This window comes from Trachypithecus francoisi, unplaced genomic scaffold (genome assembly GCF_009764315.1).
Source record: "Trachypithecus francoisi isolate TF-2019V2 unplaced genomic scaffold, Tfra_2.0 Lachesis_group10, whole genome shotgun sequence".
Taxonomy (NCBI): Eukaryota; Metazoa; Chordata; class Mammalia; order Primates; family Cercopithecidae; genus Trachypithecus; species Trachypithecus francoisi.
In genome coordinates this window covers 115,402,674-115,521,988 of record NW_022681455.1, presented here as the reverse complement: position 1 = coordinate 115,521,988, position 119,315 = coordinate 115,402,674, and the positions used below count along the sequence as shown (strand labels likewise).

General features: G+C 44.8%; 1 protein-coding gene across 6 annotated transcripts; it reads left to right on the top strand.

Moving 5' to 3' along the window:
• The first annotated feature begins 2,282 nt into the window (after positions 1-2,282).
• WDR59 (WD repeat domain 59) lies at positions 2,283-118,934 on the top strand. 6 transcript variants are annotated; one of them, XM_033219017.1, is made up of 27 exons: positions 2,283-2,465; positions 26,745-26,794; positions 36,518-36,653; positions 41,616-41,701; positions 43,973-44,053; positions 45,695-45,732; positions 51,421-51,509; positions 56,095-56,211; positions 67,875-67,952; positions 70,316-70,472; positions 76,105-76,184; positions 78,616-78,748; positions 78,881-79,005; positions 81,798-81,962; positions 83,321-83,416; positions 83,580-83,736; positions 84,261-84,330; positions 88,801-88,954; positions 93,386-93,442; positions 99,353-99,486; positions 100,579-100,660; positions 103,332-103,444; positions 104,804-104,954; positions 105,369-105,441; positions 106,723-106,849; positions 107,313-107,455; positions 118,047-118,934. In XM_033219017.1, the coding sequence occupies exons 1-27, from the start codon at positions 2,412-2,414 to the stop codon at positions 118,280-118,282; spliced, it is 2,982 nt and encodes a 993-aa protein (XP_033074908.1). In that variant the 5' UTR covers positions 2,283-2,411; the 3' UTR covers positions 118,283-118,934. The 6 variants fall into 6 exon arrangements, with proteins under 6 accessions (XP_033074908.1, XP_033074910.1, XP_033074909.1 ...); XM_033219019.1 differs by lacking the exon at positions 67,875-67,952; XM_033219018.1 differs by lacking the exon at positions 93,386-93,442.
• The last annotated feature ends 381 nt before the right edge of the window (positions 118,935-119,315 follow it).

The following is a 119,315-nucleotide window of genomic DNA, read 5'->3' as shown; positions in this document are numbered from 1 at the left end:
CAAAAAACTTCTTTTTAACAGGGTCTTGCTCTGTCATCCAGCCTGGAGTACAGTAAGGCGATCCTAGCTTACTGCAGCCTCCTTCTGTGCTCAAGCCATCCGTCTACCTCAGCCTCCCAAAGTGCTGGGATTACAGGCATGAGCCACTGCGTCCGGCCCCCAAAAACTTATTTTATTTTATTTTATTTTATTTTTTGAGAGGGAGTCTTGCTCTGTCGCCTGGGCTAGAGTGCAGTGGCCGGATCTCAGCTCACTGCAAGCTCCGCCTCCCGGGTTTACGCCATTCTCCTGCCTCAGCCTCCCGAGTAGCTGGGACTACAGGCGCCCGCCACCTCGCCCGGCTAGTTTTTTTTTTTTTTTTTGTATTTTTTAGTAGAGACAGGGTTTCACCGTGTTAGCCAGGATGGTCTCGATCTCCTGACCTCGTGATCCGCCCGTCTCGGCCTCCCAAAGTGCTGGGATTACAGGCTTGAGCCACGGCGCCCAGCCCGGCCCCCAAAAACTTTTATATGTAGTATACAGAATTTAAAAAATGTATTTATTCATTATTTCATTTAAGCATTAATTCACGTGAATACCTTTTAAAATGAAAAAGAACCATGTTTTCCAAAACAAAACAAAAAATTCTGGCAAATCTGTTTTAATATTAGGCTTATTAGAAAACAGTGGCCGGGCGCGGTGGCTCACGCCTGTAATCCCAGCACTTTGGGAGGCCGAGGCGGGCGGATCACGAGGTCAGGAGATCCAGACCATCCTGGCTCACACGGTGAAACTCCGTCTCTACTAAAAATACAAACAGGCCGGGCGCGGTGGCTCAAGCCTGTAATCCCAGCACTTTGGGAGGCCGAGACGGGCGGATCACGAGGTCAGGAGATCGAGACCATCCTGGCTAACACGGTGAAACCCCGTCTCTACTAAAAATACAAAAACTAGCCGGGCGAGGTGGCGGGCGCCTGTAGTCCCAGCTACTCAGGAGGCTGAGGCAGGAGAATGGCGTAAACCTGGGAGACGGAGCTTGCAGTGAGCTGAGATCCGGCCACTGCACTCCAGTCCGGGCGACAGAGCGAGACTCCGCCTCAAAAAAAAAAAAAAAAAAATACAAACAAATTAGCCAGGTGTAGTGCCTGCCACCTGTAGTCCCAGCTACTCGGGAAGGCTGAGGCAGGAGAATGACGTGAACCCGGAAGGCGGAGCTTGCAGTGAGTGGAGATCGCGCCACTGTACTCCAGCCTGGGCGACTAAGCGAGTCTACGTCTCAAGAAAAAGAAAAGAAAAGAAAAGAAAAGAAAAAAAAGAGCTGGATTGTTGGAGGGGGTATAGCTCAGAGGTAGAGCATTGGATCAAGAAAACAGCTGGATTCTCACAATTAAATCTACCTTCATTGTTACGGGAGGCGCTGCTGTATTGTATGAAACAATAAATTGCACATTCAGACTTTTAACATATCTCCATGGGAATCGGGATAGGCATAAGGAGAAGAGGTATATTCTGTTTGCACGAAAGTTGATTTTTTTCTCCCCAGACGGAATCTCGCTGTTGTCACCCAGGCTGGAGTACAATGGTGCGATCTCGGCTCACTGCAATCTCCGCCTCCCTGGTTCAAGCTATTCTCCTGTCCCAGCCTCCCAAGTAGCTGGGATTACAGGCGCCCGCCATCGCACCCGGCTAATTTTTTTTTTTTTTTTTTTGAGACGAGTCTCACTCTGTCGCCCAGGCTGGGGTGCGGTGGCGTGATCTCGGCTCACTGCAACTTCCGCCCTCCGAGTTCAAGTGATTCTCCTGCCTCAGCCTTCCGAGTAGCTGGGATTACAGGTGCCTGCCACCGCGCCCGGCTATAATTTTTGTATTTTTAGTAGGGACGTGGTTTCACCATGTTGACTAGGCTGGTCTTGAACTCCTGACCTAGGCCTCCCAAAGTGCTGGGATTACAGGCGTGAGCCACCGCACCCGCCCCGAACGTTGATTTTGATTTGTAGACTGGGTCTGAACGAATGCTGGGGACTCCAGCGAGGAGCTAGTGAGGACAACAGGAACCTCACCTCACCCAAACCCAAACCTGCGAGCCCTTCCCGGGTCACCCACGCTTGCTCGAGCTTGGACTACAACTCCCGGCAGAGCTCGCGGTAGGGGGAGTGCCCGCAACCGCGAGGAGCTTCGGTGACTCAAACCGAGTGACGGAAGTGAGCGGGGGCGTGCCTGTTTGTGGCAGGCGAGGTGCAGCAATTGGAGGAGCTAGGAAGAAGGGGCGGAGCCTGTGCTTGGGTCAACCAATGGCTTGCGTTCAGGAGCAACCGGGGTACGGGGCGTGTTGGGGCTGATTCTCCAGCTGTGTGGGGCGCACGGTCCCGGGATACTGGGAACGGCGGGGTGGGAGGGCTCCGTCCTGGGGCCGCGGCGGCCGGGCGGGGGAGATGGCGGCGCGATGGAGCAGCGAGAACGTGGTTGTAGAGTTTCGTGACTCCCAGGTGAGCTGGAGGCCGAGTGGAGCCGTCTGGGCATGCGTCCTCCCCGCTTCCCCTCCCCCACGCGGCTGCTTCCGTCCCGGGGGCTACGGGGAGACCCTCGGCCCCGAACTGAGGAGGTGGGCGGGCTGACCCGACCTCTTAGACCGGGCGGGAGAGGGAAGAAGACCATCGGGAGCCATCGGGGGCAATCGGGGCGGGCACGGACGGAGTTTCGGGGCTCTCCACGCGGGTAGGGGAGTGGGGTCCGCCTTGGGACACTGAGGCAGAGACTGCGCACCGTCAGTGCTAAGGAGAGGCTTCCCATGATCAGGGTGCGGAGCGAGGGGGTGACGGCTCCCCGAGGCCCTAGCCGCGTTTGGCGACTTCAAGCAAGTCGCGAGACTCCTTAGAGCTTCAGCTGCGTGGACTTTTAACCCTGTTGGGGTGAATTAGTTGAAACACTGTTTGCAAAGTGCCTGTTGCAGTGTCTACGCGATTAAGTGGGTCTTAATGCCATTAGAGTGGAAAATACCGTGTAGTGGATAGGAGCGACACTGCACGTGTTGCCCTAGTTCGAATCCCGCATCCCCTACCCTGTCATCACTCCCTACACGTTAGTTTTCTCACCTGTAGAAGGGAGATCGTCGTACTTACAAGATTGGCCTAAATATTTTATTTTTTAATTTTCTATTTTATTTTATTTGAGACAGGGTCTCGCTCTGTCACCCAGGCTTGAGTGCTGAGGCGCGAATCACTGCTCAGTTCAGCCTTGACCTCCCAGGCTCAAACTATCCTCCCACCTCAGCCTCCCCAGTAGCTGGGACTGCAGGCGCACGCCACCACTTCCACCTAAATTTTTCATTTTTTTGTGGAGACGGGGTCTTCCTATGTTGTCCAGGCTGGTATGGAACTTCTGAACTCATGTGACCCCCCGCCTCAGCCTCCCAAAGTGTCGGGATTACAGGTGTGATCCACTGAGCACAGGCTCGAGTGAAGATTTTATGTGGTCATATGTTTAGGATGTGTGGCACAGTGAAGTGTGCGTGGTAACCCTCAAGAAATGTTAGCACTTACTAGAGAGTTTTATCGTTTTTTCTTTGCCATGTCTTCCATATGCCAGGCCTCCTTCGAGGCACTTTATCTACATCTTTTTCTGATTCATACAATAACCATGCAAGGTAAGTAGGTGTTATTCCTTTTTTCCAGAAGTGGATCCCAGTGACTTGGCTAAGGCTTCCTATAATGTGGCCAGTGCCATTGGGATTTGGATGCTGGATCTGACCCCAGAGCCCTGGTTTAGCTCATTAGACTGCTTTACTCATAGTGGGTAGCTCTGAACCTGTCATATACATCCCCTCTTCCCCAGTACCTAGGACAGTGTCTTGGTGATTCTTTTCAATTTTCAATTTATTTGAAATTGAAAGAGTGATTCTCTTTCAATTTATTTACCTTTTTTTTTTTTTTTTTTTGAGACGGAGTCTCGCTCTGCCGCCCAGGCTGGAGTGCAGTGGCCGGATCTCAGCTCACTGCAAGCTCCGCCTCCCGGGTTCACGCCATTCTCCTGCCTCAGCCTCCCGAGTAGCTGGGACTATAGGCGCCCGCCATGTCGCCCGGCTAGTTTTGTGTATTTTTTAGTAGAGACGGGGTTTCACCGTGTTAGCCAGGATGGTCTCGATCTCCTGACCTCGTGATCCGCCCGTCTCGGCCTCCCAAAGTGCTGGGATTACAGGCTTGAGCCACCGCGCCCGGCCTTTTTTTTTTTTTTTGAGACAGAGTCTTGCTCTATGACCCAGGCTGTAGTGTAGTGGCATGATCTTGGTTCACTGCAACCTCTGCCTCCCAGGTTCAAATGATTCTTGTGTCTCAGCCTCCGGAGTAGCTGGGATTACAGGTGCGTGCCACCATGCCCGGCTAATTTTTGTGTTTTTTGTAGAGACGGGCTTTCACTATGTTGGCCAGGCTGGTCTTGAACTCCTGGCCTCAAGTGATCTGCCTTCCTTGGCCTCCCAAAGTGCTGGAATTACAAGTGTGAGCCACTACCCCTGGCCTATTTACTTATTTTTTGTAGAGACAGGGTCTCGCTGTATTGCCCAGGTTGGTCTTGACCTGCTGGCCTCAGGCGATCCTCCCACTTTGGCCTCACAAAATGATAGGATTACAGGTGTGAGCCACTGTGCCTGGCCATTCTCTTCATTTATTCAACTAATATTTATCGAATACCTTCTGTGTGCCACACTTTTATTCACTCATTTATTCAACAAGGATTTACTGAGCTCCCATCAGGTATATACTGTGCCAGGCACAGGAGGTTGATACTGAAGGAGATCTGGATTAGTACAAGTGGGTGGTGTGGTTTCTTCTTTCCAAAACCCCATCCTGTCTTTTGCCAGAGGATGAGTGAGTGGAGGAGCTACCTACCAGTTTGCTCTCTGGTGCCCTCTGATCAGTAGCCTCCACTGAGAATTTGAGCAGTAGCATTTGGATTAAGGCTCTCCAAGTACTGTCAGCACGGAGTCTCTGTGAGTCCTGCTCTCCCTAGAGAGGCGCCAGACTCCTAGGGAAAAGGAACTGTATTCCTGTTTCCTTTCTTGTTAATTGCTTTCACTGCGGATTAGGACAAAATAGAATCGTGTATCATGCCTCTAAGCCTGCTAATTTGGAAGCTACTAATCTGCAAACCCTTTAATTCTCACAGAAACCCAGGTAGTCTCACCCCTGCCTCTTTATAGAGATGTAATTGAAGAGACCTGCAGAGAGTGCTGACACATATATTAGGATGCTATAAAGTTGTAGCAAATAATTAAATCTCAACAGCAGTTGTCATAGTAAGCGAACAAAGTAAATTGGGTAATTTTACTGGCTTATGGGAGTTTCTGTTTTTTTTTTTCTGATTTCTCTATTTACAAGGCTTCCTCTTTATGTGAATTAGCATGGTTTTGTGGATGATTCTGGTGATGATTGGAAGGGGCAGGAACCCATTTTATTAACTATTTTGTTAATGTAGAAAGAAAAAGTTAAAACTCTTCATAATGCCTTTCTGAATAGGAACAATAAACTTTTCAAAACACTCTACATCTTTTTTTTTGTTTTGTTTTATTTTATTTTTTTGAGACGGAGTCTCGCTCTGTCGCCCGGGCTGGAGTGCAGTGGCCGGATCTCAGCTCACTGCAAGCTCCGCCTCCCAGGTTTACGCCATTCTCCTGCCTCAGCCTCCCGAGTAGCTGGGACTACAGACGCCCGGCACCTTGCCCGGCTAGCTTTTTGTGTTTTTTAGTAGAGACGGGGTTTCACCGTGTTAGCCGGGATGGTCTCGATCTCCTGACCTCATGATCCGCCCATCTCGGCTTCCCAAAGTGCAGGGATTACAGGCTTGAGCCACCGCGCCCGGCCCACTCTACATCTTTTAAATAATAATTTTATTTAAAGCTTCTAATTAAAATATAAAAATTTCTTTCATTTTGCATTTTTTTTTTAAAAATAGAAATAGGAGCCTCCGTATCTTGCCCAGGTGGTCTTGAACTCCTGGGTTCAAGCGATTCTCCTGGTGCAGCCTCCCAAAGTGCTGGGATTACAGGCCTGAGCCACTGTGCCTGGCCTAAAAAATACACATATATGGCCAGGCGTGCTGGCTCACACCTGTAATCTCACCACTTTGGGAGGTTGAGGTGGGCAGATCACCTGAGGTCAGGAGTTTGAGACCAGTCTGGCCAACATGGTGAAACCCCGTCTCTACTAAAGATACAAAAATTAGCCGGCTGTGGTGGTTCGCACCTATAATCCCAGCTACTTGGGAGGCTGAGGCAGAAGAATTGCTTGAACCTGGGAGGCAGAGGTTGCAGTGAGCCAAGATTTCACTACTGTACTGGGACTATAGGCACCTGCCACCACGCCCAGCTAATTTTTCATATTTTTTAGTAGAGATGGGGTTTCACCGTGCCAGCCAGGATGGTCTCCAACTCCTTACCCCGTGATCCACCTGCCTCGGCCTCCCAAAGTGCTGGGATTACAGGCGTGAGCCACCGCGCCCGGCCAGCCTCAACCTTATGGTATCAAGTGGTCTTCCCACCTCAGTCTCCTGAGTAGCTGCGAATGCAGATGCACACCACCAGGCCCTGCAATTTTTTGTGTGTTTTTCTGTAGAGATGGGGCTTTTACCGTGTTGCTCAGGCTGGTCTCAGACGCCTGAGCTCAAGTGATCCTCCCACCTTGGCCTAAAAATGTAAATTTTTTTTATTTTTGAGACGGAGTCTCACTCTGTTGCCCAGGCTAGAGTGCAGTGGCGTGATCTTGGCTTGCTGCCACCTCTGCTTCCTGGGTTCAAGTGCTTCTCCTGCCTCCTGAGTAGCTGAGATTACAGGTGTGCCCCACCACACCTGGCTAATTTTTATATTTTTAGTAGAGATAGGGTTTCGCCATATTGACCAGGCTGGTCTCGAACTGGTCTCGAACTCCTTGCCTGAAGTGATCTGTCTGTCTCAGCCTCCCAAAGTGCTGCATTACAGATGTGAGCCATTACACCTGGTCTGAAAATAATTTTTAAAAATTAAAACTTTTAGATTTTTTGGCTGGGTGTGGGCTCATGCCTATAATCCTAGCACTTTGGGAGGCCAAGGCAGGTGGATCACCTGAGGTCAGGAGTTTGAGACCAGCCTGGCCAACATGGTGAAACCCCGTCTCTACTAAAAATACAAAAATTAGCCAGGCATGGTGGCGGGTGCCTGTAATTCCAGCTACTTGGGAGGCTGAGGCAGGAGAGTCGCTTGAACCTGGGAGGCGGAGGTTGCAGCGAGCCGAGAGCGCACCATTGCACTCCAGCCTGGGCAACAAGAGCGAAACTCTGTCTCAAAAACAAAAGAAGACTTTTAGATTTTTCAGAGGAATACCCCAGTCTGAAGTGTGAAAGTGTTTTTTATAGGTTATAGAAGTGCCATTTACTTTATAAAACAATGCTTTGGGATATTCCTGTCACTAATTGATAATGAAGAACCTGTGCTGCTTGGCAACTACTGTGAAGTGGTTCCTGGCATCAACGAGTGTTAGCACCATAAGAACACTTAGGCTGGGCACGGTGGCGCACGCCTGTAATCCCACCACTTTGGGAGGCCAAGGCAGGCAGATCACCTGAGGTCAGGAGTCGAGACCAGCCTGGCTATCATGGTGAAGGCCTGTTTCTACTAAAAATACAAAAAACATTAACCGGGCGTGGTGGCGCGTGCCTGTAATCCCAGCTACTCTGGAGGCTGAGGCAGAAGAATCGCTTGAAGCTTGGCCGGGCGCGGTGGCTCAAGCCTGTAATCCCAGCACTTTGGGAGGCCGAGACGGGCGGATCACGAGGTCAGGAGATCGAGACCATACTGGCTAACATTGTGAAACCCCGTCTCTACTAAAAATACAAAAAAAAAAAAAAAAAAAGAATCGCTTGAAGCTGGGAGGCGGAGGTTGCAGTGAGCGGAGATCGTGCCACTGCACTCCAGCCTGGGTGACAAGAGCAAGACTCTGTCTCAAAAAAAAAAAAAAAAAAAACACGCACACACACACAAATACACAAGTAAGAGGTAATCTTCCAGAGCAATACTGTTTTGTAGACCTTCTAGTGATGATGGAAATGGGGCTAGTGTGTGACAGATGTATTTCAATTTTATGACATTTTAATTGCCATTTAAATAGTCGCTCTGGCTAGTGGCTACGATATTGGAAAGTACAGTTTGGAGTACTGAGAAGTGTGGAGATTAGTTTTCACTCTCAAGGAAAGGTAAGATGCTGGAATGTGCAATTACAAGGCTAACCTAATGATATGTGCAAAAGCGCTGCGGTGGATGGCTCCTGTGTTGAAGAGAAGAACCGCAGACGCACGGTAGCTGCCTACTTCGTGTCTCCACTTAAGGATCTGCGAGAAAATCGAGCTCTGTATGTCCAAAGCAGCTGAACATACTTGGAGAAAACTCTTCCTCCACGCTAGCGTTTCCCTCTTCCATTTTATCTTCCGTATAGCCAGAGTGACTTTTTTTTTTTAAATCCAGATTTATGCAGGTATAATTGTAGAGGCTGTTGGGTTTTGATAAATGGATGTAGTCATGTAACCACTGCTGTAATCATGATGTAGAATGTTTCCATCACTCCAAAGAGTTCCTTGGTGCCTCTGTGTACTCAGTCTCCCCTCCTTATCTCTGGCAGCTGCTGATGGGATTTCTGTAACAAATGAAATCATGTGATATGATGTGTAGCCTTTTGAATCTGGCTCTCCTTTTTGGTTTGTTTTTTGAAGGGACAGAATCTTCCTCAGTTGCCCAGGCTGGAGTGCAGTTGCACAGTTCTTGCTCAGTGCAGCCTCCAGCTCTTGGGCTCAAGTGTCCTCCCATCCCAGCCTCCTGAATAACTGGGATGACAGGCACGTGCCACCAGGCCTAGCTCTTTTTTTTTTTTTTTTTCTGAGACGGAGTCTCGCTCTGTCGCCAGGCTGGAGTACAGTGGCATGATCTTGGCTCACTGCAACCTCTGCCTCCTGGGTTCAAGCGATTCTCTCCCTCAGCCTCCCAAGTAGCTGGGATTACAGGTGCCCACCACCATGCCCGGCTAATGTTTGTATTTTTAGTAGAGACGGGGTTTCACTGACTTTTCCAGGCTGGTCTTGAACTCCTGACCTTGTGATCTACCCACTTTAGCCTCCCAAAGTGCTGGGATTACAGGCGTGAGCCACTGTGCCTGGCCAGGCCTGGCTAATTTTTAGAAAATTTTTATGGGGGTGGGATCTGGCTCTTCATGCCCAGGCTGGTCTTGAACTCCTGACCTCTCACAGCCCTCCCACCTTGGCCTCCCAAAGTTTTGGGATTACAGGCATGAGCCACTACCCAACCTGGCTTCTTTTGCTTAGCCTAGTGCTTTTGAGATTCATTCTTGTTGTTGAACCTATCAGTTAGTCCATTCCTTCTCCTTGCTGAGTAGTGTTCCAGTGTATCGATAGACTGCAATTTGTGTATTCATTCACCTGTTTATGGGCATTTAGTTTTTTTCCAGTTTTTAGTGACTGAAGAAAGCTGCTACAGGTAGATAAGTATCAAGGCCAATTTTTTAAATATACATTTTCGTATCCTCCTCAAAGAAGATCCTTCAGTGGCATTCTATTGCACTGGGAATAAAATATAAATTCCTTATTTTGGACTATTTTGTGTCCTGGTCTTTGCATGCTTCTCAGATTATTTCTTGTATCACATTGCTCCTATTTATTTCACTTTTCTTCTACCACAGTGTAAGCTGTGGGAGGATGGAGACCTTGTATTTTTGGCTCCTATGTCCCTGCTGCCTAGAATAGTACTTAGGATGGGGCAGGTGCTCAACAAATATTTGTTGAATGAATAAATTTTAAAAACCAATGATGTCAGCTGTTCATGGTGGCTCACACCTGTAACCCCAGCACTTTGGGAGGCCGAGGCCAGTGGATCACCTGAGATCAGGAGTTCAAGACCAGCCTGGCCAAGATGGTGAAACTGTGTCTCTATTAAAAATACAAAAAATTTGCCGGGTGTGGTGGTGGTCACCTGTAGTCCCAGTTGCTTGGGGGGCTGAGGCAAGAGAGTCGCTTGAACCCAGGAGGCAGAGGTTGCAGTAAGCTGAGATTGTGCCACTGCACTCCAGCCTGGGTGACAGAGAGAGACTGTCTCCAAAAAAAAAAAAAAATTATGATTATGTCAACCAAGAATTCTAGCAGGAATTAGGAAAAAGTATTTAGGTGTCTACAGTTTTTATTTTTTTTTTTGAGACAGAGTTTCACTCTTGTCGCCCAGGCTGGAGTGCAGTGGCTCCATCTCGGCTCACCACATCCTCTGCCTCCTGGGTTCAAGCGATTCTCCTGCCTCAGCCTCCTGAGTAGCTGGGATTACAGGTGCGTGCCATCACACCCGGCTAATTTTTTGTATTTTTAGTAGAGACTGGGTTTCGCCATGTTGGGCAGGCTGGTCTGGAACTCCTGACCTCAGGTGATCTACCTCCCTCGGCCTCGCAAAGTGCTGGGATTACAGGTGTGAGCCATTGCGCCTGGCTTTCCTTGTTTTCAATGACTGACAGTTTTAAGGAGTACCAGTCAGGTGTTTTGTAGAATGTTCCTCAGTTGGGGTTTGTTTGATGTTTTCCCATGAGTAGATCAAGATTATAGATTTTGGGATGAAGATCCTGGAGATAAAGTGCCCAGTCTTACCACACCATGTCAGGGGTTATGAATATGACGTGTCACTGCTGGTGTTATCTTGAGCACCTGGCCGAGGTAGTGTTTGTCAGGTTTCTCTACTGTAAACAGACTCTTTTTGCCCTTTTTCTGTCTTTGGAAGACAGTCTTCAAATGTAGCCCGTACTTGAAGAGTGGGGAGTTAATCTCTCTTATTTATTTACTGATTCAGGCATTTGTTTATATCAGTATGAACTTAGAGAAATTTATTTTATACTTCGTATTATAATCCAGTATAACTTAATTTTGTTACTGGAATTGTTCCAGCTTTTACCATCGGGAGCTTTTTCAGTTGGCTCTTGTATTCCTTTGACACCTTCATCATTGTCGTTTTGTTTAGTTTTTACTTTCTGGCATTGTACGATGCTCAACTTTGATCTTATATATTTCCTGCCCCAGTCCTAAAAGCCATTTCTCTAAGGAGCCCTGGTTCCTTTTATTGGGGAATATTAGAAATCAAGGCCGGCGTGGTGGCTTACTCCTGTAATCCCAGCTGCTCGGGAGGCTGAGGCAGGAGAATCGCTGGAACCAGGGAGGCAGAGGTGGCAGTGAGCCGAGATCGTGCTACTGCACTCCAGCCTGGGCGACAGATTGAGACTCTGTCTCCGTAAAAAACAACAAAAACAAAAAGTAGTGTAAAGTAGTATTCCATTGTATGAATGTGCCACAACTGATTTGTCCCTCTTATTAAACATTTGGGTTATTTTCTTTCTTTTTTTTTTTTTTTGAGGCGGAGTCTCGCTCTGTCGCCCGGACTGGAGTGCAGTGGCCAGATCTCAGCTCACTGCAAGCTCCGCCTCCCGGGTTTACGCCATTCTCCTGCCTCAGCCTCCCGAGTAGCTGGGACTACAGGCTCCCGCCACCTTGCCCGGCTAGTTTTTGTATTTTTTAGTAGAGACGGGGTTTCACCGTGTTGGCCAGGATGGTCGCGATCTCCTGACCTCGTGATCCGCCCGTCTCGACCTCCCAAAGTGCTGGGATTACAGGCTTGAGCCACCGCGCCCGGCCTATTTTCTATTTTAAATCATAGGTGATGATTCTATGAACATGGTATTTATATAGGAGTATAATTGCTGGATGATGAGATGTGTATACTCCTTTTTTTTTTTTTTTGAGACAGAGTTTTGCTGTGTTGCCACAGCTGGAGTGCAGTGGCCTGATCTCAGCTCACTGCAACCACCGTTCTCAGGTTCAAGCAATTCTTCTGCCTCAGCCTCCCAAGTAGCTGGGACTACAGGCATGTGCCACCATGCCTGGCTAATTTTTTGTATTGTTGGTAGAGATGAGATTTTAGTAGAGATGGGGTTTTGCCATGTCGCCCAGGCTAGTCACAAACTCCTAAGCTCATGCAATCCCCCACCTCAGCCTCCCTAAGTGCTAGGATTACGGACCTGAGCCACCACGCCCAGCCAGGATGTGTATATTATTTAGCCTTATCAAAAAATGTAAAGTTGTTTTCCAAAGTGGTTGAAATTTTACACTCCCAGCAGCAATGCTTGAAGAGTTCCCGTTGGTCTGTATCCTCACCAACACTTGATACTATCTGACTTTACATTTCTTATCTTCTCATCAGATGTTTATTCGGAGTCTACTGTATGTTAGGCACCATAAATAAAGCAGTAAACAAAACAATTTCTTGCCCACATTAAACTCTTGTTCTTATATTGTACTGATTTTTCACGTATCTGGTAAATGGCCTGTCATTTTTTAGTTTAATTTGTATTTCTCTGATTACTGATGAAGGTGAATTTTTTTTTTTTTTTTTTTAAGACACAGTCTTGCTCTGTCACCCAGCCTGGAGTACAAGTGATTCTTGCACCTCAGCCTCCCAAGTAGCTGGGATTACAGGCGCATACCACCATGCCCAGCTAATTTTTTATATTTTTAGTAGAGATGGACTTTCAGCATGTTGGCCAGGCTGGTCTCAAACTCCTGACCTGAAGTGATCCACCTGTCTCGTTCTCCCAAAGTGCTGGGATTACAGGCGTGAGTCACTGTGCCCAAGGGAATATTTTTTATATGTATAATTGGCAATATATATTTTTTTCTTTGAGACAGAGTATCACTGTGTCCCCCAGCCTGAAGTGCAGTGGCACGATCTCGGCTCACTGCAACCTCTGCCTCTCAGGTTCAAGCATTTCTCATATCTCAGCCTGTGAAGTAGCTGGGATTACAGGCACATGCCACCACACCCAGACAATTGTGTTTCTTCTATGAAATACCTGTTTATGTCTTGTGCCCTTTTAAAAATATCATTGTCTTTTTTTTTTTTTTTTTTGAGACGGAATCTCGCTCTGTGGCCCAGGCTGGAGTGCAGTGGCGCTATCTCGGCTCACTGCAAGCTCTGCCTCCTGCGTTCGTGCCATTCTCGTGCCTCAGCCTCCCGAGTAGCTGGGACTACAGGTGCCCGCCCCCACGCCCAGCTAATTTTTTTTTTGTATTTTTAGTAGAGACGGGGTTTCACCACGTTAACCAGGATGGTCTGGATCTCCTGACCTTGTGATCCGCCTGCCTCGACCTCCCAGAGTTGCTGGGATTACAGGTGTGAGCCACCGCGCCTAGCTGCATTGTCTCTTTCTTATAGATTAAGAAGAGTGTAAACCTTCTTCTGGATTCTAGTTCTGTATGGTTATATGTGTTGTAAATCCATTCTCGCAGGTTGTAGCTTGCCTTTTCATTCTTTTTATGGTATTTAAAAATTTTTTTAAATTTTATTTTTTTTTGAGATGCGATCTCGCTATTACTGTGACTGGAGTGCCTATTCACAGGCACAATCATAGCACACTGCCTCCTTGAACTCCTGGTCTCAAATGAGCCTGCTTCAGCCTCCCAAGTAACTGGGTCTATATTTGTGAGCTACCGCTCCCAGCTATGTGCTGTCTTTTGATGAACAGAACTTTAATTTTAATGCAGTTAAATTTATGGATTGTACTTTTTCAGTCTTGTTGTTGTTGTTTTTGTTTTGAGACAGGGTCTCACACTGTTGCCCAGGCTGGAGTGCCATGATCTTGAATCACTGCAACCTCTGCCTCCTGGGCTCAAGTGATCCTCCTGCCTTAGCCTCTTAAGTAGTTGGGACTACAGGCACACACCACCACACTGGGCTAATGTTTGTATTTTTTGTAGAGACAAAGTTTTGCCACGTTGGCCAGGCTGGTCTCGAAGTCCTAGGCTCAAATTATCCACCCACATGGCCTCCCAAATTCTTTTTCAGTCTTCTTAAGAAAAATGTTTGGGCCGGGCTTGGTGGCTCACATCTGTAATCCCAACACTTTGGGAGGCCGAGGTGGGCAGATCACAAGTTCAGAAGATTGAGACCATCCTGGCTAACACTGTCTACTAAAAATACAAAAAATTAGCCAGGTGTGGTGGTGGGCACATGTAGTTCCAGTTACTCGGGAGGCTGAGGCAGGAGAATCGCTCGAACCCAAAAGGCGGTGATTCAGTGAGCCGAGATTGTGCCATTGCACTCCAGCCTGAGTGACAGGGTGAGGCTGCATCCCAAAAGAAAAAAAAAGAAAAGAAAAAAAAGAAAAACGTTCATATCCTAGGTTCGTAAAGATATACCCCAATATTTTCTGTTACCTTGAAATTGAAAATGAATCATCTCAGCAGAAAGTATACTTTTCTGCTGACCTAATAATGGTTGGTGATTTATTAGTCTCAGTATTACAACAGCTTTTCCACAAGCATAAAGATTGAGGACAGTGTTTTACTCTAATAAAAACTAAAATAAAAAAACACAGCTCAAGAAATTCTTTGGCTAGGAGCAAAATTATAAATAATTAATAATCCGTATGTTTTTCTGGAGCAATCCAACTTTGGTTCCTGCTTTTCTAGTTTCATACAATGTTCATTTTGAAAAACTATAGAGATGGAGAGGCAGAGTAGGACTTTTTGGTGTGACTATTAATATGTATACTTTGAATTATTTTTTCTTTATTAAAAAATTTATATATATGTATTTTAAAATCAAGATGGGGTCTCACTGTGTTGCCCAAGCTGGTCTCAAACTCCTGAGCTTAAGTGATCCTCCCACCTCAGCCTCCCAAAGTACTGTGATCACAGGCGTGAGCCACTGCACCTTGCCTATTTTTTTTTTTCTAGAAAACTTAATATCAAGATGTGGTGATGAATAGGAGGAGAGAATAGCAAAGAGATTAAGGATTTGATGCCAGACTGTGTTAAGATTTAGGTTATGCCACCTGTCTTCCATGTGATCTTGGGCAAGTTACTTCCTTTCTAAGCTTCAGTTTTTCTTTTAAAATTTTTTTTTCTTTTTTTACTTTTTTTTTTTTTGAGACGGAGTTTCACTCTTATTGCCCAGGCTGGAGTGCAGTGGCATGATATCAGCTCAGTGCAACCTCTGCTTCCCGGGTTCTAGCAGTTCTCCTGCCTGAGCCTCCCAAGTAACTGGGATTATGCCCGCCACCATATCTGGCTAATTTTTTGTATTTTTAGTACAGATGGGGTTTCACCATGTTGGCCAGGCTAGTCTCGAACTCCTGACCTCAGGTGATCCACCCTCCTCGACCTCCCAAAGTGCTGGAATTACAGACATGAGCCACTGCGCCCAGCCCTGTGTTTTTATTTTTTATTTTTTTATTTTTTTGAGCCAAAGTTTTGCTCTGTCTCCTAGGTTGGAGTGCAGTGGTATGATCACGGCTTGCTGCATCCTCCACCTTCCGGGTTCAAGCGATTCTCCTGTCTCAGCCTTCTGAGTAGCTGGGATTACAGGTGGGTGCTGCCACACCTGGCTAATTTTTGTATTTTTAGTAGAGACGGGGGTATCACCATGTTGGCCAGGCTGGTCTTGAACTCCAGACCTCAGGTGATCCACCCACCTTGGCGTCCCAAAGTGCTGGGATTACAGGTGTGAGACTCAGCGCCTGACTGAGTTTCTTGGTTCATAAAACAAGGATAATAGTGCCTCCTTGTGTTGGGGGTTCCCCAGGCCACACCAGGCTCAGTGACTTGCAAGGAGGATTCACGGTCGTATTTGCAGTTATGACATATTACAGCAGAAGGACACAATGCAGAATCAAAGGGAAAAGGCAAATGGCATGAGGTCAGAAGGAAACCAGGCCGAAGCTTCCCAGAGTCCGCTCACTGTAGAGGCACACAGGATATGCTTAATTCCTCCCGCATGTAACTGGAGCAATGTGTGAGAGACGTTCTGTACCAAGGAAGTTCACTAGGGACTCAGTACTCACAGTTTCTATTTGGGGCTGGTCCTGTTGACACCCTCTGCCTTAACAGGTACCAAAATTCCAGACCTTCTGAAGGAAAGCAGGCACTCATTGTAAACCACATCGTTTGTGCATGCAGTTGAGGCACAGGGAGCCTCTTTTACCAGTTAAGGAGCAGTGGAACGCTTCCAAAATCCAAGTTGTAGATACCAGCCAAGAGCTACCCTTGCAAGCAGGCTACTACCCTTGCAAGCAGGCCTTGCAAGGGTAGTAGCCTCAGGCCTGCTGTGCCAACTCTTTTCTGCAGACTACCTTGTGGACTGGCTATGAGGATTAAATGACAGTATCAGTGTGGAGCACCTAGCATAGTGGTCAGTATATGTTAAGTGGTTGATAAATGTGAATTACTATCATTATTAAATTAGAAAACTGGCCTAAGGAAGCAAGATGCTTGGCTTGACAAAATAGCCCTCTCACCTGCCCTGTCATTTTGCAGATGAGGAGTGTGAGCCCCAGAAAGATTAGGTGATGTACCTAGTAGTATCTAGTGCATGCCATTTTAGTTTGTGGGAAAGTGAGAATGTTCCCATTTAATTAAATTTCATTAGTGAATTAATATTTTTCTTTTTTTTTTTGAGATGGAGTCTTGCTTTTGTCCCAGGTTAGAGTGCAGTGGCACGATCTTGGCTCACTGCAAGCTCCACCTCCTGGGTTCAAGCAATTCTCCTGCCTCAGCCTCCTCAGTAGCTGGGATTGCAGGCACCTGCCACCACGCCCAGTTAATTTTTGTATTTTTAGTAGAGACAAGGTTTCACCATGTTGGCCAGGCTGGTCTTGAACTCTTGACCTCAGGTGATCCACCCGCCTCAGCCTCCCAGAGTGCTAGGATTACAGGCATGAGCCACCGCGCCTGGCCGGTTTTTGTATTTTAGTGGAGATGGTTTCACCATGTTGGCTAGGCTGGTCTTGAACTCTTGACCTCAAGTGATCTGCCTGCCTCAGCCTCCCAGAGTGCTGGGATTACAGGTATGAGCCACTGCATCTGGCCGAATTAATTAATTTTTTATTTTGCAATCCACCATGACATTCAAAGAATGTTCTCATTTAAAAGAGAAGAGTTCCTGAGCAACACCCATTTTTTTTTTTTTTTTTTTAGGTGGAGTCTTGCTCTGTCACCCAGGCTGGAGTGCAGTGGCGTGATCTTGGCTCACTGCAACCTCTTCCTCCCAGGTTCATGCCATTCTTCTGCCGCAGCCTCCTGAGTAGCTGGGACTATAGGTGCCCGCTACCACGCCAGGCTAATTTTTGGTGTTTTTAGTAGAGACGGGTTTTCACCGTGTTAGCCAGGATGGTCTCAATTTCCTGACCTCATGATCCACTCGCCTCGGCCTCCCAAAATGCTGGGATTACAGGCATGAGCCACCGCGCCTGGCTGAGCAACACCCCTATTGCTGGGCGTGTGAACCAGAGTCTCCGATAGGTAACGTGTAGTGAGTATTAGACAAGGATGGCTCATAAACAGTATTGGGCCAAGCATGGTGGCTCACGCCTGTAATCCCGCACTTTGAGAGGTCAGGGCTGGTGGATCACTTGAGCCCAGGGGTTCGAGACCAGCCTGGGCAACAGAGTGAGACCCCATCCCTACAGAAAATGAAAAACTTAGCTGAGCATGATGGCTTGTGCTGGTGGTACCGTTTACTTAGGAGGTGAGGCTGAGGCAGGAGGATTGCTTGAGTCCAGGAATTTGAGGCTGCAACGCCACTGCTGTCCATCTGGGGTGATAGAGACCCTCCCCCATGCCCCGCCCCATCTAAAAAACAAAGCAAACCAGCTTTGGCAGCAGTGTTCATACCTAATTCTTTGTTTTTTGAGATGGAGTTTCTCTCTTGTTGCTTAGGCTGGAGTGCAGTGGCGCAATCTCGGCTCACTGCAACATCCACCTCCCGGGTTCAAGCGATTCTCCTGCCTCAGCCTCCCGAGTAGCTGGGATTACAGGCATGCACCACCACGCCTGGCTAATTTTTTGTGTTTTTAGTAGAGATGGGGTTTCTCCATGTTGGTCAGGCTGGTCTCAAACTCCTGAGCTCAGATTCAGGTGATCCGCCTGCCTCAGCCTCCCAAAGTGCTGGGATTTATAGGTGTGAGCCACGGTGCCTGGCCAATATCTAATTTAAATAGAAATTGGATCTTGTCCTCTGAAATGGTCAGACCCTTTTAATAATCAATGGTTTTTAGTTTGTAGCTTTAGTCTGTAAAACCCCTTTTTTTTTTTTTTGAGATGAAGTCTCGCTCTGTCACCCAGGCTAGAATGCGGGGGCTCTATCTCGGCTCACTGCAAGCTCCATCTCCCAGGTTCAAGTGAATCTTGTGCCTTAGCCTCCTGTGTAGTTGGAATTACAGGCATGTGCCACCACAGCTGGCTAATTTTTTGTGTTTTTAGTAGAGATGGGGTTTCTCCATGTTGGTCAGGCTGGTCTCAAACTCCTGAGCTCAGATTCAGGTGATCCGCCTGCCTCAGCCTCCCAAAGTGCTGGGATTTATAGGTGTGAGCCACGGTGCCTGGCCAATATCTAATTTAAATAGAAATTGGATCTTGTCCTCTGAAATGGTCAGACCCTTTTAATAATCATGGTTTTTAGTTTGTAGCTTTAGTCTGTAAAACCCCTTTTTTTTTTTTTTGAGATGAAGTCTCGCTCTGTCACCCAGGCTAGAATGCGGGGGCTCTATCTCGGCTCACTGCAAGCTCCATCTCCCAGGTTCAAGTGAATCTTGTGCCTTAGCCTCCTGTGTAGTTGGAATTACAGGCATGTGCCACCACAGCTGGCTAATTTTTGTATTTTTAGTAGCCATGTTGGCCAGGCTGGTCTCAAACTCCTGACCTCAAGTGATCTACCTGCCTCGGCCTCCCAAAGTGCTGGGATTACAGGCGTGAGCCACCATGCCCGGCCCAGATGTGAGTTTTAATCGAGTTCTGACTGCAAAGCCCATGTACATCCTTCCTGCTGCACTAGGCTGTCTCCATTTTATATCTGGAGGAAGGGCAGAATTTTTCCTCTTTTTGATAAATTGTGGTCTTTTGCTTTGGATTGCTGAAACCAAACGCTTCAGAACACAGCTGCCTTTGGAAGTTGGCTCACCAAGAAATTTTTTAAACAACGACAGCAGCAATTTGTGTATGTAGTCTAATAGAGTCTCATGGAATTGGTTTCTTTCATTAGCCATCAGGTAGCTTGACTTTTCCAAATTGTTAATTTTATTTTCTCCAAGAGAATAAGAATCAAAAATCACCATCAATTTTCATTTCATAAAGGGCATGTAATTCCTAAAGTGTTAAGTGTGCCAAAAGTCACCATCCTTCTTGCAGTTGTAGGAACAAAGGCTCCTAAGAAGAACTTCATTCTCTTCTGTGTAAAGATGCCTGTTTTGATAGAGAGCAGTCCTGGATAATAAGTTTGTTTTCCTACAGTTGAGGAGGACTTTTCAGTATGGAAAAGCAAGAGTTTGGCTGTGTATGGTGTTACATGCCCATAACCCCAGCCACTTGGGAGGCTGAGGCCAAGGCAGGAAGATTGCTTGAGCCCAGGAGTTCTACACCAGCCTGGGCAACATAGTGACTCCCCATCTCTACACAAAATTGTAAAATTAGCCAGGTGCGGTGGTGTGCACCTGTAGTCCCAGTTACTTGGGAGGCTGAGGCAGGGGAGTCACTTGAGCCCAGAGGTTTGGGGTTACAGTGAGTGCCACTGCACTCCAGCCTGGGTGTCAGAGTGAGACTCTCTGAGAGAGAGGCTGGGCCCGGTGGCTCACACCTGTAATCCCTGCACTTTGGGAGGCTCAGGCAGGTGGATCACTTGAGGTCAGGAGTTCAAGACCAGCCTGGCCAACATAGTGAAACCCCACCTCTACTAAAAATACAAAAATCATTAGCCAGGCACGGTGGCAGGTGCCTGTAATCCCAGCTACTCAGGAGGCTGAGGCAGGAGAACTGCTTGAACCCAGGAGGTGGAGGTTGCAGTGAGCCGAGATTGCACCACTGCACTCCAGCCTGGGCGACAGAGCAAAGCTCCATCTCAGAAAAATGAAAGAGAAAGAGAAAAAAGAAAAAGAAAGAAAGGCAGGAAGGAAGAAAGGAAAGGACAGGAAAGGAGGAAGGAAGGAAGGAAGAGTGATGAAAATTTTATAGTATGAAGTGTATGGGTAAGGTACACAAATCTTTTTTTTTTCTCTTTTTTTGGGACCACTGTCAGAAACTATATTTTGTTCATCACTTTATTCTAATAGAATGTCTCACACGGCAGGCAGTGAGCTATTGAAGTTCGTTATCCTAGGAGGTATTAATGAAACAAATGAACTTTAAAAGTTCAGATAAACTCATGGGTGATAAATTATTAAGGGGAATCATCAAGAGAAACCACCAAAAATATTCTCAGAGACGTCAAGGAACACCTAGGCACATTGTGAGCTGGAAGGACCCTGATTTTGACCTGGTTCTGACCTACCATCTTTTTTTTGGCTTTTTTTGAGACAGGGTCTTGCTTAGTCATTCAGCCAGGAGTGCAGTGGTATGAACATGGCTCACTGCAGCCTTACCCTCTTGGGCTTAAGTGATCCTCCCCCCTCAGCCCCCCAAGTAGCTGGGACTACAAGTGAGCGACACCCTTCCTGGCTAATGTTTTTTTTTTTTGAGATGGAGTCTCGCTCTGTCACCCAGGCTCGAGTGCAGTGGTGCAATCTCTGCTCACTGCATGCTCCACCTCCTGGGTTCACGCCATTCTTCTGTCTCAGTCTCCCAAATAGCTGGGACTGCAGGCGCCCGCCACCACGCCCGGCTAATTTTTGTATTTTTAGTAGAGATGGGGTTTTACTTTGTTAGCCAGGCTGGTCTCGATCTCCTGACCTCGTGATCTGCCCGCCTCGGCTTCCCAAAGTGCTGGGATTACAGGCGTGAACCACTGCGCCCGGCCTTATTTGTTTTTAAGCGATGTGGTTTCACCATGTTTTCCAGGCTGGTCTCGAACTTCTGGGCTCCAAGCGATCCTCTTGCCTTGGCTTCCCAAAGTCCTGGGATTATAGGTGTGTACCACAATGCCCAGTCGCAACCATCTTTCATACTACAGATTTTTACAGAGCACCTCTGTGTACAAAGCACCTTGCTGGGTGCTCTGGGAGAAATGAAACAGACTGGGCTCAGCAGGGGCTCATCAGCTAGTAGGAGAAGAAAAATGTGTATGGCAATAACTAAACACAAAGCAAGTTTTGGCAAGTTCTGTGACAGGGGCAGAGAAAGTGCTTCTGGAAAAGGTGGAACCTTCTTAGAGGTGCCTGGGAGAGCTTCTTAGAGGAGGTATATCTTGGGACTTAGAAGATAAATAGAATTAAGTAAACTGACAAATCTGTAGGTATCACATTGCCTGCCTTTTAGTTATACTACAAGTCTGTGGTAACTCAAACAGCATGGTACTGCTCTAAAACTAGACATGTAGATCAATGGAACAGAATAAAGAACACAGAAATAAAGCTACATGCCTACAACCACCTGATCTTTGACAAAGTCGACAAAAATTAACAATGGGGAAAGGAGTTCCAGACCAGCCTGGGCAACATGGTGAAATCCCATCTCTACCAAAATTAGAAAAAACTAGCTGGGTGTGGCATGCACAGGTGGTCCCAGCTGTTTGGGAGGCTGAGGTGAGAGGATCACTTGAACCCAGGAGGCGGAGGTTGCAGTGAGCTGAGACTGAGCCACTGCTCTCCAGCCTGGGCAAAAAATTGAGACCCTGTCTCAAGCAAAGCCCCTAAAATCCCACAAAAATTAGTTGGGGATGGTGCTGTGCGCTCGGGAAGTATCATTTGAATCTGGGAGCTTGAGGCTGCAGTGAGCTGAGATCATGCCGTTGTACTCCAGCCTGTGTGACAGAGTCTCACGTATACACACAAAAGTTTATTGCAAATTGACCATTTGTGTGTCTTTATTTGGTACAAAATTATGTTATGATTTATGAATATAATGTAGGGTAATCAGGCAAATTAACATATTTAGGAACAACTACTTTTAAACATTTTGATATACTTTCTTCAGTGTTTTTCTTTCTTTTTTTTTTTTTTTGAGGCCAACTCTCCCTCAGTCACCCAGGCTGGAGTGCAGTGGTATGAATTCAGCTCACTGTAACCTCTGCCTCCTGCGTTCATGGGATTCTTCTGCCTCTGCCTCCTGAGTAGCTGGGATTACAGGTATGTCACCACACCCAGCTAATTTTTGTATTTTTAGTAGAGACAGGGTTTCACCATGTTGGCCAGGCTGGTGTTGAACTGGCCTCAAGTGATCCACCTGCCTCGGCCTCCTAAAAGGCTGGGATTACAGGTATGAGTCACCGTGCCTGGCCTCTTCAGTGTTTTTCTTAAACATATATGTATAGAACCAGGCGTGGTGGTGCACGCCTGTAATCACAGCACTTTGGGAGGCTGAGGCAGTGATCACCTTAGGTCAGGAGTTCGAGACCAGCCTGGGAAACATGGTGAAACCCTGTCTGTACTAAAAATACAAAATGAACCGGGTGTGGTGTCACATGCCTGTAATTGCAGCTACTTGGGAGGCTGAGGCAGGAGAATCTCTTGAACCCAGGAGGTGGAGGTTGCAGTGAGCTGAGATAATGCCGTTGCATGCCAGCCTGGGCAACGAGCGAAACTCTGTCTCAAAAAACAAACAAACAAAAAAACAGGCCGGGTGCAGTGACTCACACCTGTAATCCCAGTACTTTGGGAGGCTGAGGCGGGTGGATCACGAGGTCAGGAGATCGAGACCATCCTGGCTAATACGGTGAAACCCTGTCTCTACTAAAAATACAAAAAATTTGCCAGGTATGGTGGCGGGCACCTGTAGTCCCAGCTACTCGGGAGGCTGAAGCAGGAAAATGGTGTGAACCCGGGAGGCGGAGGTTGCAGTGAGCCAAGATTGTGCCACTGCACTCCAGCCTGGGTGACAGAACAAGGCTCCATCTCAAAAAACAAAACAAACTATATATACATATATATATATATATTAATATATAATAATATATAAAAAATATATTTATAAGTAGCCAATTTAAATTTAAGTCTGTAAGAGGATATAAAATGCCACTTGACATCGCTAACCTGTCTTTAATGTGCAGCAGGCACCTTTCTTCAGACTGCTGGGAAATTCTATCTCCGTCGTTGCAGGGTTTCCCCTCCTCACTTGCAGTGGATCATACAAAAATCCCACAGTCCTGTGGTTCTTGACGCATGTCTAGAATTCCCCACCTGGTGTGCTGAGGGTGGAGAGGAATTGGATTGCAGACTCCTTTCCCCCACAAAGCACTCACTTTCTCTGATGAGGTCGTTTTCACTTCCCTGTCTCAGTGTTCCCTTTCTCCATGCCTTCTTTGGGACAGCTTAGTATAACCTTCCTCAGTGTGCTCCTGCAAACATGGTGGTAACCTGTTTTTTCTAGGGTAGGGGTGGGGAAAATCACGTAGATCGTGTTTTAGTGGTGGTTTTTCTTTTTTTAAATAACTTCCCCTGATATGGATGAGTTATAATACATTATTTGCCGTTTTTGTTTTGTTTTGTTTTTTTGAGACAGAGTCTTGCTCTGTCACCCAGGCTGGAGTGCAGTGGCAAGATCTCAGCTCACTGCATGCAACCTCCACCTCCTGGGTTCAAGCGATCCTCCTACCTCAGCCTCCTGAGCAGCTGGGACTACAGGTGCATGCTCCATCACGCCTGGCTAATTTTTGTATATTTGGTAGAAATGGGTTTTCACCACGTTGGCCAGGCTGGTGTTGAACTCCTGACCTCAGGTGGTCCACCTGCCTCGGCCTCCCAAAGTGCTGGGATTACAGGTGTGAGCCACTGCGCCCAGCCCAGATTTAGCATCTTAAAACAACGTCCATTTATTAGCTCACAGTTCTGCAGGTCAGAAGTCCAGGCACTCTCAGCTCCTATATGCTCTCTCAGGTCCTTGCCGTGTCCTGTCATTGCATCCAGCAGTGAAAATCTTCATGTTGAATCTCTCACTCTTTTAATCTCTGACTTCCTGTCTCTGACATCTAGATGTAGATTTAAAGGGCTGATGAGACTCAGTTTCTCAATCTCCCTGTCCTCTAACTTTTCATCATCCCAAATAGGAGCTCTGTACCTATTAAACAGTAACTCCTCATTCTCTACTTCCCCTAGACCTTGACAACCTCCATTCTACTTTTTGTTTCTATGAATTCATCTGCTTTAGGTGGAGTCATATAATATTTGTCCTTTTGCATCTGGGATACTCCACTTAGCATGTTTCCAAGCTTCATCCATGTTATAGCGTGTATCATAATTTCCTTTCCTTTTAAGGCTAAATAATATTCCATTATATGTCTATACCACATTTTGTTTATCTGTTCCTCCACCGGTGGATATTTGTGGATATTTGAGGTCTTTCTTTTTTTTTTTTTTTTTTTTTTTGAGACCGAGCCTTGCTTTATTGCATAAGCTGTAGTGCAATGGCATGTCTCGGCCTACTGCAACCTCTGTCTCCCGGGGTCAAGTGATTCTCCTGCCTCAGCCTCCTGAGTAGCTGGGATTACAGGCACCTGCCACCATGCCTGGCTAATGTTTGTAATTTTTGGTAGAGGTGAGGCTTCACCATGTTGGCCAGGCTGGTCTCGAACTCCTGACCTCAAGTGATTCACTGGCCTCGGCCTCCCAAAGTGCCAGGATTACAGGCATGAGCCACCGCGCCCTGCTGAGTTCTATCTTAAGGTCAACTGATTGGGAGGTTAGGGGTAAGGAGGGTAGGAGATAGAAAGGGAAGTTTTGAGATATCCCAGACGCTATAGCCACTGCACTTGCCACTGCACTCCACCTGGGTGACAGTCCCTTCCCAATAGTAGCTAGATTAAAATCCCTTCTCAATAGTAGCTAGATTCGTGTTCAGTGAGTGTTGAACAGCAGGGAAAAGGTGTGTATATACCAAGGGCCTGGAATCTGTTAGGATTCTGCCTACCACAGACTCCCCATAAAGATTACTGCGATTGGGCCGGGCGCGGTGGCTCAAGCCTGTAATCCCAGCACTTTGGGAGGCCGAGACGGGCGGATCACGAGGTCAGGAGATCGAGACCATCCTGGCTAACACGGTGAAACCCCGTCTCTACTAAAAATACAAAAACTAGCCGGGCGAGGTGGCGGGCGCCTGTAGTCCCAGCTACTCAGGAAGCTGAGGCAGGAGAATGGCGTAAACCTGGGAGACGGAGCTTGCAGTGAGCTGAGATCCGGCCACTGCACTCCAGTCCGGGCGACAGAGCGAGACTCCGCCTCAAAAAAAAAAAAAAAGATTACTGCGATCTTGTTAGAGGAACCGTCTTGCCCTCCTCCTTGTCGTCTCCTTACCGTCTGTAAATTGCACAGAGGAATCCTGGAAACGGCATCTCGTTTCACTGCCTGCCTTTCCTTCTGGGCTTCTCTCTGCTTCTGACTCTGGTGCACTGAAGGATGCATATTAATCACTTTGCAACGTCTGGTGAGAGTACTCCGGCTTCTTGTCCCCAATATTACCTATGATGTTTCCTGAGGGTGAATGACTTGAGAAACCCACTGAATAAGGCCAGCGAGGGTGAGGGAAAGAATGTGCTTACCATTTGTGATTTGTGATTGTGGCAGAATGTATAAAATGGATTCTTCGTTGATATTCTCTTGGAGAGAACTTAGAGCATTTAATAACCAAACAGTGGCACAAACTGTTTCATGATATTGGCATGAGAATGCAGCAGGATTTGAACTTGTCCAAAGAAATTCAGGGCAATAACTGCCAGGATTAAAATAAGCCTTGTGCTCAGCCTGAATGCACATTCTTTGGACTCAGTGCCGTCTCTTGGGAGTTAGACATTGAATCCTGAAACTATGTGATAGTGCTCCCTGGGAATTGGGAGACCCGGGAAATAGAAACCAGTTAAATGCACTAGAAATTTCAGAGCGAATGTGACCTGGGCATGTCAGTATCAAGCATCTTACTTTGGATTCAGCAGGGATGGTGTTTGAATATTGCCAGCTGCCGTATGGCTTGAGGAGAAGTCCATGCCCTTTGGAAAGTCATGGATGTCTTGGGTGTGTGTGGGATGGGGGTGTCCAAGTTAGATTTCACTTGTAAGAGGCTTTTTGTGCATAGTAGCTGCTGTTTTCTCCGAGCTAATCAGCCTCCTCATGGACTCCAGGACTTCTGTCTCTTCAATTTATTTATTTTTATTTTTTGAGATGGAGTCTCACTCTGTCACCCAGGCTGGAGTGCAGTGGCTCAATCTTGACTCACTGCATCCTCCACCTCCCAGGTTCAAGCGATGCTCCTGCCTCGTCCTCCCAAGTAGCTGGTATTACAGGTGCCCACCATAACACCTGGCTAATTTTTGTATTTTTAGTAGAGACGGGATTTCACTGTGTTGGCCAAGCTGGTCTTGAACTCCTGACCTCAGGTGATCTGCCTGCCTTGGCCTCCCAAAGTGCTGGGATTACAGGCGTGAGCCACCCTGCCCAGTCTGTCTCTTCAGTTTAGAAGGTACCAGCTTGGTTATGTATAGCCTTGGTGTGGGGGTAACAGATAACAACTGCCCTGTTGTCAAAAATGAATGTGTACTTGGGAGGTTGAGGTGGGAGGATTACTTGAGACCAGGAGTTCGAATCCAGCCTGGGCAACATAGCAAGACCCTGTCTCTACAAAAAATAAAGTGAATGTGAAATTTGGTTGCGAATTAGAAGTAGGTGGGTGAAAGCATCCACTGTAGAGAACTAATGATACTTGTGAGCTGGGGACTTCTTGGGAGATAGGAAGAGCCACAGAGACCTCTGCCTTATATCCCTGGCTGGGTTTGCTGGCAGCACTGACTGTGTTCTCTCTCTCAGGCAACTGCGATGTCTGTGGACTGTCTTGGGCAGCATGCAGTGCTTTCTGGGTAAGTGAGCTTGCTGAGTTTGTCTGCCATGATTTCTAGAAACGAATTGCAAATCAGGGAGTTTCTGGGAACTTGGAAGCTATTCTTCTATTTAGGATTATGATCATAGGATTTAGTTCTGATGCCCTGTTTGCCTCAGGGCTACTTGGAGGGATTATTTGCAGTTTATTTTAATCTCTGCCCTAATAGGTAAGCAATAAAACACCTCTGAAGTTTTAGTGACTGGTAGCTTGAACTTGAAATTGCAATTTTCTGTTTACTACAAGACTCAAGGATGTTTGCTACTATATACCTGAAGGATGTAGTCTATTATGGTCAAGCAGGTGGTTCCTAGGATTGAAGGATTCTGAGTTCCAGTTTGACGGTGCCACTATGAGCCCCTGGACATTTATTCAGTTTGGCTTAACTGGACTTTGGTTTTCTCATGGAGGAATTTGATTTCATCATGAAGGAATTGAATGACATAGTTTCTTTAGTGTCTTCTGGCTTAAAATTTTTAAGACTCTGGCAATTAAGGGCCATCTCTGTTTTTGCTAATAACCCTAACATTGTACTATTGGGATAAAGTGTAATAATTAAGCCAGGTGTTGCCTGTAGTCCCAGCTACTTGTGAAGCTGAGGCAGGAGGATCACTTGAGCCAAGGAGTTCAAGACCAGCCGGGTCAACATAGCAAGACTTCATCTCAAAAAAAAAATTTTTTTTTTTTTGAGACAGAGTTTTGCTCTTGTTGCCCACGCTGGAGTGCAATGGTGCGATCTCGGCTCACTGCAACTTCTGCCTCCCGTGTTCAAGTGATTCTCCTGCCTCAACCTCCCAGGTAGCTGGGATTACAGGTTTGTGCCACCATGCCCAGCTCATTTTTTGTATTTTTAGCAGAGACAGGGTTCCACCATGTTGGCCACGCTGACCTGGAACTCCTGACCTCAGGTGATCCACCTCCTTGGCCTCCCAAAGTGCCTCCTAAAGTGCTGGGATTACAGGCATGAGCCACAGCACCTGGTGAAAAATTTTTTTTGATGGTCACGGTCCCCTTTCCCTTTCGTGTTGCTCACGATTACAGTCCTTACCTCTAGGATCCACTGTGTTTTCATTAATGTAGTTGTTTATGAACCCATTTACAAATCAATGAAAATGTTTTCTTTTCTATCAGCTTCATTACTTTATTTTGAAATTGTGTTTTAATTTACCTTTTTAAAAAACCACACAACATAGTAAACATTTAAAAAGCTCAGAAGGATATATAATGAAAAGTAAATTTCCTTCCTACCTCTGACCACCTCCCCAGAGAAAATTATTGATACCATTTTTTTGTGTGTCATACTGGGTGCCTAGATAAGGGAAAATTGGTATCTCTTTTCTGCCTGCAGCTCCCTACTCTTTTTTTTTTTTTTTTCCTTGAGATGGTGTTTCGCCCTTGTTGCCCAGGCTGGAGTACAGTGGCACGATCTTGGCTCACTGCAACCTCCGCCTTCCAGTTTCAAGTGATCCTCCTGCCTCAGCCTCCTGAGTACCTGGGATTACAGACACCCACCACCACGCCCAGCTAATTTTTGTATTTTTAGTAGAGATGGGGTTTCACCATGTTGGCCAGGCTGATCTTGAACTCCTGACCTAGTGATCCACCCGGCTCGTTCTCTCAAAGCGCTGGGATTACAGGCGTGAGCCACCATGCCTGGCACACACTCTTACTATTTTTCAACATGATCTTGAAGCTTTCTATTTAATTTTCTTTCTTTTTTTTCTGTTTTTAGAGATGGGGGTCTTGCTTTGTTGCCCAGGCTGGTCTTGAACTGCTGGACTCAAGCAATCCTCTCACCTTGGCCTCATTTCATATTTTCTCTCTCTCTCTCCTCTCTCTCTCTCTCTCTCTCTCTCTCTCTCTCTCACCTTTTCTCTCTTACTTTCTTTTTCCCTTTCTTTCTTTTGAGACAGGGTCTCACTCCGTCGCCCAGGCTGGAGTGCAGTTGCTGATGTGATCTTGGCTCACTGCAGCCTCAACATCCCAGACTCAAGCAATCCACCTGCCTCTGCCTTGGCCTCTTGAAGTATTTTCTTTTCTTTTCTTTTTTAAAAAAATTTAATTTAATTTTAAGTTCCAGGATATATGTGCAGGATGTGCAGGTTTGTTACGTAGGTAAACGTGTGCTATCGTGGTTTGCTGCACCTATCAACCCATCACCTAGGTATTAAGCCCCACATGCAGTAGCTATTTATCCTGATGCTCTCCCTCCCCTTCGGCCCCCAACAAGTCCCATTGTGCATTGTTCCCCTCCCTGTGTCCATGTGTTCTCACTGTTCAACTCACACTTACAAGTGAGAACATGTGGTATTTGGTTTTCTGTTCTTGTGTTAGTTTGCTAAGGATAATGGCTTCCAGCTCCATCCATGTCCCTGCAAAGGACATGATCTCATTCCTTTTTATGGGTACATCGTACTCCATGATGTATATGTACCACATTTTCTTTATCCAGTCTATCACTGGTGGGCATTTGGGTTGATTCCATGTCTTTGCTATTGTGAATAGTGCTTCACTGAACACATGCATGCATGTATCTTTATTTTTATTTGTATTTTTTTTTGGAGATTGAGTCTCACTCTGTCACCCAGGCTGGAGTGCAGTGGCATGATGTCGGCTCACTACAACTTCTGCCTCCTGGGTTCAAGCAATTCTCCTGCCTCAGCCTCCCGAGTAGCTGGGACTACAGGCACATGCTGCCAAGCCTGGCTAATTTTTTGTATTTTAGTAGAAACGGGGTTTCACCATGTTGCCCAAGCTGGTCTTGAACTTCTGAACTCAGGCAGTCCACCCTCCTCGGCCTCCCAAAGTGCTAGTAGTGAGCCACTGTGCCCGGCCATATCTTTATAATAGAATGATTTAGATTCCTCTGGGTACATACCCAATAATGGGATTGCTGGGTCAAATGGTATTTCTGCCTTTAGGTCTTTTAGGAATCTCTCACCACTCCTATTCAACATAGTATTGAAAGTTCTCGCCAGGGCAATCAGGCAAGAGAAAGAAATAATAAATATTCAAATAGGAAGAGAGAGAGAAAAAAAAGAAAAAATAAATAGAAAAAGAGGAAGTCAAACTGTCCCTGTTTGCAGATGACATGATCCTGTATCTAGGAAACCCCATTGTCTCAGCCCCAAAGTTTCTTAAGTTGATAAGCAACTTTAGCAGAATTTCAGGATACAAAATCAGTGTGCAAAAATCACAAACATTCCTATACAACAACAATAGGCAAGTAGAGAGCCAAATCATGAATGAACTCCCATTCACAATTGTTACAAAGAGAATAAAATACCTAAGAATACAACTAACAAGGGAAGTGAAGGACCTCTTCAAGGAGAACTATAAACCACTGTACAAGGAAATCAGAAAGGACAGAAACAAATAGAAAAACATTCCATGCTCATGGATAGGAAGAATCAATATCATGAAAATGGCCATACCTCCCAAAGTAATTTATAGATTCAGTGCTGTTCCCATTAAACTACCATTCACATTCTTCACAGAATTAGAAAAAGTATAAATTTCATATGGAAGCCAAAAAGAGCCTGTATAGCCAAGAAAATCCTAAACAAAAAGAACAAAGCTGGAGGTATCACATTACCCGACTTCAAACTATCCTACAAGCCTGCAGTAACTAAAACAGCATGGTACTGGTACAAAACAGACACATAGACCAATGGAACAGAATAGAGATACCAGAAATAAGACTGCGCATCTACAACCATCTGATCTCGATCAACCTGACAAAAACAATCAATGGGGAAAGGATTCCCTATTTAACAAGTGGTTCTGGAAGAACTGGCTGGTCATATGCAGAAAATGGAAACTGGACCCCTTCCTTACACCTTGTAAAAAAATAAACTCAAAATGGGTTAAAGACTTAAATGTAAAATCCAAAAGTATAAAAACCCTAGAAGAAAATCTAGGCAGTACTATTCAAGACATAGGCATGGGCAAAGAATTTTTTTTTTTTTTTTGAGACGGAGTCTCGCTTTGTCACCCAGGCTGGAGTGCAGTGGTTGGATCTCGGCTCACTGCAAGCTCCGCCTCCCAGGTTTACGCCATTCTCCTGCCTCAGCCTCCCGAGTAGCTGGGACTACAGGTGCCCGCCACCTTGCCTGGCTAGTTTTTTTGTATTTTTTTTTAGTAGAGATGGGGTTTCACCGTGTTAGCCAGGATGGTCTTGATCTCCTGACCTTGTGATCCACCCATCTTGGCCTCCCAAAGTGCTGGGATTACAGGCTTGAGCCACCGCTTCCATCCGGCACGGGCAAAGGTTTTATGACAAAAACACAAAAAGCAATCGCAACAAAAGCAAAAATTGACAAATGGGGTCTAATTAAACTAAAGAACTTCCCCATAGCAAAAGAAACTATCATGAGAGTGGACAGCCTACAGAATGGGAGAAAACTCTTGCAACCTATCCATCTGACAAAGGTCTAATATCCAGAATCTGCAGGGAACTTAAACAAATGTACAAGAATAAAAACCATTAAAAAGTGGGCAAAGGACATGAACAGACACCTCTCAAAAGAAGACATTTATGCAGCCAACAAACATATGAAAAAAAGCTCATCATTACTGATCATTAGAGAAATGCAAATCAAAACCACAATGAGATACCATCTCTTGCCAAAGTGTCAATTATTAAAAAGTCAAGAAACAACAGATGCTGGCAAGGCTGTGGAGAAATAGGAATGCTTTTACACTGTTGGTGGGAATATAAACTAGTTCAACCATTGTGGAAGACGTTGTGGAAGACAGGTGATTCTTGAAAGACCTAGAACTTTCATTTTCTTATATTGGGTTTCTTTTTGTTGTTGTTTTGAGACAAGGTTTCACTCTGTTGCCTAGGCTGGAATGCAGATCACAGCTCATTGCAGTCTCAACTTCCAGGGCTCAAGTGATCCTTCCACCTCAGCCTCCGAACTGCTGGTACCTGCCTGGCTAATATTTATTTTTTTTTCGTAGAGACAGGATCTCCCTATGTTGCCCAGGCTGATCTTGAGCTCCTGCGCTCAAGTGATCCTCCTGCCTTGGCCTCCCAAAGTGCTGGGATTATAGACGTGAGCCATGCACCTGACCTTTTCTTATGTTGAATTTTACAATATGTGTAGTAAATTGTATAAAGTGTGGTAAACTTAAGTAAATAGCTAAAATTTATAAATATATACACTCATGTAATCACCATTCTGATTAAGATACAGAATTTTTTTTTTTTTGGCACCTTGAAAGGCCCTTCAAATCTGGAAATCTTAATCTTTTAGTTTAGAGAAATTTTTCTGTATTATGTCTTTGATCATTTTCTGCCTTTTATTTTCCCATTTTCTTTCTTTCTTTTTTTTTTTTTTTTGAGACAGTCTCGCTCTGTCACCCGGGCTGGAGTGCAGTGGCTGGATCTCAGCTCACTGCAAGCTCCGCCTCCCGGGTTTACGCCATTCTCCTGCCTCAGCCTCCCGAGTAGCTGGGACTACAGGCGCCTGCCACCTTGCCTGCCTAGTTTTTTTTTTTGTATTTTTTGGTAAAGACGGGGTTTCACCATGTTAGCCAGGATGGTCTCGATCTCCTGACCTCGTGATCCTCCCGTCTCAGCCTTCTTTCTTTTTTTTTTGTGATGGAGTCTTGCTCTGTCACCAAGGTTGGAGTGCAGTGATGAAAACTTGGTTCACTGCAACCACCTCTGCCTCCCGGGTTCAAGCGATTCTCATGCCTCAGCCTCCCAAGTAGCTGGGATTACAGGTGAGTGCCACCACACCCAGCTAATTTTTGTAGTTTTAGTAGAGACAGGGTTTTGCCGTGTTGGCCAGGCTGATCTCAAACTCCTGACCTCGGGTAATCTACCCACCTCAGTCTCCCAAAATGCTGTGAACCACTGTGCCTGACCTCATTTTCTCTTCTCATTCTTTCTTGTTGGAATTCCTACTAGTAGTCATTGTTGGATATCTTGTATGACTTTTCTTCTGGCCTTGTTGTCAGTTTTAAACTTTAGCTTCTTTCTTTTTTTTAGATTGAGTTTTGCTCCGCTGCCCAGGCTGGAGTGCAGTGGCGCAATGTTGGCTCACTGCAACCTCCGCCTCCTGGGTTCAAGCAATTCTGCTGCCTCAGCCTCCCAAGTAACTGGGATTACAGGCACACGCTGCCATGCCCAGTTAACTTTTTTGTATTTTAGTGAGACGGGGTTTCACCATTTTGCCCAGGCTGGTCTCAAACCCCTGAGCTCAGGCAATCTACCTGCCTCAGCCTCCCAGAGTGCTAGGATTACAGGCGTGAGCCACTGCGCCCAGCCTCAACTTTAGCTTCTAACACTACTTTCAGATTTTTAAAAAAATTTCAACTATTTTAATTTTCAAAAAATTTCAGCTATTGTTTTAATGTTTATTATTATTTATATTGTCTCTTAACTCTTGGAGAATATTGGTTCCAAGATTTTTTCTCTTCTACACTTATCGCTGTTTCCTTTGAGTTCCTTGTTTTCTTCTTCCCTTTCTCTCTCTCTCTTTTTTTTTTTTGTTTTTTTTTTGTTATTGTTGTTATTTTGGAGGGCAGTGGGGAGGCAAGGGAGGAGTTTTTTCTTTCCTTTTCTTTTTCTGTTTTGTCACCTAGGCTGGAGCGCAGTGGCGCAATCATGGCTCACTGCAGCCTTGAATTGCTGGGCAAGCAATCCTCCCGTCTCAGCCTTCTCTGTAACTGGGACTACAGGCACATGTCACCACTCCTGGCTAATTTTATTTTATTTTATTATAATTTTTTGTTTTATGCAGAGAGAGTCTTGCCAGGTTGCTCAGGCTGGTCTTAACTCCGGACCTCAAGCGATCCTTCTGCCTGTAGCACTAAGAGTTCCAGTGTGAGCTGCTGTGTCCAGCCATGAAGCCTTTTTTTCTTTCCGTTATGTTAGTCTCTATCCTTCAGGTTTCCTCCGGTGGTTGAGATCATTGGCTGCTAATGTTAAAGAGCGATTGGCATCTCTCTTTAAGTGGGTAGTTGGTGGAGGAGATCAGGTGGGAACCAGGCCCTGTTAGTGAATGTCCAAATGTCATTATCTCCAGGGTTTTGTTGTTGTTTGCTTGCTTTTGTTTTTTCCTGGGCTGGTCATTTTCTCCTAAGAAGTCTATATCTGAGGAGTAGAAGGCAGAGTTGTGAGTGCTGCATAGAGAGAGGAATGATTTAGTGCAGCACTTCCCACTTCCCAGGTCTGCGGCTGCTCTGGGGAGAACAGCACCCACTCTCCACTGAGGCAACCACCTGCCTGGATGGGTTGCACATAACCCTCTCCATAGTGGTTTTTTTTCTTTCTTTTTTTTTTTTGAGACAGAGTTGTGCTCTTGTTGCCCACGCTGGAGTGCAATGGTGGGATCTCGGCTCACTGCAACCTCCGCCTCCCAGTTTCAAGCGATCCTCCTGCCTCAATCTCCCAAGTAGCTGGGATTACAGGCATGCACCGCCATGCTTGGCTAATTTTTTATTAGCCAGGGGTTTTTCCATGTTGATCGGGCTGGTCTCGAACTCCCGACCTCAGGTGATCCACCCGCCTTGGCCTCCCACAGTGCTGGGATTACAGGCATGAGCCACTGTGCCCGGCCTCCTTAGTGCCCTTTCAAACAGCTCTCCTACTTTTGTTCTGCTTGTTGTCTTCTAGCCCCACCCCTTGCCCTTGTCTTGAGACTAAAGCCTCCAGTTGGGGGGAAGCAGCTTGCTTCGCACTCTCTTCTCTCTTCACGCACTTTGGCTCTATTTAGCTTTTTTTTTTTTTTTTTTTTCCCAAGATAGAGTCTCAACCGATTGCCCAGGCTGGAGTGCAGTGGCGTGATCTCAGCTCACTGCAACCTCTGCTTCCCAAGTTCAAGCAATTCTCCTGCCTCAACCTCCTGAGTAGCTGGGATTACAGGTGCCTGCCACCATGTCTAGCTAAATTTTTAGTATTTTTAGTAGAGACGGGGTTTCACCATGTTGGCCAGGCTGGTCTCCAACTTCTGACCTGAAGCGATCCACCCACCTTGGCCTCTCAAAGTGCTGGGAATACAGTTGTGAGTCACCATGCCCGACCTATTTAGCTTTCTTTAGATCGATTACCGTTTGTCCACTTACTTTTCATTTCCTGTCTCATTTTCTTTGTCTTTGGAGGTTTTTTGTCTTTCTTTACTCTTATTGTAGTGGAGCACTGGGGAAAATGAAGATAAACACCTATGTTCCATCAGGCGTGTTCACCCTGAAGTGCACACTTTCTGCCTTTGTACATTTGCCCTTAAGGTCTCTGCACCCCGCTATTGATACACACATTGATACACATGTATGATTACTAGGCTTGTCCTCTTGTTCTGATGGGACGATGCCAGCCAGCCATTGCAGGATCAGGTGATTCCTTTGGAGGAGGCCAGAGATTCGATGTGATCTTTGTTCTGCACTTTCTTAGAAGTCCTGGAAATTCTGTGATATTGTGTATTCCCCTGACTTTTCTTCTTCTCCCTCCAACATCTCTACTCAGAGTTTCTGCTACCACCTAGAGTTTTGTATGCCATTTCCTGGCTCTTCTGAGCAGAGATGATTAATCTTTTTCTTCATTTTTGAGCTTGCCTATTCTCATTGAACTCCAGGGGCTTGGAGTGGTCTCTAGCAAAGAATCAATAGCTGATGGCTGCAGAGATGTTGATTCACACACCAAGGATATTTTTACTTAAAAAGAAAATAGGTGAATGCAGGATCTCCCCGTTTTCAGAACCTTTGTGTTGATTGGCACCTTGAACATTACTGGCACTTCATATGTTATTTTAATTGTTATTCCTTTTTGTTGTTATTGTTAACCCTCCTGATAGATTTAGTTTAGTTTTCTTGACCAGCGAGTAGTACGGGGAATTTTGAGATTTTCTGCTTCTACAGGATTTTGGCTTAATAATAAGTGATATGTTTAATGTAACTCACATTTGTTGAGTGCAGAGCACTGTGCCTAGTGATGTGAAGCATACAAAGATATTCAAGACGGCCGGGCACGGTGGCTCATGCTTGTAATCCCAGCACTTTGGGAGGCTGAGGCGGGTGGATCACCTGAGGTCAGAAGTTCGAGATCAGCCTGGCCAACATGGTGAAAGTCCGTCTCTACACAAAATACAAAAATTAGCTAGGTGAGGCAGGAGAATCGCTTGAACTTGGAAAGTGGAGGTTGCAGTGAGCCGAGATTGTACCACTGTACTCCAGCCTGGGTGACAGAATGAGACTCTGTCTCAAAAAAAAAAAAAAAAAAAAAAAAGATATTTGAGACATGGTTCATTCTTTGAATACTTAGTTGACTCGGGACAAAAGCCTTAAATTAGTAGTCCTGCTACAAGATAAATGCTGCGGGTCAAAATGCAAACTATGCAATGGGAGTAATGTGGAGTTAACTAATTTAGTAATTAACCCTAGCTGAGGAATTAGGAAAGGCTGGGAGAGTTGGAGATGAATCCAAGGGAGGAGGCCAGACTCTCATGGATGGATGTGGTAGGGAAGGCCATCTCTGGAGGTAGGACTGTCACAGGGACACTTCTTCCCTTTGTGTGACAGCCATCTTGAGTTACTCTTGTCACTTCTTTGTCTTTCAGAGTAAATAAATGCCATATGTGTTTGGGTTTTTTGGAGCACTGCTTGCAAATTGTATGCAATTCCAATTGTGCTTTTCTATCTTAATGCTAATGATGTCGGGCTTTTATACTATTATAATGTTGATGTTGGTCTCTAGCCGCAGATTCTTGTACATCGTCAATCTGGATGCCCCTTTCGAAGGTCACCGAAAGATCTCTCGCCAGAGCAAATGGGACATTGGAGCTGTGCAGTGGAATCCTCATGACAGCTTTGCACACTATTTTGCAGCTTCGGTGAGCTTATTTAAGGAATACAGGAGAATGCTGTTAAATGTGTCGTCTGGGGCTGGCAGATCTATGTCCTGTGTAGAGAAGAGAGTGCAGTTCATTGCTCAGTTGGAAAAGAGGTTTGGATGGTTCTGAAAGAAAGACAGAGGCAAGTTACAGATTAAATATATGTGGGAATGCTCGCTGGTCCCATCGGTGTCAGGCCTTGTATTTCTAGGGACTGAATCCAGATTTTGAAAAGGAAACAGGCAGATGCATCCATTTCTGTGAGTGGTGAGAACCTGTTTCATCAGCAGCAATGTAACTAGCCAGCGGCCAAATGGCAGATGACTTTGAAAGACATTCTAAGGAGGGTAACTGGGGAGCTGCTGTGGAGTTGACCTTCATTGCTTTCAGAGGGATCAGAAGACTTCCCCTACCCTTCCGTTCAAAGGAAAGGATTCTTCCTTGGTGGGGAATCATTAGATTTCATTAACCCCATCAAATTTTATGTGCCTGTTTATATATGACTTTTTTTTCTTGGGAAAACATGTATAAGTTTTGTTAGGTTTTCTAATACAAAAATCTTTTCTTTATACAAAAGGATTCTGGACTAGAACCTCTCTGGCATCTTTCTCCAGATTCTGTGTCACATTGTGTTCTAGAATAATGAGAGATCTAAACTTTTTGCTCTTTTTGCACTGGGCTGGCAGGAGAGTATTTAAAGGAATCCTGATTCACCAGGGGCAGGACCACTGTACAGCCTGTCTCAGCCTGTTCTTGTCAGGAAAGGCAGTCTGCGGAAGGAAAGCATCTGAGCAAAGAAAGAAGAGCAACTTTGTCAGCTAGAGAAGGAACAGAAAGCCGCCCTTCCCAAGCTGTTTCCAAAATAGGATCTGCCTTTAACTGTGGATGTCTGAGGTTGCGCTGATTTTCAGGGCTATTCTGAAAGAGAAAGGGATAGTCTTCTTGCCTTTCTACTCTCAGCCTGTCTCCTGGGTGATAGAAGGAGCTGTTTTAGTTGGTTTATACCTCAGGACCCTTATTCCCCTCTCACCCTCAGCCCCTGATCATCTAGTCCAGGATTTTTTAACCTTAGCACTACGGGCTTGTTAGGTCACTCTTTGCGGTGGGGGCTGTCCTGTGCATTGTAGGAAGTTCAGCAGCATCCCTGGCCCTACCTACTAGATCTCAGTAGTATCCTCCCCTCCCTTTGTTATAACAATCAAAAATGTCTCCAGACACTGTCAGATGTCCTCTGGGAAGCAAAATAACCTCTGATTGGGAACCTTTAGTTTAGACTGACGCCTCAGTAGTTGTAGTCAGTGGATTAACACTGCATTTGTTCGGGAGTGCTAACAAAGACAGCCTTTTTAAAATTTGTTCTTTCGCAATTAATCATTTTAAAGTGAACAATTCAATATCCTTCACTGCATTCACAGTGTTGTATAATCACCACCTCTATCCAATTCCCAAGCATTTCTGTCCCTCCAGGGTAAAACCCTTTACTCATTAAGCAGTTTCTCCCCATTTTTTCCTCCCTTGCAACTCATGGCAACCACCAGTCTGTGCTCTGTCTCAATGGATTGATCTATTCTGGATCTTTCATAGACATGAGATCACAAAATAAGTGGCCTTTTGTGTCTTCTTTTACTTAGCATAATGTTTTGAAGTTCATCCATGTTATAGCAGGTATCAGAACTTCATTCCTTTTTATGAGTGAATAATATTCCATTGTGTAATTGTTTATCTATCTGTCCATCCATCAGAGGACATTTGACTGGCTATTGACTAGAGCTGGCATGAACATATGTGTGGATGTACTTGTTTTCACTTCTTTTGGGTATAAACCTCAGAGTGGAATTGCAGAGTCATATGGTAATTCTGTGTTGAACTTTTGGAGGGAACCACCAAACTAGTTTCACAGTTGCTAAACCTTTTAAACTCCCATCAGCAATGCACAGAGTTCCAATTTTTCCACATCTTCTCCAAAATTTATTTTTTGTATTTTAAAAAAATTGTAGCCATCCTAGTGGATGTGAAGGTGTGAAGTGGTACTTTACTATGTTTGTTTGTTTGTTTTGAGCTGGAGTTTCACTTTTGTTGCCCAGGCTGGAGTGCAGTGGTACGATCTTGGCTCACCATAACCTCCACCTCCCGGGTTCAAGTGATTCTCCTGCCTCAGCCTCCCAAGTAGCTGGGATTACAGGCATATAGCACCATGCCTGGCTAATTTTGTATTTTTAGTAGAGACAGGGTTTCTCCATGTTGGTCAGGCTGGTCTCAAATTCCCGACCTCAGGTGATCTACCTACCTCGGCTTCCCAAAATGCTGGGATTACAGGCGTGTGCCACTGCACCCGGCCTTCTTGTGGTTTTAATTTACATTTCCCCAGTGACTAAGGATGTTGAGTATCTTATTGGCCACGCATATGTCATTATTTTTTGAGAAATGTCTATTCAAGGCCTCTGCCCTTTTTTAAATTAGGTTGTTTGCATTTTTGCTGTTGAATTGTAGGAGTTCTTTATATATTCTGGATATTAAACCTTCATCAGATATATGATTTGCAAATGTTTTCTCCCCTTTTGTTGGTTGTCTTTTTACATTCTTGACAGTGTTCTTTGATGCACAAAAGCTTTAATTTTAATGAAGTTTATCTGTTTTTTTCTTTTGTTCTTGGTTGGAAAGCACCTTTTTTTTTTTTGGAGACAGAATCTCGCTCTGTTGCCCAGGCTGGAGTGCAGTGGCGCCATCTCCGTTCATTGCAGCCTCCGACTCCCAGGTTCAAAGAATTCTCGTGCCTCAGCCTCCCAAGTAGCTGGGACTATAGGCACGTGCCTCCACACCTGGCTAATTTTTGTATTATTTATTTATTTATTTATTTTGTTGTTGTTGTTGTTGAGACGGAGTCTTGCTTTGTCGCCCAGGCTGGAGTGCAGTGGCCGGATCTCAGCTCACTGCAAGCTCCACCTCCGGGGTTTACGCCATTCTCCTGCCTCAGCCTCCCGAGTAGCTGGGAGTGCAGGCGCCCGCCACCTCGCCCGGCTAGTTTTTTTTTTTTTTGTATTTTTAGTAGAGACGGGGTTTCACCGGGTTAGCCAGGATGGCCTCAATCTCCTGACCTCGTGATCCACCTGTCTCGGCCTCCCAAAGTGCTGGAATTACAGGCTTGAGCCACCGCGCCCGGCCAATTTTTGTATTTTTAAATAAAGATGGGCTTTCACCATGTTGGCCAGGCTGGGCTCTAACTCCTGACCTCAAGTGATCCGCCTGCCTCAGCTTTCCAAAGTGCTGGGATTACAGGCGTGAGCCACTGCCCCTGGCTGGAAGAAAACCTTTTGAGAAAGCTTTAGTTAGGGAAATCTGAGGTCAAGTCCTAGTTTTAACATCCTGTCTTTTATCTTGAGAGGCCCCACAATTTTCTGAGCCTTGCTTGCCTCATCTATAATGTGGGTGATGATACCCACTGTGGCGTATGCTGGGGGAGGACAGAGGCCAGATGCGTTAAGGTGCACTGGCACTAGCAGAAATATTCCCTCCAGAAACGGCAGGGAATATTATCAGAAGACAAGGGGACTTTTCTTTTCATTCCTGTTCCCATTGGAAGCTATTTTGAATCCTAACCTTTTCACAAGAATCTTACCTTTTTCAATTTGGAAAGTGGTATTTCAGGATAAAAATCTCAGAATTTTATACATCTGTCTGTTTCTGAGCTAAAATGACAATCAGTCTATTACATATATATCATTTCAAAAATTATTAAGTGGCCTGCCATTGTTCTCAGCCTATTAGTAATCTTTATCACTTTCAGTGTGTTTCATAAACTCATGGTATGTAGGGAACCTTTGCTGTTTTGTTATATATTTAAGTGAAATGTACTTTGGTGGAAGTTATTTTTCTATTGTAGCTGTGGTTTCTTCTGGTCCATTTTCCCTGTCACTTTCTGCTTAACCCTTTACGAAATTAAATACAGGCATATTTCAAGGAGTGTTAAATAAGTTTGCCTTCTAGGACACCCTTTTGATGGTCTTTCTTCTTTTCTTTCTTTCTTTTCTTTTTTTTTTGAGATGGGGTCTTGCTGTGTCACCCAGGCTGGAGTACAGTGGCATAATCACAGCTTACTGTAGCCTCAACCTCCCAGGCTCAAGTGATCCTCCCACCTCAGCCTCTCAAGTAGCTAAGACCACAGGCATGCACCACCATGACTGGCTAATTTTTAATTTTTTTTGTAGAGATGTGATTTGGCTATGTTGCCCAGACTGGTCTTGAATTCCTGGGCTCAAGCAGTCCTCCTGCCTCAGCCTCTTAAAGTGCTGGGATTACAGGCATGAGCCACCACGCCCAGCCTCTTTTTTCTCTCTTATGCACCTCTGTTTTTAAAGTGTCATAGGACCCAGTTGTGATGGCGCAGTCTTCACTCCTCACACCTTATTCCAGCTATCCTGGACTCTGAGGCAAGGGGATTGTTTGAGCCCAGGAGTTCTAGAAAAGTGTGGGCAATATAGATCCCATCTCAAGAAAAAAAACAAAACAAACAAACAAACAAAACAACCTGTGGTAGGTGGACTCTGGATCATTTGATCATGGAAGGGTGAGCTGGAGACATCCAGTGTACCAGCAGCTGGGGAGACGAGTGTGACCTTCAGAGGAAGGAGGTTCCTTTAGTGGCCGGGACATTTTCCTGGCCCATGAAGCTCATGTGCAGAAGTGTTTCTGCACCTTCAGTTCAGCTGTGACTGTTCAAGATGTGTCTCTTAAGATAGTCCTGCCTTTCCATTTTGAGATTCACAGACCTACATACTGAGCTGAAGTTAGCTCAAGCTAATGTTAATTGTACTTATTCCTGATGGCTCTTCAAAGAAAAGTTCAGCCTGAAGGATCTCTGCCATGCGTGAGATCCCTGGCTTCCTCTTCTCTGCCTTAAGCTGATTGGGGCAAGAGCATATATACCAACGTACTTGCCTGCCACCTTCTTTCCCTTCTTTTCAGAGCAACCAACGGGTGGACCTTTACAAGTGGAAAGACGGCAGTGGGGAAGTTGGCACAACCTTACAAGGCCACACTCGTGTCATCAGGTAGGCACCAGTCCTCTGCAGCTCCTTGGCTGTCTTGCTTTGTCACAGTCCCCTGGGAACGAAATGATGATGCCATCCTCCTTGCATGGCTTGACCGTCTGTGTTACACAGGCCCTGGGTGGTCAGTGGGTTGTTAGCATTCACTAAGATGATGGTGAAGAACACAGTGAGGAACAGCTGGCATTTAGAAAGCACCATCACGTAGCTGTTGACCCCCATCCCAGACCACATCCCGGACAGATAGAGTCCAGTTCAGGGTAAAGGTTTAGAGCTGATTTTTCTTTTTTCTTTTTTTTTTTTTTTGAGACGGAGTCTTGCTCTGTCCCCCTGGCTGGAGTGCAGTGGCGCGATCTCGGCTCACTGCAAGCTCCGCCTCCCGGGTTCCCGCCATTCTCCTGCCTCAGCCTCCCAAGTAGCTGGGACTACAGTGCCTGCAACTGCGCCCGGCTAAATTTTTGTATTTTTAGTAGAGACGGGGTTTCACCGTGGTCTCGATCTCCTGACCTTGTGATCCGCCCGCCTCGGCCTCCCAAAGTGCTGGGATTACAGGCGTGAGCCACCGCGCCCTGCCTTTTTTTTCTTTTTCTTTTTTTTTTTGAGGAGGAGTCTCCCTCTGTCGCCCAGGCTGGAGTGCAGTGGCTGGATCTCATCTCACTGCAATCTCCACTTCCCGGGTTTACGCCATTCTCCTGCCTCAGCCTCCCGAGTAGCTGGGACTACAGGCGCCCACCACCTTGCCCGGCGAGTTTTTTGTATTTTTTAGTAGAGACAGGGTTTCACCGTGTTAGCTAGGATGGTCTCAATCTCCTGACCTCATGATCCGCCTGTCTTGGCCTCCCAAAGTGCTGGGATTACAGGCTTGAGCCACCGTGCCCGGCCTTTTTTTTTTTTGAGACGAAGTCTTACTCTGTCGCCCAGGCTGGAGTGCAATGGTGCGATCTTGGCTCACTGCAACCACTGCTTCCTGGGTTCAAGCGATTCTCTTGCCTCAGCCTTCTGAGTAGCTGGGATTACAGGTGTGCTCCACCACGCCTGGCTAATTTTTGTATTTTTTTTTTAGTAGAGACAGAGTTTTACCACGTTGGCTAGGCTAGTCTTGAACTCCTGACCTGAAGTGACCCACCTGCCTTGGCCTCCCAAAGTGTTGGAATTACAGGTGTGAACCACCGTGCCTGGCCTAGAGCTGATTTTTGTCATAGGAAGGGAGGGATTATGCAGCAGAATCCCCCAGTTCATGGTCAGTGGTGCCTGGGAGGACATGGAGATGTCAGAGTGGCCCTTGGCTCTCTCTCTGGTGACAGTGGTAACAGAGCTCCTGCATCACAGTTCATTACCCAAGGGCACAGCCGCCTCCCAGTCAAGGCTTCCAGTTGGTTTTGAGTCTTCCTTGGTCCACTCTTTCCCTGGGTCACTGTTTCTGGGCTAAGCTGACCTGGAAATGCTGGGAAAGGTGAGACACCTGGGTCAGGTGGAATGTTCTGTGGATTCGCTGCCTGTCTAGGAAGCAGAGCACGGGTAGGGAACACCACAGGCCTCTGGCCGTCTCTGGGTGCTGCATGGCAGTGTGATGGTTTGCTGCTGCTTAAGGATGTTGAGTTTACCCAAGGTACCTGTGGTGGAATTTGATTTAGAAAATGATAATGCAAAGATTACTTTGTGTGTTTTTCCTTTGTTTTGTCTGTTTATTAGAGAGAGAAAGGTTTTTTGTTTGTGTGTTTTGAAATGGAGTTTCACTCTTGTTACCCAGGCTGGAGTACAGTGGTGCAATTTCGGCTCATTGCAACATCTGCCTCCCAGGTTCTAAAGATTCTCCTGCCTCAGCCTCCTGAGTAGCTGGGATTACAGGTGTGCACCACCATGCCTGGCTAATTTTTGTATTATTAGTAGAGACGGGGTTTCACCATATTGGCCAGGCTGGTCTTGAACTCCTGACCTCAAGTGATAGCCCACCTTGGACTCCCAAAGTGCTGGGATTACAGTTGTGAGCCACCACACTCAGCCCTGAGAGAATGTTTTAAGTTGAAGCACTCCATTTCTTTTCTGGGAGCAGATGGTAGTATAGCTGGCAACTACCGGGCGAAGGACCTGACAGTTTCCTTCCAAACTCATGTTCATTACCAAGGAACTTTGGAGATTCTCAGCCTAAACCACATTAAGAAGCCCATTAACAATGACATTCTGAAGCCACTGGAGACTTGATGTGCTAGTGCTTCGGACCTGGACTCTGAAATATTTTTCTTTTCTTTGTTCTGTTTATTCTTTGTGTCCCAGCGACTTGGACTGGGCAGTGTTTGAGCCTGACCTCCTGGTTACCAGCTCTGTGGACACCTACATCTACATTTGGGATATCAAGTAAGAACAATTAGGAGGCATAACCACTTGGTTGGGGGTGATTTGGGACCTTTGTTTCAGAGATCAAGTGTCTTAGTTTGGTTTCCCCTCAATACCTCGAGGCAAAGATTTGAGTGCAAATATATTATTTGGGAGTGAAAGATACAGTTGTAGGGGAATTGAGAAGAGAGCTAGGACCTCTCTAGGTAAGACCTTAAGGAGAACTCTCCTTAGTTAGACTTCCTTCCTTCCTTCCTTCCTTCCTTCCTTCCTTCCTTCCTTCCATCCCACCCTCCCTCCCTTCTTCCTTCCATCCCACCCTCCCTCCCTTCTTCCTTCCCTTCCTCCCTCCCTCCTTCCCTCCCTCATTTTCATCCTTACCCCCTTCCCTCCTGTCTTTCCTTCCTTCCTCTCTTTCTTTCCTTTCTTCTTTCTTTCCTTTTTTTTTTTTTTTGAGACATGGTCTTACTCTGTCACCCAGGCTGGAGCGCTGTAGTGTCATCTCAGCTCAGTACAGTCTTGAAACCCTGGGCTCAAGTGATCCTCTCAATTCAGCCTCTTGAGTACCTGGGACCACAGGCACTTGCCACCATGCCCAGCCAATATTTATTTATTTATTTATTTATTTTGAGATGGAGTCTCGCTCTGTCGCCCAGGCTGGAGTGCAGTGGCGCGATCTTGGCTCACTGCCAGCTCTGCCTCCCGGGTTCACACCATTCTCCTGCCTCAGCTTCCCAAGTAGCTGGGCTACAGGTACCCGCCACCATGCCCGGCTAATTTTTTTGTGTGTTTTTAGTAGAGACGGGGTTTCACTGTGTTAGCCAGGATGGTCTCAATCTCCTGACCTCGTGATCCACCTGCCTCAGCCTCCCAAAGTGCTGGGATTACAGGCATGAGCCACCGCGCCTGGCCTAATTTTTATTTTTTAGTTCTTATTGTAGAGACAGAGTCTTGCTGTGTTGTCAGGCTGATCTCAAACTCCTGGCCTCAAGCAGTCCTTCCACCTTGGTCTCCCAAAGTGTTGGGATTACAGGTATGAGCCATTGTACATGGCCTGTAGTTTGTTTTCTTGCTTTTTTCCCTTCCTTCCTTCCTTCCTTCTTTCCTTCCTTCCTTCCTTCCTTCCTTCCTTCCTTCCTTCCTCCTTCCTTCCTTCCTTCCTTCCTTCCTTCCTTCCTTCCTACCTCCCTTTCTCTTTCTTTCCTTTTCTTTTCTTTTCTTTTTTTTTTTTTTAGACAGAGTTTTGCTCTTATCCTCCTGGCTGGAGTGCAATGGTGCGATCTTGGCTCACTGCAACCTCTGCCTCCCTGGTTCAAACAATTCTGCTTCGGCCTCCCGAGTAGCTGGGATTTTAGGTGCCTGCCACACTTGGCTAATTTTTGTATTTTTAGTAGAGACAGGGTGTCACCATGTTGGTCAGGCTGGTTTTGAACTCTGACCTCAGGTGATGCACCCACCTCAGCCTCCCGAAGTGCTGGCATGAGCCACTGCGCCTGGCCAGCAGGTCTCTCTTTATACGTCTTTTTAAGGCCCTCACAGCGGATCTACCTACTCCAAGTTCCGGCTGAAAGGAAAGCGAAGAATTGTGTACAAAGGGTGAAAAATACCAGGTGGGTGGTGGCATATAAATTGGGGATTTGATTTTTTATTTTCATATTTCAGAGACACAAGGAAACCTACTGTTGCACTATCTGCTGTTGGTGAGTGTATGCTTCTCCCACCTCGCCCGTGCACCTCAGTTTGTCTTCATTTTCTTCCTTCCAGTTCTTTCCTGTTCCTTCCTATTCCTTTCCATCTTCCTCTCTGCCTCTCCCTGGGCTGTGCCATGGCCGAGTGGAATGGTGAGTTCCATGTTGTTGCAAGAGGCTCACTTTAGGCTGCTTCCAGAAGCCACAGTTAGGACTGTTGGGTGTGGAGCAGGACCTCATTTCAGAGTCCAAGGACAAGAGCCAAGTTGATTTGTTTTAACCTTTTTGTGGTGGAAAATTTCAAACATTCTGTAAAAATAGGGAGAAGAAAATGAACTGCCTGTGTTCATCGTCAGCTTCAACACTTGTCATCATACATCCAATTTTATTTCATCTTTTCCTCCACCCACTATTTCACCTCCACCTTCATTCCCCTTGTGATTTTTTTTTCTTTTCTGAGACAGAGTCTCACTCTCATTGCCCAGGCTGAAGTGCAGTAGTGCAACCTCGGCTCACTGCAGCCTCTGCTTCCCAGGTTCAAGCAATTCTGCTGCTTCAGCCTCCCAAACAACTGGGATTACAGGCGCCTGCCACCACACCCGGGTGATTTTTGTATTTTTAGTAGAGACAGGTTTCACTATATTGGCCAGGCTGGTCTTGAACTCCTAACCTCAAGTGATCTTCCTGCCTCGGCCTCCCAAAGTGCTGGGATTACGGGTGTGAGCCACCATGCCTGGCCCCCTTGTGATTATTCTGAAGCTAGGTATCATAACATTTCTTCAACAAGTGTTTCAGTGTATATTTTTACAAAAGAAGAATCCCAGTACCATACTTAAAAATATCTAAAAATATTAACAGTAACTCTTTAATATCATCAAGTATCTAAGCAGCATTCAGATTTCCCCAATAGTCTCTCTCTCCTTTTTATTTACAAATTGTTTGAAAAATGGTTTGAATAAGAATCTACATAAAGTCCATACTTGTAAGTGGTTGACATATTTCTCATCTTTTTAAGTCTCTCTCCTCCTCTTTGGATTTGTGTTTTTCTTTTCCTGTAGTGGAAAAGAAAGTGGTTCATCCTGTGGTTTCTCCACAATTAGATTACACTGATTGTATCTGCATGGTGTTTTTTGTTTTTGTTTTTGTTTTTTTGAGACAGAATTTTGCTCTTGTTGCCCAGGCTAGAGTGCAATGGCGGGATTACAGGCATGTGCCACCATGCCCAGCTAATTTTGTGTTTTTAATAAAGATGGAGTTTCTCCACGTTGGTCAGGCTGGTCTCGAACTCCTGACCTCAGGTGATCCACCTGCCTTGGCCTCCCAAAGTGCTGGGATTACAGGCTTGAGCCACCGTGCCTGGCCCATGGTGTTAAGTTTAACATGGATGAACCAAGTCTTTGTAGTTACATTCTGATCTACCTGTTTTCATTGCTTAGTTGGAACTGACCTTTTCTGGAATTCTCAGCTGGGGCTACTAGGGAATATTCCCAGCACTTCCTGAGAGTAGAATGTGGAATAGAACTGGTATAACTTATTCCACAGAGATAAAGCTAAATTGTCAATATTTTGGCATCCTTTATAAAAGCATGTATTATCTGTCTCTTAAATTCTGTCCCTTTGCCTCTCCTTGGTGCATTGGAACACGCATTTGGTGTTTGCTCTGAAATGGTTACTGTGCGTGGTTCTTTTTCGTTCTGTACCCCCACGCCTTTTTATGTAAAGTCCTGTAGCATCATGATTGTATTAGCAGCTGGGTGATATGATTTGTGAAGTTAGAAAGATCTTTTCTTTTCTTTCTTTTTTTTTTTTTCTTTCTTTTTTGAGACAGATCCTCACTCTGTCACTCAGGTTGGAGTGCAGTGGCGGAATCTTAGCTCACTGCAACCTCCACCTCTGTTGTTCAAGCATTTCTCCCACCTCAGCCTCCTGAGTAGCTGGGATTACAGGCACGTACCACCACACCCAGCTAATTTTTGTATTTTTGGTAGAGACAGGGTTTTACCATGTTGGCCAGGCTGGTCTCGAACTCCTGACCTCAAGTGATCTGCCTGCCTCGGCCTCCTAAAGTGTTGGGATTATAGGCACGAGCCACCGCGCCCAGGCAGAAACCATTTCTTTCTTATTCAGTTCTGTAGACTAGTGTATGTATTTGTGCACTACAGGCATTTGTGACTGATCCAAGGAGATACTTAACATAGTAATACAGTAATCCCCCCCCACCATTCTCAGGGGACACAGTCCAAGACCCCCACTGGATGCCTGAAACCACAGATAATACTGAACCAAATATACTGTGTTTTTTTCTGTACATACATAACTTGGATAAGGTTTAATTTATAAATAAGGCACAGTAAGTGATTAACAACAACAACTAATAATAATAAAATAGAACAGTTATAACACTGTACCACAGTAAAGGTTATGTGAATGTGGTCTGTCTCTCTCTCTCTCAGAAGATCTCCTTGTACTGTACCGGGGGTGACTGACACTGCAGAAGGTAGAACTGTGGATAAGGGGGACTAAGCATTTGTTGCATGGATATATGAATCAAATACCTGTGCTTCTGTGCTAAGTGCTTAACAGTTCTACTGCTCTACCCCCTGCCCCCCACCTGCTTTAGATACTTATGATCTGAGACATAGACTGGCCAGAGTGGGCGTGTAACTGAGTAGAAATACAGATGGTCTACAGATGCCTCAATCATGTTCTCCTGACTTTGTTACTTACATTTATAGGTTTCTTTTTTTTTTTTTTTTGAGACGGAGTCTCGCTCTGTCGCCCAGGCTGGAGTGCAGTGGCCGGATCTCGGCTCACTGCAAGCTCCACCACCCGGGTTTACGCCATTCTCCTGCCTCAGCCTCCTGAGCAGCTGGGACTACAGGCGCCCACCACCACGCCCGGCTAGTTTTTTGTATTTTTTAGTAGAGACGGGGTTTCACCGTGTTAGCCAGGATGGTCTCGATCTCCTAACCTTGTGATCCACCCGTCTCGGCCTCCCAAAGTGCTGGGATTACAGGCTTGAGCCACCGCGCCTGGCCTTTTTTTTTTTTTTTTGAGATAGAACCTTGCTCTGTCTCCTAGTCTGGAGTGCAGTGGTGCAATCTCGGCTCACTGCAAGCTCTCTCTCCCAGGTTCTCGCCATTCTCCTGCCTCAGCCTCCTGAGTAGCTGTGACTACAGGCGCCCGCCACCACACCCGGCTAATTTTTTGTATTTTTCGTAGAGACGGGATTTCACCACGTTAGCCAGTATGGTTTCGATCTCCTGACCACGTGACGCGCCCGTCTCAGCCTCCCAAACTGCTGGGGTTACAGGCGTGAGCCACTGCGCCCGGCCTCATTTATAGATTTCTGAGTTAGATTGGTTTTAGGGAAACCCTAAAAAGGAAAGTGGCTCTTTTTTTTTTGAGATGGAGTCTTGCTCTGTTGTCCAGGCTGTAGTGCAGTGATGCGATCTTGGCTCACCGCAACCTCTACCTCCTGGGTTCAAGCAATTCTCTTGCCTCAACCTCCCAAGCAGCTGGGACTACAGGCATGGGCCACCACACCCAGCTAATTTTTCTATTTTTAGTAGAGACGGAGTTTCACCATATGGGCCAGGCTGGTCTCCAGCTCCTGACCTCATGGCCCACCTGCCTCGGCCTCCCAAAGTGCTGGGATTATGGCATGAGCTGCCGCGCCCAGCTGAAAGTGGTTCTTTTTTTAGCCTGCTTGTTCTCATTGCTTTTTTTTCTGTTATAGATCTTTCTAAAAAAATGGAAGTAGGAGACTTCTTTCCTTTGTACTCAGTGGGTTTCTCAGTGGTGGCAGAGCTACCGTAGGGGAAAAGAGGCAAGTGAGAGGCTTGTGGACCTTGATAAGCTGCTGGACCTAACATCCCCCGAGTGGTGCAGCCTCAGGTACTGCCTGCTCCCCAGAGCCCATGGTCCCCATCTCTAAGGGGTCACATTATTCATGCCCTTTGGGATGGGGGTCACGTTGTAAGTATTCCAGAGTGTTCTCTGTGTCTGAGAGCTTTCATAACCTGGGACGTCCATCTGACCCTGGTGTAATGATTTTTTTTTTTTTTTTGAGACAGAGTCTTGCTCTGTTGCCCAGGCCGGAGTGCAGTGGTGCAATCTTGGCTCACTGCAATCTCTCCCTCATGGGTTTAAGTGATTCTCCTGCCTTGGTCTCCCAAGTAGCTGGGATTACAGGTGTATGCCAGCACACCTGGCTAATTTTTTTATTTTTAGTAGAGACACGGTTTCGCCATGTTTGCCAGGCTGGTCGCGAACTCCTGACCTCAGGTGATCCACCCGCTTCGGCCTTCCAAAGTGCTGGGATTACAGGCGTGAGCCACTGCGCCCAGCCCCTGGTATACGTGATCTCGATAAAGCAGATTGCACTGGGGGGCTTCCCAGAGTCCTTTGTGAGCCCTCCAGTTCTGATGGCTTTCCACTGAGAAAGGTGTGTTCTCTTGGACTCTTAAGTAACTCTGTCAAGAGGAGGTAGAGCAAGTTCTTCTCAGGCACTTTCTCCTCCAGCTGATATCCTTCCTTGCTAAGAAACCACCTCCTGACACTGTTCCTTGCTTCATTTTCACTGGTCTCCATTTGTTTTTAGATGACTTAAGATACCCTATGTCTCAAGAAAGAACAGGAAAGACAAATAGCCTCATCAAAACCAACACAGCATATCCTTGGATAGGACCAAGTTCTGGGCCTAATGCTCTATGTCCTGTTAGGTTCTGAGTCATTGCTCTGTCCTACACTTTTTGGATCTAGTAGCTCTCCAAAGCTGTGGATCTACTATGGGTTTCTCCAGTAATAAACACCAGGCAGAGGGACCAGTGTCACGGCAGTAATGTCATGTGTGCTGTGAGCAAGGGCAGGAGGAGGCAGGAAGCAGTGCTGTCACTTTGGTTCTGGTTTGGTTCTTGATTAATGATTTATTTTTTAGGAGTCAGCTAGAAGTGCCACTCTGTCCCAGTTTTCCATGTCTCAGCTCTTTCTGGCATCTCACATTGTGTCTCCTGTCTTAAGTGGCCCTTTTGTCACTGATGTGTCAATGACACTCTGTACTGGCGGAGAGGGAAAAGGACTGAGGTCACACACTGCCGAGGGTGTTCCCTTTCCCTTATCAATGTGGTGCCACTGGCCATGGCTGACACAGCTGATGGGGAGATGGGTGCCGGGGGCATGGAACCCTTGGGGCAGAACTGGTCACCACTGGGGCTTATTCTGTAGTTGATCTTCAGCTAAGGCTGTGTTTTTCTAAGACTATTGCTGAACAATTAAGAAAAGAAGAAGGGGCAGGCATAAGAGCTGAGGCCGTTCTGATTAGGAGTGCGAGCGGGTGTCATTTGGGGATGAGAAATGGTCAGGTTGTGTGACAAGTCAATTACCAGCCAGCAGTGCCATGCTCAACTACTGCTCTGTAAGAAACTACATCTTCCTGCTGATTCTGCTCAGAGTAACCTGTGGATTTTTTCCCCTGAGATGATTTCCTCAATTAGGTGACTATGATCCTGTTCCATGTGTTAATTCATTTATTTTTGGGCTTCATTTTATCTGGAATAGTGGAGTTGGTGTAGTCATAGAAACTGGAAGGGTTCTGGGCTTATTCATCCAGAACTCATTATCCAGCTCCCCTGGCTGTGCTCTGCTCTGCTTCCGAAGGCACCGAGGGCAGCAGCTTTCTTCCCTGATTTTTCTTTGCAGCGGGTGCCTCCCAGGTCAAATGGAATAAAAAAAATGCTAACTGCCTTGCCACCAGCCATGACGGTGATGTGCGGATATGGGATAAGAGGGTGAGTAATCTCTTTTTTCCCCCTTGTTGGTCTTTGATCCCTCCCAGAGGGTGTGAAGATGACTTTCTGAATGCCGGGGCTCGTCTTGAGAGTCCGGGGAACCCTGGGCAGCATGGTAAATGCTCATTTTAAGCTTGTAGTACCAGATGATATTTGCGTCTCAGTCCAATGTTGAAGGAAGCTAGGGAAGTGAGACATTAGCAACAGTGGTTGAGAAATCAGCCCCATTTTGCCACCTCCTAATTATGACACCAGGTAAGCCAGCCACTGTCACTTCTCTTAACCTCAGTTTCCTCCAAAATAAAGACACTAACAGTGTGTGTATCACTGGGGTTAAGCCGTGGAGCCCAGACACTATTCTAGAATTGTCAGCAGGTGTCTCATCCCTGCCCGTGCTTGCAAAGTGAAATGTATTTGTTCTCGGATGCCTGCCATCCTGAATACTTCCAGTAACGATGAGCGAGGCAGGGCACTCATGATGCTTAAATTTCCCCTTACAAGCCTAGATGTCCCATCAGCCTCAAAGTAGCCTGCATATCGATCATACGTTGTCACTGCAGCAGCCCATGGGACATCTAGGGATGGAAATAGCACCGGGTCCTTGGTTGTGACTGTAATGGAAAGTCTGCTGAAGTTGGTTGTGTTGGCTTCAGTGAGGGTCATGGCACAGGGAAAAGGCCTCCCCCATATTGACTGCCAGACTGTTGAGTAATAATGAACAGAGCCATCACTGCCATGAGACCTGGATGTAAATCCTGCTCACTGCCTGTGAAACCTGGGGCTAGAGATGCTCAGGCATTGTGGGGATGGCTTGTTCAGGGATGACTCCACCATCTTATCTTCCGACTGCTCCCTTCCCTTCATACATTTGGAAGAGAAGTGGAAAGTGGAGCAGAGATGAGGCGTGGCAGATCCTGTCTGCTGCATCAGGCTCCAGGCATGCTGGGGAAGCCTTATGTGGCAGAAGCCCTCTGCCTTAGGTAGCTCTTAGGTGAGAAGGTGATTTCGTAGAGGTTGGGCGGGTGCATATTCTTTTTTTATTTTTTCTTGAGACGGAGTCTGGCTCTGTTGCCCGGGCTGGAGTGCAGTGGGGACCTTCGCTCACTGCAACCTCTGCCTCCTGGGTTCAAGTGATTCTCCTGCCTCAGCATCCCGAGTAGCTGGGACTGTAGGCGTGTACCACCACACCCAGGTAATTTTTGTATTTTTAGTACAGATGGAGTTTGACCATGTTGGCCAGGATGGTCTTGAACTCCTGACCTCAAGTGATCTGCCTGCCTCAGCCTCCCAAAGTGTTGGAATTACAGGCGTGAGCCACTGCGCCCAGCCGCATCTTCTACATGTTAGTTTTTGTCTTCTGTTCCTGTATGGCCATTTTTTCCCTTTTTCTCTTTTTTTTTTTTTTTTGAGATGGAGCCTCACTCTGTCACACAGGCCGGAGTGTAGTGGTGTGACTATAGCTCATTACAGCCTCGACCTCTTGGGCTCAAGCTATTCTCCTGCCTCAGCCTCCTGAATAACTGGGACTACAAGTACCTGCCATCACACCCAGCCAATTTTTTAAAATATTTTTTTGTAGAGACAAGGTCTCCCTATGTTGCCCAGGCTGGTCTTGAACTCCTGGGGTCAAGCGATCCTCCCACCTCAGCCTCCCAAAGTACTGGGATTACGGACATGAGCCACTGCTCCTGGCCTTCTTTATTTCTTTAATTAGTGATTGGTTTTATTCAGTTTGTCACTAGAACAGCATTTTCTAGTCTCCTGATTAGAAAGGAGGTAACTGATAATACTAATTTCCCTCAGCAAATCTTTTTATCTATTTTATTGAAAGGGTTTTAGCTTTTTTTCTTTTTTTTAATTAATAATGATACTTAGGGCCAGGGGCGGTGGCTCACACCTGTAATCCCAGCACTTTGGGAGGCCTAGTCGGGTGGATCATGAGGTCAAGAGATCGTGACCATTTCTGGCCAACATGGTGAAACCCCATCTCTACTAAAAATACAAAGATTAGCTAGGGGTGGTGCTGCACGCCTGTAGTCCCAGCTACTCGGAGGCTGAGGCAGGAGAATCGCTTGAACCCAGGAGGCGGAGGTTGCAGTGAGCCACGATCATGCAACTGCACTCCAACCTGGGTGACAGAGTGAGCCTCTGTCTCAAAAATAAATAAATAAATAATAAATAAATAAATAAATAAATAAATAAACAAACTAAAAATAATGATACTTAGGACTTCTGCTCAGGTGAGTTGTAGAACTTGTTGATTATATTTTCACTTCTCTGGAGCTTTGTAGTGTCAAAGCAGCACTGATTGCAACAAGCATTACAAACTTCAAAGTGTCAGCGCTGACAGTGAATTTTAACCCAAACTCATATATGACTAACATATTAACGTTTACTGAGCATTTATTGTACATAAGCATTATTTTAAGAGCTTTACATTTATTGATTAATGTCTCTTTATAATTAGCCTTTAAAGTAAAGGTTTTTTTTTTTTTTTTTTGAGACAGAGTCTCACTCTGTTGCCCAGGCTGGAGTACAGTGGCGTGATCTTGGCTCACTGCAATCTCTACCTCCCAGGTTCAAGCAGTTCTCTTGCCTCAGCCTCCTGAGTAGCTGGGATTACAGGTGCCCACCACCAAATCTGGCTAATTTTTGTATTTTTAGTAGAGACAGGGTTTCACCGTGTTGGTCAGGCTGGTCTCGACTCCTGGCCACAGGTGATCCACCCGTCTCCGCCTCCCAAAGTGCTGGAATTACAGGCGTGAGCCACTGCGCCCGGCCATTATGTGCTATAGTTATCCCTGTTCTACAGATGCGTAAACCAAAGCACAATTTGCTGCCAAAATTTGAACCCAGGCAGGCTGGTGCTAGAGACTGCACTCTTTTTGTTTTTGAGACAGAGTCTCCCTCTGTCTCCCAGGTCAGAGTGCAGTTGTACAATCATAGCTCACTGCAGCCTCAAACTCCTGCCCTGAAGTGATCCTCCCACCTGAGTAGCTGGGACTGCGGGCATGCACCACCATGATGAGGTAATTAAAACAAAATTTTTTTGTATAGATGGTAATCTTACTGTGTTGCCCAGGCTGGTCTTGACTTCTGGTCTCAAGTGATCCTCCTGCTTTGGCTTCCCAAAACCTTGGGATTACAGGTGTGAGCCACGGCACCCAGCCTAGAGATTGCACTCTTAACCTCTATAATGCTAATTATAGAAGTAATACAAGCTCTTTGTAGAAAATATAAATGAAAAAATAAAAATCATTCATAATCCTACTACCCAGAGACAAATGCTAACATTTTGGTGTTTTCTGTTTTATGCTTTTTTTTTTTTTAACATAGTTTGTCATACTGTGTATGTAGTTGTGTACACTTTTTTTTCATTTAACATTACAACAGATGCATTATCCTCGTACTGTAAGCTCTAAGTATAGCTTTCAGTGGCTGCATCATATTGTATAATTATATGGTGTCACGTAGCTGTAGGATATTGATTCAGCGTCATTATTTCCCATTTGTTGATCATTTAGGTTTTTTCTGGTTTTCTAGTGTTTCAGATAACATCAAGATGAACTTCTTTTATATCTAAAGCTTTTTGTGAGTTTGTATTATTCCCTTAAGATAGGAAAAGTTTTGGGCTGGGAAAAGTGGCTCAAACCTGTAATCCCAGCACTTTGGGAGGCCATGGCAAGAAGATTGCTTAAGGCCAGGAGTTCAAGACCAGCTTCACCATGTTGGCCAGGCTGGTCACGAACTCTTGACCTCAGGTGATCCACCCGCCTTGGCCTCCCAAGGTGCCGGGATTACAGGCGTGAGCCACCGCCCCCGGCCTGTTTATTTTCTATGCTTATTAATCATGTATTGTTTTCTTTTGTGATGTACATTCATTCTCCTTCGGAATCTTAGCACTCCATCACTTTAAGATGGTGGTTTTACCCTTTTGTTGAAGCTGGGTTCATTTGGATGTCTCAGTCCCTCTTCTTGGGTGATCATGGGGAAGGCAAGTGGGAATTGTCAGATTGCGCTATTGAAAGTGTGAGGCTGGGCACAGTGGATCGTGCCTGTAATCCCAGGACTTTGGGCGGCCAAAACAGGTGGGTCGCTTGAGCCCAGGAGTTCAAAACCAGCCTGGACAACATGCAAAACCCTATCTCTACAAAAAATGCAAAAAAATTAGCCAGGCAAGGTGGCATGTACCTGTAGTCCTAGCTATTTGGAGGGCTGAGGCGGGAGGACTGCTTGAGCCCAGTAAGTTGAGGCTGCAGTGAGCCGTGATCGTGCCACTGCACACAGAGCAAGACTTCGTCTCATAAAACAAAAAACGGGGGAAAGTACCCACTACCTTGTATCCTCCATTGAAGTGGGAAGAAATGAGGCTCACAGGCGCATTTCCAGAGCATGTGAAGGAGAGTTGGATAAGTCTTTTGGTGATGGTGTTTTGTTTGGCTTAACCAAAACAAAGTCTGTGTAGGGTAGAAACAGTATCTGGTAGTATTTTTGCATCCTCACTCACTACCTGGCAGACTTTTATGTGGTAGACACTCAATGAGTTCTTTCTAAATTGATAACATTCGGTGCTGATCTGTTGCAGAAACCCAATACAGCAGTGGAATATTTAGCCGCCCACCTCTCCAAAATCCATGGCCTGGACTGGCACCCAGACAGCGAGCATATTCTTGCTACCTCCAGTCAAGACAATTCTGTGAAGGTCAGTGGCGCCCATGGGGAAGTTGGAGGAGCAGTGTTTGGGTGGCATCAGGGATGTACGATTCCACCTTGGGAGGAAAGCTATAGTGTCTTAGCATAGTATGTATTTCACGGTGCATGTGCTTCTTGGGCAATTGAACACATAAATTTGGTTATGTTGACCAGCGAAATGCAACAGAGCGAGACCCAACATGGTGCTGTTCAACGTAACCACGCTGCATTACGATGGCAGAGTGACATGCCACAGCATCTCCTCTGATATGTCTCTTAGAATTTGTTCAGAAGGTTTTCGTCTTTCCCTTTGTGAAAGGAAGTCAGAGATAAAAGTACTTAGAAAGAGAAAGAAGTTGGCTGGGTGCAGTGGCTCACACCTGTAATCCCAGCACTTTGGGAGGCCAAGGCAGGCAGATCACTTGAGGTCAGGAGTTGGAGACCAGCCCGGCCAACCTGGTGAAACCTGATCTCTACTAAAAATACAAAAATTAGTTGGATGTGGTGGCGCACACCTGTAATTCCAGCTACTCAGGAGGCTGAGACACAAGAATCGCTTGAACCCGGGAGGCAGAGGTTGCACTGAGCCGAGATTGAGCCACTGCACACCAACATGGGCGACCGAGCGAGACTCTACCTCAAGAAAGGGAAAGAGGTTCCCTTGCAAAGAAGCTGCAAGGAAGTTAGGTATGCATAACAGATATAAGTAAAGAGAAAAGCCTACAGAGTTGTTAAGGTTGCAAAGTTTACAATTAGTCTATTCCTGGTGAAAAAACAGCTGCTCCCTCACATGCTTATCATATGTAGAAAGTTCTGACGTTTTCAGGCTAGAGTCATTTTATTAGTGATTCTCTAACTTACAGGAAATGCTCAAGATTTTTTGTGTTTCAGTAACCCGATTATTTTTGGTTTATCACAAGGTACAACGTTGTTTGTTTGCCTTTCCTCTCTGTGGCATGTGATGTTCATACTTGGTCAGAATGATGGCAGGGCAGAGTCATCTTTGCTCCAGTAGTTCCTCCTTGTGGTCAGGTTTCTGAGGGCAGGGGTTGGACCACAGAAGTTGGTTTAGCAATTTTATGATTCAGTGTCATTTATTTAATGCTTTGTTGTATTTATATAGTCATATATGACATCTTTGTGATATGATTAGCAAACTACAGTCATACACTAAGTTAAAAGTTAAATCCTGTCTTGAAGTTTGTAAATCCCTCAGGGTTGTAAGTTATTTTTAATGTGCCAGATGTGACTTTTTTTGTTTGTTTGTTCATATTGCATTCGGTTTTTTTTGTTTGTTTTTTTTTTTTTTTTTTGAGACGGAGTCTTGCTCTGTCGCCCGGGCTGGAGTGCAGTGGCTGGATCTCAGCTCACTGCAAGCTCCGCCTCCCGGGTTTACACCATTCTCCTGCCTCAGCCTCCGGAGTAGCTGGGACTACAGGCGCCCGCTACCTCCCCCGGCTAGTTTTTTTTTTTGTATTTTTAGTAGAGACGGGGTTTCACCGTGTTAGCCAGGATGGTCTCGATCTCCTGACCTCGTGATCCGCCCGTCTCGGCCTCCCAAAGTGCTGGGATTACAGGCTTGAGCCACTGTGCCCGGCCATATTGCATTTGGTTTTTTGTTTTTATTTTTATTTTTTTTTTGAGACTGAGTCTCGCTTTGTCACCCAGGCAGAAGTGCAGTGGTGTGATCTCGGCTCAGTGCAACGTCCACTCCTGATTCTTTTGCCTCAGCCTCCCGAGTAGCTGGGATTATAGATGCACGCCATCATGCCTGACTAATTTTTGTATTTTTAGTACAGATGGGATTTAACCATGTTGGCCAGGATGGTCTTGAACTCCTAACCTCAAGTGATCCACCCATCTCAGCCTCCCAAAGTGCTGGGATTACAGGCAGGAGCTACCATGCCCGGCCACATTTGGGTTTCTGTCCCCATACCCCAATCAGCTTGTCTCCCAAGTTCGGAAACCAGAAACCATCCAGTTCAACTCTACCTCTTTCTATGAGATGCCCAAGTTTGTTGATACTCAGTGGCATCTTTCCTACCCGTGAGGCTGGGGTTTCATAGGTAATAAAGCAGGTAACAGCCAGTTTCCTGGGAGGACTTTATAGGCATTGTTTCCCCATACAAAGAGCCTTCTCTGTTCTTTACCAGCAGGCTTAGCTTATTAATGAAATGAGATTTTTGGCATGGTATTTGATTTATTCCACTATATCCTGGAAGCAAGACAATTTTTTTTTTTTTTTTTTTTTTTGAGATGGAATCTTGCTCTGTCACCCAGGCTGGAGTGCAGTGGCACGATCTTGGCTCACTGCAACCTCCACCTCCCAGGTTCAAGTGATTCTCCTGTGCATGCCACATGCCAACACGCCCAGCTAACTTTTGTATTTTTAGTAGAGATGTGGTTTCACCATGTTGGCCAGGTTGGTCTCAATCTCTTAACCTCATGATTCACCCACCTCGGCCTCCTACAGTGCTAGCAAGACAATTTTATTGAATGTATGTAAATAGCATGATCATAAAAAGTGAAGAAACTTATAAAAGGGACTTTGTATAACATTCAACCATTTTTTCAGTAGATAGGGATCAATATGTGTAATTTTTCTACATAATCATTCTTAGGTTTATATGACAACTCTTAGGTGTATATGACAAATGCCCAAGCTAGTGTTTTAGTTTTATTCCTTTTGTATACTATCCATATAATGTAAAAATACAAAATTAGGAGCAAGGTTATCACTGAATGTGTATTTCACTTCAGTTTGTAAATTGTTTAACTACAGAACAATTGAGTTGAAGGTTAGGGGTAGATCAAGAAGAAAGAAAAGAATTTTTCTTATGTGGCCCTTAGAAATAGAACATTAACTACAATTAAATGAGTTCATATCATTTTACATAATCTTTTTGTTTTTCCTGATCTTGGGTTAACAGCAGCCTCTTTCACAAAAATTGTTGCCTTCTAGACAAAGAGAGCCCTGGAAATCCAGTCATAGTCCCTTGGTACATTCTTTTTTTTTTGAGACAGAGTCTTGCTGTGTTGCCCAGGCTGGATTGCAGTGGCGTGATCTTGACTCACTGCAACCTCTGCCTCCCGGGTTCAAGCAATTCTCATGTCTCAGCCTCCCTCAGTAGCTGGGATTACAAGGGTGCACTAACATGCCAGGCTAATTTTTGTATTTTTAGTAGAGACGGAGTTTCACTATGTTGGCCAGACTGGTCTCAAACTCCTGACCTCAAACAGTCTACCTGTCTCGGCCTCCCAAAGTGCTGGGATTACAGGAATGAGCCACCGCGCCCTACCACCCTTGGTACATTCTGATGAGAAACATGCAGCTTTGAGTCTATTTCCTAGGGTATCAACACTCAAGGAAACCTGGTTCATTCTTGACCAAGGCTCTTCTGATATTTCCTTATACTTCTCTTTCTTCATCTCTATGTAGATATGTGTATATCTATATATAAAGAAAATATATGTATTTTGTCTCACCGTGTTGCCCAGGCTGGTTTTGAATTCCTGGGCTCGAGCAATCTTCCTGCTTCAGCCTCCCAAAGTGTTAGGATTACAGGCGTGAGCCACACCTAGCCCCTGATATTTCTTCAGAGGACTTTTTTTCTGATCTGTAGTTTGTAGCAGGAACCCTTTGGCAAGGGTAAATGAAAAGGAGAAATTGTCTGTGAATGGGGGGATGGAATGGCTCCGGTTAATTTGTAATAACTACCTATATCAGATTGAAATAGAATGAAGTCTTCTGTTTGCAAATGACATGTAATCATTTTGTAAGACTGCATCAGTGATTGCCTTGAGAGCAAGAGCATGTTATGAACAGTGAGGACGTTGTCAAATCTCCAGGGTCCTCTAATTAATCCCATACATTGTATAATTGTCACCAGTTGGTGAGCATATTTAAATCTAGAAACAAAATCTTTCTTTTTTTCTTAAAAAAGGCATTAATCTTGCTAACAGTTATATGCCGATCTTTGTACATGAATGTGAATATGTTCATGAATGTGAATATGAAAGTACACAGTTACTAGAATGTATTCATATTAACAACATTTTACTTGTGTATAATTAATCTGGGGAGGCTGAACTTGTCTTTGCTAGCTTTCCACACACTGTGGGTTTGATAATAGGGCGGCATGCACAGTGTGGAGCTCGTTAGAAATCTGGAGAATGACAAGCATACCTAATTATTTTGAGTATAATTCCTTTTATAAGTTGAGGGGCGATTTATAGTTTACCATGTGGCCATATGGGAAACCCAAAAGTAGTTTAAGCTGAAAAGCCATCTTGACCATTATTTTGAACACAGGACCTGAATTTGGCAACAAAGAGTTGTCATATAAGGGTCTAAAAATAAGAAATGGCTGTCGCAGTGGCTCACGCCTGTAATCCCAATGCTTTGGGAGGCCAAGGCGGGTGGATCACCTGAGGTCAGGAGTTCATGACCAGCCTGGCCAACATGGTGTAACTCCATCTCTACTAAAAATACATAGCTGGGTGTGGTGGTGCATGCCTGTAATCCCACCTACTCGGGAGGTTGAGGCAGGAGAATCGCTTGAACCCAGGAGGTGGAGGTTGCAGTGAGCTGAGATCATGCTATATGCACTCCAGCCTGGGCAACAAGAGCTAAACTCCGTCTCAAAAAAAAAAAAAAAAAAAAAAAACCCGAATAAATAAAATAAAGATAAGAAATGATTACAGTCTTGATATATAGTGAAACTAAAGTTAAATACAGCAGTAAGTGATAAAAATTATTAAGAATGGTAGCATTTTTTAAAAAATGAGATTTAGGCAAATAATTCAGGAGCTTTATGAAAAACACAAAAAGTAACAGTATTTTGGTGAACCTCTGCTCTGTAGATACAGACTAAGTTTACTGTTTTAAACAAATGATGTGCTCAGTGATCAGTTGCTGTTTAAATGGAAAGAAAACCTACATTTTAGGTTTTGTTTTTCTTTTTTAGAGACAGGGTCTCACTGTGTCACCCAGGCTGCACTACAAGTGGCATGATCACAGCTCACTGCAGCCTTGAACTGCTGGGCTCAAGTGATCCTCCCACCTCAGTCTCTCAAGTTGCTAGGACTACAGGTGTATGCCACCATGTCAAATTATTTTGTTTTTTGTAGAGGTGGGGTCTTGCTATGTTGCCCAGGCTGGCATTTTAGTTTTATTCCTTTTGTGTACTATCCATATAATGTTTTGCACAAAAATCTTTTCCACAAGTCATTTTTGTTTTATAAGAAAATCCATAACATTTGGCCAACTTTGTCAACACATAATATATAAGGCAAAAATATTCAATTTTTCTCCTTGATAAGGCAAGAAATGCATGTATTATCTTGCAAACACATCCTCATACAATCATAGATAATATTTGACTTTTTTTTTTTTTTTTTGAGACGGAGTCTCGCTCTGTCGCCCTGGCTGGAGTGCAGTGGCCGGATCTCAGCTCACTGCAAGCTCCGCCTCCCGGGTTTACGCCATTCTCCTGCCTCAGCCTCCCGAGTAGCTGGGACTACAGGCGCCTGCCACCTCGCCCGGCTAGATTTCTGTATTTTTTAGTAGAGACGGGGTTTCACCATGTTAGGCAGGATGGTCTCGATCTCCTGACCTTGTGATCCGCCCGTCTCGGCCTCCCAAAGTGCAGGGATTACAGGCTTGAGCCACCACGCCCGGCCAATATTTGACATTTTTAAGGCAGCAGAAGTAAGCATGTATACCAATGTGATCAAAAGGTATTTGTAAATCCTTTCACCCTATTAACTGGACAATCAATAAAGAGTCAAGACTGGGCATGGTGGCTCACGCATGTAATCTCAGCACTTTGGGAGTCTGAGGAGGGAGGATCACTTGAGCCCAGGAGTTGGAGACCAGCCCGGCCAACATAGTGAAACCCCATCTCCACAAAAAATAAGCAAATTAGCTTGGTGTGATGGTGCCTACCAGTAGTCTCAGCCACCCAGAAGGCTGAGGTAGGAGGATTGTTGGAGCCGAGGAGGTTGAGGCTGCAGTGAGCTGTGATCACACCATTGCACTCCAACCTGGGTGACAGAGTGAGACCCTGTCTCAAATAAATAAATAAATAAATAGTATTAAGGAGCAAGGGTGTGTGTGTAAAAATTATGTTTCATGACTCAATTTTCAAAAGGTATTCTTGGCTAGGTGTGGTGGTTCATGCCTGTAATCTTAGCACCTTGAGAGGCTGATGTGGGAGGATTCCTTCAGGCCTGGAGTTTAAAATGAGCCTAGACAACATAGTAAGACCCTGTTTGTAAAAAATAAAAAGATAGCTGGACTGGTGGCATGCACCTGTCATCCCAGCTACTCAGTAGGCTAAGGCGGGAGGATTGCTTGAGCCCAGGAGTTCGAGGCTGCAATGAGCTTTGATCAAACCACTGCACTCCAGTTTAGGTGACAGAGTGAGACCCTATATCTTAAAAAATATATATATATATAATTATGCCTAGACTTTATTTATATATTCAAAGGTTATTCATTAATATTAGTTCAAGGTCTTAAAATTAATCTAAAGATTTTGAAATTACAATTTAAGTTTATAACACAGAAACAAAAGTTTATATTAAGAGTTTGTTAGAGAAGCATTAAACATATGTACCTTGATACTGTAATGGAATAGCTAAGTTGTTGTTCTTTTTTTTTTTTTGAGACAAGATCTTGCTCTGTTACCCAGGCTGGAATGCAATGGCACAATCACAGCTCACTGCAGGCTTGACTTCCTGGGCTCAAACGATCTTCCCATGTCAGCCTCCGGAGTAGCTGGGACTGCAGGTGCAAGCCACAATGCCTGGCTAATTTTTGAGGTTTTTTTTAAGAGATGGGTCTCCCCATGTCACCAGGCTGTAGACTCAGTTCTTGTGATCCTTTTTATTATAGAAAGTGCAGCCGGGTGCAGTAACTCGTACCTGAATTCCCATCTCTTTGGGAGGCTGAAGCGGGCAGATTGCTTGAACTTAGGAGTTGGGACCAGCGTGGGCAACATGGCAAAACCCCATCTCTGCAAAAAATGCAAAAAATTAGCCAGGCGTGGTAGCAAGCACCTGTAGGCCCAGCTACTTGGGAGGCGGAGGTGGGAGAATTGCTCAAACCCAAGAGGTTGAGGTTGTGTTGAGCCAAGATTGTGCCACTGCACTCCAACCTGCCTGAAAAAGGGAGACCATCTCTCAAAAAAGAAAAAATAAAAGTTCATAAGAGCATGAGAGCAAACATTTTTTTAAGAGCATCAGTTGTTTTCATTCATTCGATTTGATATAATTTTTACATTTTAATAATTTTAAATATTTTGTGGAAACGATGACAACTGCTATAATCCATATAAATAGTTACGTAATTTAGGAAGTTTAATTTAAGCTTTCCATGAGAAAATAAACCCAAGGCTTATTTAAGTTAGAATAGTATGTTAAAAATTAATATTTATACTGTGATAAAGTCAGGAAAACACACATAGATATTTATAAATCCAAATTATTAAACTACATAGTCTAATTTCTCCAGGGATTCATCTTCATTAGAACATTACCTGAACTTTTTTCTTTCTTTCTTTTTTTTTTTTTTTTGGAGACGGAGTCTTGCTCTTTTTTTTTTTGTTTGTTTTTGGAGACGGAGACGGAGTCTCTTTTTGTCATCCAGGCTAGGCGTGTGGTGGCATGATCTCAGCTCACTGCAACCTTCTCCTCCTGGATTCAAATGATTCTCCTGCCTCAGCCTCCCAAGTAGCTGGGATAACAGGTGTGTGCCACCACACTTGGCTAATTTTTGTATTTTTAGTAGAGACAGAGTTTCACCATGTTGGCCAGGTTGGTCTCGAACTCCTGACCTCAGGTGGTCTACCCACCTCGACCTCCCAAAGTGGTGGGGTTACAGGAGTGAGCCAGCGTTCCTGGCAGAACTTCTTTCTATGTTTATATATTAATTTTAAAAAACTTTCATAAAGTTTGTTTCAAGGTACTGGAATTTTTTTCCGTTTTTGTTTATTTGATTTTTGTGTTTTGTTTTTCCCTGTTGTCAAGCTTCTTATTTTATATTCTACCATTCACAGCCATTAATTTTTTTTTTTTTTTTTTTTGAGACGGCGTCTCACTCCGTTGCCCAGGCAGGAGTGCAGTGGTGCAGTCTCAGCTCACTGCAGCCTCCACCTCCTGGGTTCAAGTGATTCTCCTACCTCATCCTCGCAAGTAGCTGGGACTCCAGGCGCATGCCACGTTGCCCGGCTAATTTGTGTATTTTTAGTAGAGACGGGATTTTGCCATGTTGGCCAGGCTGGTCTTTAACTCCTGACCTTGGGTGATCTGCCCGCCTCAGCCTCCGAAAGTGCTGGGGTTGTAGATGTGAGCCACCGTGCCTGGCTTCTTCCTAGAAATTCTTGAGTTTTCTCATTTTATATTTAGCTATTTGATTATTAGTCTTGAATCAAAACAGGGATGCTATTAAATTTAGCAGTTATGCCATCTAAACTTTTCAATCTAAATCATTAATTTTTTTTTTGAAATAGGCAAAGTTACACTCACACGTCTGCTCAGAAATGATTGCGTTTACCTCTTCCCACACACTCAGTGGAAGAACCTCATCCAGCCCTCAGGCAGGCTGGGAAACTAAGCAAGAGTTTACAGCTGGGTGTTTGCCTGTTCCTGTGTGCTGTGCTCTGTAATACTTGTTCATTCATATTGTGCATTAAGTAGAGGAACAGCTTCTAAGATTTATTAATACCTCATTGTTGGCATAGAACGCTCCCTTACATTCCAGGTTGGCTCATTTATATATTTCTTTGGGATATCCTGATTTTCTTTTGAGAGGAGAAAAAGTCACCCACTTCGAGCTCTTTAGATTTTTCAGAAGGTTATGAAACTCCAGACAAGTCATTTCCATTTCCATTCAGGCTTATTCACAAAATTATTAACCAAACCAAGCAAAACCTTTGGAAAGTCTCTTGCTTTGCTCTAAAACCATGTAAAACCAGCTTTAAACCATTTTGACTATTTTAAAGTTTAGTAAGAGATTCATGGGTCTGAATATTTATCCCTATACTTTATTAAGTCTCTAAAAGTTTTGAAACAGAGAAGGCCAGCCTGACATTACTTGTGTGGGTCATATCCTTCTACAGAAAAGGTTATGATTATTAAAGGCCGTTATCAAAACTGGTTTCTTTTGTAAGAAGGAGGAAAGTACTTCTCATATCTGTGGCTTGTTGGCCATCCTCACTTTGGGGAAATTTTCAACCATTATTCGCTCTTCAAATATTACTTCTGTTCCATTCCTTCTCTTTCCTTTCCTCTGGAACAATAATTATACATCGGCTGGGCACAGTGGCTCACACCTGTAATACCAGCACTCTGGGAGGCCGAGGTGGGCAAATCACTTGAGGTCAGGAGTTCAAGACCAGCCTGGCCATGGTAAAACCCCATCTGTACTAAAAATACAAAAAATTAGCCAGGCGTGGTGGTGTGCGCTGGTAATCCCAGCTACTTTGGAGTCTAAAGCAGGAGAATCGCTTGAAATCGGGAGGCGGAGGTTGTAGTGAGCCAAGATCGCACCGTTGCACTCCAGCCTGGGCAACAAGAGCGAAATTCCCCCTCAAAAAAAAAAAAAAAAAGTATACATTTATTAGACTTCTTCACTGTTTTCCGTATAGTCTGATATACTTTTTACTTTTTTATTTAAAACATTTTTTTTGAGACAGGGTCATGCTCTGTTGCCCACGATGGCATGCAGTGGTATGATCATAGCTCACTGTAACCTTGAACTCCTTGGCTCAGTCAGTCCTCCCACTTCAACCTCCCAATCAGCTAGGTGAGGAGACGGGGTCTTGCTTTGTTGCCCACGCTGGTCTTGAACTCCTGGCGTCAAGTGATCCTCCTACCTTAGCCTCCCAAAGCACTGAGATTACAGGCATGAGCCACTGCACCAGCCTTGAAAACCTATGAAATACACATATGCAGAGTTGCATCTAACTGCCCACACAGTCAGGGTATTGAACAGTTCCATGACACTGAAGAGCCACCTCGTGTTATTCCTTTGCACTCATACCCTCTCCTACCCCTAACCTCTGGCAACCGCTTGTCTGTTCCCCGTCACTATAGTTTGGTCTTTTTGAGAATGGCTTTTTTTTTTTTTTTTTTGAAATGGAGTCTTGTTCTGTTGCCCAGGCTGGGATGCAGTGGTGCCATCTTGGCTCACTACAACCTTTGCCTCCCGGGTTCAAGCAATTATTGTGCCTCAGCCTGCTAAGTAGCTGGGACCACAGGTGTGTGCCACCATGCCCAGCTAATTTTTGTAGTTTTGGTAGAGATGGGGTTTCACCATGTGAGCCAGGCTGGTCTCGAACTCCTGACCTTAAGTGATCTGCCTGCCTTGGCCTCCCAAAGTGCTGGGATTACAGGCATGAGCCACTGCACCCGGACTAGTATATAACCTTTTAAGGTTGTCTTTTTTTCATTCAATATAATGCCTTTTAAGAGTCATCCAAGTTGTTTTAAAAAGTAGTAATGCATAGACATTTTAGTACTGAGTAGTATTCCACTTATGGATATGCTGCCATGAATTTTCTGTTGACCCACTTAAGGACATTTGGACTATTTTTGGTTTTTGGTGATTGTGAACAGAGCCACTATAAACATTCATGTATAGGTTTTTGTGTGAACAGACATTTTCAGTTTTCTAGGTCAGTTATGTAGGAGTGATATTGCTGGGTCATATGGTATGTGTACTCTTAACTTAATAGGAAGTTGCCAAAGTAGCCAGGAGTGGTGGCTCACACCTGTAATCCCAGCACTTTGGGAGGCCAAGGTGGGAGGATTGCCTGAGCCCAGGGGTTCGAGACCAGCCTGGGCAACATGGCAAGATCCCATCTCTATTAAAAAAAGCAATTGCTATAGCGATTTCCAGAATGATTGCTGTCATCTATTTTTGAAAATAATTTCCTTAAAACAGTTCCAAGTTTCACTCTTGGCTTTCCTGCCTTTGTGACAAATGCTGGAGTTCTAAGCGTATGTGCCTCTCACGTTAGAAGCATAGGTGTCTCTAAGGTAGTTTGTGTGGCTCACTTTGTGTGCTCTACAGTTTCAAGAACTGCACCTCAGATGTTGGAGGATGATAGCGGGTGTGGACTTGAATGGATTGGCTCCTAGGTTCTCACACAGCTGCCTTTTTTCTTTGTGGCCTTGCACATTATGTCTTGTCTTTATATAGCCTCTACATTTAAAAAAGAGATTAAAAACATGCATTATGTGGTTGGTACAAAGATTAAATGGGAGAAAAAAGTTCTAAATATAAGTCTGAAATGCAATGAATAGTCAGGACACTTCAGCTATTGTTTTTCAATTACCTGCGTGATGTAAACGTGATACAGGATCAAACACGTCTCTTCTAATTTTTAGCTCTAAAGGTCATTTCATAATCAAGCCACTTGATAGTGACCTGCCCTGATTAGTGGTCCTCATAAAGTCCAGAAATTCTCCTGTAATGTTTTAGAAATGGAAAGGGAGGTTTCTTTGTGTCTCTGTCACAGTAGTATGGTTATAGGACCTGAACTAAAAATATGCTGTTGAAGTGTATCTTTAGAGGACCAGAAGCAATGAGATCAAAGGCTATGCTTATTTCAGTAGAATTTTTTAATGGCATTTATTTCACAAATGATCTTGCTTGCTCTCTTCTAGTTCTGGGATTACCGCCAGCCTCGGAAATACCTCAATATTCTTCCTTGCCAGGTGCCTGTCTGGAAGGCCAGATACACAGTGAGTGAGCCACCCTGCCTCTTGATAGGAAACTTCTTTTTGGGTGTTCCAAAAACAAGGAGCCCAGGGACATTTTCTCTTACTTTCTTTGTGAGGTGATTTTATCTTTCTCTCTTGGTTTAGTGGTGGGACAAATTTGATAATGATGGCACAAATGCTGTTAACTATTTCAAATTTTATTCTTGGCTGGTCGCAGTGGCTCACACCTGTTATCCCAGGACCTTGGGAGGCCGAGGCGGGTGGATCACCTGAGGTCAGGAGTTCGAGACCAGCCTGGCCAATGTGATGAAACCCCATCTCTACTAAAAATACAAAAATTAGCCAGGCGTGGTGGCGCACGCCTGTAGTCCCAGCTACTTGAGAGGCTGAGGCAGGAGAATCTCTTGAACCCAGGAGGCAGAGATTGCAGTAAGCAGAGATTGCACCACTGCACTCCAGCCTGAGTGACAGAGTGAGACTCCATCTCCAAAAAAATAAATAAGTAAATAAAATAAAAACTTTTTATTCTTTGAGTGTTGGGTAAGTATCCTACATCAGAATTGCTGATCAAAGCTCCACAGAGAAGCTAGGCCATGTAAAGATACTCACTAATGATAGGGCTGGCAGCAGGGTAGGTGGAGGAGAGGGTCAGGAGGCTTGAGGTCTGTCAATTGTGGTGGAGTGAACTCTGGCTTTAAATTCAGAAGACCTGGGCTGGGGGTCATGCTCTATCATTTAATACGGATGTGGCCTTGGGGAAGCCATTTGATGTTTTTGAACAGAAATTTCCTCTACTGTAGAATATGAATAGTAATTTTTACTCTGCCCTCCTTTTTTTTAAATTGTGATAAAATCCACCATTTTTTTTTTTTTTTTTTTTTTGAGGCGGAGTCTCGCTCTGTCGCCCGGACTGGAGTGCAGTGGCCAGATCTCAGCTCACTGCAAGCTCCGCCTCCCGGGTTTACGCCATTCTCCTGCCTCAGCCTCCCGAGTAGCTGGGACTACAGGCGCCCGCCACCTCGCCCGGCTAGTTAAAATCCACCATTTTAAAGTATACAATTCTGTGGTTCACAAGCTGACTTTCTTTTGAAATAACTTACATGAATGTGCTTTTTTTTTTTTTTTTTTTGAGACGGAGTCTTGCTCTGCTGCCCAGGCTGGAGTGCTGTGGCCAGATCTCAGCTCACTGCAAGCTCCGCCTCCCGGGTTCATGCCATTCTCCTGCCTCAGCCTCCCGAGTAGCTGGGACTACAGGCGACCGCCACCTCGCCCGGCTAATTTTTTTGTATTTTTTAGTAGAGACGGGGTTTCACCGTGTTAGCCAGGATGGTCTCGATCTCCTGACCTCGTGATCCACCCGTCTCGGCCTCCCAAAGTGCTGGGATTACAGGCTTGAGCCACCGCGCCCGGCCGGGAATGTGCTTTTTAAACCATTAAATGCTACAAATAGAGTGGGTGGGCAATTATCAACCTTCCAGTAATTTTCCATTGCCACACGGGTGAGAGATAATGTATTTCCTTTAATGTCAATCTGAAAGCTAGTACAGGGATGAATAAAGCTACCTTTATACATTCGACTGTCACCATGGGGAGCAAAAAAGATAACTTGGGTATTAAGATAACTTGGGTATTAAGCTGGTTTTGCACCTGGGATCACTTGCCAAGAAATCAGACACTCTTCTTATGAATTGAAATACTTTTCTAGATTAATATGTTTGCTTTAAAAAATAAACAGAAAAGTCCAAGAGTGCTACCAGGAATGGTGATGAAGATAAATGTGCTCTTAGGTGACTATTTATTCCTTAAATAACAGTCTAATTCAACTAAATGGACCCCTTAGCTACCTAGCAGATTGGGTTTTGCCAAGTAAAACATGTCAGTCCTGAAGTGAGCAGGTTTTCCTCTGAGCAGTTACAGTGCTGGGGAGGCGGGAAGGTGATGCGTCACATGGGTGGCGTGTTTCTGGTGCGTTTCCCCGTGGCAAGAATTAGGTTTGCTGCTGCAGGGATTTTCGCTGTCAGCCCTGCATGCTCATTCTGGGAAAGCACTCAGTAACTCTTGAGCTGCTCATGGAGAGTAGCTAGCATGTGAAACAGTGTGTTTCAGTGCATAGCAATCAGAACCATTTGCTTATTTTAGAATTTTCAAAATTCTTCAAGCGCTTGCCTCAGCCTGAGTTTTTACTTGCTGTGGTGGCTTCCATAAGCAAAGAGAAAAGTAACGATGTTCAGCTTACGGTGTTTGGGGAAAATTTCTCCAGATGAGTTGGGGCCTTCCATTATCTAATTATTTTAATTAGGAAGAATTGCAGGTTTGGAAACTCAAGACTCAGCCGATCCTCCCTGAAATAATCTGATCATCTGCTTTTGCCTTCTCTGCCTTAGCCTTTCAGCAACGGATTGGTGACTGTGATGGTTCCCCAGCTGCGGAGGGAAAACAGCCTTCTCCTGTGGAATGTCTTTGACTTGAACACCCCAGTCCACACCTTCGTGGGGCATGATGATGTGGTGCTGGAGTTCCAGTGGAGGAAGCAGAAGGAAGGTGAGTGGCAGAGGCCTGGTGCCGACTTTCCTTCTGAGCTCTGGTGACAGCAGTGCCAGTCAGTGCTGCCCTGGAGTCCAGTAAGGAAGACAGAGAGAGAGCTAGGCTTTAGGAACCAGAGAGCCAGGACTGTTGCCATCTTTCATCATAGGTGGGTAAAGGGACTATGTAAGGCTGCTGTTCCTCTTCCAAATTCTGTCCTCTTCTCTTAATTTTCAGCGTAGTCTCTCTTGTTTGGAAGAGATCTGCTCCAGTAAGAAATGGAAGATAGAGATTTGCTGTTGGATCGTTTCTGGGACTGAAAGACTCTGGGCTCAGAAGTCCAGGACATTTACCCCTTGCCACTCTGTTGATGAGGGAGACCCAAAGTGGTCGTTAGTACTGCCTACTACATACCCTCAGTTGTCTTCATAAGCACGTAATGCTATTTTACTTTCCAGCCCTTTGAAGATAGATTTGGCTGATAGACTTGCTTTGATCATGACACATGATGTGGTCCCTCCTGGGTTGAAAGGTTAGGGGCTGATGTGCAATTAAACGCCCTCTTTACCTCTGCCACATCAGTTGGCAAAGCTCAAGATAGAGCTGCTTCCAGCACATCCTGGCACGAGGATGAGGCGGAGATGCAGAGCAAGCAGGAAATGTAAGCCACCGAGGTGTTGGGGTGGTTTGTTATTGCAGCTTCATCATCCAGCCCTCACTCATGCAGGGCCCTAGTGTAATGGGAGTCAAGAAGCTGCAGCCTCAGTTTCTCCATCAGCTCACCATGCAAGTTTAGATACAGCCTGTCTTTTCTTGCAATCGTTTTGCCACGATCTCTTAAGTGTTTGACAGAATACAAGTTTATTTGTTGGTGTTTTCGTGTTGCACATGGGAAGCCAGGCAGGTGGAGTGATGTGACTTGTCCAGGGTCCCAGGAAAGGTCTCTAGTGGACCTGGGATTAGAGCAGTCATCTTCTGTGCCAGCTTGTTTGTGACTCTCATAAAGTTCTTCCAGGATATTTATTAAAGAGACTCTTGTGGCCAGGCGCGGTGGCTCACGCCTGTAATCCCAGCACTTTGGGAGGCCGAGACGGGCGGAGCATGAGATCAGGAGATTGCGACCATCCTGGCTAACACGATGAAACCCCGTCTCTACTGAGAACACGAAAAATTACTGAAAACACCAAAAATTAGCCAGGCGTAATGGCGGGCGCCTGTAGTCCCACCTACTCAGGAGGCTGAGGCAGGAGAATGGTGTGAACCCGGGAGGCAGAGCTTGCAGTGAGCCGAGATGCGCGGCTGCACTCCAGCCTGGGCGACAGAGCGAGAATCTGTCTCAAAAAAAAAAAAAAAAAATACTCTTTTGATCATCCTGTTAATTTTCCTACGCATATTTCCAAAATCTCTCTTGCTTCTAGAAACATGAGGCTGCCTGATGTTTATCCCAGCAATTGCATGCATGGGTTTTGGCTTTGAACTTAATCTCTTGCATTTGCCGTAGAAAACAGATGATGTGGCCAGGCGTGGTGGTTCACATCTATAATCCCAGCACTTTGGGAGACCAAGGTGGGTGAATAACTTGAAGTCAGGAGTTCGAGACCAACCTGGCCAGCATGGTGAAACCCCATCTCTACTAAAAATACAAAAAAAATTAGCCAGGCCTAGTGGCACATGCCTATAGTCCCAGCTACCTGGGAGGCTGAGGCAGGAGAATGACTTGAACCCTCAGGCAGAGGTTGCATTGAGCTGAGATCACACCATCGCACTCCAGCCTGGGAAACAGAGCAAGACTCTGTCTCAAAAAAACAACAACAAGAAAACAAAACAGATGATGTGATTTCCTCAGTCTAGCAGGAGGGGTTGACCGGTAGTTTTGGATGGAAATCAAGTTTTTAGGAACCCATTTTTAGTTACTCATGTTGTCTTTAAGCTGGTGGGGTGAGTTGTGTAAATTGGAATTGCCTGGCCAGTAGCAAAATTTTGAGTACAAGTTACTATTTAACTTTTTTTTTTGTTTTAACTGTGAAAGAGGGAAATAATAAACACTGGGGCCTACTTGAGGACGGAGGGTGGAGTGGGGAGAGGATCAGAAAAAAATAACTGTTGGGTACTAGGCTTAGTACCTGGGTGATGAAATAATCTGTACAGCAAATCCCCGTGACACAAGTTTGCCTGTGTAACAAGCCTGCACATGAACCCCTGAATCTAAAATAAAAGTTTAAATTAAAAAAAAATTTTTTTTTACTGTGAAATATATCATGTGTTTGAAAATTACATGGAACATGTATAGGGCAACAAGTAATTATAAAGTGAAAATCTATGTAATTACCATGCAGGTCAAGAAAGAAAACAATGCCAGGAGCCCCAAAGCTTCCTGATCATAATCCCCTCCTTCCCTGAGAACACTACTCCCCTAATGCTTATGATAACCATTGCTGGATTTTTCCTTTGTGGTTTCACTGCCTATTTATGAATCCCTAAAGGTAGTTTAGGTTTGCCTGTTTCTGAACCTTTTACAAATTTAATTATTATGCATGTGTTTTTATTCAGATGTTCCTTATGATGGGGTTATGTCCCGATAAACCCATTGTAAGTTGAAAATATCATAAGTAGAAAATTTATTTTAGGCCGGGCACTGTGGCTTACACCTGTAATCTCAGTACTTTGGGAGGCTGAGGTGGGTGGATCACTTGAGGCCGGGAGTTCAAGACCAGCTTGGCCAACATGGCCAAACCCCATCTCTAATAAAAATACAAAAATGAGCCAGGTGTGGTAGTGCGCGCCTGTAGTCCCAGCTACTCGGGAGGCTGAGGCAGGAGAATCTCCTGAACCTGGGAGGCGGAGGTTTCAGTGAGCTGAGATTGTGCCACTGCAATCCAGCCTGGAGACAGAGCGAGACTGTCTCAAAAGGAAAAAAAAACAACAAAAAAACCAAACAAACTTATTTTACCCACGTAACCCACTGAACATCGTAGCTTAAGTAGCCTACCTTAAACATGCTCAGAACACTTCCATCGGCCTACGTTTGGGCTAAATCCTCTAATACAAAGCCTATTTTGTTTAAAAAAGTGTTGAATATCTCATATACTTTATTGAATACTGTGCATTATGTTAAAATTGTGACAGTTTCACGCCATCCTAAAGTCAAAACATTGTTAAGCTGAACCATTGTAAGTTGGGAACCATCTGTATTTTACTTCTTGCTCAACCGAAGGTTGTTCCAGTTTACTTTTACTGACATGTCTTCGTCATCAATTTTTTTTTTTTTTGAGGTAGGGTCCCACTGTGTCACCCAGGCTAGAGTGCAGTGTGGCACAAACATGGCTTACTGTAGCCTCGACCTCCTGGGCTCAAGCAGTACTTCTACTTCAGCCACCTGAGTAGCTGGCACTACAGGAGTGTGCCACCACGCCACCTAATTTTTTGTATTTTTGTAGAGATGGGTTTCACCATGTTGCCCAGGCTGGTAGTAGTTATCAAGTTTTACTGGACCACTTCATGCTTTGATTTTACTGTCGGGAAGGATTTCTCCAAGAGGTAGGAAGTGAGTCAGGATGTTGTGGCCAGGGGACAAGGATGCCTTCTGAGGGAAGCAGTAGTCCTTGGTTTCAGGTGTTGCTGACAGATCAAAATGTGGAGTAAGAGAAAAGCATTTAACTGACCAAATCGGAAGCCATATAATCATTAAGAAAGGAGTTCCAGGCCAGATGCAGTGGCTCATGCCTATAATCCCAGGACTTTGGGAGGCCAAGGCAGGTTGACCACTTGAGGCCAGGAGTTCGAGACCAGCCTGGCCAACATGGTGAAATCCCATCTCTACCAAAATATATTTAAAAAAAAAAAAAAAAAGGCCGGGCGCGGTGGCTCAAGCCTGTCATCCCAGCACTTTGGGAGGCCGAGACAGGTGGATCACGAGGTCAGGAGATCGAGACTATCCTGGCTAACACGGTGAAACCCCGTCTCTACTAAAAAATACAAAAAACTAGCCGGGCGTGGTGGCGGGCGCCTGTAGTCCCAGCTACTCGGAAGGCTGAGGCAGGAGAATGGCGTGAACCCGGGAGGTGGAGCTTGCAGTGAGCTGAAGTGAGCTGAGATCCGGCCACTGCACTCCAGCCCGGGCAGCAGAGCGAGACTCCATCTCAAAAAAAAAAAAAAAAAAAATTAGCCAGGTGTGGTAGCGCGTGCCTGTAATCTCAGCCACTCGGGAGGCTGAGGCAGGAGAATTGCCTGAACCAGGAGGCAGAGGTTGTTGCAGTGAGCTGAGATTGCATCAATGCATTCCAGCCTGGGTGACAGAGTGAGACCCTATCTCAAAATACAAAAAATGAAAAAAAAAAAAAAAACTAAAAAAACAAAAAAACCGGCGTTTCAAAAGCAAATTGAGGAGAGAAGCCAGGTCATAGGGTGGCACAAACAGGGGCAGCAGGAACTGGTTTAGGGAATGAAGTTACCCTCAAATGCAAGGCATAGAATTAGCCAATTGGGAGAGGCTGCTGCCCTCTCTGTTGGAAGGCAGGGAGAAGATACAAGGGAGTCGGGGAAGCAAAGGGCCCCTTGGGACGCGCTGGGGAGGCACAGGTCGAGGGGTTGAGTTAATTTATAACCTTTAGAAAGGAATGAGGCACCTTTTCCTCAAAGTCAGGGGCATGAAGAGAAGCCAGATGTAGGGTCAGAAGATTGTTGATGTGGACATGAGGCAAGATGGTGGCAATTGTAACAAGCCGTGGTTCAGAATAGTTGCTCTCTGGCTGGCCATGCCCAGTGATATATGAAATATTGAGGAGTGAAGTTTTGGTTGAAGGTGGTGACGCAGAGAAGGAACCAACTCACCCTGTGACCTTGGACAGATCGTATTCTCTCGCCTCAGTTTCCCCATCCATAAAGTTAAGAAATTGGATGAAATTATTTCTAAATTCTTTGCTGTCTGAAGGTGGCCGCGAAGGAGATTCTAGGTACTGCAAAATTATCCGCAAATGTCCTGATCTTCCATGAAGTTATTTCATAAAGCACCCTGAACCTTTTCAGGACAATTTCCCTTTGACTAGACTTAAGATGAAAATATGATTCAGTCAATGAAGAACATTAAGGATTGATTATTCATTTTACAAAGAGATGCATCACTTTACCAAAAAGTTCTTTTGAATGGTAAGATGCTGTGATGCATTTCAAACAACCCATTTTGCAAAAATATGTTCATCTCCAGCTCCTTGAGAGCATGTAAAAGGAGGAACATTTGCAGAGGTGAAAGGTTAGTGTCACATTAAATCCCACCATCGCTCTTTACCTGCTAATTTGCCAGTTAGTATTTCACTTCATTTAAGTTTCTGCTCAAATGTCATTTCCTTGGGGAGTTCTTTCTAAAAATAGTTCCACCGTCAGTCTCTGTCCTCTTATCCTGTGTTATTTTTTATACCACATGTTTTATCAGATATTTATTTGTCTATTTCTACCACTGGAATGCAAGACCTGTAAAGACAGAAATTATTTTATTCATGCTGTAGTCCCAGTACCTAGAATAGTGCCTGGCATTTCAGAGATGTTCAGCAGGTATTTGTTGAATGGATGGATGAATCTCACTCCATTTCAATCTATAGCAAAATGGATGTTGAATCCAGAAGAATTTCCAGGATTCTTATTTGGTGATTTCTAGGGTCCAAGGACTATCAACTGGTGACGTGGTCCCGGGATCAGACCTTGAGAATGTGGCGGGTAGATTCCCAGATGCAGAGGGTATGTATTCAGTGCTATTGTGGAGAAATGGACCTGGATACACCAAAAATAGAAGATTCAGGATTTGTGGAAATTAGAGGTTACAAGATAGACTTTCTTTTGTTTCATTTTTGAGACTGAGTCTCACTCAATCTCCCAGGCTGGAGTGCAGTGGCACGATCTTGGCTCACTACAACCCCTGCCTCCTGGGTTCAAGCAATTCTCGTGCCTCAGCCTCCCGAGAAGCTGGAATTACAGGCACCCACCACCACACTCGGCTAAGTTTTGTATTTTTAGTAGAGACAGGGTTTCACCAAGTTGGCCAGGCTAGTCTCGAACTCCTGACCTCAAGTGATCCACCTGCCTCAGCCTCCCAAAGTGCTGGGATCACCGGTGTGAGCCACCGTGCCCAGGAGGATAGACATTTAATACGTACTTACTGGTTGGCTGAGTGGCTGGTGTGTACCACATCAAGGCTTTGAGGTCTTTAAGAACCAACTTCAATATTCAGCACTTTAAGGCCAGAGAGCCTCTAAATGTCTTTCCCTCCCTTATTCTAGCATAAGATAGCATGGGTAGCTCCCTGATCATGTGCCCTGTGGGCTTCATTTCTTTCTCTTCTAAATGGACTAAGAAGCCTACCTTGTATTCTGCAAATGCTTAGAGGCTTCTGCATCCATCAACAACACCGCTTCTATGAAGCTGTTTGTAACTTTTTTTTTTTTTTTTTTTTTTTTTTTTGAGACGGAGTCTCGCTCTGTCGCCCAGGCTGGAGTGCAGTGGCCGGATCTCAGCTCACTGCAAGCTCCGCCTCCCGGGTTTACGCCATTCTCTCGCCTCAGCCTCCCGAGTAGCTGGGACTACAGGCGCCCGCCACCTCGCCCGGCTAGTTTTTGTAGTTTTTAGTAGAGACGGGGTTTCACTGTGTTAGCCAGGATGGTCTCGATCTCTGACCTCGTGATCCGCCCGTCTCGGCTCCAAAGTGCTGGGATTACAGGCTTGAGCCACCGCGCCCGGCCTGTTTGTAACTTTTTCCCGATGAATGATATCTGTTTCTTACATGAACCACAGTAGTACCTGGTATGAGCTGCTTTGTTGGTCATTGCTCTTCTCTGCCTTATCGCAGGGCTCTGTCCTCTCCTCATTGGATGGCTAAATTTCTTGACAGTGGGAAGGTGTCTCACTTGTATTGGATCTCCCACAGCACTTGGCACACTGCTTTGCACAGAATTAATAGAAAATACTGGATAAAAATTTCAACACTGCTTAGTATGGAGTCACTCTTGAGCAATTTGGTCAAATCTGATTACCTTATTGCATTTTCAGTCTGTTTTCTCTGAAAGGTACAATTTGCACCAAAATGCCTTGAGGTTATGATTTTTTTTTTTTTTTTTTTGAGACGGAGTCTCTCTCTGTTGCCCAGGCTGGAGTGCAGCCGCGTGATCTTTGTTCACTGCAACCTCCTTGCATTTTCAGTCTGTTTTCTCTGAAAGGTACAATTTGCACCAAAATGCCTTGAGGTTATGATTTTTTTTTTTTTTTTTTTTGAGACGGAGTCTCTCTCTGTTGCCCAGGCTGGAGTGCAGCCGCGTGATCTTTGTTCACTGCAACCTCCGCCTCCTGGGTTCAAGTGATTTTCCTGCCTCATCCTCCCAAGTAGCTGGGATTACAGGTGTCCACCACCATGCCTGGCTAATTTTTGTCTTTTTAGTAGAGACGGGATTTCACCCTGCTGATCAGGCTGGTCTCAAACTCCTAACCTCAGGTGATCCGCCCGCCTTGGCCTCCCAAAGTACTGGGATTACAGGTATGAGCCACCACGCCTGGCCGGTTATGATATTTTTGCTCCTGGATTAGCTGAATAACTCCATCAAGGATTGGAGTTTAATTAATTTTTTTTTTTTTTTTTTGAGACGGAGTCTCGCTCTGTTGCCCCGGCTGGAGTGCAGTGGCCGGATCTCAGCTCACTGCAAGCTCCGCTTCCCGTGTTTACGCCATTCTCCTGCCTCAGCCTCCTGAGTAGCTGGGGCTACAGGCGCCCACCACCTCGCCCGGCTAGTTTTTTGTATTTTTTAGTAGAGACGGGGTTTCACCGTGTTAGCCAGGATGGTCTCGATCTCCTGACCTCATGATCCGCCCGTCTCGGCCTCCCAAAGTGCTGGGATTACAGGCTTGAGCCACCGCGCCCGGCCTAAATTAATTTTTTTTCTGAGGCTTACATAAACTCCAAACATGATGAAAAATTTCCAGGACTGAATAATAGAGTCTATTATCCCGAGTCTTTAACCAAGGAGAGTTGGCAGTGGGTAAAATCTATTTTGATTGTGTCAACTCTTGGCTCACACATCTCCATCCTTTGCCATTCCCATTTTTAAGTCAGAACTCTTGAATCAGACATGATGATCATTTCCGCTGACTTCTCTAGAACTACATCTTCTACCCTTTGTTGCAGCTCTGTGCAAATGACATATTAGATGGTGTCGATGAATTCATTGACAGTATTTCCCTTCTGCCTGAACCCGAGAAGACGCTGCACACTGAAGATACAGATCACCAGCACAATGCAAGCCACGGGGAGGAAGAAGGTAATTTGTCAAACTGATGTCTCAGGTGAGGTGCCACTCTACGCATTGTAGAGTTGTGGCAGATACCCCAGACCTATTCTCTGATTCATTTTCAAAAATGCTTTCCAACATTGAACTTCTCTCTCCCGCTAGCCCTAAAGGAAGATCCCCCTAGAAATCTCCTGGAAGAGAGGAAATCAGATCAATTGGGGCTGCCTCAGACCTTGCAGCAGGAATTCTCCCTGATCAATGTACAAATCCGGAATGTCAATGTGGAGGTACTTAGCTTAATCAGCTGTATCTCATGTTTGCTGATGGCAGTTTGTGGGAGAGGGAACCATTTCAGCCACGATTTTGGTTAGCAAATAACTTCGCAGCCTTAACAGAACTCTCTCTGCTTGCTTTTTTATTTCCTGGGTTTTCTGGCCAGGCACGGTGGCTTACACCTGTAATCCCAGCACTTTGGGAGGCTGAGATGGGCAGATCACTTGAAACCAGGAAGCCAGGAGTTCGAGACCAGCCTGGCCAACATGGTGAAACCCCGTCTCTACTAAAAATACAAAAAAAAAAAAAAAAAAAAAAGAGCCAGATGTGGTGGCAGGCACCTGTAGTTCCAACTACTCGAGAGGCACAGGAATCACTTGAACTTGAGAAGCAGAGATTGCAGTGAGCCAAGATCGCACCACTGCCCTCCAGCCTGGGTGACAGAGCAAGACTCTGTCTCTAAATAAATAAATAAATAAGTAAATGGATGCAGACTTTCTTTCTAACCCTATTCTTTTCTCCTAAGATGAGCCAAAGGAGAACCTGATGCTTATGTGCCTTAGCTCCTCCTTAGATGCTCCAGCATCTTATTTTACTATAGAGGAAGATACTTAGGCCCAGGAGGCTTAGTGATTTGGCAGGAGTTGCTGCTGAAGTTAGGGGCAGAGTTGCCTTGGGAAGCCAAACCTCCAGCCCCTCCAGGGCACTCTCTGTGATGTGCTGTGCTGTGCTGTGCTATGCCATCTTCCCTCACAGGCTGGCCATTTCCTGGTGATTTTGATTCATAGTAGGAAGGCAACCAAAACTTCTTTGTTCACTTAGCCTGTGGAACATTTACTCTTTGGGGAGGCAAGTATTGAAAGTCTTTGCTTTAGAAAATTGAGTGACTCTCCAGAAAGGAGTTTTAAAGCTTGATTAGTTTTTCCTTTACCCAAATATGTGCTGTTACATAACTATCTCATGTGGCCTTTAAAACAAGTCTGCTGGCCGGATGTGGTGGCTCACGCCTGTAAGCACTTTGGGAGGCTGAGGTAGGCGGATCACGAGGTCAAGAGATCAACACCATCTTGACCAACATGGTGAAACCCCGTCTCTACTAAAAATACAAAAATTAGCTGGGCATGGTGGTGTGCGCCTATAATCCCAGCTATTCGCAAGGCTGAGGCAGGAGAATCGCTTGAACCTGGGAAGCAGAGCTTGCAGTGAGCCAAGATTGTGGCACTGCACTCCAGCCTGGCAACAGAGCGAGACTCTGTCTCAAAAAAAAAAAAAAAAAAGTCTGCTCTAAGTGGTTTTAGCCTCACTTTACAGCTGAGGAAACAGAGACATCAAGAGAAGAAGTGTCCAAGGTCAGCAGGTATTTGGTGGAAGAAATAACATGTGAATCCAGGTCTCCACATTTCCCACATGTGGTTCTCTTCACTTTACTCCAGCTGCTGTCCCTAGTTGGCAGCACAAGACATCGAAAGATACAAAAGATTCTTTGCTTAATTAGTGATCTATATCAAGTCAATTTCTACTCCCTTTGTCCCATTTGAGGACAGTGTGGATTCCTAGTGATCTAGTTGAAGATCTTGATTCCTTTCTTTGAGAGTACTTTAAAAAAATGATTGAGATATAATTCACATACTATAAAATTCATCTTTTTTTGGGGGGGGATGGAGTCTTGCTCTGTCCACCCAGGCTGGAGTGCAATGGCACTATCATGACTCACTGCAACCTCTGCCTCCCGGATTCAAGCGATCCTCCTGCCTCAGCCTCCCAAATAGCTGGAATTATGGGCGTACACCACCACACTCAGCTAATTGTTTTTTGTATTTTTAGTAGAGATGGGGTTTTTGCCATGTGGGCCAGGTTGGTCTTGAACTCCTGACCTCAGATGATCTGCCCACCCTGGCCTCCCAAAGTGCTGGGATTACGGGTGTGAGCCACCATGCCCAGCCAAAATTCCCCTTTTTAAAGTGAATAATCTGGCGGTTGTGGGTATATTCACAGAGTTGTGCAGCCATTACCATTGTCTGATTCCAGAACATTTTCATCATTCCCAGAAGAAACCGCATACTCATAAGCCGTCCCTCCCTATTTCCCCTTCCCCCAGCCCCCGGCAATCCCAAATCTACTTTCTTCCCCTATGGATTTTCCCAGGAGCACTTTTTAAGTTGAGTCTGGTGTTTAACTTCTTCCTGCTTTATTTTCCCATCTCAAAGTAAATATAACAAGTTTCAGTCTATCCCACAACTTTGGGAGGAAGCTTCGTTAAAGTCAGAATACTTTGAACTTCACGGTGGCTCACGCCTGTAATCCCAGCACTTTAGGAGGCCAAGGTGGGCGGATCACTTGAGGTCAGGAGTTTGAGACCGGCCTGGCCAACATGGCGAAACTCCATCTCTACCAAGCAAAACAAAAAAACCAAAAAAACAAAAACAAAGATTCCCTGGGCATGGTGGCGCCTGCCTGTATTCCTAGTATTTGAGAGGTGGAGGTAGGAGAATCACTTGAACCCAGAAGGTGGAGGTTGCAGTGAGCTGAGATCGTGCCACACTGCACTCCAGCCTGGGCAACAGAGTGAGACCCTGTCTCAAAGAAAAAAAAGAACTTTCAGCTTATTCCATTGGTATGAAAATTTAATAATCTGATATGAAAATTTAAGAATCTTTTTGAAAATGAATTGTCTTCCACACAAATTTGTCTTTGTAGAGTCCCTTCACCCAATTACTAGGAACATGGACCATTCAGTTAAATGCACTTGCGTTGAAAGACGCTTTGTGGTTTGTTTCCAAAGCCATTGTGGATTTTTCTCTTGCAGATGGATGCGGCAGACAGGAGCTGCACAGTGTCTGTGCACTGCAGCAACCATCGCGTCAAGATGCTGGTGAAGTTCCCTGCTCAGTATCCAAACAACGCCGCCCCTTCCTTCCAGTTTATTAACCCCACAACCATCACATCCACCATGAAAGCTAAGCTGCTAAAGGTAGGGGTCTGGGTTCCCAAATTCTCCTGCTGTTGTGCATCATTGTCTAGATTGAGTAGTAAAGAAGACTGAAAACTCTAGTAGATGAGATTCAGAAGTCATCTGTTTCATACACACACTAATGTTAGCAACGTAACCTCTGCACTTGCCATTTGCTTTGTGTAGAAAACATAAGAGCGGTGGTTCTTAACCTTTTTTGGGTCATGGCCTTCCTCAGAAAAATCTACACAATGATTGCGTATGGTTTGAGAAATACTGCCTATAAATATGCGAATTGCATATAATCTGTCCACAGATCTCATTAATGTTATGCATTCATCTCAGGTTATGAGATTTGCAATCCAATTTCATTTAGGAACCCAGGTTAGGAGCACTGCAGTCCAATGTCATTTATGTGGAAACAACAAGCAAGATGTATTCTGAAGCTAAAAGATATTTTATAATTAGAAAAAAACGTGTAAGGTCATAAAACCATTTTTATCCCATAGAAGGAGCTGGTGTTATCCTAGAGGTAGGCTGGCTAGCTGCACAGTGGGTGTCCAGATGGAGGTGCCACAGCCTGACATCAGTGTTTAATTCTGCAGATTCAGAGACTTGATGTGTCAGTTCATCCAGAGCAAATCAGGTGGAATCTCCATGACAAAGCCCTATGAGCCTCTTCATACCGCTTGTTCAGTTTGAGCAGTGTCACAAGTATAGTGACTGAAGTTTTTTGACAAACTCAGGCCAACCTGAATGTTGCTCATTTTTTGCCCAGTTTGGGTCGTGGACACTTGATTATTACACTTTGTTGGGGTATCACATGGAACCAGGACGTTTTCAAGTGGCTTAAGGATCTCTGAAATGCCAGTAACTCAGATCTTGTGGTATTTGACGTGTTAAACTTGGAATCTGAATATATCGTTGCCTAGTTTGGACATACAAAAAAGATAGATTTTTCTGTTAGTATAAAATGATACAATTAGATTGCAAATTTTTTTGTGAAAAATCAGACCTTTTCCCAGTGCGGTGGCTCACTCCTGTAATCTCAGCACTTTGGGAGGCCGAGGCTCATGGATCACCTGAGGTCAGGAGTTCAAGACCAGCCTGGGCAACATGGTGAAACCCCATCTCTACTAAAAATACAAAAAGTAGCCAGGCGTGGCGCATGCCTGTATTCCCAGCTACTCGGTAGGCTGAGGCAGGAGGATCACTTGAACACGGTAGGCAGAGGTTGCAATGAACCGAGATCGCACCACTACACTCCAGCCTGGGCAACAAAGAACAGACTCCATCTCAAAAAAAAAAAAAAAAAAAAACAGAATAGCCTATCAGAGAAATGTGTTCTTCTTCTTGACTGTGTTTTGGGCCTTTTCTAGATCCTGAAGGACACGGCCCTGCAGAAAGTGAAGCGCGGCCAGAGCTGCCTGGAGCCCTGCCTGCGCCAGCTCGTCTCCTGCCTCGAGTCCTTTGTGGTGGGAAGCATGAAACTGTTGTACCAACTTATGCTTTGGTGTTTTGTTTCATTTCTTTCTCCCTAAAATCATGGGCTTTCTGTTTTTTTCATGCTGGGTGCTTATTTTGTAATTCAACTTTAAGACAGGTTGTGGTTTTAGCTTATGGAATTTTAAATTTCAGAACCAGGAAGACAGCGCTTCCAGCAATCCGTTTGCACTCCCCAACTCCGTCACAGCCCCGTTACCGACTTTTGCTCGTGTGACCACAGCCTACGGGTCATACCAGGATGCCAACATTCCTTTTCCTAGGACTTCTGGGGCCAGGTTCTGTGGAGCAGGTGGGTCTCTTTGGTTCTGTGATTCTAGATTTTGAGAGGGAGCAGCTAAGAATGTCATAGATTCTGTATAAACATCTTCAGCAACAAATGTTTGCTTTTATTCCCAGAGAACTCCAACGAGACTTTCATAGTAGCGTGGCAGGGTCTGAGGCCCAGTCGGTGTCTCTGGACTTATCCTAAGAGTGTGCACCAGAATGGTGGTCTTAACTTTCTTCATTCTGATGAGCTTGGGTTTGAGTCTTTACTCACAGCCCTGATTCTTAGCAGGGGACGGTCCCCTGGTAGGGAGGCTTAGAGTCCCGCTGATGACTCTGCCGCGTTCACTTATATCCTCTCTCCTGGACTCTGGAGTGCTGACCTTTGTTCTTGGTAAGGGTCACCACAGTCATGAGTCTTGCAGCTTATGAAAATGTGTCTTACCCTCAGGTATACAGAGATAGAAGAAAGACTGGCCAGTCCTGCCTCAGGATTTCCCATATCCAGCTTGTTGACACTGATGGCTCATGTGATGTCTTCTTCTTTAGGTTACCTGGTGTATTTCACAAGGCCCATGACGATGCATCGGGCGGTGTCTCCCACAGAGCCTACTCCGAGGTGAGTGCGGGAGATGCAGAAGCTACTGTACGTTCCCGTGGTCAGAAGTGGCCAGAGACCTGGGAAGGACCACGGAGTTTGTCTTTGGACAATGCGTTTTAGTTCTTCAGTAAACTCCCATTACAAGATTTATTTGAGAAAGATTGAAGTCAATCAAGTTGCAAGAAAGCTGAGATTTCTGCTGTACAGTTATTACCAAACCCTTAGAAGAAGTAGATTGATAAAAGCTATTGTCAAAACAAGGCAAATTGTTTTTAAATATGCCTTTCCCCTATTGCTAGCGTATTATTTATTATTTGTTTTTAATTATTTTATTAATCAATTTGACATTAAATAAAACTGGAAAAATACAAAAAGACCATCTGTAGTTTCACAACATTAATGTGCCACTTCTGATATTACCAAACGATGTGTAATTTTATAACATTACGTAAGTAGTACATTGGGAAAACACAAACGAATTTTTTTTTTTTTTTTTTTTTTAAGATAGGATCTGGCTCTGTCACCCAGGCTGGAGTGCAGTGGCATGATCATAGCTCACTGCAGCCTTTACCTCCTGGCTCAAGTGATCCTCCCGCCTGTGCCTCCCAAGTAGTTGGGACTACAGGTGTGCACCACCATACCCAGCTAATTTTTATATATTTTTTTAGAGATAGCGTTTTGCAGTGTTGCCAGGCCGGTCTCAACCTCCTGAGCTCAAGCAGTCCACCTGTCTCAGCCTTCCAAAGTGCTAGGATTATAGGCGTGAGCCACCATGCCTGGCCTGGAAGTTTCAAATTACAATGTGAAAGCCCTTCTTTGCCTTTTCCCTGTTTTAGAGATAATCATGTTTAACAACAGAACATGTTTCTGTCTAGTCATTATTTTTCTGTGCTTTAAAAAAAGTTTTTATTTATAGGTAATCTAGTGTAGCAGATAGGAATATGGACTTCAGAGCCAACGTGTCCAGATCCAAATTTTGGCCCTGTCATTTTATGACCTTGGGCACGTTATCTCAACTTCAGCTTCAGTTCCTTCAACAGTAACATGGGATGATCGTAGCACCCACCACCTGTAGTTGCTGGGAAGATTAAGTCCCTCTAAAAACATTTAAAACACCACCTGGTATATCGGAAGTGCTCTGTATGTCCTGTTATGATTACTGGGTTTTAAAACTTTAGGATTATACAGTAGACTTCTGGTTCTGCAGTCTGGTGACCAAGATATAATAACTTGCAAAGCTCTCTGCTGCAAACCCCTGAAGGCGCTGGATACAGTATAATCAGCATAGTCATTGTATTAGTCCGTTCTCACACTGCTATAAAGAACTGCCCAAGACTGGGTAATTTATAAAGAAAAGAAGTTTAATTGACTCACAGTTCCACATGGCTGGAGAGACCTCAGGAAACTTAAAATCGTGGCGGAAGGGGAAGGGGCACATCTTACATGGCAGCAGGCGAGAGAGAGTGTGCATGTGAAGGAGAAACTGTCAGATCTTATAAAACCATCAGGTCTGGTGAGAACTCACTCACTCTCATGAGAACAGCATGGGGGACACAGCCCCCATGATCCAATCACCTCCCACTCTGTCCCTCCCTCGACATATGGGGATTGTGGGGATTACAATTCAAGATGAGATTTGGGTGGGGACACAAAGCCTAACCATATCAGTTATGAATGAACAACTGAGCTAACAAGAAAGAAAGAGAACTGAATGACAGAACTGTGTGAGCAGACACTGCTGTTTTGCCAAGAGGTGGCCAGTCTCTGCAGTAACCTGGGCAGTTGTGACCTGGGCCCCATGGGAACTGGCGTTCAGTACTAGGGAATACCTACATTACACCCAGTTCCTTATTGGAGTAGAAAATGTCCTGTATTCTCAAAGGAAAAGAAGGAATATCTGTATCCGGACTTTGGATTAGAGGGGAAAATGTTCCTATTAGAATGTTTTTCAACTGACAGTCCTTTACTGAGGTATAGTTTACAGTACACAAATCTGAAGTGTACGGCTCGGTGACCAACACTCACATTAAGATATAGAACACTGTCCTCACCCAGTCCCTTTTCCCAGCCCTTCAGCACCCAGAGGACACCACTATCTTGACTTCTGTCCTCATAGTTTTGCCAGTTCTTGAACTTCATTGAAGTGGAATTGTGCAGCATGAACTGTTGTATGTCTGGTTTACTTTGCTCAACTTAATGTTACCGACATTGATCCACATAGCCGCATCAGTAGGTCAGTGTCAGTAGGTCCATCGGATGAATATAACACAGTTTGTTTATTCATTGTCCTGTTGATAGATATTTGCATCCTTTCCAGTTTTTGGCCATTATGAGCAAACCTGGATACATATGTTCATAAAAAGACTTGTATATTAATTTCTGCACCTGAGGAGCAGAATTCCTCAGTCATCGAATAGATGTATGTTTAACTTGAGAAATTGCCCAGAAGTTTGTGCACAGTGGTTGTGCCATTTACCCTGTCATCAGCAATATTTGAGAGCACTGGTTGCTCTGTATCCACTCCAAAACTTGGTATTGCCAGTCTTTTCAACTTCAGCCATTGTGATGTGAGTGTCCTAGTATCTCACTGTTGTTTTAATTTGCATTTCCATGTTGATGATGAATGATGTCAAGCAGCTTCTGTGTGCATATTGACCATTTGGGTATCTTTTTTTGTGTTGTGCTTAAGTACTTTGCCCATTTTGGGGGAACTGCATTTCTTACTTATTTCTGGTTGTTACCTATTTTGGTTACAAATTCTTTGCTAGATGTATGTATGTATTTTTTTCTAATCTGTGGCTTGTCTTTCTCCCTCTTTAATGTTTTTCAGTGAACAGATTTTCCTAATTTTGATGATGTCCAATTTATCACTTTTTAGTTTTATTCATTTTATTTTTTTATTCTTTTTTTTTTTTGAGACAGACTCTCTCTCTGTCACCCAGGCTGGAGTGCAGTGGCACGATCTTGGCTCACTGCAAGCTCCGCCTCCCAGGTTCAGGCCATTCTCCTGCCTCAGCCTCCCGAGTAGCTGGGACTACAGGTGCCTGCCGTGACACCGGCCTAATTTTTTGTATTTTTTAGTAGAGACGGGTTTTCACCGTGTTAGCCAGGATGATCTCGATGTCCTGACTTTGTGATCCACCTGGCTTGGCCTCCCACAGTGCTGGGATTACAGGCGTGAGCCACCGTGCCCGGCCTATTTATTTTATTTTTTATTTTTTGATACGGAGTTTCGCTCTTGTTCCCCAGGCTGGAGTGCAATGGCACAATCTCAGCTCGTCACAACCTCCACCTCCCAGGTTCAAGTGATTCTCCTGCCTCAGCCTCCCGAGTAGCTGGGATTACAGGCATGTGCCACCAGTCTGGCTCATTTTGTATTGAGACGGGGTTTCACCCTGTTGGCCAGGCTGGTCTCAAACTCCTAACCTCAGGTGATCTGCCCGCCTCAGCTTCCCAAAGTGCTGGGATTACAGGTGTGAGCTACCGCACCCGGCCTTGTGTTTTCTTTTAAAAGCTTTATAGAAAAATAAATAGATAAATAAATGCTTTATAGATTTAAATTCCTTGTTTAAGTTCTGTGATCCATTTCAAATTAATTTTTGCATGTAATGTGAGTTAAGGGGTCAAAGTTTGTTTTATTTTGTAGAAAAACAGTTGTTCTAACACCATTTATGAAAAGATTTCCTTTCTTCATTGAATTTGTATTGATGCCTTTGGTGAACATCAATAGATCATATATTTGTGGTCTTTCTGGACTCTCCTTTTTCCTTTGATCTGTTTATCCTTTATGCCAACACTACATTCATAATGTACTTTTTTATAGTTCAGTCTTCAAATCTGATACGTCAAGTTCTCCAATTATATTTCTTGTTTAGTTCAGGTTGGCTACTCTAGGTCTTTTAATAAAATTATGAAATCAGCTTAATTGTTCCTACTACAAAGCCTGCTTGTATTTTGATTGGAATTGTGTTGACTCTGTAGAACAATTTAGAGAAAATTGATGTCTTAAGAATACGGACTCTTCCAGTCCACTAGCGTGGTGTATTTCTCCATCATTGTATGTCTCCTTTAATTTCTCTCAGCAACATTTTGTATTTTCATGCACATTTTCAAAAATTAAATTTATTCCTAGGTATTTGATGTGTTTTAATGCTACTATAAATGAGCTTTAAAAATACTTATTTTCCAAATGTTTGTTTCTAATTGATAGAACTATAGTAGATGTTTGTAGGTTGACCTTGTATTCAAATTCACTTATTCTAGTAGTTTGTAGATTCCTTTGAATTTTTTATGTCTGTAATCATAGAAGCATTCTATGCTTCTGCAGATAAAGCATTTTTCAGTGTTAAAAGTTTTATTGACTTCTTTTTCTGGAGGTTCCATCTTCTCATTTTATCTTCTCCTCTTGGTATCAAGTGCTAAAAATAGCACCATTGGAAATAGGACAGGACTGCAGCCAGTGTGGATAATTATCATTTTCAACTACAGATCTCTCTCAGCCTTGTCCGCTTACCACACTGGCTTGATCGCGCCCATGAAGATCCGCACAGAGGCCCCTGGGAACCTTCGTTTATACAGTGGGAGCCCCACTCGCAGCGAGAAAGAGCAGGTCTCCATCAGCTCCTTCTACTACAAGGAGCGGGTAAGTGCGGCTTTTGATTCTTACCCCTTCTCCTGGATTCTTGTTCCTCATCTCCTGCCTGGTGCAGCAGCTAGATTAGTAATCCCCCTGTAACTATTCTCTTTCATCATCAGTTCGTTCAAGAAAGCCATTGCTTTGTTCCTTTCGGTTGGTTTTACCTGCTCTAAATTGTGTGTGTATGGGTTGAGGGATAGTTCTTATGGTCCATAATCTTTACTCCGCATTTAGCCCTGTCCTCGTAATCTCCATTCACTGAGCTGATTCCCATTATTTCAGGGTAGAATACCTTAGCTTCAAGTCTTCCATGGTATTCTGATGTTTGTCAGCAAATTAAGGGATGGATGCCTCTGAAATCTTGGGATCTAAATATATTTGGAACTTCATAGTTGTGAGAAGTCTTAAAGTTAATGTCTAAAAGGTTTTTTTTTTTTTTTTTTACTAAGTCTACATGGAAATACACATCTGAGTTGACCAGATGACACAAAAATCACCTGAGCTTGTCCTTATGTGCCTAGTTTCTTAAAGAACTCATTGTCCCTGAGTAGTTATCATTAAGCTGTCAGAAACCTTTGGTGCCAACAATGGAGAGAATGTTGGCAGAGCATAGGAATGATCCTAAGAGAGCTTTCTGTGTTGACAGGTCGCGGGTCTGGGTTAAACAGACTTTTAGCTGACATGATGTTTTAAACAAAGGTACCACTGAGCACTGCACAACCTCGGGCCTTAGGAATTCTTTGTTGTTATCTCTCGCCCAATGGGAAATAATGGATTGTAATTAATATTTGTTTTTAAAAAATTGAATTATTTTAGACAAAACACGCATTTCTAGGAAGTATTAGAAGTGCCTTCAGTTCGATTGCAGTAGAGTGTCCAACCTTCTTGGTTTACACTGAGAGTTGGCCATCTCTGACTTTATTTTATGGTTGTATGTGACTAAAATGAGCGGCAGCAAGTGATGTTTGAGACCAGTCCAGCCTTGAACAAAACCATTTAGTTGAATAGGGAAAATGATTTTTTTTTTTTCTTCTGGACACTTTCCTATAGTCCCCTTCCTCACATCTCTGATGGAATTCTGCCCACTTGCCTAGTACAGACCTCCTTGGAACACCCACTCATCTATAACATCTCCAAGTCGTTTCCATTCAAAATTGTTAGTTATTTTTTCCCACATGTTTGCAGGTAATTGGAGAGATGATTTGATAAACAGGTTGGAACTAAGACATTTTGTTGAGATGAAAGCCAGGCTTATGGTTGGGTACATGTGGGAGTTCTCTTTAGTGTCAGGGGCAGGTCAAGGAGGCCTTTCAGTCCAAGAGGCAGTTCTGAATTCCTCTTTGATTCGTATCGTGTGCCGCCCATGCTTGGGTTCAGATTGGGCAGGATAGACTGACTAGTCATTTTGACTTTGTGGGGGTGTGTAAAGCCCACAAAAATCAAAATATCTCCATTTCCAAGATGGGGCCTCTTTTAAGCCTGTGTTTTCATGTTTTTGATGGTATGGCCTTTTTTACTACAAACACCATAATTATAAAGAGGAACCAAGAGCACGTGGATAATTCTCTCATCAGATAGCATATGCAGGGTGGTGGAGGAAGAGTTGTGAAATTTCAGTTCGGGGTGGTTCCCAGTGTTCTGTTTGGCACAGAAAGTGGGCTGTTCGAGCCCCCTAATAGACATAGTAAGTGGCCTTTTATGTTTTATTTCAAATAGTGACCAAATAAAATGGGGTGATGCTTTGATTATAATTTCTTTTTTTCTTTCTTTTTTTTTTTTTTTTGAGACGGAGTCTTGCTCTGTCGCCCAGGTTGGAGTGCAGTGGCCGGATCTCAGCTCACTGCAAACTCCACCTCCCGAGTTTACGCCATTCTCCTGCCTCAGCCTCCCGAGTAGCTGGGACTACAGGCGCCCGCCACCTCGCCTGGCTAGTTTTTTGTATTTTTTAGTGGAGACGGGGTTTCACCGTCTTAGCCAAGATGGTCTCGATCTCCTGACCTCGTGATCCACCCGTCTCGGCCTCCCAAAGTGCTGGGATTACAGGCTTGAGCCACCGCGCCCAGCTGATTATAATTTCATATGAAACTCTTGTATTGATATATGCCAAATACAGAAAAGTTCACAAATCAAAGGTGTGTACAGTTCAGTGAATTAATAGTCTCACAGGTCAAGAAATAGAACATTTTAAGAACCTCAGAAACCTTGGATTATTAGCTTAAGTCATACGAAATTGCTGATATTTGACCATTTTTGACCTAAACAAAGATTCTTATGGTTCAACTTAATAGGTTAACAAGATAAAAATAAGTCAGTCATTTTGTGATGAATTTGACATAAATTTCTCTCTCCTTGAAGTTTGTTCACATCCATCCCATTTACGTAGGGGCCAAGGAGGGAATTACATAAGTGTAATATGGCCATGATATCTTATGTGGGCTACCTTACCTCCCTTACAAAGGTCGATACCCTGAGGAGCGTTTTCTAATCCTCAGCTGTGTTTTTGGGTTTTGGAATTTTTTAAAAATTTTTTTAAGAGATGGGACCTCACTCTGTTGCCCGTTGCCCAGGCTAGAGTGCAGTGGTATGAACATGGCTCACTGCAACCTCAGACTCCGGTACTCGAGTGATCCTCCCACCTCAGCCTCCTGAGTAGCTAGAACTACAGGAGTACACCTCATCACCCAGTTAATTAAAAACAAATATTTTTGTGGAGCTGGGGTTCTGCTATGTTGCCCAGCCTGGATTTCTCTGTGTTTAGGTCTTCATTTGTAGCCCAAATTTTTCTCCCACATATTTTTATTCCCTTTTAGATCTCTGCCCCTGAGAGCTTTAAATGAGTAAGAAAAACAGAATGGAATGTAACTGCCTTAAGGCATAGCAGTGAGGGAAGTATAGTGGTTTTTTGGTTTTGGGTTTTTTTTGATCTGTGTTTTGTAGAGATGAGGTCTTGCTATGTTGCCCAGGCTGGTCTCAAACTCCTGGGTTCTAGCATTCTTCCTACCTCAGCCTCCCAAAGGGCTGGGATTATAGGCATGAGCCATCTCACCCAGCCAGTACAGTGTTTTTTTTTGTTTTTTTTTTTGAGACAGCGTTTCGTTCTTGTTGCCCAGGCTGGGGTACAAAGGCGTAGTCTCGGCTCACTGCAACCTCTACCTCCTGGGCTCAAGCGATTCTCCTGCGTCAGTCTCCCGAGTAGCTGGGATGACAGGTGCCCACCACCACGCCTGGCTAATTTTTTGTATTTTTAGTAGAGACATGGTTTCACCATGTTGGCCAGGCTGGTCTCGAACTCATGACCTCAGGTGATCCACCTGCCTTGGCCTCCCAAAGTGTTGGGATTACAGGTGTGAGCCACCGTGCCCGGCCCAGTAGAGTGTAATAACAAAACATCTTTATAGAGCTATCTAGAGATTATTGTTTGTTTCTCCTGTGGTTTTGTGTGTTTTTAACCTGCCCTATTTAGGTTATGTTGTTTTATTCACCCAAATATTCTCTAGATGGAATGCTAAGGTTTGCTCCTAAAAATTTTAAAACGTGTGATGCCTCAAAAGCCATCAAATTGCTAACATTAATTTGACAAGTGAACTCTTAATAGCCGATGAAGTGTTGTTCATTCCTAGGGTAAATCAGAAGGCCCAGAACTTAGGATAAGCTTTAGGTATTGCCTTGCATACATTTAAACATTGTTGCAACCTCCCACTCTTGCTTTAGTTTATGTTGCTAAAATAGCTCTGATGTAAATAACTGGAGAGATCTTTAAGTTAATAGAATAATTTCTGATCTCCATAAACAGATACTCATCTTGTTAGCAAGGGTGCTTTCAAGAAGGTCCCTCCTCAGCGTTAGCCTCTTCCTTCCCCTCGTTTCTCCACGGTTCCCATTTCTCCGTGGTGTCACTCTGAAGACAGTCCTGCAGGCCCAATGTCAAGACACCCAATTCCCTCATCGCCCCCCAACCCCATACCAGAAAAAATTTGGTATTGAGCCTATTCAAGAATGCCTTCCTTTTAGGAATGAGTATGTGCTCTCAATATATGTTCTGCTTCTTACCTACTGCAGGGGAAAACAGGCTTCTGCCTATTTCTCCACGTGCACAATGATCTTAGTGTGTGTTAGTGTTCCTCAAACCTATTTGTAGTGCCTTTGTCAGAACTATGTTGATGTCAGCCTCCATATACCTTGAAATGTGACTAAAAGAACAATGAAATTAAAACTGTGTTTGGAGTGTGATGGGGTGGGAGGGAGGTGAGGGAAGCCGAATACCGCTGTGCTTAGGATCAGATTTTTTAGTCATTCCAATCCCAACTTTACAGTGTATTATGGTACATTTGAATCCATCGGATGTGTGGGAAGCTTTCATTTTATTCTATATTTTTCCCTTTTAATTTTCTTGGTGTTTTTCTTCCCTCCTCCTGGGTGTAACGTTTTCATGCACAGATGTCTCCTCGCTCTGCCCGGCGGCGTTGGTCCATACAAGCAATTAACGACTTCCCGGTACTGTGCGCTGTGCAAATGCTCTCCTTAACTAATCCTGTCTCTACCCAAGGCCCAAGAATAAAATGCCACCTGCCTGGCTTTGAGGAACCTGAAATGACAGGCTAGCTGTTTTCAGGACCAGCAACAGTCAATGGTTTGCTTGGGGGAGTTCAGGCACCAAGGACTGTCTCCTTGTCCAATCACAGAGTTTCAAATGGCTAATATTGTCAGGGATCCTGAATGGATTCTTTTTGCAAAGGAAACTAAATACTGGGTTTCTTGGAAAGAACCCTGATTGTAAGCCGTTAGCTCACCCAATTTCACCTGGAGCATTTGTGTAATTTTTTGGAGCTTTCAAAAGCCTACCTTTGGCATGGGGGGAGCAGAGGAAGATATAAGAGGCTTCCACTATTTTGTCTCTGCTTTTACAATCATGGTCTAGTTCACAGAGGGAGGTGCCCACCTGCTTCATTGGCATAACACAGAACCTAGTTTTTATCCTTTGGGAAGTTTCTGGAACAAATTTTTTCCTTACCATCAATATTTTGCGTAGACAGTAAAACCTCCGCTGTGGACATCCTCTCTTCCTTTTCTTTCTTTCTTACTCACTCCTATTGGCCATTTCCCCTCTTCTGTCTTCCTCTCCCATCCCTTCATGTTTCAGTAGTGCCAAGGTGACCTCACGCTGTGCAAGGCAGCCTTGAGGCTTTGTATAAATTGCATTTGGTATAAAGAATACTGAGGAGAATCATCCTATAGCCTTGTCATAGAAAACCAGTTGGAATCCGAAGCCCCGATTAGCAAGTACCACTGCTGCCAACAGCTTGTAGGTGGAGCCACCAATGGGGCCACCTTCCAAATGCCTGTCCCAGCCAACCCGACTGCTGAATTTCCACTGTCCAAAAGTCCCTGCTCCTGCTGCTATTTAAACAGGGATTCATTTAGACTCCCTGCCCGCTCTGCGGATTATGCATTGCTAATGGGGTTTCTTCGAAGCAGTTGGTGGCTTATTCTTGGGCTATTTTTACATTCAACCCATTTATTGGCATCAATGTTGCCTCTGATTGTAGCAGTAACACTGGTGGTACAGTCGCAAGCTGGCTATTGGTTGTCATTCAGTGCTATTTGCACCAGTGCCTCCCTCCTGCCCCCCAACCTCCACCCCACTCCGTTCTTCCTTGTCCTCTTTGCCATAACTCCATGAACACCTTCTTGGTTTGTTCAGAGGGGCAGCCTGGTGCTCATCATGTAATAATTTGTCTGTCTTGCTTTGTCTCTCTTCCCTCAATTTCTTCTCCTGAAACCTGTGGGGACAGGACATTTTCTATTGATGGAGCATTGAAAGGATCAAATCCTTTGCTTCCCAGAGGTACTAACTTTACTGCATAGAGAAGTCCATATTTAAGCCCGTCAGAGTGGGACTGGAGCAATGCAGGAGGTTCAGGGGCTTTTAGACCATGGCACCCTTCCCGAGTGCGGAAAGATTAACCACACCTTAGCCTCATGTGTCAGTATGCTCTGGAATCAGAGGATCCTAAAAGAAATCCGTATGTTAGTACCTGGCAGTTGCACAGATGAGAGATTCCGGACATTGCCAGCAAGATATTGAGGTGAAAATTTCTTAGGAGAGATGTGGATGGAACATGAATGGTTCTTATTGCCAGAGCACTGGGGAAAAAACCCTGAAAAGGTGTCCATCTAGTCATTAGCTAACAGCAAGGGCCTAAGACCCCAACTAGTATCTGATCTCATTTGAGATTTAGCCTCTCCGTTTAGACAGCCTTGTTAGACTCCCCAGAGTAATTGGCCAGTAGGCAGGATACCAAGAGACCCCGAAGCCTAAAGGGGAGATATTTATGTTTAAAAACCACAAACCAGCACATTATGAAAAACTGACAGTGACAATATTTTGCAGCCCCTTAAAGATTTTTGACAATGTTTTGCAGTTATTTCTTGCTGGATTAAAAAAATTTACAGCACTGTCCTATAATTGCTTTTACAGTTTGGTTCCAGGTAGCAACTCTGATTAGGGTGATCCTTTGTTGGGGAACCTCCTTTATGGCAGGCTTAAAGGCAGCTGAGTGAGGTTTCATAAAGCACCTCCTATCCATCCAGTACAGATCAAACAGAAATATCTAGAAGCCTGGTGTCTCAAGAAGTCCCATGAATTACAGACTGTGATTTTCATAATTCATTGAAGAATCATTGCAAAAAGTTGCAAAGACCACTGTCTGTATTTGCATCAAGTATGGACAGGTCACGTAGGTTTGTTTCTACTCATTTTTGTAACCCAAAGCTGCAAATGGGGGAAGAGTCCCTAAGACATCTCTTTGAACTCGGTTTTCTTCTCTCTCAATGTGCCTAATCCTGAATGTGCCTAAACCCCAAAGCCTAAACAGTGTGAGGTGCCCGGCCTGAAATGCAGCATGTTGGTCTGAATCTGGCCTGCCCTGCTATGAAACCATGTAGCTGCAGGAGCTGCAGATCTTCACTAGACACTCAGGCTGAGCAGAACAGAGGCACGATGCTGACAGAAACTGACTGAAGAAGTGAGTCATCGTAGAAGGGTGGAGCTCGACAGGCATCGCTGGAACCCAGTGCTAATCTCCTTCCTGCGGAAATGGATCTGTTAAAAAATGGACCAAGCAATTTCCATATTAACGGGGGGCTTAGAATTTATATATTTTTTAAAATATAAAATTATATACTGAAAATCAAGTTAACAAGAATGAGCTTAGCAGCCTGACAGGCCTGTATTCAAATCTCAGCACTGATGGCTGTGACCTAGAGTAAACCTCATGTCCTCATTTGTAAAATGCAGGTAGTATCCCTCGTCACAGAGCTGTCATAGTGAGGCTTATACTAGCACAGAGTGAGCAATGCAGGAGCAGGAGCTGATACTGTAAGTCCTCAGTCAAACATTTGTACACTTGGACTTGTGTCATTTGTCAATTTCAAATGAGCTAGTCTGTTTTGCAAATGAGCTGCTTTGGGCATATGAATCTTAATATAATTAATAATATGCTTTCATTAGATTTGTTTTAAAGGTCAGGAAATTGCGACTTTTTTTTTTGGGGGGGGGGGCAGGGTCTTGCTCTGTCGTCCAGGCTGGAGTGCAGTGGCGCGATCTCAGCTCATTGCAACTTCTGCCTCCCGGTTCAAGCAATTCTCCTGCCTCAGCTTCCCGAATAGCTGGGACCACAGGCCCACACCACCATGCCTTGCTAATTTTTGTATATTTTGTATGGACAGAGTTTCACCATGTGGGCCAGGGCCAGGCTGGTCTTGAACTCATGGCCTCAAGTGATCTGCCTGCCTTGGGCTCCCAAAGTGTGGGATTATAGGTGTGAGCCACTGCACTCGGCCCATGGTTATTATCCGTGTGTTCTGTAAGCTAGTAGACCTCATCCTTCATTGAGGCCTTCAATTCAGCTGTGTAGTTTAACTGAGCTATAGTGAATTGTTTAATTGTTTAAGCGCTTCTCCTTCTCTTTTTGGAATAAAGAGCCAGAGTGACTGCCTGGATCAGTGTTTTAGAAGCCTTCCACCCTACCCGGAAGATCAACTTAGATGGATCATATTCCATTCTAGGTGGAATCTTTCTGGCATAGATTTTTTTTTTTTTAATCCAGTACCCTGAGTCTCACTGGCGATGACCAATTACGTGGGGCCTGTGGGTGTGTTGTTTCCTGGGCTTTTTTAAGTCCTGGAAAGCTGAATGAAAATCACAGTGAATGAGCTTGTGTACCTTGTCCCTTCCCTATTCTTCTAAAGCCCCTGTGCTATTCACTGTCACTGCAGGGTAGACACAGGTTTAATGACCCTCCCTAAAACAGGCCCTGCCATAGTATTTAGTGCACATGTGACTACGTCTGTCTTAGGTCAGTAACACTGCCTGGCTCCAGCCCATTCTGACAGGTTATTTGCTCTTTAACATATCCTCCCCTTACTTACACCCATGTCAGGATGATTGTGTCTAAAAGGGTAACACTTTTGTGAGTATGCACATAATGTTTTAGAAAACCAGGGCAAGTAGGAATGGAAGGGCTACCCCATAATAATTGATGAAGCTTCCCCCTTGTATTGCAGAATAATGACTTGGGTATGGATAAATGGTAAATAGTCACTGAACTGGTTCTTAAGATCAAATGGGGCGGGCATGATGGCTCACGCCTGTAATCCTAGCATTTTGGGCGGCCAAGGTGGGTGGATCACTTGAGGTCAGAAGTTCAAGACCAGCCTGACCAATATGGTGAAACCCTATTTCTACTAAAAATACAAAAATTAGTCGCCATGGTGGCGCATGTCTGTAATCCCAGCTACTTGGGAGGCTGAGGCAGGAGAATCACTTGAACCCAGGAGGCGGAGGTTGCAGTGAGCCAAGATCACGCCACGGCACTCCAGCCTCAGCAACAGAGCGAGACTCTGTCTCAAAAGAAAAAAAAAAAAAAGATCAAACTGCTTAAAGTTCCAAATTGATAGTGTAACATGCATACATGCATTTACAAATGACGATAAACAGTTGACAGATACTTCAGCTAAACTTCTTCATTTACCTGCCCTGAACTACACATGTCCTGAATTTAGTAGGTTCTAAGACACATGATAACTCTATAGGAAGTTACATGCATTGGACAGCTTTGGGGATTAAATGGGATATCAGTGGTCAGAAACCCCTGACTTTAGACCAAGGCTAATTTATGGAAGAATGATTGTATAAAAATCACTTACAGAAAATGAATTTATTTGTGAGTAATCTAAATAATGATCCAATTTAAATTCCCGAAAGCTTATATACATTCATAATAATTACATGTTTCTAGAGTACACTTTTCCATTTAATTTGCATCCCTACCTCTTCATTGTACGCTCATTAACCTTGTGAGACTGGAACAACAGAGGTCATGATTGGCCATAAGTTGTCAGTGAGCGAACAAAGAGTGACGTGCCTTAGGCTAAATTCACAACAAATGAAAACTTGCGCAGGGTCCTACTGAGCCAGTACACATAGTAATAGGACCTGGAAATCTTGGTTTTTCTCATTCCAAATTGGAGGCCCTTTTTACCAGCTCCTTTTGCCTTTTTTTGCTAATAAATATGTCACTCCTTCCTTAGCTGAATCACTTTGGTGACCCCTTTTTAACTTCTGGTAATAAAATAGAATCCTGCTCCTTGGCTTGTCATTTTAAAGATTCCAGATGGGGCTGTGCTCTGATAATTCGAGTTTTCCAGGACATCTCTCATTGCACACATACAGACTCCTCACATATGTAGCCACTCATAGGTAAGCCTGGGGAAATGGGAAACTTGCCCACGATATTCCAAGTCCATTACCCAAGCCCCTCAAATCAGGTATTTTTGACATTGAGAAAGATCACTTTTAGAAATTTAATTCAAGTCTTCCAGAAAAACGGGATAATTCTCCTCAAGCTGCAAAATTTCTCCGTCTTCCTACTACAGATTGAGGTTTGCAGAGCCCACACACTGCTATGTCTGAAATAAATTTTCAACAAACATTGTTCAAACTGCCTAAGGAAAGAAACTTTGATTAGTTTCAGGCAGAAATTTTGAACCTAGGACTGAATTCAATCTAAAAATTGTTCTCCCACATTTTTGTGGCCTTTACTAACTTATTTACTTGCTGTTTTCAAATTCATTAATTAATGTATTAATCCTGGCTTCCTGATACATGTTTCTGAGCACCTGCAGAATGTATCTAGCCCGGCAGTAGGTGCTTTTTTCCTGTTGGGATTATTGGATCAAGAGCTCATCCTTTTATTTCCTACAGATGCTGATTCCTATAATTGTAGGCATGATGTAATTTTTAAAAAGTGCAAATTACCAATGACCCCAACATGATGAGCTCTGCAATTGTTGGTTTCCACTTGTCAAAGTCCCCATTAGTTACATCCTTTCATCTACCCCTAGAAATCAAGGCGATGGAAAAGTAAGCGTGAGGGATCGGACTCTGGCAATCGACAGATCAAGGCTGCTGGGAAAGTCATCATCCAGGATGTTGCGTGCCTCCTGCCTGTTCACAAATCGCTGGGAGAACTGTACATGTAAGTACAAAATTTCAAGTCAGCTGTACTCGTCACTTAGCTAGGATTAGCAAACCTTTTTTTTTTTTTTGAGTGTGGGAATCCTTTCTTCAAAAGCAATTTCAGGAGAAGCCCAGTGTGTTAGCTTTCTGTTGCTGTGTACAAATTCTCACAAACTTAGCTTCCAACAACATTCATTTCTCATCTTCCAGTTTTTGTGAGTCACGAGTCTGGGCACAGCTTTTCTGTGTCCTTGCTCAGGGTCTCAGCAGGCTGAAATGGCGTTGGCCAGGCAGTGGTCTCATCTGATGCACAGACTCCTTTTCCAAGCTTGTTCAGGTTGTCAGCAGAATTCAGGCCCTTGCAGCTGTAGAACTCATATGTAAATTTCGTCTCGAGACCAGCAGGAATGGCTCACATATGCTTCACCTTCCCTCTGAGGCCTCACCTGACGAGGTCAGCCCCACCCAGGATAGTTTCTCTGTAGGTGACTTCAAAGTCAACTGCTTAATAACATAATCACAGAAGTGATATCCCATCAATATTCACTGGTGTCACCCACGTTCAAAGGGGTGGAGTATTGTACAAGGCACACTGCTTTACAAAGCAGAAGAGCTATTATACAAAGCAGAGCTACTTTTGTTTGGACGGAAGTGAGAGGTGAGTAATTGGCATGCAGAGGCCACCTGCAGTTCCCCTGCCTCTTCCTGATCTCGAACTCAGAAAGTGTTTCCTTTGTAGTCTGTACATAGCACACTGCTCTTTCTGTTAGGAACCATCGTCAGTGGCGCATGGATTTCAATTCATTTTTATTCAACCCTCAAGACTTGGGAACTCCATAGAAAAGCTGGTTGGTAAATTGGTATTTGAGTATGGCCTCCTCTCCTGACTTTAAAGAGGTGAGCAATTTCACCTTCCCCAGGCTGGAACCCAGAGATGTATTAGCATCAGCTCTAGTTAAGCTTTTCCTCTGAGTCAGATAGGAAGGAGGCCCAAGGCAAACACAAGAGTAAAACATTTTGAGTAGCAACCAAAGAGGCGGTTTCTCATCTGTTTGTTGATGTGGGAAGTTACACGAGAACGAAATTTGTAATTCTTTAAAAAACATTTCAGATTGAATGTGAATGATATTCAGGAAACGTGTCAGAAGAATGCCGCTTCTGCCTTGCTTGTTGGAAGAAAGGATCTTGTCCAGGTATTGTCCATCCCTTTTGGTGGAGATTTGGATTTTTCTTCAGGAACAAATTGTTTTTACTTTGTCATGGCATTTAATGACATTTTCAAAGTGTGTGTCTTGACTTGGAATTCCTTTTCCATTTTCTTTGCCAGTGTGCAGGGTTAGAGTGGCTTTCCAAATCTGGAAATTTTTCTTCCTGGTGCTTAGTTGGGAAGATCCTAAAGCATTGATTAATTTTTTTTATTATACATCTCTTTTCTGTTCCAGTATCACGGTGATTGCTGTGTAGCTAAACTTGAGTGTCCATTTCTTTGCCATTTGCACCCTCAATTCTTTTTTTTCTTTCTAAAATGCTTCATTTTATGAAATATTTACCAAAGTGTTCCTTTAGATAGAGATGTTCAGTTTTAAAATGTGATTTAACATGACAAATATTTCAATTTTCTTCATCTTTGCAGCAACGTATCAGTGTATCATAACAAACTATTTCTGTATTTTTTTAAACGGCTTAACTGAGATATAGCCCATCTACCATGCAATTTACCCATTTAAAATACACCATTCAGTGGTTTGTTTTTGTTTTTGTTTTTTTGTGATGGAGTCTCACTCTGTCGCCCAGGCTAAAGTGCAGTGGCATGATCTTGGCTCACTGCAACCTCTGCCTCCTGGTTTCAAACGATTCTCCTGCCTCAGCCTCCCAAGTAGCTGGGATTATAGATGCATGCCACCAAGACCGGCTAATTTTTGTATTTTTTAGTAGGGATGGGGTTTCACCATGTTGGCCAGACTAGTCTTGAACTCCTGGCCTCAAGCAATCCTTCTGCCTTGGCCTCCCAAAGTGTTGGGATTACAGGCATGAGCCACCACACCCAGCCTTTTTGTTCGTGTTGAAGATATGTTTACTATTTTGCAAAGAGTTACAGAAGTAAATGCAAGAGTCACTGTTTCTGTTGAAGACATTCAGGAAATGTGTATTATCAGTGAGGAAATAACATGCCGAAATTTTCAGCCAGGGTAGTAAACATCTTATCTTATCCCAGAAAGTCATCAACTTCCTTTAGTACTGATTCAGTAGGTCATTGATTATAGAGATGAATGTGAACTTCAGGTTTCTCCTTTTTGACAATACCTTCTATATATTTTTCAAGTATGTTAGTACCACATGATTTAATTGATTTTGCATGCCTAATGCTTCTGTACCTGTTTCTCATTGTCTTTGTTTGGCTATTCTTTCTCCTTAAGATTGCAAACTCCTTGATTCAAAGTCCGTATCTTCTTTCTTTTGAACATCTCAGAGTCTAGTATAATGTTTTCCAGTTAATGGGCATACAGTGATGTGCTGCTACTAAGAATGGTTTTCCAGAAAATAGTATTTGATTTTTTTTTTTTTTTTTGAAATGGAGTCTCACTCTGTCGCCCAGGCTGGAGTGCAGTGGCGCGATCTTGGCTCACTGCAACCTCTGCCTCCCGGGTTCAAGCGATTCTTCTGCCTCAGCCTCCCAAGTAACTGGGACTACAGGCGTGTGCCGCCATGCCCAGCTAATTTTTGTATTTTTAGTAGAGATGGGATTTCATCATATTGGCCAGGCTTGTCTCGAACTCCTGACCTCTTAATTTGCCCTCCTTGGCCTCCCAAAGTGCTGGGATTACAGGCGTGAGCCACAGGGTCCGCCGTATTTGATTTTTAAAGGTATTGCGGAGGTGGGGACTTTGCTTATCACATGATGGGTTTAGCCTGTGCCTTGGACTTAAATAGACACTTAGTGGCTATCGCTTTCTGCTCGATGGCTCCAGGCCCCATGGGATTTCAAGTCGGGAGGTATTCCTTAGATTTGACGTCAACAAAAAGAAAGCCAAATCCATTTTGCCTTGGCCTATTTTTTTTATTCTTACATTTTAGCTTCAGAGAGGATACTGAAACTTTTATAATGAAGGCAACAAAGTCTTTCATTATTCAGGTAAAGAAGGACAGATCTTAAATGTGTTATAGACTGCCTTTTTTTTTCCTCCCTGCCAACCCAACTTACTGATGAAGCAGCATTTTAAGAAGTCAAGTGAGGTTAGGCACGGTGACTCACACCTGTAATCCCAGCACTTTTTGGGGCCAAGGTAGGCATATCACTTGAGTCCAGGAGTTCCAGACCAGCCTGGCCAACATGGCAAAACCCCATCTCTACTAAAAATACAAAAATTAGCCAGGTGTGGTGGCGCATGCCTGTGATCCTAGATACTCGGGAGGCTGAGGCAGGAGGGTGGCTTGAACCCACGAGGCAGAGGTTGCAGTGAGCTGTGATCGTGCCACGGCACTCCAGCCTAGACGACAAAGCGAGACTCTGTCTCAAAAAAGTAAAATAAAAAGTCATGTGAGTTATTGGTTAAGTAGATGACCCATTGAAATTATTACACTGTGTCATTTCTCTGAAGTTTGCTTAATGAAAAGTTTTTAAGCCTAGTGTTTCTCAAACTTTAGAGAAACACTTAACTCCCTGAAGGAGTGGGTGAAAATGTAAACACTGATTCAGTAGGACTAACTGGGGCCTAAACTTCTGCATCTCAATAAGGTTCCAGCTTTTGCTGCCCCCAGAGTAGCAAGGCATCGGGTTTTAAATGGAAGACAGGTGGGGCTGCTTCACAGTTTCGGTTCTTGTCCTTGCTAGTTTGAATTTGTATTTCTCTTTGATCTGTCCAGGTTTGGTCGCTGGCTACGGTAGCTACAGATCTTTGCCTTGGTCCGAAATCTGACCCAGATTTGGAAACACCCTGGGCTCGACATCCATTTGGGCGGCAGCTGCTGGAGTCCCTGTAGGTTTTGAGAGCTAAAAGTGAGAAAAATGAGTGATGTCCGTTTTTGGTCTGTAAACACTTGAAATGTCATCACCTAAGAGAGAGGTGCAGAGGCCCGAGGAATGAAAGGAAGGAGTTCCTTTCAGTGCTGACATAATTTCTGTACAGAACAAACTTCTTACAGCAGACAGAACTATACAATTCTTGTCATTTATAACAAGGATTTGAGACCCCTGAGACTCATGTATCCTTTAGTCCACAAATCACGTCAGTCTGAACACAGGAGTTTGAGCTCATGAGATGGTAAGTTTCTTCTTGAAAGCTCTAGGGTCTCCCCTTTGCGAGTGGATTAGAGAACTGCGTGTTGGTGTTCATGTTTGCCAGAGACCACGACACTTTCACCCTGTTAGGCAATTCGAGAAAACATTGCCTTTGTGTTCAGTTTATTGCACTGACATGTGGCAAACTGGAATATACTATACAATATAATTTAACACCAAGTAAAACCATTTGAATCTCCATAACTTGGAGGCCCAGGGCCTGGGGAGAGAAACGCTCCTGCCTTCAGGTTGAGGTTTTATTTATGCATTAAGGCCACCCCTGGGACACGTGTTCATGCTTCCGTTTCCTTGTCGCTAACACAGGGATGATAAGGTTTGCTCTACTTACTTTGTGTGAGACTCAAATAAGATAGTGAGTGTGAAAACACACATATTAGACATTGAGTGATAGGAAGACAGTAATATTATTCATTCTTAAAGGCAAAGCCCCTCTGATTCCTTACTCACATTCTAGCATAATCTTCCTGAAAGGGCAAAGGGGATATGAGTACCTAAAGGGTAGAAACACTCCTTGTTGTTCTTACCTAATAGCTCATCTTCATAACTGCACCTCCAAAGTCGATTGCCTGCTAGCATACTGTGGTGGTCCAGTGTCCTCTGGGCTCCTCCATGTAGCTTTAGGTTATATAAATGACATGTATGGGAATCCCCCAAAAGCAGTGTGATTCTTCCTTGGAGCTGGGAGGATAGAGATAGCATGTATTGGCTCGTTCAGATGTCAGGTTAGTCCACTTAATTCTTGGAGAAGCCAATTCATGTTTAAGCCCATGCCTGAATGTTAGCCAGAGGCTTTGAGATGCGTCCTCTAGATCATTTGTAATACGTCGATGCCTTATATTCCAAAACAAGTTTAGGCAAACTCAAAGTAGGTCAAACCACTGGATCTGTAGAAAGGCCCCATTCCTGACGGGTTTTTGAGGCCGAATCAAGAATCCTCCCGTCCCACCCCTGTGGCAGTAACACGCCATGACTGTGATCGTGTTCCTCCTCAGTCCCTCCTCCTGACTTGTCTTCTTTCCTCTCACCTTTTCCTCAGGTTGGCTCACTATTGCCGGCTCCGGGATGTCCAGACGCTGGCAATGCTCTGTAGCGTGTTCGAAGCCCAGTCTCGGCCTCAGGGGATACCAAACCCCTTTGGGCCTTTTCCCAACCGTTCTTCTAATCTTGTGGTGTCCCATAGTCGATATGTAAGTTTGTCCTTTTCTGGTTTTGTCTGTTTTTTTTTTTTTTTTTTTTTTTTAGACGGAGTTTTACCCTGTTGCCCAGGCTGGAGTGCAGTGGCACGATCTCAGCTCACTGCAACCTCTGCCTCCTGGGTTCAAACAATTCTCGTGCCTCAGCCTCCTGAATAGCTGGGATTACAGGCATGCACCCCCACTCTCGGTATATTTTTGTATTTTTAGTGGAGATGAGGTTTCACCATATTGGCCAGGCTGGTCTCGAACCCCTGACCTCAGGTGTTTTGCCTTCCTTGGCCTCCCAAAGTGCTAGGATTACAGGCATGAGCCACCACTCTTGGCCTGCTGTTTTCTTAATGTGAACTGTCATGGGGAACAGTATTCTGATGCTAGTCCTGTTGGTTCTTCTCTTCCCATCTGTAGCCTAGCTTTACCTCTTCTGGTTCGTGCTCCAGTATGTCAGACCCAGGGCTCAACACTGGCGGCTGGAACATAGGTTTGTATGGAAATGACTTAGCCCATGCTGGATTTTTAGTTCTCTGATAGCTGTGCATATGTAAGCTTTAGTTGATGCTTAGTCTCCATATTTTTTTCTTGTTTCTTATTTCTCTTTACATTTACTGTGATAGGGATACTCTTGCCGGAGGCCTGGCTCCGCATGTTGAACAGGCCATGTTCTGGGGGTCTTTGTGCCTTTTGCTGTGTTGCTTTCCATCTCAAAACCTGGAGAAACTGACAATGGGTCTTCCCACTGTTCACCCCCAAAATCCAACCCTTATCCTTTCTCCTTCACATGCCCTTTCCATGTTCATCTGCCACCTACCCCTGCCCATGAACGCTTTCAGAGTAGACAAATACAGCTGGGTCTGACTCCAGCTGATCATAAAACTATTTGCGGAGTAGGTATATTTGTATTTCCTGGATTTTTTTTAAAAAACAATTTTTTTAAATGATCTTAATTTTTCTGATTTCAAAAGTAGCTCATGCCCAGTGAAGAAAAGCAAACACGAAGTATTAGAGAAGAAAATTGTAATCGTTGATCTCCCACCTAGGAATAGCATCCATTAACGTTCTAGAACATTTCCATCCATTCTTTGTGTGCAGGAGTGTGGTCATTCCATATATGTGACTTTGTGTTCTGTTTTTAATTAAATCATGAGCAAATATTGTTCAAAAAGTCTTCATAAATAATGACTACATAACATTCCACTCTATCTCTGTGCCATCATTTGCTTTATTTATTTATTTATTTATTTAGGTAGGTAGTTTTTTGAGATGGAGTCTTGCCCAGGCTGGAGTGCAGTGGCGTGATCTCGACTCACTGCACCCTCCACCTCCCAGGTTCAAGCAATTCTCCTGTCTCAGCCTCCCAAGTAGCTGGGATTACAGGCATGTGCTAGTAGCCCAGCTACTTTTTGTATTTTTTTTTTTAGTAGAGACGGGGTTTCACCATGTTCATCAGGCTGGTCTCAAATCTCTGACTTCAGGTGATCTGCCTGCCTCGGCCTCCCAAAGTGCTGGGATTCCAGGCATGAGCCACCATGCCCAGCCTCATCCTGTGTGTGTACTTAGCTATCAGGTTCTCTTAGTAATAAATACCTGGGCAAAAAGGTAAGGGTAGGAAAGAGTTCTGTTTAGTTATATTTCTCAGAATATTCAGCCTCACTTACTTTTCTTCTGGGAAATCCATTGGCCACACGCGGTCTTATGAGACTTTTCAGATATTTTCCATGCCTTCTCTGATTGCCATCTTCCCTTCGCATTTGATTTTCTTCAGCGGGAAGAGAGGCAGAGCACTTGTCCTCCCCTTGGGGAGAATCCTCGCCGGAAGAGCTCCGCTTTGGGAGTCTGACCTGCAGTGATCCCCGGGAGCGGGAACGCGACCAGCATGATAAAAATAAAAGGTAACCATCCTCTCAGGTGAGAGCTGCGATGCCAGACTCCAGTTTCTCCACAATCACAACTCTTGTGCTTTTTTTTTTTTTTGACACAGAGTCTTACTCTGTCGCCAGATTGGAGTGCAGTGGCGGAATCTGGGCTCACTGCAACCTCTGCTTCCCAGGCTCAAGTGATTCTCCTGCCTCAGCCTCCTGAGTAGCTGGGACTACAGGCACCTGCCACCATGTCCGGCTAATTTTTTGTATTTTTAGTAGAGACAGAGTTTCACCATGTTGGCCAGGCTGGTGTCAAACTCCTGACCTCAAGTGATCTGCCAGCCTTGGCCTCCAAAAGTGCGGGGAGTGACAGGTGTGAGCCACCGTGCCTAGCCAGGACTGTTGCTTTAAGAAGGGCATATTAAGTGCCATTTAGGATCAAGCTTATTTTTTCTTAAAGGATCTGACAGGAAATCTTTTTAACTTTCTCCAGGCTCCTGGACCCCGCCAACACCCAGCAATTTGATGACTTTAAGAAATGCTATGGGGAAATCCTCTACCGTTGGGGTCTGAGAGAGAAGCGAGCCGAAGTGTTGAAGTTTGTCTCCTGTCCTCCTGACCCGCACAAAGGGATTGGTGAGTATGCATTTCTCTCTCTTCCTATCACTGTCTGAAAGATCCTGTAATTTGTGCACAACATCAGACTTGGAATGAAGTTTCAGCTTCTCATTTCTAAGCAGAAATTTCTGAGGCATTTTGAGTCTGTTCTAGACTCAAAGAAAAGCCCTTGCATTTCATAACAGGATGAAATCTTTTTTTTTTTTTTTTGCGATGGAGTCTCACTCTTGTGGCCCAGGATGGAGTGCAGTGGTGTGATCTTGGCTCATGGCAACCTTTGCCTCCCGGGTTCAAACTTCTCCTCCCTCAGCCTCCCGAGTAGCTGGGATTACAGGTGCCTGCCATCATGCCCGGCTAATTTTTGTACTTTTAGTAGAGATGAGGTTTCACCATATTGGCCAGGCTGGTCTTGAACTCCTGACCTCAGGTGATATGCCCGCCTTGGCCTCCCAAAGTGCTGGGATTACAGGTGTGAGCCATGGCGCCTGGTCCAGGATGAAATTTCTATTGCAACAGAAGTAGTTTATACACAGTACTCCAGCATGGATCAGAGGGATGGATATTTCTTCATTTATTCCTCTATGTGTCCAACTCCTCTTAGGCACAGTGCCCACACATTCCTTTCCTGCATGGAGCTTACAACTGAGTGGGGGGGGATATTAAATAATTTCAAATAAATATTCACAAGCAAACAAAAACGATGTGGGGGCAGGGAGAACAGAGAGGGAGAATCTTAAAAGAGGAATTGAGGTGTGTTAGGAAGGCCTCCAAGGAGCTGCGGTCTGAAGATTTAAAGGAACCATGGAGCCATCAGTGCAGAGTGGTGAAAAGAGCGTCCCACACTGAGGGTCAGGCCCCAGGGAAATGACTGTCGTTGTGAACAAGCGAAGGAAGGTCGCACAGTGTGGCTGGAGTATAGTGGGGAGAAGAGCGGTATCAAATTAGAGTGTAGAGTACTTAGGATTGTGTCAGGCAGGTGCTTGTAAGTTGTAGTAAACAATTCGGATTCAGCCAGATGTGGTGACTCATGCCTGTAATCCCAGCACTTTGGGAGGCCGAGTCTGGCAGATCACTTGAGGCCAGGGGTTTGAGACTAGCCTGGCCAACATGGTGAAACCCCGTCTGTACTAAAAATACAAAATTAGCCAGGCGTGGTGGCACATGCCAATAATCCCAGCTATTTGGGAGGCTGAGGCAGGAGAATCGCTTGAACCCAGGAGGCAGAGGTTGCAGTGAGCCGAGATCATGCCACTGCACTCCAGCCTGAGTGACAACAAGACTCTGTCTCAAAAAAGAAAAAAAAAAAAGAATTTCAATTGTATCCAAGTCCAATAGTAAGCTTCCAAGGGCATAAGAAGTAAGCAGCGTGCTTGGGTTGTGTTTTAAGAGGGTCACTATGGCCTTCCTATGAGAAAAGGATGGGAGGAGGGCAGAGCAGAAGCCGGAAGCCCGTTCAGAGATGTTGTAGTGGTCAGAGGCGGTCAGCCTGGTCTATGGGTGGCATTGCTGGAGTTTGAGAGAGATGATGGATGGGTTAAAATATATTGTAGAGCTAGACTCAGTGTGACTTACTTATAACTTGGATGTGGGATCAGGAAGAGAGATGAAACTTGGATGATTCCTAGATTTTCAGCATGAGCGACTGGGTCAATGGCAGTACCAGCTTCCCAGATGGAAACGACTGGAAGAACGCTGTGGGCTTAGCTCGGGATAGTCAGTGATATGTGTGAGATATCGGACTGGAGAAGTTGCATAGGCAGTTGGGTGTGAGTTGGGTTCTCAGAGGAGAGATTGGGGCTAGAACTGGGATTTCAGGATCCCCAGCATGTGGATGGCATTCCAGCTGTGGGAATGGGTGTGTTGACCCACCCAGCTGGGGCTGGGAAGGAAGAGTGCAGGGAGAGGCCGCCCGCGCTGGGCCTTGAGAGAAACCGATACCTGGAGCTTGGGTCCTAGAGGAAGAACAAGGCAGAGAGAGTTAGAATGAGACCCTAGTGAGTGTTGAGGAAAAGCAAGACTGAGCAGAGAGAGGTGTTGTACAGAATGAAGTGGAAGGCTGCCAAATGTAGTGGACTAAACATACACTGATTTCCTCTTCTCCAGGACCCCACCAAAATGTCTGTACAGAGCTCTTCTGAAAAGCTTAACTGTACAAGAAGTAATGTTGGTAATAAAATTTGGGATCTGGGAAGTGGATGGCTTAGTGGCAGCTGATTTTGCAGGGCCTGATAAAGCTGAACCCTGAACTGTTGTCAGAAGCACAAAACACACTGCAGAACCCTCACGTGGCTCAGGGACCTGTGGACGTGGCTTGACAGTGAGATTAAAAATGGGTGTGGCCGGGCACGGTGACTCATGCCTGTAATCCGAGCACTTTGGGAGGCTGAGATGAGCGGATCACGAGGTCAGGAGATCGAGACCATCCTGGCCAACATGGTGAAACCCTGTCTCTACTAAAAATACAAAAATTAGCCGGGCATGGTGGCACATGCTTGTAGTCCTAGTTACTTGGGAGGCTGAGGCAGGAGGATCACTTGAGCTCGGGAGGCAGAGGTTGCAGTGAGCCAAGATTGTGCCACTGCACTCTAGTCTACAACAAAAAAGAAACAGTTAAATGAATGGAAAGCATTTCATCTAGGGAGTGATGAGGTGGGCAGTGGCAGGGAATGCTAGGTTTTGTAATAAGATGTGTAGAATGATTTGACTCTTTTAAATTGTGTAGATATAGTTTCTTTTCCTTTCTTTTCTTTTCTTTTCTTTTTTTTGTTTTTGAGACAGAGTGTCACTCTGTTGCCCAGGCTGGAGTGCAGTAACGTGATCTCGGCTCACTGCAACCTCTGCCTCCCAAGTGCAAGTGATTCTCATGCCTCAGCCTCCCAAGTAGCTGGGACTACAGGCGCCCGCCACCATGCCACTTGTATTTTTAGTAGAGACACTAAAATACAATACAATTAATAGGAATTTTTAGTTGAGATAGTAAACTACAATACAAATACCACTTGTATTTTTGGTAGAGATGGGGTTTTGCCATGTTGTCCAGGCTGGTCTTGAACTACTGGCCTCAAGTGATGCGTCCGCCTCAGCCTCCTAGAGTGCTGGGAGTACAGATATGAGACACCATACCTGGTAGTTTCTATTTCAAGAAACAAACTAGAGTAATATGTAGGTTTAGGTAGTGAATTTCAAGGATTATTTTAACAGAGATTATGTTGGTATATGTACTTGAAGAAATGTAAAGACACAAAATGCTATGTGGGCAACATATTTTTTCAGAGCATCTAAATGAATGAAAGTATCTCAGGAAAAGATTAATGATAGCCTGGAGCAATTTGTCTTTTAAAAATTAGTTTTCAGGAAAACTTATGAATCATGGAGATACAGAGCTGATGTATCAGCCCATCAGTCAGCTAAACCCTTATTGACATTCTGCTTTTATAAAGTGTCATGCTGGATTCTGTGGGATGTACAAAGAAATAAAAAGTGTGGTTTGGCGGGTCAAGATGTCTGTAGTGCAGTCAGAGAGTCTGAAATACAAACTCAGGAAGACTTAATGGTAGTTAAGGATGAATAATGTATCCTAATTTCAATAAAAGCAATGTCACAAGGTTTATAAAGCACGGCAGGATTGTAAAAGATGGACTCACAGACAAAAGCAGTAAAAGAAGTATTTTCTTTTCTTTTCTTTTCTTTTTTTGAGATGGAATCTCACTCTGTCGCCCAGGCTGGAGTGCAATGGAACAATCTCGGGTCACTGCAACCTCCACCTCCTTGATCATCCCATATCCACAGACTTCAGCATAGCAAATTTGAGGGACAAAGTTAGTTTCATTGGGATTCAATATTTACAGATGGGGCTCATGGTTTCATTCGTTTTGTTGGGATACTGTTAGATAGAGTATTCCCCTAAAGAAAGTCTCAAGATATGAGATGATTTTTTTGTTTTTGTTTCTGATTGTGGTATGTGATGTGCTTGGTCTTAATGGTGGCAGAGCAAAGCGATTGCTTTCCCAGCCTCCGCATGGGGAGGATTCCCTCCCTAGAGGCACAGAGCTGCTCACCTAAATTTCGTTCAGCAGTTTATTGGTTCAGTATATTAATTTAACGTCTTATTTCTTTGGCCAGTTTTATTTACTTTTGTGTAATAGGTGATGTTGATTAATACACAAGACTTTTTGTTGTATAGTTAACAGACTGGAGCCATATGATCCTGCACCTTTGGAGTTCGCTTCCTCCTGGAAGTTTTGAAAAGCCTTGGAATCATACTTTGATTGTTCTATGTGCTGGAAGTATTTTTATGGTCTTTATTAGTTTGTCTGTTAGGACCCAAGAATGATTCATTTCACCCCTATCAAGTTTCACCGGCAAAACCCTATCCTGTCGTCCTGTGCCTCTTACCTGTGATCCTCAGTGTAGTCAGTGTTTCTGGCCTGTCAGGAAATGACATCTGTACTTTGTGCAAGGCTGGGATTCCCTAAGCCAAAGAAGTTTCCTGGGAGGACTTGTGGGCTTCATGTCCACGTATGAAGCAATCTCCTCCCCTTCATAATGACTTATCATACCTAATTTATTTTATTTATTTATTTATTTATTTATTTATTTATTTATTTATTTTGAGATGGAGTCTCGCTCTTTCGCCCAGGCTGGAGTGCAGTGGTGCAATCTCGGCTCACTGCAAGCTCCGCCCGCCGGGTTCACGCCATTCTCCTGCCTCAGCCTCCCGAGTAGCTGGGACTATAGGCGCCCGCCACCGTGCCCGGCTAATTTTTTTGTATTTTTAGTAGAGACGGGGTTTAACCATGTGGGCCAGGATGGTCTCGATCTCCTGACCTCAGGATCCGCCCGCCTCGGCCTCCCAGAGTGCTGGGATTACAGGCGTAAGCCACCGTGCCTGGCCATATCATACCTAATTTAAATGAGATTTGAATCTAAATGTGATGTTTTGGGCATGACCTTGGCTGTAAATTTGATCTATCCATGTATATCGTGATAAGTAGGAGGGCAGCTTCTTTTGTTTTTTATTTTTTAAATTTTTATAAAATAGAGACAGAGTCTCACTATGTTGTCCATTGTGGTCTCAAATTCTTGGGTTCAAGTGATCCTTCCATCTCAGCCTCCCAGCATGCTGGGATTAGAAGCATGAGCCGCCACACCCAGCCCCAGCAGACTCACTGAACCTGTATAAATATTTTGTCATGGAAAGAAAAGGCCTTTGTGTGGTACTTACCCATTGTTCTGAGCACTTCTGCAGATGAGGTTAATCAACATATGATATTTCCTATGGAATTATTGTTCTAAGGTTTTCCTAATGATTTGGTATCTTATAGTCTATATTAAGATCTTTTTTGGATTTTTTTTTCCTCCTGAAGGTAATTGGAACAAGATACCATTGTCACAGTGTTTCATTTCAGTGTTTATAATGTGTTAAACTGAGGGGTAGAGATGGAGCAAGAAAAAAGAAAGAATGTTTTCTCCTTTCTAGTAGAAAATAGATCATTAGCCAGAATTAAATTTTTCCATCAGTTGTATTCAGTCCCTGCTAAGTAATTCTTGTTCTAATTATCTTGGATTCTCTACCCATCTGCTTTCACTAAAGTCATCTGCTTCTGAACCAAAAAGTCCTAGAAATCCTGATCCATTCCACAGCCTGACAAGTGTCTCCTGGTGGCAATGGTGTTTGGCTTGTTTGTTTTTTGAGACAGGGTCTCACTGTGTCACCCAGGCTGCAGTGCAGAGGCATGATCACAGCTCACTGCAGCCTCGACCTGCTGGGCTCAACAACCCTCCCACCACAGTCTCCCGAGTAGCTGGGACCACAGGCATACACCATCATGCCCGGCTAATTGTTTGGAAAATGTTTTTGTAGAGATGGGGTCTCGCCATGTTGCCCAGGCTGGTCTCAAACTCCTGGGCTCAAGGGATACCCCCACCTCGGCCTCGCAAAGTGCTGGGATTACAGGCATGAGAAACTGCTCCTGGCTGGTGTCAGCTTATTTGGAAAGTTGGTATTCAGGAATCTCTTCAGTAATATCAGTAGTGAAGAGTACCTTTATTAGTGCCTAAAGAGGCTTTATTTTGACATGTCTTCTATAAGTTTCTATTTATGACCTATTGTTTATAGCAGGTGACTTTAGGCAAGTGTGAGGCAAAAGCAGAAACTGGCAATTGGCAATAATGCGAAATGGCTCTGGCTAGTTTATGATAAAAGTATCGTATGGAGCAGAAAAACACGTAATCATTTCCTAAGGATTCAGTTAGTGATTCCCCAACACTAAAATATTTTAGACTCTGAGGATATTGACAAATCTCCACGCTCTTTTCATTCATCCCATAAAATGTTTGTAAGGTTATTGCCAAACGAAAGGAGTACTGTATTTTCTTTTTACTTTTATTTTCTTTTTTGGTGGAGTGGGTGCTGTGGGGGGAACAAGATCTCTCTCTGTCGCCCAGGCTGGAGTGCAGTGGTGCAGTCTTGGCTTGCTGTAACCTCCGCCGCCCAGGTTCAAGCAGTTCTCCTACCTCAGCCTTCCAGGTATTACAGGTGTGCACCGCCACGCCCAGCTAATTTTTATGTTTTTAATGGAGATGGGTTTTGCCGTGTTGGCCAGACGGGTCTCGAACTCCTGGCCTCAGGTGATCCACCCACCTTGGCCTCCCAAAGTGCTGGGATTACAGACGAGAGCCACGGCACCCGGCCAAGTACTGTATTTTCATTTTAAACATAAGTTTAAAAAATAAATTTGTTGAAAGATATGCCAGTCTTTGTAACAGACATGAGTATCCTTCTATTGATCTTGAAAGAAGTTGCGGAAAAATTCCCATTAATAAACTTGCACTTGAGTAAAGTTCCCCAGGGAGGTTGAACTTCCCTATTTGATTTCTCATATTGTGGGTTTAATAAATACAAGAGCTTTTACAATAATGCTAAACTATGAAAAGGATAGAGAATGCCAGACATTCCCAATCATTTCTGGCTTCCCTCCTTCCTATAGTGAGGGAACAAATCTGTAGTGTTGGCCACTTGTCATCTGGAGAGTTCTACGTGTAGCCGACATGTGTAGAAGACAGTGAGAGCTTTATTTTTCCAAATTTGGGAAAAGGCAGTTTGAGAAAGAGTTGTCAGAGGTGATTCGATATAAGCATAAGTTATTATATGCCTAAAGACAAGACATTGTAACATACTTAGTTCAGAATGATGATATTTAAAATAAACACAGCAGGCGGGGTGTAGTGGCTCACGCCTATAGTCCCAGCACTTTGGGAAGCCGAGGCAGGCGGATCACCTGAGGTCAGGAGTTCGAGACCAGCCTAGCCAACATGGTGAAACCCCCTCTTTACTAAAAATACAAAAATTAGCCGGGCATGTTGTCCGGTGCCTGTAATCCCAGCTACTCGGGAGGCTGAGGCATGAGAATCGCTTGAATCCGTGAGGTGGAGGTTGCAGTGAGCTGAGATCACACCATTGCACTCCAGCCTGGGTGACAAGAGCGAGACTTCATCTCAAAAAATAAATAAATAAATAAAAAGAAAAATAAATAAATAAACACAGCAGCAAATAATTAAGAACCCTAGACTTTTCAGAAGTAGATTTTCGTTTAATGTAATTCAAAAGCATGACAAAAAGCACCAGAAATTAACCAGCTGTCAAGTGAGATTATTTTGGTGCTGTAAGGAACCCTCTTATCCTGGCACAGAATCACATTTGACATTTTCTTCGTCACTAAACAGTTTTCTTAGGAAGTATTGTTTTTTTCCTCTTAAAGTGTGTATCATTTGATTTTGTTTAAAAATGTTAAGATACCTTTGTGTGTTTGTGTGTGCGTGTGTGTGTTTTGAGATACGCAAAACCAGCAAATTTAAATATTTTAACTTTAAAATATACTAACTCTATCAGCACATTCAGTAAGACAATACCCTCACCCCGTTGATTGATCGTTTTCATAAAACTGGAACATTTCTTTGATGAACTAACAGAACACATCAATTATTTTGAATACAGATTCATATCTCATACTTGCAAGTGATATCTGCTTTGCAATTTGTATCTAGTATAGCCCCAGCCTCCCCAGAGTCATTCTTCTTCCCTCAGAGACCCAGAGAAAACCTGGAACCGTTAGCGACCGACACTATTAGTGGATTGTCAGGGAAAATTCTAAACAACCAGATGTGAGACACCTTGCCAGCTCTGTTTGGGGAACACATTCCACATCCCTTTGTGTGCCCTAAAGTGGTGAGAGGAGGCGCGCACCAGCAAGGCCCACGGGCGTCTGCCCATCCTCCTCAACCGGTTCGTCTGCTGAGCCATCCCATTGCGTATATACCGGGAAGAGGCAAGGGAGCGCGTCCTGGGGTTTTAGTGTTTTCTGTCTTTGTGAATTTAGATCTCCTTAGAAATTGTCCAGATCCCCCCAAAGATCATTCACTAATTAATGAAATGAAATATTAGTTCAGGGTCTTAAAGTTAATAAGGATCTTGAAAACTATATTTAATCTGATTCCCTGTAGAGAAACACAATTATTAATGATACTATGAGATGACATTTTAATAATTTTACCCAGATAGATACGGAGAATAATGAAGTTTACAGTTATCTCAAGTACCAAAGAACAAACCCTTTTAAACATTAGAATTAAATTTACCTGAACGCACAATATTTGCATTCTCTTAATGTTAAATGTTGGCCAATAAAACCAGTAATGAAAATTTGAGAGTTTTCAACTAATTAGGCTTTTCATGAGAATATAACCAAAGTTTGTACATAATATAAAAAATTATGCTTAGAGGGAGAAGATGTAGCTATTTTTAAACCCAAATTATCAAACTAGTCTGATTTGTCTCAGGATTTGCCTTAATTGGGACTATCATAAAATATGCCCTTAGGTACCACATATCAGAGGAGTTTTTACTGGCGTATTTTTCTAACCACCAATTGTCATTCAACAGAGCAGCCAGTTCTGCTGGAAGAAAGGACCCTCCCTCCGTTGTAAGAGGGAAGGAGAGGTGGGAGATGGTAAGATGCCTGGTGTAATGATGAGGGGAAGTGAGAGAAGAGGCCGGCAGGTGCAGGAGTGGGGAGAAAAGGCCTGAGGGAGGAGTTTGCAGAATGTGGCAGAGGCCCGAAGTCACCATCTCGGGGACAGAAGGGAAACACAGGCTCTGTGCAGGGCTAGGTGTTGTGTCTGTTGGTGGTCGTGTGTATGAAGTGAGATGCATTTCTTGACCATGGGCCTTTCTGCAGGATAGGCAGGCATGGAGTGGGCAGGTGATATGGTTCATCCAGGGTAGAGGTTTTGCCAGGTGGTGCAGGAGATGGGCAAAGGAATTGAAGGCATTTGTAAAATAAGTGATTATTATAAAGTGAGTCCATGTAATTCAGGTTGGCCAAAGGGCAAACTGCAGCTCGAAAGGGGCAGGTGGACCAAAGGGTTAGTGGTGGTGGGTTAGGGACCAGGGCAAAGACCTGAATGGCCGGGTGGGCACAGGGTTAGTGGTGTAGGTTTGGGAGACCTCCAGGATTGTGCTAAGATCTAGGGTAGAGAGAAAATTGAGAGCCAAGAACAAGTCTTCAGTGAATCGAGGTGTGTCTCCAGAATGTCCGCAGATGACACAGAGAAAAGGGGGAAAGGCTAGTGAAGCTGGATGATGTTGGCCTCCAGCAGAAGGTCATGGTCTGGAGGTGGTGATGGGGCCCAGTCCCCACCCCACTGCCCCTGCAGTCAGAGGACTTAAGTAAGAAATGGCCTTTCATCCAAAGGCCAGCAGAGGCGGGAGGGTCAGTTGATGAGGAGATTATTGCCAGCAGAGTAGACAGAGCAGATTTCACTCGGGGTAGCCCAGTGGAACCAGTCCTTGCCCGGCGATGGAGCAGCACGTGGTGTCCTGACTTGGGCCGGTGGCGAGTGCGCAGTAGCAGGCGTTGGTAAAACCAGTCTGCCCTCTGCTGAAGCGTTACTACTAAGTCATTCAGTTCTTTCACCTGTTCAACATTTCCTGCGTGCCAGGCCCTGCCAGCCGTCAGGGTGGGAAGAGGCATCAGATGCACCTGCCCCCTGCTGTGGGGCACTGGGTTTCCACGTAAGACCCCTGAGAAAATACAGTACTCAGCCAGGTGCAGTGGCTCAGAAGGAGTTCTGATTTCAAACAAACAAACAAACAAAACAAAAAACAGAACATGGGCTGGGCACGGTGGCTCACGCCTGTAATCCCAGCACTTTGGGAGGCCAAGGCAGGTGGATCACCTGAGGCCAGGAGTTCGAGACCAGCCTGGCCAACATGGCGAAACCCCGTCTCTACTAAAAATACAAACTTAAGCCAGGGGTGGTGGTGGGCGCCTGTAATTCCAGCTACTTGGGAGGCTGAGGCAGGACACTTGAACCCGGGCTGTGAAGGTTGCAGTGAGCCAAGATTGTATCATTGCACTCGAGCCTGGGCGACAAGAGTGAAACTCTGTCTCAAAAAGAAAAAACCAAAAAAACAGAAAATGCAAACCACTGGTCTAAGAATCTGCCGGAGTCTAAGAGGAGACGTCCTTCTTCCTGGCAAGCCCCAGTTTCCTTTTTCAGAACTAAACTCATGCTGCCTCTTGTTTTGCCCATCCCTGCCCATTTCCAGAGTTCGGCGTGTACTGCAGCCACTGCCGGAGTGAGGTCCGTGGCACGCAGTGTGCCATCTGCAAAGGCTTCACGTTCCAGTGTGCCATCTGCCATGTGGCTGTGCGGGGATCGTCCAATTTCTGCCTGACCTGTGGGCACGGTGGCCACACCAGCCACATGATGGAGTGGTTTCGGACCCAGGAGGTGTGTCCCACTGGGTGTGGGTGCCACTGCCTGCTTGAAAGCACTTTCTGAACCTACAGACCACGGGTGTTGTCTGAAATCCCAGATGACCCATGAATGCCGCTGACAAGCTGTCTGTCAGGGGAGGAGCTCCAGAACCTCCATTCGTCCCCAGTGAGACGGGAGGGTGGTTCTCCCAGGACTGTGCAGTGTCGGCTCTTGGTGGGCCTCTGCCTTCTCTTCTGTTTGGCTACCTGGCGTGGATGTCCCTGTGGGAAGATGAGGGCAGAAGTGCAGAGCTGCACTTGTGTGTTGTCTATGTCGGCTGAGCTACCAAGGGGGAGGTTTTCATGGAGAACAGCACCTGGCTCCGGGGCCGATGTTACCCTGTAAGGTGTTAGCCTTAAACCACCGAGCGGTGTTCTCCTGATGCCAACGGAGAGACCAGAGTCAGATGGAAAAGACAGCCTCCTGAGGCCGAGGACAGTGGGTCGGAACTGAATTAACAAATGGGTCTGTGGCATTGTGGCTTTAGAAGCTGGTACGTTTACTGAGCTGATGGACAGTGGCCTTCTAAAATATGACACTTAAATTGTAAATATGCACTGTACTTAAGGATTCTTAAGATGTATTTTTTGTTTGTTATTTCTCCTCCAGCTGTTATCCCTTGGCTAATAAAATTCTAGTAATTATTTGAAAAAAAAAGAAGAGAGAGAAAGTTAAACAACATTTTTGGTGAATCATTTTTTACCCTACTTCTAATTGAAGGTAGCTATTTTGAATAGGACCAAAGTCAGTGCTCTGATTTTTAAGGAAATGCTGATTTACTTTTGTCATCTGACAGGAGAAAATAGAATTTGACATTTAAGGTTCTTCCCAACCCCAAGAGTCTTCTTATTTCTTCTAGCAGTAGGAGAACGAGATTGCTGTGCAGCATGGATAGAAAAGTCTCCCTTGGCCAGGCACAGTGGTTCACGCCTGTAATCCCAACACTTCAGGAGGCAAAAGTGGGAGGATCACCTGAGCTCAGGAGTTCGAGACCAGCCTGGGCAACATAGGAGATCCCATCTCTGCAAAAAATTTAAAAAATAGGCCGGGTGCGGTG

Excerpts from the sequence above, each read along its gene's own strand:
- WDR59 (XM_033219017.1), top strand. The coding sequence starts at position 2,412 with ATGGCGGCGCGATGGAGCAGCGAGAACGTGGTTGTAGAGTTTCGTGAC. Across the intron at positions 84,331-88,800 it reads CCCACAGAGCCTACTCCGAG|ATCTCTCTCAGCCTTGTCCG; the intron begins GTGAGTGCGGGA and ends TTTCAACTACAG. Across the intron at positions 93,443-99,352 it reads AAGCAATTAACGACTTCCCG|AAATCAAGGCGATGGAAAAG; the intron begins GTACTGTGCGCT and ends ATCTACCCCTAG.